This window comes from Rhineura floridana, chromosome 7 (assembly GCF_030035675.1).
Source record: "Rhineura floridana isolate rRhiFlo1 chromosome 7, rRhiFlo1.hap2, whole genome shotgun sequence".
NCBI lineage: Eukaryota > Metazoa > Chordata > Lepidosauria > Squamata > Rhineuridae > Rhineura > Rhineura floridana.
The window spans coordinates 68,485,687-68,629,865 of record NC_084486.1 but is presented as its reverse complement, the minus strand read 5'-3'; the positions used below and the strand labels follow the sequence as shown (position 1 = coordinate 68,629,865).

The 144,179-nt window shown below is 41.6% G+C and overlaps 1 protein-coding gene across 3 annotated transcripts; it reads right to left on the bottom strand.

Moving 5' to 3' along the window:
* Nucleotides 1–40,939: 40,939 nt before the first annotated feature.
* On the bottom strand, nt 40,940–131,888 carry CACUL1 (CDK2 associated cullin domain 1). Of its 3 annotated transcripts, XM_061635862.1 has the most exons (9): nt 131,260–131,886; nt 128,852–128,978; nt 124,243–124,345; nt 100,627–100,722; nt 59,976–60,078; nt 54,068–54,157; nt 52,540–52,678; nt 49,708–49,751; nt 40,941–48,844 (listed from the first exon to the last, which is right to left on the bottom strand). In XM_061635862.1, the coding sequence occupies exons 1-9, from the start codon at nt 131,639–131,641 to the stop codon at nt 48,807–48,809; spliced, it is 1,122 nt and encodes a 373-aa protein (XP_061491846.1). In that variant the 5' UTR covers nt 131,642–131,886; the 3' UTR covers nt 40,941–48,806. The 3 variants fall into 3 exon arrangements, with proteins under 3 accessions (XP_061491848.1, XP_061491847.1, XP_061491846.1); XM_061635864.1 differs by lacking the exon at nt 100,627–100,722 and having other exon boundaries at nt 40,940–48,844; nt 131,260–131,888; XM_061635863.1 differs by lacking the exon at nt 54,068–54,157 and having other exon boundaries at nt 40,940–48,844; nt 131,260–131,887.
* Between the last annotated feature and the right edge of the window lie 12,291 nt (nt 131,889–144,179).

Genomic DNA, 144,179 nt, shown 5'->3' with positions numbered 1-144,179 from the left:
CCAATAGGTGACACTGCCACCCCAAAGCATACTCTAGTTGTTTACCCTCCTGTTTCCACACCTTCTCATGTGCTCACTGCTATAGACAAAATACACTGATAAGGCACCAGGTGCTGTTTACCATTTCCTATCTACTTCAAAGGATGGTTTCTGTTAGATTCACCTCCTGCTAGCCTCATGCAAATGATCTAATAGAGACAGAATGTTTGACTATCTATGACAGAGTTCACAGCCTGTTCTAGGCTGACTCATGCCTCTACACAGAATTAACAAGTTTCTGCTTACAAGCAGTTTCAGGCCCCAGCCAGGATCAGATAGGGCATTTAAAGGGAGAATTGCTGGATTCCACATATTAACAGGCAAGTCAATGCCTTTTTACAATACAGACCCAAATATCTGAAAGACTGGCTTCTTCCCTACAAACCCTCTTGGGTATTGAGATCAGCAGGGGGGGCCCTTTTGGTAGTTCTGCCAACCTCAGAAGTTTGGGGGTTGTGGCCCAGGAGGGCATTCTCTGTGGTGGTCCCTAAGTGGGAACTCCCTCCCCACCAAGATGCATCTGGCAGCTTCTCTGTACAGTTTTTGGCAAATGCTGAAGATGCATCTCTTTACCCTGTCCTTTGACACCCAAGATGTATGTTTTTAGGGCCCACCCTATTTTGTGATTTTAGGTTGTTCTTAATGCTGTATTTTAAAATTGTTGTAACCTGCCCTGGAACCTTTGGGTGAAGGGCAGGTAGTAAATGATAATGATGAGGTGATGATAACTGCTTCATGTGTTCCAAAAGCAGAAGTTAGTTTCAGTAGATTGCCATTATTTAAGATGGGGATTGGGGAGGGAGATGCAGCCAGTGGGTTGGATTCTCAGTTTATGAGTACACTTTATGAGTTTCCTTTCTTTCATCCTACAAATCATATTTTCAATGGTCTGTACTCTGCAGCCTTCCTGGGTGCTCATGTTTCTTGAAAATCCCATTATACCCTCAGCTGGGCTTTCTTGTAAGCATGGGAAGGTGGGAAAGCCTACTGTGTGTCTGAATGCATTTTATTATTTTTTAAAAAGTGAAGTAACTTTTGAAGAAATGGATGCAGAAAGTTTGTTGTTTTAGGGTAAGGGGAAATCACTTTCCTTAAAAATAAAACCAGCGAGTGCACCAATCTCAGGCACTCAGTAGCCAGCCTCCCCAGATTCCCACACTTCAGTTAAGGCTCAGGCAAAGACATCATGTGGTAACTTCTTCCATGTAGTTTTTCAGATTGGGAAGAGTGGGCAGCTGGGGAGACTGCAGAGTGCTGTAGAAATGCTTAATGGAAAGGAAAAGAATCATACCACCCACATCGTAACAATAAACTAAGTTGAATCCCACATGCACCAAAATTATAAAGTCATTCTAAAGTGCTCTGAAAAAGAGGCAGAAAAATTGAAGTCTGTTTTGCAGGGGAATAAATGTTCTCAGAAATGGGAGAACACATTTTTGAAACAGCATTACTGTACACATTGGTTGGACTGCTGTGCACAAGGTCAGATGAACACATGGAAGAGAGTGGGACCTGTAGGTAAAATCCTGATTTCCATAAGTTTAATAACCCTATTATTAAGCCATGAGAACAGGGCTTTTCATGTACACAGAAAAAGGTTGTGAAGCCATATCAAGGAGATGCTCAAAAACTCAAAAACCCTGTGCCTGTCCATCTACACTCTCCTCTTACATAGTCTATTTGGGATGAGGGTTTGGGTAAGGATTGTCACCACTGTTTAAGTGAAGAAGGGAAAGGCAATTCAATTATTTATTTTCCTTTACATAGGACGGGTGTGGGGAGCCTTTGGCCCTCCAGATTTTGTTGAACTACAATTTTCATCAGCCCCAGCAAGCATGCCCAATGGCCAGGGATAATGGGAGTTATAGTTCAGCAACATCTGGAGGGCCAAAGGTTCCCCACGCCTGACCTAGGTTGAGACTAGGACCCCTGACTTTAGTGTCCCATCCCCCTATATTGTAGTTAGCATGCTGGCATAGTGCCAGGCGTCCAGCATATTATTAACTCTCTCAAAAGGTTATTTCTCTTCTTTCAGATCCTCTGTGCCACAGTTCTGCTGCCAAACATTGCAGATTACTTTCCTTCATATTAAATAGGTGCTGACAGTGACCTCCTCCAGGCTGAATATTTATGAAGATGTGCCAGTCACTGAGGGCAAGGACCTCTGCAGTGAGAAAACACAAGAGGGTTTTCTTAGAGCTGCCTGAGTGGTTAGCACAGGAGGTGAATATACACAAGGCTATTATTAATGTGGTATTGTTTAAAAGCTGAAGTTTTTTTCGTTGCCTTCTCTTGACAATACAGAACTGCAACACGGAACTGTAGTTGGAACAGAGGAAGACAAAGCTCCACTGGGGACTTTTACTTCATTTGCATGAAGTGTCAAACGTGGTGGAAACGAAATGACTCCAAGATATGGGATAGAGAAGAATTCTAATCACTTTGAAGGGTTTTTTCCCATGAACAATGGGTAAAAGAGAAGCAGCAGGATAAAGGTTCTGTCAAGCAGCTTTCAAAACACAGGGACTTTCCAACTGAGAAGTATGGCAGATCTGTCGGGAAAGCTGGCTTCCCAGTGGTCATCAGTGTACAGAGCCTGTGCTCTCCATTGTTTTCCCTACTGCAGAGAGTGCCAACCTTTTTGGGGGCAGTGGGCACATTTGGAATTTTGAGAATGTGTCATAGGTACCAGTCACAAAATGGCTGCCATGAGGGGTGTGACATAATGCAAAATGGTTGCCATATCCAAAGCAGCAGAACAAGAGACAGGACCTCAGAAAGGTATGGGCATGCCCCCCCCATCAACAGGGTTGAAAGGCACCTGCATCAGCCACCACTGTGGTCAGTCACAGAGAGAAGCTCCTTGCACCTCTCCTCTGTTCAGGACAGAATAGAAGGTGGGTTCCAATCCTGACATTCAATGAAATGTGGGCATGTTTAAAGGGGCATATTCAATGCAGGAATGGCCAAAACAGTTCAAAGAGGAATTGAACAGGAAGAGCAAGCAATCTCTTTCCTGTGGGAATCATAGGAGGTACTGGGTGGGCACATTGGCACCTATGTGCTTCATGTAGGGAACCTCTGCCATAGTGCATGGTGGAAGGTCACCTATATTTGGGAGTTAGTGACCAATAGGTGTCATCTTTCTGGAAAAGGCACACTTACCCTGCACTCTCTCTGTGACAGTTAATGTTGAAGCCTGTCAAAGTAAGAGGGTATTTGGTTCATACACAGTTTCACTGTATTCCAGGTAGGAGTAGGAGGCACTATGTGATCTTAGGTGTGTGAGTGTTAAGCTTGAGTGGGGTGCTTATTTGGGTGGGATGAAGGATCTTCCAGAGATCTGGCTTGGGCTCCCCTTTCCTTCCTTATCCGTGTGGGGTATGCCTTATCCTTGCAGCTGTAAAGAGCCTGTAAAGAGCTGTAAAGCAGCTGTAAAGAGACAGAGTTCCTATGAAGGTTTGGGAAAGGCAAGTGTTCTATCCATCCTCCTTAGTTTGTTGTTCATGCAAAGTGCATAGGTTCCCTTTGTACAGAGTGCTCTTTCAATAAGCTTCCCAGCTCTACTTCTGTGTACCCCTAATTCCCTAGATATGGGGGCAAAGTGAAGTGAACCTGTGTCGCATGTCTTAATATGTGAACTGTGTCCCCTTGCTGGAGTGTATATATGCCTAGTGCTCTGCCATGATTCATGATGACTGGGCTTGTTGCAATCCTATCCTCTAATGCAGGTGGAAGAAGGATGCAAAGGAGTTAAGCAGGGGCAGTTGTGGAGCTTTCCACTGGCTTTAATGGGAGCAAAAACAAAATAGGCATAGAATCATAGAACAGTAGAGTTGGAAGGGGCCTATAAGGCCATCAAGTCAACCCCCCTGCTCAATGCAGGAATCCAAATCAAAGCATTCCTGACAGATGGCTGTCCAGCTGCCTCTTGAATGCCTACAGTATTGAAGAGCCCACTACCTCTGTCCAGTCGAAATCTGGCTTCCTGCAACTTGAGCCCATTATTCCGTGTCCTGCACTCTGGGACGATCGAGAAGAGATCCCGGCCCTCCTCTATGCAACAACCTTTCATGTACTTGGAGTGCTATCATATCTCCCCTCAGTCTTCTCTTCTCCAGGCTAAACATGCCCAGTTCTTTCAGTCTCTCCTTGATGGGCGAGATCTCAATGGCTATCTACATTGCTCGACACCATGGGCTCTCCAATGTGGAGTACCGCAGGGGTCGGTTCTGTCTCCCATGCTTTTCAACATCTACATGAAGCCGTTGGGTGCGGTCATCAGGAGTTTTGGAGTGCGTTGTCATCAGTATGCTGATGACACGCAACTCTACTTCTCCTTTTCATCCTCTTCAGGTGAGGCTGTCAATGTGCTGAACCGTTGCCTGGCCTCGATAATGGACTGGATGAGAGCTAACAAACTGAGGCTCAATCCAGACAAGACTGAGATGCTGTTGGTACGCGGTTTCTCTGATCAGACGGTGGATATATACCCTGTCCTGGACGGGGTTACACTCCCCCTAAAGGAGCAGGTTCATAGTCTGGGAGTTCTTTTAGATCCTTCCCTGTCACTGGAGGCTCAAGTAGCCTCGGCACGGAATGCGTTCTACCATCTTCGGTTGGTAGCCCAGCTACGTCCCTATCTGAGCAGGGAGGACATCACATCAGTGGTACATGCTCTGGTAACCTCGCGATTGGATTACTGCAATGCGCTCTACGTAAGGCTGCCTCTGAAGACAGTTCGGAAGCTACAGCTTGTGCAAAACGCGGCTGCCAGATTGATAACAAGGACCAAGCGGTCCGAACACATAACACCTCTTCTGGCCCGCTTGCACTGGCTTCCAATTTGCTTCCGAGCCAGATTCAAAGTGCTGGTATTGACCTATAAAGCCTTATACGGCGCAGGACCACAATACCTGTTGGAACGCCTCTCCCAATATGAACCTGCCCGTACACTGCGCTTGTCACCGAAGGCCCTCCTCCGAGCTCCGACCCACAGAGAAGCTCGGAGGGTGGTAACAAGAACTAGGGCCTTCTCAGTGGTGGCCCCTGAACTGTGGAACAGTCTCCCCGATGAGGTGCGCTTGGCGCCGACGCTGCTGTCTTTTCGGCGCCAAGTTAAAACCTTCCTCTTTTCTAGGGCTTTTAATTTAACTTAATTCAGTTTTAAAGTGTGTTGTAATTGTTTTTAGATCTTTCATTCTCTGTACTTTTGCTGTATGATATTATTGGATTTTATTGTATATATTTGTATTGCTTGTTGTTCACCGCCCAGAGAGCTATGCTAGTGGGGCGGTATAAAAATTTAATAAAATAAATAAAATAAAAAAATAAAAATAAATAAATATCTCGCTGTGCCACCTTCCCCAGGTAAGACACGAGCTGCAATTGGACCCTGAATCGAGTGAGGAAGGAAAACATGATCCAACACAATAGAACTTTGATCAAAGGTTCTAACTGCCCCAAATAAGCTCTCAGTCCAACCGAGAGTGCAACCTTGGTCAGAAAGAAAACTTTATTCAGGAAACAGCAACATTTTATAGATCAACATGGCATGGCAAGCAGTAAACATTGTAAAAGACAGAGTCATCAAACGAGGATGTAAACAGACGTAATATAGGGAACATACGTATTCAAAAGAAACAGAAGGTGAAGTCTCATCCTTTCTTCCTGTTCTTGTTAGATCTTACCCTAATGTTATCACCCCTTCAAACAGACACTTTGTGACCAGTGGTTAAATGCATCATTGAAATTGTCTCTAAAAGGAACATTCTCTGTCTTTGTTCTAGATAAAGTAAGGCAGTTACAACAGATTATAGATGTCATTGCTTTGCCAAGAATTAACACATACTTAGCACAAGCCTAAAACGTTAGGGAGAGATACATTTTTTATAACAGACATAAACCTCAGAAGAGGGAGAATTTTCCACGCCAACATCCTCATAGGGCTTTGTTTCCAGTCCCCTGATCATCCTTGTTGCCCTCCTTTGAACCTGTTCCAGTTTGTCTGCATCCTTCTTGAAGTGCGGTGACCAGAACTGGACGCAGTATTCAAGATGAGGCCTAACCAGTGCTGAACAGAGGGGAACTAGTACTTCATGCGATTTGGAAACTATACTTCTGTTAATGCAGCCTAATATAGCATTTGCCTTTTTTGCAGCCACATCGCACTGTTGGCTCATATTCAGCTTGTGATCAACGACATTTTCCAAGATCCTTCTCACATGTCGTACTGCTGAGCCAAGTACTTCTGTTAATGCAGTCTAATATAGCATTTGCCTTTTTTGCAGCCACATCGCACTGTTGGCTCATATTCAGCTTGTGATCAATGACATTTTCCAAGATCCTTCTCACATGTCGTATTGCTGAGCCAAGTATCCCCCATCTTATAACTGTGCATTTGGTTTCTGTTTCCTAGGTGTAGAATTTTGCATTTATCCCTGTTGAATTTCATTCTGTTGTTTTCAGCCCAATGCTCCAGTCTATCAAGGTCCCTTTGAATTTTGTTTCTGTCTTCCATGGTATTAGCTATGCCCCCAATTTTGTATCATCTGCAAATTTGTAAGTAAGTAAAATATTTATTTCAGTCAAAGACCAGCAGATACAGGAATAACATGCAACAGCATAATATTATATCTGGCGCGACAAATAGCAAATTTAAAACTATGCCACAAATGTCACAAATGTCAATATGTAACAACATAAAACCAAGTTAGAATGTACACAGTAACCTCCTCCTACATACAACAGAGGAGGCACAGAAACTGGCCACCTTAGTTGTGACCTGCGGGTACTGATCTGCCAGCAGATAATGAACATAACTTGCATCAGACCCCAGGGGTATTATTTGTAGTATCGGGGTGATAAGGATGTGTTGTAGATCTGGGTAGAAAGAACAATACAGCAGAACATGGCCCACCATCTCCAATCTCCCCCAGCTATCTTTGATTAGATGTTTTTGGTGGAATGGAGGTAAATAAACATTTATCAACAGTATGTAATGCGAGCATAACTTTAGCAGCACGGAGGTCGCAATATTGTCCACAGTCAATAAGTAATATAGGCTCTGAGTTTGGTTGAGACCAACACACCTAAGCCACCTTTAGGACGACCTTCCCAATCACTAGCTACTGCTTTGAGATCATATACAGCAAAGCCGCTCAAGATTAGATCTTCCTTGGCCCAGGTCTCCTGCAGTAATATAATATCCTGTTTATTAATATAATCCAGAAAGGAGGGATCCATACTCTTACTTAGCCATCCAGCAACGTTCCAGGAGAGAATTGATAATTGGTGTTTTAACTGCAAGGGCTATGTCAATTTGAAGTAGAAGGCACCGTGCCATCAGCATCATTCTTCAGATTAGTTTTCGCCTTTAGGCCCACGGGGATAACAGTGTTGTGCACAGCTGAGATATTTTCCTTTTTGGATTCCGTACTTAAACCCTGGTCTTTCACATTATCACTCAGATTATTCCTACATTTCTCTTCATTAGGATATTTTTTTTGTTTCATCTCTGGAACCTCCAGTGCCTCTATGTCATCCTCAAGGACCTCAGTGGCATCCATTGAAGAATTTCACCAGCTGACGTTGGAGATTATTAGGTTGCCAGTCTTGGTTAAGTAGGTGTTTGAGGTATCTGTCGTTTCCAGGTGACCCAGATCCTATTCGTCCAGGAGCCTCATCTCGAGCCAAGTAGGAGGCTTAACGGCCTTAATTTTTATACTGGCTGGTATAGACACAGTCACTCCCAGTGACCCTTTGGTCTCTTTTTCTAGGAGGTAGATTGATTTCAGCTGTGATCTGATGGTGTAGAGGGCCTATCGTCCTCGTAGGGGCCCCCTGCACAGCTCCTTCGAGATCGTTCGGGGGGATTTCTATTCGAGCTAAAGAGCAAACGTCCATCTCACAGCTGGACCCCTCTTTTTTGCCCTCGCATTGTTCCACTTGCATCCTTACCAGTTGGGATTTCAAGTGGTCCAGTCTCATTACTATTTCCACTTGTGTGTCTACCAGTAAAGCACAAAACGAATCCAGCAACCTTCTTTCATCGTCATCAGGAGATTCCTTATCCTTACTGGATAGTTGTCTTTGGTTAGGACCTCCAACCTGATTATTTTTCAAGTGCTCCAGATGACCCAACTCATTAGGCACATGGTGAATATTTTCAGTGGACGCAAGCTCAATTAAGTCCTTGGAGCTATATGGGACCTCATCAGATGTATTTTTTGCACATGCATCAAAATAAGGGGCCAGATCCAAGGGAGGGGCCAAGTTGACAAAGACTCTTCGCATTGATATACCACGTTTGCTAAAGGCCTCTCTGTGTTAATATAGGGCTTGGGCTATGCCCCACTCCCTTAGGGTGATCACTGCACGTGCTCAAATGCCATTATAATATAGGTATTCCACATGATCTATATCTTCAAGGCGAGACATTCTCGGGGCTATCTCATTCAATAATTTTAACAAATGCAGTTTGTGCTCTTTTTGTTTTAGTAAGCCCCTTGGGGTTAGGATAATTGCATAGCGCCAGCTTTTTATGAATTAAGACTAAATTCTAATTAGTCTTAGGGGTCTTCTTCTGGGTATTCTTAGTTTCAGGCGGGCTAAGCAACCGTAGGTCCTGTGTATTTACTTCCAGGTTCAGGTTAAAAGATGATTGCAAGATTGTGATATGAGCCCTGCTGCATTTTTAAGATGTGGAATATCGATTCCCCCCCCATTCATAATTGGCATATTATTTTTTTGCTCAGGTCGCTGAGGGGGGCTGCACTCCATAAGTCTAAAGAGCTTCTCAAACTCCATTTTCGTGTATTGAGGGGCCTTTACACTTTTGATATTTTTACTCTTCTTCATTTTGAAGGCCCCTTTCTTTTTGGGTACTCTTCTGTGCATCCTGGTGTTCGGAGGAATTGACCTGTTCGTTTGCGACCTGCTTGCTCTTGTTTCCACCCCCAGCTTCTCTCTGTCAGGTCCTGATTTGTCATTTTTAAGGATTTCTGCAAATGTTAACAGATTATTGCTTTTTTCCAGAAGGATTTGATGTGTTCAATACCATCCATTATCATAAGGAACCAGACTGCTATCGGGAGATCATCAGCGTCAGATAGATCCTTCCGACTAGTGAGCTCTTGTTTGTTTTCATTTCCCTCATGCTGAGTTAGCTCCATGACTTGCTTTGGCATTAATTTATTGAGTGAGTCTTCTTGAGGATCTTCTGCTCTTGGGTGAGTTAGCCCTTGTTGTAATGTACCCTCAGCGAGAGCCAGCTCAAGAGCAAGGTTGGCAGTGTCAGAATCCTCAGTGAGATCTTCCATGATTCCTTTAGTGTCCATAGTTCATTCAAAACTTGCAGGCTTCTCCTCCACATTCCTTTCTTTCTTCGTGCCTGCAAAGAACTGAGTGATTTTCGTTTGGGAGCCCCGTTTCCTCAAAGAGGCATTCATAACGGAGGGTATAATTCCCAGGGCTCGGTAGCCCGTTCTGGTGAGCACCATTTCTTTGAATGTCTTTAATAATGTCTTTAATAATGATGATTTAGGAGAGTTATATCTGTGCTGCCGGGGGCTGTGGGTTAACACTAGCAAGACTCGTCCAGAGCACAGCTAACAGCTGGTATTTAACACTCCTTCCATTCTTCAATTCTTCTTGGAATCAGGAATATTCACTCACAGGGTCCAGCACAAATAGTAGGTTCTAAATATCTGGGAGATTTTCCAGTTAATAGCCGGCTTAGAGGGAGTATGGAGGGGTGGGCATGTGATTTCTACAAGTAGCTCTCTGTTCTTCGTAATTAAAAGGCAGTTAGATGACTGACTGCAACCTTAGTGCTCTGCGCAACTAGATAAACAAACTGTAGGGGAGTGAATATAATCAGCCAGCACTTGATGTTGTGTGTGGCTTTTATCTCCTCTAAGCTCCATTCTTTTAAGTCAATGCAGGTCGCAGGGGCTTCCCTTAACTTGATACAGCAGAAATTCATCTGTAGTTGACTCTTACTGCACGAAGTTCCCCCTCCACTGATAAGGCAAATTCCTAAGCCAGCTTTGATTTTCTCTGACTTGAAGTATCCCAGATTAAATTAGAAACACCTGACAGGGAGTGGGAGTTTCATGGAAACTCAACCCAAATTTGATAAGCATGCTCTGTACCTCCCCATCCAAGTCATTAATAAAAATGTTGAAGAGCACTGGGTCCAGGACTGAGCCCTGTGGTACCCCACTCGTTACTTCCACCCAGTTTGAGAAGGAACCATTGATAAGCACTCTTCGAGTACAATTCTGGAGCCAGCTGTGGATCCACCTGATAGTTGTTCCATCCAGCCCACATTTAGCTAGCTTGCTAATCAGAATATCATGGGGCATTTTATCAAAAGCTTTGCTGAAGTCGAGATATATTATGTCCACAGCATTCCCACAGTCTACAAGGGAGATTACCCGATCAAAAAATGAGATAAGATTAGTTGGGCAGGATTTGTTCTTCATAAATCCATGTTGGTTCCTAGTAATCACTGCATTGCTTTCAAGGTGCTCACAGATTGACTGCTTTATAATCTGCTCCAGAATTTTTCCAGGGATTGATGTTAGGCTGACTGGTCTGTTGCCCTCGCTGGATCGTCCCCTTGTAGTGGTGAGTGGGCTTGAGTGTTCCAGTGAACCCTCTGAGCGATGCTGTTGGGAGTCATGTACTCCCAGCAGGGTCACCCATGGTGGTAAGGTCAAGGGAGAAGAACCAGACAAAGAACGATCCAAGAAAGTCCTCAATGGCAGAACAGGCTGAGGATAACAATGTATATGTTACAATGGCTGTTAAGGCGGATGAAGGCTGCAGCAGATAAAGGACTTCCAATCGTCATGGTACCCATGCCATTGGATCAAAGCCTTTTTCTGTCAAAATTGTGTGTTGATCGTGGTGCACTGATCTCCCCACATAAAATAAATTCACACACCAGTGTCTTCCATAACAAAAGTCCTATGGGAATTGGCAAATGGTGACGGGGGCAGGACTGTGAAATCCAGAAGCCCCTAGTCATGGTCTGGTACATCGGCGATGGATACAGATTCAGACGGATCCATTGTTAAAGACTATATTTTGGAAGATAATCTTACTCGGTCACGAGTGATTGCCAAGAAGAGAAGACTGGTCTGTAGTCCCCCGGTTCCTCCTTCTTGCCCTTTTTGAAGATAGGGACAACATTAGCTCTCCTCTAGTCATCCAGCACTTCACCAGTCATCCATGATTTCACAAAGATAATAGACAGCAGTTCTGAGAGTTCTTCAGCCAGTTCCTTCAATATTCTATGATGCAGTTTATTGGGCACTGCCGATTTGAACTCATTCAGAGTGATTAGGTATTCCTTGACCATTTGTCTATCAGTCTCAAGATCCAATCCTGCCCCTTCTAGTTCATGTTTCCCAGGAGGGTCATAGTCCCTTTTTTGGGAGAAGAACGAGCCAAAGTAGGAATTGAGCACTTCTGCCTTTTCTTTGTTCTCTGTTATCATTTTGCCATGTTTATTGAGTAGCTGTGCCACCATTTCTTTTCTCTGTCTTTTACTATGGACATACCTGAAGAAAGCTTTTTTGTTGCTTTTAGCATCCCTCGCTAGCCTCAGCTCATTCTCAGCTTTAGCCTTCCTGACACCATCCCTGCAATTCCGTGATACCTGCCTGTACTCTTCCTTTGTGCCCTGGCCTTCTTTCCACTTCCTGTATGTGTCCTTTTTTTGTTTTCAGGTCATCTCTAAGCTTTTTGTGAAGCCACATTGGCTTCTTCTGTTGTTTCCCCCCTTTTTTCCTTGTTGGAATTGCTTGCCATTGCGCTTTTAGAATTTCCTTTTTTAGAAACTTCCACCCATCTTGGACTCCTTTTCTCATTAGGGTGGCTTGCCATGGAACCGTACTTACAATTGTTCTGAGTTTATTAAAATCAGCTTTCCTGAAGTCCAGGGTGTGCGTATGGCTACTCTCAGCTTTTGCTTCTGTTAAAATCAAGAATTCAGGTATGGTGTGGTCACTTTCCCCCAGAGTTCCCGTAACTAGCCTTCATCAATTTCACTTTTGACAGATGTAGCCAGCTAATAGGAATTGAGAGTGCCCAGCTAATAGGAAGCAAGAATGGCCCCTATCTCTTGGTCCCTAGCCCTGCCCCTTTTTAATACCATGTATATAGAAAAAGGATAGATCCCACCCCTTTTGTATCACATTATAGACTCTCCCCTTTTTTATCAATTTAATATCAATTTGATATCAGGTCTCTTCCCCACTTTTTGTAGGATTTTTTATTATTTTTAATTCCCCTTGGGGGTTTTCACTATCCCCACCCACCCTGGACCTGTTAAAAGTGTTCAATCAGAGAAGTGACAGTGTTCAGGCTGTTCTGAGCTCCCCTCTCCCTTTTTAAAATCCCAACAACATGTAATTATTAATCCATTTTTAAAAACTCTGGACCCATCCCTCTTCCCCTGCCCCAAATATTTTTTTTCTTTACCATTCATGTTGTTTCTTTCAGAAACTGATTTGAAAAGAAACAACAACCATCAGGAGAAACGTCTCTCCCAATCCATGGATTTGATAAAAAGTGATGTAGCTGGTAGTGGACCCTCTCTGTGCCCTGCATGGTGGTGGTTGTGTTAAGAATATGAGACCCTGATGGGGAAAATACAGCATATGTGTCCATGACTTACTGAATTTTAAAATGGACCAGTTTTAAAATGGACATTTTTTTCCTATGAGGGGAATTTAATTAAAAAGCACATTGAGGGAAAAGTGACTTGCAAATAATCCCAATCTAAAATTTGACACAGAGTTTGCAAAATAAAAAGTGCAAGTATTCTGTGCATGCCCAGATGAACACTCTGTTCCCATTATTTCAGTGATTGTTGCCAAGATTTTTCTGAGCTACAATAACAGAAATGTTCTTAGTGCATAGGAATTACAAACCTATCCCCTTGCTCTGAATTAAGACTCAAAGATGTCACTTTAAGACATCCTGAGTCTTTAATACACTCAACAGGTGAAGCTTTCTCTGCCATGGAGGTGCAGATGAGTTGACATTCACCTGGTGGTTCCAGCGGATTATAAGATTGCAAGCACCAAGGCTACTGAATAAGTATTTTATTAAAAATGAGCATTTTTTTCCTGTGAGGGTTATTTCAATGTGAGTTAGCTGGAAGGAATAGTTATTGTAATTCTGTGTACCTTTTTACAAACCTCTTCTTCCCACATGTACTAATATACTCAGAGCTTGGAAGATTACATTTAAAAAGTAATAAATTACAGTTACAAGTACATGGCCCCAAAAAGTAGTAATTACCTTTACAATTGCTCTGAAAGTAACAATTACATTTCAGTTACTTTTTTTAAAAAAAGCCTACAAGGTGTTGGCCTTGGCTGCTGCACATCTAAGTAGCATAAAAAAACATTAAAAATAAACACATACATACAGAGGTAGTAGAATTATTCTTTTTATCCATAAAATAGCAATGGTGGTCTCTCCCCTGGTAAAGGAGGTGGGGAGGGAGGCAGAGGCCGCCACTCAGATCTTAAACCGCAAGGTTTTTTGCCTATTAGTGAATTCACCTAGACTTTGTTTGTGTCACTGCATTTTGTAATAGGTGAGAGAGGACATTTACAAACAGTTGTTTTAATATTTATTGACAGATTGATTGTATTTCATTGTGTTTTATTAGTATTGTTCCCCACTCTAGGGTTTTTTAATAATGAAAAGCAGGTGACAAATTTAATAAAGAGATAAATAAATTATACTACCTTAAAAGATTTAATAGGGATCTTGTCATCTACATCATGTAACTCAAAGATAGGATTGCATCATACATTTTCTCTTCCTTGCAGATAAGATCGTACTGTAAATTCCCTCATGGCTGAGAAATTAAGAAGAGTTTATATGCAAAACCCTAAGTACACGATATTTAAATCTTTTTGTAATTCAGCCCCATTCTTTATTAAAACCTAATTAAATCAGCTTTGGGAAGAGGTCGGACCATAGGATCATTTGGAGAGGTTGCTATCCTGCTCAATTCTCAGTAAAAAGTAATAATCTTTAACATTATGGTAATAGCATAACTACTTCAAAAGGTCAGTCAATTTGATACTGAGATAATATTGCAATCTAAATTAGGACTTACAGTGCAATCCTGGACAAATCTACTCAAAAATAAAACAAACTGAGTTCAGTGGGACTTGCTTTCAGGTTAAGTGTGCCTAGGGTTGCAGCCCAGTTTTAGTCCATCTGTTCTTCAGATCTTTTTAGGTTTTGTGAGAAACTTTCCCTCTGTTTTCCAACTTTTTACAAAATGTTTCCCAGCTAAAATATTACCTCAGAATTTATTCAAGAAAACAGGAGTTGAATCCTACCCCACACCAAAATATATATTACTTAATACAGTCAGTCTAGGGAAGTGTGATTTGTGCTTAACATAAGAAAACATCTTCTCCAGTTGTTTCATATTCTATGTTTTGTTGCCCCTTTAAACACTGATGAAGTCCATGGGAGGCTAGAAAACCAATGGCAAAGATGGTTTCCAGATATCCAAACATTCTGCTTTGTAACAGGGAGAATGTCCACAGAGAAGCTTCCTATGCTCCTGGGTTGGCACTTTAGCACTGACCAGGACTATAGGTTTCAGGCCAAGGTTGGGATCTGGACTAGTGAGCTACCTGGTATTGGGTGTGCTCAGCCTTCAGAGCCTGCTGCAGGTTCGAAAAGGAACAACAAAAGTGTTTAACACCAACCCCATGACAGGTATCAAATGTAAAGCCTTTGAATTGGCTAGGGCCGCATTCACACCATACATTTGTTCAGCTATTGTTCCATTTTAAACAGCCATGGCTTCCCCCAAAGGATCCTGGTGACTGTAGTCTGTGTTCAGTGACATTTATTCCCATGCAATTATGCAGAGCTTGGAAGATTACTTTTAAAAAGTAATAAGTTACAGTTACAGTTACATGGCCCAAAACAGTAGTAATCACTGTTACAATTACAATTGCTCTGAAAGTAACTGATTACTTTACTTTTCCTCCAGAGTAATCACTACAATTACATTTCAGTTACTTTAAAAAACCCGCCTACAAGGTGCTGGCCTTGGCTGCTGCACATCTAAGTAGCCTAAAACAACATTAAAAATAAACAAACACATTCAGAGATAGTAGAATAATTATTTTTATCCATAAGATAGCAATGGTGGTCTCTCCACTGGTAAGGGTGGTGGGGAGGGAGGCTGAGGCCACTACTCAGATCTTTGCACGTCAAACCAAGTGCAACCCCCCCCACTCAGCCAGCTAGCATAATCTCTCTCACTTAACCACCTCCCGGACCCTGCCCTGCCATCAACTAAAGGACACTCACTCAAGCAAACATTTTTCCCTGAGATGCAAAAAAGTTACAATACTGCAAATGCAGCACAGTAGCCAGAGAGGGTGGTGGAGGCCACTTTGTGTGCCAAGTGCAAACACAGTACTCTCTCTCTCTCTCTCTCTCTCTCTCTCACACACACACACACACACACACACACACACACAAGTTGTCATCTTTCACCTCCACAGTTCTTTATCTCCATTCTGCTGCTGTCTCCTTCTCCTCCTTTATCCATGTTCTTGACCTCTTGACCTCCAGATCCTTTCCCCCTCCACTCCATTCTTCACCACCACTCTCCACCCCATCTCACTCTGCGCCTCCTCCCTCGTTGCCTCCTACCCATCCACAGAGCATGTGGAAAGTGAGACACTGCACAGAAGCCCAGTTTGAGGCACATGATTTTCATCCACAAATCAGAGGAGCAGAAGACTTCCCCTGCTCCCCTCCCCCCAAGTAATGCCCAAAAGTAATTCTGGAAATGTTACAATTACTCCACAAAAGTAGTAAAATTACTCCTAGTTCTATTACAATCAAAATGTAAAGGAATTACCCACTTGTTACTAAAAAAAGTAATGAATTACAAGTAATTCGTTACTTGTAACTAGTTACTTCCAAGCTCTGCAATTATGCTTAGGTTAGGTAAAACTGACAATGGGGGAGAGGGGGAAGGGAGTGAGGGGACAAAAGGAAGAGGGGAGGGGAGGAAGAAGGGAGGAGGAAGGGAGAAGAGAGGGGAAGGGGGGAAAAGGCAGGTCTGATAATTTGCAAGCTTATTAACCTCAATGGGATTTACTCCCATTGGTCTCAGATCTTGGTCTCAGATCATTCAGAAAGAGGTTGAATAGTAATGGGGCCAGGACGCAGCCCTGTCTAACCCCTTTCGTTGTGGGAATCGTGTTGGTCAGACCCCCCTCTCTACCACAACGAACACGGAGTGAGGTGTTCAGATGCAGGCTGTATATGAGAAAAAGCAATCTTTTCTCAAAGGTTGTGTTTGCCAATTTGGCCTATAGTTTATCCCTGGAGATAGAATCAAAGGCTGATTTTAGGTCCACAAAAGCGACGAATAGGCCGTTCCCCGCTTGATTCTTATATTTTTCTGCCAAGTGATACAAGAGTATGCAATGATCTATGGCAGAGCTTCCATTTCTAAATCCTACCTGTTCGCATCCTAGGATATTTTCCTCCTCTATCCAGGTGGCTAATTTTCCTTTCAGGTAGCTGGCGTAGAGTTTTCCTATTACTGAGAGCAGGCTGATTGGTCGGTAATTTGAGGGGTCATCCCTTGGGCCTCTTTTATACACAGGAATAACTATGGCCTCACGCCAGGCCTCAGGAATAAGGCCAGTATTGTTAATGAAAGTAAACAAGTTAGACAATATGGGGGCCCACCATTCTTGATAGTTTTTCAAAAGCTCTGGTTGTAGATTGTCACAACCAGGTGCCTTTGCGGCCTTTAAACGAGTGATTAGATCCGTCATTTCTTTCTGGGAAACGGGGCCACGCTGGTAAGTTTGCAAGATCAAAGGTAAAAGGGTATTTTGAAGCGGAGAGGCAAGTACCCTCTTGTATACCTATGTAGTATTGTTCCCATATATAGGAAGGGATATTGCATGTGACATAATTGGTAGGTCTCAAGGCTCCAGATACAAGGTACCAGAATTTTTTTGAATTTTTGGACTTGGCTGCAAGTATCAGTGACTTCCAATCCTCGTGCTGTGCTTGTCTCTTTTTAGTGGCAATTATGGACTTGTATTTCCTTTTAATAGTATAGTATTCCAAAGGGAGATTGCTTACATTATGTTGTCGATATTGTAAATATATTTGTTTTAGTTGTCTCTTAGCAATTAAGCAATCTTTATCAAACTATCTTGGGCGGCCATCTCTTAGGTTTACCTTGTTATGGAAATTGGAAGCTAAGCAAGAGTTTAAACTCTCTATCAAGGAATCATAAGTGCTTAGGATCAATGGGGTGTTAGAGGAATTTCCTAGTTGTTCTTTAATGGCTAAGGCATAAGGGGAGGAGATAAAGGCTGCTATCTTAAAAGCTATTTGAGGAGACCAATTAGATCTCCTGCATGAGTTGTTGGTTAAATTAACTGCAGGTTTGTACTTCATTTCTAACCGAATTTTCTCTTTTAGTTGGATTGACAGGGTTAGCGGCAGGTGGTCGCTATCTAGTCTCGTTCCCACAGAGAAGTTATCAATTACGTTCAGAAGCTGGTGGGAAATTATTATGTAATCAATTACACTGCTTCCTCTGTTGGAGATGTGGGTGTATTCGCCACACGTATCCAAGGGTATTAATCCGTTGAGGATAGTAAGGTTCCTACTTCCAATTAATCGGGTTAACAAATTCCCGGGTAGTTAACCCTAAGATCTTTGGAGGCCCTATCAGAGTAGAAGACATAGTTTCCATCGTCCTCTCCCCCCCACAGTTTCGATGCCATAAGAGTATCATTATTGGGGCCAATCCTGGCATTGAAATCTCCCATAATAATTAATAAGGCTTTGGGGAACCGGGCCTCTAACTCTGTTTTATATAGGTATCTAGGTCGTCCCATGTATGATCGGTATCCATCCGTGACAAGGGAGGGGGGATATAAATGTTAATTAAGAGAAAAGATAAAGAACAGTCATAGCAATTTTGTTACATGGGTAAATGTTTTTAAGACGCGCAGTCGTTGATGTAGAAATTAAAATTGCCAATCCTCCTTTAGCTCTTCCTTTACTTATCCCCATCGATGTTTTTGCTGGAAGGACACTAGAGGTATAGCCATCCAGAAATATATTATTGGTATTCCAGGTCTCCTGGAGGAAAATTATATCATATTGATGTAAATATGCAGACAGTTCTAAATTATTGTGTTTAGCATTCCAACCTGCTATGTTCCAAGATAATAACTGTAAAGGAAGGTTTGTCAACGATGTTTTCCGAGTGATATATGGGAGTGTTACAGAGGGGGGAGTTATAGATCCCTGTACAGAGGTTGTTTTAGGTATAGGATGTCAGTGTAATATGTCAATTTGGTTTAAGGAACCTGTGACATCCACGTATATTGCTCCAGATGTCTTAACAGGGATGGAATATTTGTTCGAAGTTTGGGGAGGATTAGCTGTGAGATGTTGTATATCCCTTAAGGGTGGATAGGAATGTTGTTCCTCGGGGTTCCTATCAGCTTTCAGATCCTTGAGTCGTTGGATTAACTGATGTAGCTTATTGATAATCAACATACACTCTGAGTCTGGAAGTTGGGAGTATAGTTCCGTTAATTGGAGCTCCTCCGGCTCCAGATCATTCATTAAAGTTGACAAAGTTTGAGATCGGGTAGGGAGACCAGAAGTACAAATTTTGATTGAAGGACTGGGCTGGAGAGGAAACCTTGGAGTATCATAGGTTGAGGATATCCCAGTCTCAGAAAGAGTCGCATTAGGAGTTTGGATATTATTATAAGTCACTAGTGGTGAAGGAGAGGCGGAATTTATGTAGTAACTATGTTTGGTTAAGCCCCTAGCCTTGAAGTTCTCCTTTATACAGTAAATTTGGTTGGCAATGTTTGCAGAGTGCAGGGTTACAATCAGTCGGCACTGGTCAATTTCAGAGGAAACGTTAACCATAGACTTAATATAGTTCGTACGGTATAAAGGATGCAAAAGTTGGGCAAAACAGTTATCCAGGAATGGGATACTTGGAAAAGAAGGCCATCGTCCCGGGGCTCTCTGGTTGTATGACACTACTAATTTGTCCAATTGCAGTACAAGGTTTCGAGGAAAGAGTTGAGTGTTGATAGAAAATGTCCTTATATCCAGTTGTGACATCAAAGATAAAGCACTTGCTTCCCCAGCGCTGTTTTGTAACTCAGATCTGAGAAATTTACCTCCTTGTTCAGGCGTAATACCATTCTTATGTGGGCAAATTGTGTTGTTAAGGTTGGTATGGGATCGTTCCCTATATTTGTAATTCGGCGTCTGAGGATCAAGAAGCTTAAATAACGGCTTGAAGTTCATTTTTCTTTCAGGAGTAGGTTTGTTGTTTTTAATGTTCTTGGATTTCTTAGATGTTCTTGTGTGTTTCTGTTTCCCAGCAGCTGAGGGGAGTTTCTTCGAAAGAGTGTTATTGTATTTCCCTGTTTTTCCTACTTTCGGTTTCTGTTGTATGCTGGTAATTGGCAGGGTTGCTAAAATTCCTTGTTCATTCGTTCGCTGAGGGAGGTGAGGTCCAAGTGTTTTCACCAGAGTGGTGAGTAGATTATTTGTTTCTGCAATGTACGCTTTAACCAGACTCAGTTCTTCAAATAGGAGGGCTTGCCATCCATGAACAGCAGATTTGGACGGCGAAAGAGATGTAGATGTTTGGAAGTGTGATTCAGTGCACGGATCAGGCAAAGGTGATAGTTGTCTCAGCGGTTCATGATATGAATCAATTGTAATCACCTCGGATGGAGGACCCTCAATCATTGAATTTGTAGTGCAGTTGAAACCAGCGTCTAGCAGCTCCTCTGCCAAAGTTTTAGCAGCTATGCTGGCAGCATATGCTTTTACTGAAAATTGTTGTTGTAATGTCCATTCGTGTGATTCTGATGGTAGTGGGTTGGTTACTGACTCAGATTGGGGAAGAGATAGAGTGGGCGCTGAGTCATGTGCGTATGAGAAATATTCCGTAATTTTTGTTTGGAGTTTACTGCTCAAGCTAACTTCCTCCATTTCTGTCTCAGCTCCTACAGGCAGCTCCTTAGTAAGCCGGTTGTTTACAGAGCTAAGATGATAAGAGATTTTTTCTCAGTTCCAGAGACTGGGCGGAGAGTTTATAAGTGAGTGAGCCAGAATGAGACAGTGCTATCTGTATTTATTGTAGTATTGAGACGTTTACGCCTTAAGTTTAAGTTCGTCTGGTGGCATGATTAATGGCTGTGTCTGCAGCTGGAGATTAATGGCATTTCAATCTCCCACAGGTTTGTAGCCCTCGTTGTTGAACGCAGTTAAAGGGAGTTACGCAGATAAATGTTCTGCTGCAGAAAAGACTGTAGAGTCTTACAGTCAGGTTCCAGAAAAATAATTTCCTAGAGACAGCTCAATACAGATCGTTTAAGCAGAAGATTGAGCGAGCAAAAAAAAGTGTGTCTTACCGGAAGAACGTCTCACCGGAAGTTATGGTTAGGATAGGTAAAACTGACCATGGGGAAAGGGGATGAGAGGAGAGTGGAAGGGGGAAGGAGGGGCAAAGGAAGGGGGTAAGGGGCAAGAGGAAGGGGATAGGAGGGAGGAGGGGGGCATTTTTGATCATTTGCATGCTTTTTGAGTTCAGTGGGACTTACTGCTGTGCAATCATGCTTACGATAGGTAAAACTGACCTGGGGAAGGGGCAGGGAGGGGAGAAGATTGGGTGGGTGGGCACTGGGCAGACAGGAAGCCCCTGTCCTTTCCAAAAGGAAAACATTGTGAACAGCATAGCATTTCCCCCACCTTTTTATTCTACAGTAGGCATATGTAGTCTCCCACCCAAATTTAAACCAAGGTTGTCACTGGCCACATCCACACCAGACCTTTATTCTACTTCAGACAGTCATGGCTTTCCTCCCAAAAAGCCTGGGAGGTGTACCTAGTGAAGGGTGCTGAGAGTTGCCAGGAGACGCCCTGTTCCCGTCACAGAGCTTCAATCAGAGTGGCTGACTGTTCAACCACTCTGGCCACTGGAGCTCTGTCAGGGGAATAGGAGTCTCCTCTCAGCACCCTTCAGAAACTACACTTCCAAGGATTCTTTGGGGTAAGCCATGACTGTCTAAAGTGAAATAAAGGTTTGGCATGGGTGTGGTCCCCTGATTAGCCAAGCCAAGCCAAGCAGTTGTGAGTCTGGCTGTTAGAACACTGACAGTTGGTTCTTACTGAGCATGCCCGGGCTTATCATTGCCTTCAATGCTTATTTTTAAAAATTAATTAAAAATCAGCTAGGCATTATTTTAACTTTTAAACTGCAGAAGATGAAGGTCAGAGTATGGGGCAAAGTTAGTTAGTAATAGTATTACAGGTACTCTGTGAACATGGCTGATTTTTAATGAATTTCAACAAATTATGAGAACTCTGACAGAAAAAAGTCCAAAAGGGGTCTGGTTCGTCCTCTCTTTTTACACTTTGAACACTCTATTCTTTCTGACTGTTTTGTGTATCACCATGAACATTTAGAGGGTTGTTAAGCAAGTGTTTCTGAGTTCAGGATTATAAATTTTGTAAGGTTTTGTTTTAAATGAGTTTATGGAAAGCATCAGAATGGCATGGGAGGTATTTTCAATTTAACATTGCGGAATGTGAAAAATCAATGCTGGCTATTGTATACAGCCACTCTTGTGGTTGTATAATATGGTGTGAATGCAGCCTAGGTCTGATCTAAGTACCAGGAGCCACCTTTCTGATCTTACCTGGTCAACAAACCAAGAGCTTGCTGCTGCACTTTAGGTTCCACCTTAAGGCCTAGCTCTAGCACCCTCTGCTTACCACAGGGATCCTGGATTGGTGCCTGAATTTGGGAGTGGCTGCCCATGGTCTCAGCCTGTACCTGTCAAGCACTCATAGGAGTGGCAGAGAAATGAACTATTGGAAAGGAGTTTTGTCTCCCAGTCCACAGATTAGTTAAGAGGGTTGTTGCAGTGTGGCAGGCTGCTAATGGTGTGCCAGCCCCAGAGGAGCGTGTTGTCTCTTTGGTGTTGCCACAAGGGCACCACCCCCTTTAATTTTGCAGTGTTGAATTCATTATCCAGCAGGGAAAAAATGAGTAATGTGTTACTGGGTAATAATTGGAACGGTGTTGTTGCTGCCCAGAGTGAGTGTCTCGGTTGTTATATTTTAATGTGTCACAAAGTTGCTTAATACCACAGTGTGGAATACTGAACTGGTAGAGCATAAAGGCCAATCTGGGTGGGAGACAGGAAGGGAGTTGTTATGTTGCTATTTGTATGCCACCACTACATTGCCCATGATGGGGGTGGATGAATGAGGGGGTTGTAAAGTATGCTTACAAACTCAAAAACTATGAGTTTTTGTAGACCAGACAAATGGTTGGCTGTGGATTAGCTGTGTTATGGGTATAATTGGTGGGAATGCTTGAGACTGACGCTTCCATGTGGAAGATTGCTAAGGATGTATTGGGGAGATGTTACTATTGGGAGGGGGAGTGTGGGTGCAGCTTCAATTTCAGTTCTTTTATTTGATTGCTAAATAAATGCTGTATATATGGAGTTCTATTGTATTTTGTTTTTATTTGAGTTTTTTATATATATTTAAGAGATTTTATTTTCCTGTTAATCATGCTTCTTTAAATGTTTATATTGTACTTTTGTACTTTAGGAGAAGGGCTGTAGCTCAGTGGCAGAGCATCTGCCTTGCATGCAGAAGGTCTCAAGTTCAATTCCTAGCATCTTCAAGAAGGGCTAGGAGAGACTCCTGTCTGAAATCCTGGAGAGTTGCTGCTGGTCAGTGTAGACACTACTGAGCTAGATAGACCATTGGTCTGGCTCAGTATAAAGCAGCTTCATATGATCCATATGTTCTTGACTTACATTTGTAATGCTTTGTTTTGATATTTTGCACTGTTTTATTTCCTATTTTAAGAGATTGTTTTGAATTTAAAAAACAAGCTTAGCTGATCATGTTATGGAGTGTTACCTCTTTTAGGTCAACATGCAGAAGCCATTTAGCCTAAACCATTTTTCACATTAAAATAATAAATAAATAAATAACTTTTAAGATACGCTGCTGCCAGAGAAGTTACTGGATCTATTTTTTAAAACTATTTGAGTCTGCTTCATGCTTCCTCACGGCTGCCACTGTGAAAAATGGTTTAGGCTAAATGGCTTCAGCTTGTATGTTGACCTAAAATAACATTATCAGATCCATGATTCTAGAATTACTATTCCCCTATGAATAGGAACAATGTTGTTGCACAGATATTTTGAGTGTCCTTAGCAAAGTGAGCCTGCAGATTTGGCTTGAAAAATTCTGCTTGAAATAAAAAGCTTTTTCACTGGAAGATTGGCTCTAACAGCATTTCTGCTTTTGTGAAAATTGACTTTGCTCTTGGTGAAATAGTTATTTCTTTCTCATCAGCACCCAAGGGGGAAATGTGGTGGGGACTAAAGGAGAGGTTTAAAAAGCATGTGAAACTTTTGATGATTTTAGCAATAACAGCTTAGTCACCAATGCAAATAATACCTACAAAATGAAGAACCTACACTTTTCTTCAATGATGACACAAGGCAGCAAATGTAAACAAAACACAAAAACAAAACATCACCACTAAGAAAAAGCAGCGTAACTTCAGAAAACACAGTGGGAAACAGCAAGCACTGTCTCATTCTTTCTTGCTTTTAAATAATTAAGAGGTGGCCAAGTGGAGTGCATTCCTACAGCTACATTTTAAAAACATCATCAGATTTCCACCATCTTTTTTTGGTGGTTATCTTATTGGGAGAGGATGTCCTCCAACAGGCATTACAAGGTGAGGCTGTCCTTAATGCTGCATGTAAAGTGCTGAACTGTTCAGAAGTTTGTTTGTTTTTTCAAACAGAGCAGTGGATCATTTTCTAAAAAGTTAAATGACGTTTTTAACTTTTTGTATAAAATAAACTATACTTTTACATAAAACGTCATCTATAACTCCACAGGCAGCATTTAGACAGACTTGCTTCTTGCAAAACCTATGAATTTAGAGTAGAGAAATATGGAGACAGAGATGTAGTACACTGAAAAGTAGTGGGCTCAGAAAAACAGAATGACAGAGTAACACAAGGCTTTCAGAGGCCCCTGATCTGATTTGGGGGGTTGTTAACATTAAAGGATCTATGCAACAAATCATGAATGCCACTTTACCTACAATGTGTTTCTGCAGATGGGTCATCCAAATCAAACTGCACAAGACCAAATTGTTGTTGTTACGTGCCTTCAAGTCGATTATGACTTATGGCGACCCTATGAATCAGTGACCTCCAATAGCATCTGTCACGAACCACCCTGTTCAGATCTTGTACTGGTCTGTGGTTTCCTTTATGGAATCAATCCATCTCTTGTTTGGTCTTCCTCTTTTTTCTAAGACCAAATTACATACTGGAAAACTTATAGTGAAAAAATGCAGAATGGATATAAGGCTCTCTCAGCTAGTTATTAGCAGAACAAACAGTATGGATGTGCAAGATAAGTACAAAATAGCTTTAGCTAGTTGAAAATCTTATAGAAAAAATTGTGTTTTACTTGAAACAAGGTAGGATTCTCAAGAGGGAAAGGAGGTTATTGGAAGACTGAATCTGGCCTATTTCTTGGGAGACCAATATGGGGATTTCTCTGTTACATTTGAACATGTCAGGTCTCCTACTTCATTCCACACTGTTGTGCATCCACTCCAATCCTCCAGCTGCTGGGATAATAACAACAAACGTTTGTGTAGCACTTTCAAATGCCAAATGTGCTTCATATCTGTTATCTTGTAATGCTCACAACAACCCTATCAAGTAAGTCAGCAGTATAATAATTATTGTGCATATTGCAGATGGGAGGACTGAGACTCAGAAGCTTGCCTAAGGCCACCTAGTAAGTTCATGGCAGAGATGAGATCCAAACTGGGGATTTTCTCATTAATAGCTCAGTTGCTTAGCCACTAGATTATACCACCAGCTCTGTATGTTTGCATCCAGATTCTTTCCCTGTATTCTGGTCTTTCCAATGTTAATTCTACCTGTGTGAGTGACAAGCTGTTCCACCCCAACTTTAGCCACCCAACATAGCAGCCTGACCCATTATTTGATATTGCCAGCAGTATTTATTAGTCACAGAAAATATTATGATTAGACATTCCCAAACACTTAGAAAATTATGGCTTGTTTAGAATGTCAACATTTCAAAATAGCTTTTGGTTCAACTTTAACTGCTTCTAAATGCACCTTTTGAACTCTTTCTCAGGAACAGTCAATGTATTTGAAAGAACTTTAATTAAATTGATTATGTCACTCCACATCTCCCTCCTTCCACCTCTAATCGGCTTGCACTCTTTATAATCCTCCTGAGTTTCTTCAGCAGGAATCTTTGCAAACTGAGCCTTCCTTTTAACTTGATTTAAATTTATTCAGCGAACACTTCCTCCCTGCACATGTTCCTGCCAGTGGAGGCTGGTCTATGACAGCAAATGGGGTGCTACCCCACCAACCTCTCTCTGTCCTTAATCGGCCGCCACCCACCTTCTGCCTTCCTTCTTACTTATAACCAGCCCAAGGGGTGGTCCTGAGTGCAAGCTTTCTCTTCCTTAGTCTTAGCTTTGCCCTTGTAGAACTCAGCAGGGAGGCAGATGGGGATAAAATTATAACTAGTTGGCTGTCTGTAATTGGCTCTGACTCTGCCTACTGTTGGGCTCCCTGACTTCAGCCCCACCAGTCCCAATGGGCACCAGCTGAATATGCAGATGCCAAGAGTGAGGGACTAAGGACAGGCAACCTGGGTTACGGCTACATGGCATGTGTGGTATGGTGTACTCAGTGTGATTCCCTTGCATGTTAGTTTTACGCATAAGAAGAGCTGAATAGGGCTAATATCGGGCTGCCTATGTTGATAGTTACTTTTAGACATTCCTTTGAGGTTCATTATAACCCCCAAATATAAGGTTTTTTAAAGAGTTCAATATGGTCACAGGAACTGGTCCAGGGAAATCATGTGAAAAAAATACTAACAACTATGGTGCTGTGAGTTGTTAGGAGACCTCAATTCCCCTTACAGAGCTACAGTTCTCAGAGTTTCCTGGGAACAGAGATTGTTAAATTAACAAACTATAGTTCCCAGGATTCTTTGAGGGAAAGCCATGACTGTTTCAAGTGGTATGATAGTGCTTTAAAGGTATGGTACAGATGTTACTCAGATCTACTCAGACATCTCTTTGAATTCAGTGGTAAGTGGGGTTAGAATTTTAGCCTTAGTTTTCATCCCAGCACAAAATGAAACCCAAGTATACATAACCGCTTCTGCTCAAATTCATCCCGTTACTCTTGGTTGCTTCTACTCTAGATATCCTGATATGGACACCATTTGCTTTTTATTCTGGTGACATAGGACAATGTCGCTCCAAAACCAATTCGTCCATATTACCATTCCATTTCCTTTTTTCAAGTTCTCATTTTGGGGAATTGGCTTCAAACATTACAGTGCAGTAGCACAACAAAAAAAATCAATGTTGTGAGTACACCAAGGCATGTTTGTGCATAAATGACAAAAGCATCACAATGCTTTTTTTTTTAATGGAGCTATTTTGTGGCACTTTTTCTTATCTGCAATAGCATGTGAAATATAAGGGCAGGGGCTGCTGACCACTTACAGTGCATCGCATAGGCACACCAGTACTGTGCAGGATTTATGTATTTGGAGTGTGATTGTAGGATGTTAATTGATGGGGGATAGCTCACTTATACTTCTCACTCCAGCTGAGTTTTGGATCCCTCCACTGCCTTGCATAGGAGAAGGCATAGATCCATGCAAAAATAGTTTTTAATCCCTCCTTCATATCACTGTGATGGCAGTACCCTGGGAAACAATTCACTGTGATTAAAAATTAGACTTGTCCATCAAAATGAAAGATCTTCCCTTTCCACCCCCTCCCTTCTCAGCTCTGGGTCTTTGCCTAGTCAACTTTGTTTCTCAAGGAAAAAACAATGGGTGTGCATTTTTTGGAGAGTGGGGGCTGCAGAGCCACTTGGAAACTTAGAGGAATCTCTGATCCATCATAAGAAGCCTTGTTCCATGATGTATGAAGCTATCAGTGGCTACAAACCATGATGGCTGTGCTCTGTCACCATAGTAAGATGCAGTATGCTTCTGAAAACCAGTTTCCGGAAGCTGCAGGAGGGCAGAGTACTCTTGCACTCTGGTCCTGCTTGTGGGCTTTCCATGGGCATCCGGTTGGCCCCTGTGAAAACAGGATGCTGAACTAAATGGGCCACTGGCCTGATCCAGCAGACTCTTCTTATGTAAATGGTGCAATCTGACTTGAAAACATGAGAACCTTCCTTGAATCATCCCAATTTGTCTCATAATTCAGGGTACACACAGAGCCAATGCACACACATAATATGTAATGATCACATATGCAACTATCTCACTACAAGTCAGTTTCCCACTATCTGTAATAAACATGTCCAATTCTCATGTCTGTCAGTTCTTTTCCCTACACAAAATGCTATCTGTAAATTCCTAACACCTGAAATGTATCTTAATATAAATATTGGACTAGTTACATACAAGTACATTCCTGGAATAGCAAGATCAGGTAACAGTGAAACATCCAGGTACTTATTATTCTGGTTAATTTCCTCTTGCTTCTGTTTCTTCTCACTGCGAAATATGTTTTCATATGAAACTTACCCCCTTCAAGTGTTTCTCAGACATAGGTACTTTACATTTGCAATTTCTGTTCCCTGCTCTCCTTTGGCCTCCCTCGTCCTGTTTCAATTTCAGCTGTTTTCTTTGACCCTAGAACTAAACTCTTGTTTAAAAAGGCAGTAATTTGCTTTGACAAACCTCATTTAAAAATAATTCTGCATGCTGTTTAGAAGACTGTGTCCATAAAGTGCTTTAAGCAGAGGCATATGTGGTCTAACTTTGAAAGCAAGTATAGTGTTGAACTAAGTGGCTCTCTCATACAGAACCTGCAAGCAATCATAGCAAAGTAAAAGCAAAAAGTGAACACACACACACTTTTCTATTAAGTTATAGAAAGACAATTGCAAGATTCAAAAAGTTTCTCCCATATCTTTTTGGCATAAAAAAAAGAGAATTACAAATATTCTTGTTAGAAAAGATGGGTCATTAAATGGAAGGAGAGCAGACTGAAAGTTTACCTGTAGCTAAAATTTCTTATTGCTTCATTGGAATAAGATGATGTCTGCATTTTGTGAGCTTTGCAAGGGTAGTGCTTAGAATGTTAGGCAAAATGGCCAGTCTAGTATGAATGAGCATTGTTTTTATTTAAGTATATGCAGTATTTATCCCATCTTTCTTCCATCATGAACGCAAAACAGCATGCTTGGGGATCCCAGGTGGTCCTCCATCTGATCTGCCCAGATCCTAACCTGCTGAGTTTTTCTCTACATCATAGAGGGAGGGAAGCTCGGAGGATGACAACAAGGGAGAGGGCTTTCTCAGTGGTGGCCCCCAAATTATGGAATGATCTCCTTGAAGAGGTGTGCCTGTTATCTTTTTGGTGCCAGGTCAAGACTTTCCTCTTCTCCCAGGCATTTTAGCATGTGTTTTTAAATTGTCTTTTTAAAGTGTTTTTAAATTTGTATATATGTGTATTTGTTTTTAATGTTTTTAATTGTTGTAAACCGCCCAGAGAACTTCGGCTATGGAGCGGTATACAAATGAAAATAATAATAATAATAATAATAATAGTCCTGGCCTATGGTCTGAAACCACAGCTGTTTTAAAAAAAACCCTTATAATTATGAAGATACAAGGCCTATTTGATTGATATATGTTTGGTCAATTCATATCATAATACAATTTTCCAGGAAATTAACCTATATAGGATAAAATCTTCTTGGAGACATTATCAGCCAAAATTAATAGGCATGAAAGCTTTGGCAAGAAATTTTAACATTATAATATATAGATTCTTTTTCTCTCTCATATCTAGAGGGGGTGGGTGGGAAAGAGATAAATGTGTGCAGTGGGAATTTTATATTGAAATACTATATTTGAAGTAGAGAAGCCATGATAGAGTGTATATAGACACTTCCATGTTCAATTGGTGGTATTCTTCAGGAAAGTGAAATTCACAGAAGCCACCAGGGTGGTGGTGTGGTACTTCGAAGCTGCCCTCCCAATTCCGATGTTGTGTACCAGGATAGGGCAGGGATGAGGCAAAGTGATGGCAAGTTTGGGCTGCATGAGCACACTGGCAGGATGCCAGATTGGCTCCAGTGCACCCATGCATCCCTGCTCCCACACCATACCAGGACACAGCAATCATGCCAGTGTCCCGAGCGAAGATCCATAACACCACCAAGGGCCACTCCTGGAAACTCAGGCAGCAGAGCTCAGAAAAACATCTATGTGAAAATGTTGAGAGCCACTAGCAATCAGAATAGATAGTACTATGTGGGTTAGATGGACCAGTGTCACACTAAAAATCATATTTATATTGTGAAGACCCTTTTTTTGTCAGTGCCTAACCAATATCAGCATAAGACTCTTTTGATAACATTGTATTAATTCCTTGGAAAATAAAGGAATGGATATATTCCACACTACCTTTGTTAGGTATCTCTTAACCAGCAGTTACCAAGTAGACAGTCACAAGGCAGTCCAATCCTAGCAGTTCTGCTTCTGAAGATTGCTGTGTGTCACTATCATTGACTGACTCATACCTTCCTTGAGCCTGATAAAGGTGAAATGCTCCTCTTTTGTGAAGAACTAGGAATGCAAGGAAGTGTTGGATGCGCACTGAGTTTCCAGTGAAATTTAATTATCCTTCATGGTTCTCTTTCAGGTTGGCTATTGAACAAACACGTTCTGATCCAATGATAGAATGTTTTCTTGTCTCACATACACATTGTTTAAACTCAGTAGAAATGTCATGTGGTACTGATTTCCATAAAAACACACTTTCTGATTGGGTGTCTATCAATTCCAAATAATTCTTTAAAGATGATGATGATGATGATGTTTGATTGGTAACTTTTCAAAAAAGATTGCAGAATTGAAAGGTATGGATTGCTCAGACTGGCTTAAACTTCTTTTGCCATTATTCTAAAATGTTTTGAGGAAGGAAGTTTTGTTTTGTTTTGTTTAGAAAGTAGCTGATAGCTACTGCTATGCCAGGAATAATTTAACTTCTGTGCTTGAAAGCAAAGGTCCTTTGACCCAATTTAAGGGCTATTTGCATGTTGAAACAAAAGTTTGTTCACAGATCTCTTCCCTTTCTTGATCTTGCCCATGCAAAATGATGTTGCAATATCCTTGCATCCTGCACTCAGCTTCATACGTGTGTATAGTACTCTTTTCCTTATGGGTTAACATATGCATTGACCAATGGATATAGTGCTATCAGTGCCAATTCCATACATACGCTTATGGGGGCCTGAGCCTGGGCATCCCTTCCTCTGCCCCAACATAGGCTCTGTATTGTGAAATCTGACACAGCCAAGTTCAGCAACGGAGCTCCTTCTACAAAAGAGCATTGCATGCTATCTAGTTTGTCCCTATGTATTTAACAGTATAATACTAGATTTGTGGTTCTTGTTACTGCTATTTATAAGAAATAATGTAATGGTAATGCCATAAGTACAAATGCCATCTTTACCTTGTATTTTGCACTATTTACTCCAGGTTCCCCCAAATCCTAGGTTAACTGCCTTGCCATCTTGCTCCATCTCAGTTGTTCCCTTAACAAAGTGTGGCCACTTTTCTGTAGCCTCCAGTAGATGTATGCCAAAGATTACTTGAAACTGTATTCAGCTATGACGTCTACACTAGAGGTAAACACAGCTGATCCTTTGTACCCAACATATCACAGCAGCTCAGTTCACTGAATCACACAAGCTAAGTTTAATCAACACTGTAGATAATTTTAATAATCTACACTCGAGGCACACAGTCTTGTGCATTTATTTATGATCGACTCAATACATCTGTTAGTCTTTAAGATACAGGCAGCAGATGAAGGGGGAGTGAATTTCCAAGCAAGCTTTAGTCATCATGGCTGGCAATCCAATAAGCTGTGTGGTCCTGTCAGTACATATGCACCAAATCACATCTGGAAAAAACAGATGAGCATTTTCTGAATGCCCACTGAGAAAGCTCATCAACTATTGAGCCAATTCTGAGTTGAGCTGAGAGGAGATCACCTATCACTTTTTTAAAAAAATTTTTTTTTATTCCTTATCCTTTCAAATGATATTGAGTTTTTGACTGTTAAAATGGAGCAGCCATAGCTTCAGCTTGACCTTATTAGCATTTCAAAATGTTAGTGAAAAGATTATTAAAAATGATCTGTCAAAAATTCTTATTTTCAGAAATGGCAAATGAAAACAGTAATGTTATTCTGTATCTTAAGTCCAGAATTCAAATCTCACTCTGTCTTCCAGTGTACTTGTGTGCTAGATAATTGACAGCACTCAGAAGCAAATTGCTATGGTAACATCCAAGCATTCTGTTCAAGTTTTCATATATAAATTTAAAAAATGCTCTTGGGATAGACCTGTATGCTTTTTCTTTATCTGGGGATGAAAGAAATTACTCTTGATAGCCACAGAATTACCTTATTGCCATTTTAAGAGGCAACCTTAAAAAATACAAAATGAAAAAAAATGCACAACAATCTCTTGAATCAAAAGATCTAAATGGCCCTTTACTGAAAGCTGCTGCAAGATACTGTGGTGTCTGAGGTAAGAAAGATCAGCTTCTGCTGTCTCCTTGTTCACTAACCACCACCACCTTGTCCTCCTACAACCAGGGTCTCAGGGGGTCTTAGACCTCTTACTTTTTTGGAAGCAGGGTCCCAGCCGGATCCCTATGCCTCCAGCATCGTATAAGCCAATCAGCATGAAAGGGAGCATGAGAACCTTCTAACATGCTTCATTGTCCTTTCCTGCCGATTGAAGCCAATCACAGTGAAAGGAGGTGAGTCAGCCACTGTGAAAACTCTTTTCAGTAGCTAACACACTCCCCTTTCATGCTGATTGGCTCCTAGGAATGTCTGTTGTTGTGAGGGAAGGCATGTGTAGGGAAGGACTGAGGAGTGTGGAGATGATCATGGAGAGCAAGTGAGAGGGCATGGTATGACTATCATGAATTTGCCACTATACTGCTGGCCATCTTACCCATATCTCATACTGAGAAACATAGGTTGCGTCTTCAGAGCGAGATGAAGTGGGTAAGGTAGCCCTGGAGAGCACCTGCAGCATAGCCACTTTATGGTGGCAATCATTGTTTAAACCTTCACATTAGTAAACTGTGAAACATTAAAACAGGTACTCTCCAGAGCCATCTTGCCCACAAATGTACACTTCCTCAGATCAAGCCATAGGATGACTCAGAGCCCATTAGAAGCACCATTAGAAGCACCATCACTTTGGTGCAGCACCAAAGTGACAGCAGTGCTACTACAGTCCTAGGCATCAGCCACAGATGAGCAGCAGTAGCAGCTATCGTGATATGGATTTATGGCACAGTCTGAGAACAGCAAAGAGTGTCTGCACTGACTTTGCAAAAATGACCACTTTATACCAAAGAGTGTGCAAGGTCAGCTCTCTTTGAGGAAATGGTTGCTAAAGCAACTGGCATTGGCTGCTAGGATGAACCATTTTGTTTATAGTATGTGTTTATGGAGTGATAGTTTCATTGGTTCTCCCAAAATAGTAATTTGAGAGCACACAGCAGCTCACCAAGCAGTAGTGAAGCTTTAGCAGGACCAAGGTTTCTGGTAATAAGCATTTTTAACTGCCTGCACTAATTTTGCTATACCATCAAAAGAGAAAACATCCTGTTACTGAAAGCTTAGTTAGCCTTGCGAAAGCCAATCAAGTTTCCCACAACACCTTTCAGTAACAGATTTCTTTAAAAAGGGAGAAAGGAGGTTCATTTAGCACTAATTCAAAGCTAAAATAGGGGAATATAATGGTTCTGGGAGTGCCACAAATTAAAAGGCATATTAGGGTAATTTGGGGAAGGTTCCCACATTTCCGAGTCTTCAAGTGTCTCAAAGCTCCCCCACCTCCCCCTTCCTGCCCTCCTCCCCTTCCTGCCCCTCCCTCAGGTCAGTTTCACCAATCCTAACCATGATCGCACAGGAGTAAATCCCACTGAACTCAATAAGCATGCAAATGATCAAACCTGCCTTCCTCTCACCATCCCCTCCCTTGCCCCTCCCCTCCCCACTCCAGCCTTCCTCCCTCCCTCCAGTGGTCAGTTTCACCTATCCTAAACATGATTGCATGGGAGTAAATCTCACTGAACTCAATAAGCATGCAAATGATCAAACCTGCCTTTCGCCTCCCTCTCCCCTCCCCCTCTTTCCCTTCCCCTCAACTCCCCTCCCCTCTTCTCTCCTCTTCCCTTTCCCCTCTCCCTCCCTCCCTTTTCCTCCTTACTTCAGAGTAAGCATACTTTAGACTGACCTGTAAGTAAGCTGCCTGCTTTGTGTTCAGTGAAGTGGGCCTATGTTTTGACAAAGTAGTAGGAGTTCTGTAATATCTTTTCCTCTGCACTATATTTCTCAAATATAATTACTCCTTGAAGCAAAACATGCAGGTACCATATATGAGCTTTGACTGCAGACGGTATATCTTAATACAAAAACTGAAACATGTCAGAAGCGAAAGAGGAAACATCCACTACTATTTAATCTTTTCTCATCTGATTACATAATTATAGAAATAACAGGAGAGCTTCTGGTTAGCAGAATAACCTGCACCACTGATGTATTGATTAAGATAAAATTGCTGTTAATCAGCTGTCTAATAATCTGGCCCATAATATATCTACAGCATTAGGCACTACACTGGAAAGTTAGACTAAAAAGAAAAAGATACGAGGCAATTAATGCATATTTTCTATATGCTTACACACTGCTCCTTTTGGATATTTTATGTATCTCATACCTTCAGGGATCATGGTAAAGGTCAAAATCTGTAGTAAAGTGCCCCTCTCATTGTCATTTTGGATTTATAGTAGCCTTATAAGGCATAGCTTAACATGACTGATCCTTAGAACAGCCCTGAAAAAGCTTAAGTCTGATTGATGCCTTGTCTGCATTTACATCTTACTGTGAATTATGGCATGCCTAAATGTCTTATTTAGTTTGTATGCATCTTACAGCATCAGGTGGAACAGCCACTCAGTTGTCTTTCTAAAAGCCTGGTCTGACTTAAAAGGTTAAAATTTCAACAGGTTAGCTTACAACAGAACAGAATATTTGCAGAGAGAAATCTCACATAAGATCCTGAGCCTACTACCTTGGCTTATTCTTTCCACCACTACAAAATGGTGATGCCTACTGAGTGAGCTTCTCTCTCACCTTGTTTTTAACTTCCTTCCCTCCTCTATCCCCCCTCCTTTATTTGTTGGTTATAAAGCTTTACTGCAAACTTGACCAAGATATGAGAGTTGGTGTGATCCTATGTTTTGATAATGCTATATTGGTATTAGACAAACAGGCAATAGCCAGAAACTAATGGCAGGCAGAATGATGATTTTGGGTGAGTTAAATTCACATTCTGAGCACCAGTGCACATAATTTGGAAACAGTGTGAGCAGAGAGCCAGAATATCCCATTCAAGTATCACCTCTGCTATAATTTACTATAATTTACACACTAGAAATAGCCATCATTATTATGTATGCCCAAGGGGCAGACCAATCACCTCAGAATTATCATATCAAATAAACCTTTGCTGGAGCTTGGAAAGGAGGGTTGTTTGGAAGGTGTAGGAAGTGGTATTATAACTGCACAAGAGGACTGTGTGGAAAAATAAAAAAAAATCTTGTTTGATTATGTACTCAACCTTTGTACATTCTTTCAGATAACAGCATAGCTTTTACTTTAATGGTATTTGCAGACTGAGCAGATCTAAGCAGTATGATGTTTTTCTCCTTCTAGTCACCTTTAAAATGTAAACATTGCAGCTGTCATCATGATAAGGTCTCTTTTACAAACAGGCAACATTCTTTGTTGGAAGGGGTTTCTGTGTCTCACTGATGCCTTGTAACAATGGGATGGCTTTTGAGCAGCTAAAGTTGCTTAAGTGCCCTTTAAGAGATTCTTGGCCTTGGAAGGGTGGAGACAGGAAGGAGTTATACTGCGAATATTTAGAATGAATATACTGTAGTTACATATTGGTGAGAGAGAAAATGAGAGAGAGAGAAGTGGGGGGGGGAGTGAAAGCCTGGGGAAATTATTTTAGGTCTCCTCCCCACCTCCCAGACTCAGAATAAAATATTCTTGGACTATATTCCTCAATACAGATTCAAAAATCTAAGAATTTCAAGCAATAAGACCCCTCACTCCTTGCCACAGTCCAATCCTAACACCACTCCTCCCCACCCAGGTAACTGGTATTTAAAGTAGAAAAATTAAACACACAAGGCCAAACGATGCATGTCATTAGGGATGTGAATAGGCTCTGTGTGAGGCCCAAATAAGAAGACAAAGCGAGGAGATTTAGGGATCTTCCCCTCCCTTTCAAGTTGAAGCACAATGTTAATATCTCTCCCCTTGCCACATCAGATCAGGGCGCTCACAAAGCTGCAGAGCACTCTGCTGTGTGTATGTGTGTGAGAGAGAGGCTGGCTAAGATTGATCACTTACATGCAGATGACAAAATCTGTCTCTCTCATATGCTGAGGGACCAGACCAACTGCGCCAATTATCTGTGTAACATGGAAAGATAGCACTGCCACAGAAGTTTTAGAAGCCAGCATAATGCAATGTAGTATCTGAACCATCAGGTCTTATTCTTTTTCTATAATTATTTAAAGCATTTGTTAGGGGTGTTCACCAGCCAGAGGATTAGACTTGTCTGTAGCTTTGGCATGTAGCTCCAGGACCAGCTCTAAAGGGCAGCAAGGTTGGGCCCTGGCCTTCAGGGGCCCCTCTTTAGGGTGGGGGAGTAGCGCTCCCCTTCCGCGATCTGCGGCATAATTGCTGCTGCTGATAGCACCGCCCTCCCGTTCCTTTGCTCTGCCTACTTTTCCCGTGTTTTGTGGCTGCGCACACAGTAGTACCCTTAACAAAGATGGCGGCAGAGGTTTCCCTAAGAGGCTGAAGCGTCCGCCACCATCTTGGTTGATGGCAGCCGTGCGTGTGCATAGAACGCATGTGTGCCATCAACCAAAATGGCAGTGGAGGCTTCAGCCCCTTGGGGAAACCTTGGCCACCATCTTGGTTAAGGCCAGCACTGCATGCACAGCCGCAAAACACAGGACAGAAAGATAGGTGGTGCGAGGGAACAGGTGGGTGGTGCAATCCGCGGCAGTATGTGCCGGGGCCTGGGGCAGGCTGGAGCCCAAGGACCCCGGTATGCCTGGAGCCGGTCCTGTGCAGCTCAATTAATTTCACAGCCACTCTTTCCAATTTGACTCATTATTCTGGATCAAATTAGATCTGTTGAAAATGAAGCTCTGTTTCCCCCTCATTCACTATTATAGGAAATCTAAAAATGGCTATTTGTTGTTACGTGTCTTCAAGTCGATTACAACTTATGGTGACCCTATGAATCAGCGACCTCCAAGAGCATCTATTATAAATCATCCTGTTCAGATATGGTACTTTCAGGTCTGTGGCTTCCTTTATGGAATCAATCAATCTCTTGTTTGGTCTTCCTCTTTTTCTACTCCCTTCTGTTTTTCCCAGCATTATTGTCTTTTCTAGTGAATCATGTCTTCTCATTATGTGTCCAAAGTATGATAACAGCAGTTTCATCATTTTAGCTTCTAATGATAGTTCCGGTTTAATTTGCTCTAACACCCCATTATTTGTCTTTTTCGCAGTGCATGGTATGCACAAAACTGTCCTCCAACACCACATTTCAAATGAGTTGATTTTTCTTGTCTGCTTTTTTCACTGTCCAACTTTCACATCCATACATAGAGATCAGGAATACCCTGGTCTGAATGATCCTGATTTTAGTTTCAGTGATACATCTTTGCATTTGAGGACCTTTTCTAGTTCTCTCATAGCTGGCTCCCCCAGTTCTAACCTTCTTCTGATTTCTTGACTATTGTCTCCATTGTGGTTAATGACTGTGCCAAGGTATTGATAATCCTTGACAAGTTCAATGTCCTCATTGTCAACTTTAAAGTTACATAAATCTTCTGTTGTCATTACTTTGGTCTTTTTGACGTTCAGCTATAGTCCTGCTTTTGTGCTTTCCTCTTTAACTTTCATCAGCATTCATTTCAAATCATTACTGGTTTCTGCTAGTAGTATGGTATCATCTGCATATCTTAAATTACTGATATTTCTCCCTCCAATTTTCACACCTCCTTCATCTTGGTCCAATCCCGCTTTCCATTTGATATGTTCTGCATACAGATTAAATAAATAGGGTGATAAAATACAACCCTGTCTCACACCCTTTCCGACTGGGAACCAATTGGTTTCTCTATATTCTGTCCTTACAGTAGGCTCTTGTGCAGAGTATAGGTTGCGCATCAGAACAATCAGATGCTGTGGCACCCCCATTTCTTTTAAAGCATTCCATAGTTTTTCATGATCTACAGTCAAAGGCTTTGCCATAATCTATAAAGCACAGGGTGGTTTTATTCTGAAATTCCTTGGTCCATTCCATTATCCAACATATGTTTGCGATATGATCTCTTGTACCTCTTCCTTTTCTAAATCCAGTTTGGACATCTGGCATTTCTTGCTCTATATATGGCAAGAGCCTTTGTTGTATTGAGCATTACTTTACTTGCATGGCATATTAAGGCTATAGTTTGATAATTACTGCATTCCCCGGGATCCCATTTTTTTGGAATTGGGATATATATTGAACGCTTCCAGTTTGTGGGCCATTGTTTAGTTTTCCATATTTGTTGACAATTTTTTGCCAAATTTGGACAGATTCAGTCTCAGTAACTTGCAACAACTTTATTGGTATGCCATCTGTTCCTGGTGATTTGTTTCTTCCCAGTATTTTAAGAGCAGCTTTCACCTCACATTCTAAAATTTTGGGTTCTTCATCATATGGTCCCTCCGTGAATGAATCTGTCATCCTGGCATCTCTTTTATAGTGTTCTTTAGTGTATTGCTTTCATCTTCCTTTTATTTCATCTTGGTCAGTCAGTGTGTTCCCATTGATTATTCAACATCCCTTGGTTTGAATTCCCTTTTTATTTCTCTAATCTTTTGGAATAGGGCTCTTGTTCTACCCTTTTTGTTATCCTATTTCTATACAATAACTATTGTAATAGCTCTCTTTGTTCCTACATACTAGTCACTGTATTATTGCATTTAGGGTTCTAACCGTGTTTCTATCTCCTTTTGCTTTTGCTTTCCTTCTTTCTTTAACCATTTTAAGAGTTTCGTCAGTCATCCATTGAGGTCTTTCTCTCTTTTTAACTAGAGGTATTATTGTCTTCTTGCATTCTTCTTTGATAATGTCTCTGACTTCATTCCATAGATCTTCTGGCTCTGTTAGCTAAGTTTAAAGCCTCAAATCTGTTATTCTTCTGGGACGTTAAATTTTGGCATTATGATTGCTTTGTTGTTCTTCTTTAGCTTTACTCTGATTTTCAATATTACCAGCTCATGATCTGTAGCACAGTCTGCTCCTGGTCTTGTTTTTGCAGAAAGTATGGAACTTTTCCATCTTCTGCTACTAATTATATAATCAATTTGATTCCTATATTGACCATTTGGTGATGTACACGTGTACAGTCGTCTTTTCGGTTGCTCAAAAGTGTGTTTGCAAGAAACAAATTATTGGCTTCACAGAATTCAATTAAGTCTTTCTCCTGCTTCATTTCTATCTCCTAAGCCCCATTTCCCCACAATTCCTAGTTCTTCTCTAATCCCTACTTTTGCATTCCAGTCCCCCATGATTATCAGAACATCTTGTTTTGGTGTGTTATCAATTTCTTCCTGTACTTCTGTGTAAAATATCTCCAATTTCTCTTCTTCTGTGTTTGCCATTGGAGGGTAGATTTGGATGATGGTTATATTAATAGGTTTCCCGTTTAATCTCATTGATATCACTCACTCAGACCTTGCGTTGTAGCTCCTAATTGCTTTTGCTACATCACTTCTCACTATTAAAGCAACCCTGTTTCTTCTTAATTTCTCATTTCCTGCATAAAATATTTATTTATTGTTTATATCCTGCCCTTCCTCTCAGCAGCAGCCCAATTTTGTAGTTGCCTGATTGAAAATGTCCAATTCCCATCCATTTTAATTCACTCACACCAAGTATTGTAATGTTGATGCATTCCATTTCTTGCTTGACAATTTCTAACTTTCCCTGGTTCATGCTTCTCACATTCCATGTTCCTATTGTGTACATTGTACAACTCCAGACTCTCCTTTCGCATCTGTGCGCATCAGCCTCTGGGCTTCCTTTCAGCTTTGACCCAGTGGTGTCAGTAGTCACAGTGCTACTCGTACTTGTCAGTTGTTCTTCCCCAGTAGCTCAGTGAGTGCCATCTGACCTGGGGATCTCATTTTCCAGCACTATCTTGTGTTGCATTTTGGATACTCTGTTCATAGGGTTTTCATGGTAAGCGGTATTCAGATGTAGTTTATGATTACATTCCTCTGAGTCTGGATGCATCTTAGTCTGGTGTCTCAGCTTTGACCATTCCGCCTTGGGTGATCTTACTAGGAATCTAGCCTCTTGGTTTAGACTCCTGATGGCATTGCTCTCAGCTTCTTTGACACTCTCAAGCCCCCTCACCACGTTAAGGTCTGCATCCTAGAGGAGGATGGCTAAATGGCTAGAGGAGGATAGCTAAAATTGCTATACCTCCTTTTTCCTTTCCACAGACCTGGATGAAATTTGCAGGCACAGGAGATCCTCTAAAGTGGATTATGTCTGCCAAATTGTAGACAGATACATCCACGGGTATTTGTGCAGGGCAGTTTCTTTTCTGCCAGAATTCGTAGGTGTGGCCACCCCTTCTAAGAAGATGAAGCCTCCCAAATTTCCCAATAGTTTCTGTGGTTCTCCTGCAAGGGCAGATAAAATAGGAATCAGGGGATCGGGCACTGGTGATGGGGAAAAATATGAATCCAAGGCAAGACTGGGGTGGTAAAAGTATCAGCCCTCCTCTCCAGCAAGGGCTGCTCCTCTCCTCATGGATTTTGGGGGGAGATCCCTCTAGTGACTTGTATAGGGGAAGCATAGCAATGAGGAAAAAGCCATGGGGTGGAGGAAATGTCATCTTCTGAGCAAGGGCCCTTGGTGGAAGTAAGCTTCTCCCCCCCATCTCATTGACTTGAATAGGAGAAGAATCTCTGTGAAAAAGTTGTTTTTAATCTCTCCCACAAGTCACTGTGATTGGAGTCCTCTGGGAACATAATTTACTTTGCTTAAAAGCTAGACCTGTCCATCAGAATGAAAGATCTCCACCCTCTCATCTCTTGAACTTTGGATGTTTCCCCAATCACCTTGGGTTTGTTTCTCAATGGAGAAAAATGGCTGTGCATTTTTCAATGTATCTGAGGCATAGAGCTGCTCAGAAGCTTAGGAAGTCCCTGGTCTGCCTCTAGATGCTTTCCTATTGGAATAATCTGTCTCGAAACCTCCCAATCACCCTGATTTTTCTCATAATTTGGGGTACATATGGCTGATGCACATCTCTAGTATTTATATCCCATTTGTGCAGTACAAATTAAGGCAGCTGACATAGCAATAAAAACATATAATCATTTTTTTATTAAACAAACTATGAATAAAATATATACAATAATAAAAAAGGAAACTTATTCTTTTTATAATGGAATAAGTTAATTTCACATACATTTCAAACACCAATAACATTTGTGTTTCCATTCATAGCTATCCTTTTCTTAAACTAATTTTTTATAACATGTACTCTACACCAACACCTAAAATATCCAGTTCTCTTTTTATATAAGCTGTTACCCATCTCCATTTATTTAATTCTTCTTGATAACAAACTCCATTCTTCAACACTGCTGAAATTTATTTGTTCCCAATTTTTTCTTTCAGAAGAACCAAGAAATCAGAGGGGAGTCAATAGCTCCAGATACATCAGTGTGCCTGCTTATATCACCAACCCACTCATTTTATCTCAAATCTGTTGGCATTGTCATTTATCACGAGGTCAAGGAAAAACTCATGTTGCATTTTTCTGAAACTTAGCTTGTGCGTGGCATCATGGATTGGCTTTCTTTTCTAAAATGTCACTGCATGTAAGATTAGTTAAACAGAGGGTTTGTGGCTGTACTAATTTATTGTTTTTTATTATATTTATATTCCATCCTTCCTCCTGAAGTTCAATTTACTGCCATTCTAGTTCTTCAGATGCCATTGTTTATATAGCAAAACAGCAAGAATACAGTAATACTGAGGCTTGCTAAAGAGGGACACACACATACGTACATGTGCATGGGAAACCTAGCCAAATGGGGACTGAGCATGCTCAATGGCTACAGAACTGTTGAGACAAAACAGAAAACTGGGTGAGAGGGGAAATGAAATGGAATGACTGGAAAAGGAGGATGCAGAAAAAGACAGAGATACAAAATGGGAAGAGAATCATCTCATTGTCTGGATAGATCATTGCCTGGTATACACTATAAAAACCTATTTTAAAGATGTCCCGAGATGCCCCAAAAAACAAAGGAGAAATCCAGGATTTTAGTGTAGCTGTGATTGTCCCCAGAACTGCTGGGGAAAAAACTCAAAATTAGCCCACTGATGCCCAAATAAGCCCAGTAAGCATGACATACTGTTTGGAGGAGGAGAAAACTGAAAACAGGGATAGTGAAATAAGGTGGTAGCTTGAACCCTGAACAGACACTCCTGGCATCATTTTTTCTTTTGAATAGCAAAGGTCTGTAGGAGAGCAGTGAACAAGTGGGAGAGTAGGCCTCCAAATGGCATTTGAAAGGGGTAGGCTGAGACTTCCCAATTGGCTTCTTGCTGTTGTATTCTTATCTGAAGGTGCTGGATGTGCTTTTTACAAGTCTCTTATTATTAAGCTAAGTAAGCCCTGCAGCAGGTTCAAGTTTATTTCCTTGTCAATCTAAGATTTTCAGTTTATATTTAGCTGGTTTGGAAGCAATAAGGACTGAGTGTCCCTCAATTATTTCTGACCTTTGTGTCTCTCATGCCTACAAGGAAAGGCTGGCATAGATGGTAAAGTTTTAAAGATGGATCCCAAGTTTGAAAACGTTTACTAACAGTCGGATCCTGTGAAGATAGACTAGGAAGCAAGTCCCACTTAGTTCAATATGACTTGCTCCTGGGTAAGTACACATGCAATTAGGGTCAGAGAAAGAACCTACAGATATTTTAGGATCTCTTCCCTAAACTTTTTCTGAATAATTTTATGGCTCAATTCATAAATTATTTAAGCTCTAGAATTTGAAGTAGAGCTGATGCAGCTCCCTTGAAACAATGGAACCAAAACCAGATTTGCAACCCAAAGCAATGAATGTTTGCTCAAAACCAAATCTCACTATTTTCAACAGGCTTTCATCTCTGGTACATGTCCACAGAAACTGACTTCAGTTACAAACGATTATCTACTGTTAACAAGCTTGTGTATCAGGCTGCCCAAGAAAAATTCAAGGGTTTACTTAAAATAATTTTTACTAAGAACTTTACCTCTACTGGACCCCCCACTTCCCAACAACACCTTCTCTTCATGATCTAATGCACCATCACCACCAGTCAATCTGCCAATGAAGAGAAACTGCTTTCACCCCATATCAAGAGCTAAGGTAAGTCCATGTACATAAAAATCCACTGCAATGTTTTGTCACAAGTCCCATTTCTTTACATCCTATTTCTGAACACTCCCTTCTACCATCACCTCTTCACTTGTGGACAGGGCCTAATGGAAGCACTGGTTTAAGGAGAGGGTCATTAAAAGAAATATAGTGGGGACACCTGTATTCACCTTTCAACCTAGTATATAAAGAAGTGTGTAAGCATGCACACGTATGAAACAGAGAAATTGGGTTAGATGTGAATACCATATATATATACCATCACATATAACTCTGGAATTTGAACCGTTTCCCACTCTGTCAAGACTTTAGGGTACACAAGAAATCAATCACATAGCCACTCTCTCATCATATTCTTTTCTCCTAGATTCCTTAAATAAGTTAGTAGGTTCCTTTCTTCCTAAAATGGTGGCTTATACAAGCCAACCCACTAAGTTCACAGCTAATGAGTCCTGGTATAATTGTACAACAACTTTAACAATTACTGCATGGTGGAACCTCTAGTCTATGATCTTTTGATCTGTGTAACCTCTAGGCTATGAGCTTCTCTTTTGAATCAGTACATGTGCAGTGTATTCCATGGTCATCATATTTTTGACAAGCAGTATTTTTGTTGCTCGCTGAAAAGAATCCTACCACCACTGTATGAGGGATCCCTCTAGAGAACACAGTTGCATAATTATCCCATTCCTTCAGTGAAGGAAAGAGCAATCACTATAATTACATGGGAGACGGGGAGGGCAGAAGTGGAAAACCATCCTAATCTATCCTGATGACACAGCACACAAATCATGCTACCCACAAAAAACAAGCCTGCAGCTTTATAAATTATGAGTACTCATACAGAGGGTGGAAATATCTGAGCAAACAAGCTACTGAACAGGGAAATGGCTAGGTCACAAATATGAGCTGATATGCCATTACCAGCTAATGTAAACTAGCATAATTATGTTTGGCAGACAAAACAGGGACTAAAGAAATGCAGATTGAAAGATCACTACATACGCAAAGTACTTTTCATAGCTCTCATTCAGCATCAAAAAACCAGGCACATGACTGATGTTGAAAACCTGCTCATATGTGTGAATGACATGCAGAAAGTTTGAACAACCTACAACTCCTATGTCCACTCCACATGGTATATATTCAACAGTTTACAGTATTTTTCTGGTTGATTATTGCAGAAGTATCCTTCAAAGGCAGATACCATTTTTCTTGGGGCACTTCTGCAGTCAATGTAGGATGCCACCATTGCAAACTAACCACTACAATTTCTCTCAGCCAGGTGGTCCAATATGATTAAGTGGATGCAAGTTAAAAATAGAAACTTCAGAACCAAAATGTTTGTCTAAAAATACTTTAATAGAGCAAGTTTCCCAAGAAACAAATCTGATATATAAGATGACACCTAATGCATTAAACTTTGCCATTTAGGTCTCATTTGAAAAACAAACACACATACACGAGTGGCAAGTTGTCTGATTCACAGAAGCACCATAGCTAAGACCATGCTGCTTTGGTTAAGTCATGGCTTTAGAGACCCAACACAATGATTTTCCAAGAAAGAAGTTTACTAAGTAACCATTGTTTCATATGTTTTGTTGTGTTCTTTCATGCTCAGCTCACAAAGATAAAACCCTTTGAAGATAAGAAAACAAATGATTTCAGCATTAAATGCCAAAACATACAGAAATCATAATACTAATTTACAACATAACACAACATTTTTATTTTTACAAAAAGTACTCAGGTCCGATTCAGGCAAGATGCTACATAGGGCTAAAACATTTTTTCAAAGAATGTGTAGAATATTGACATTAGAGGAAGGCTTTGTCCTAATGTTTAGAGAAGGATTGGCTTTAAAAGGTAATGTTACAAGACTCAACATTCAATGACGTGAAAAAAATTATATAACCTGAAACAGAAGTTACGTTCTACAGGTTATTTACAAATCACAAATGAGCAACAAGTTAAGAAAACAGCAGTCCAATAAGTACATAATAACATCTGCACACTCTTGGAAATCAAAAGGATATTTTATTTTAAAATTCCCATCCACTTGATTCTGGTAGCTCTAGGTCTACCAACAAAATATCAGTTCAGAATTCCATTCCTGCTTATGTGTTCCTGTTGTCTGGGCATACCTCACTGGTAACTTAAAATGCCACAAAGATGTAGGGCTAACTACATGGCCTTTCCGGTGAAACAACTATCATATTTCCCAGGCACAATCTTCTTAAAAATATCACTAAATTGTAACCTTTCAGTGACAGCAAGAATCTCACTTGCGCTTTAGATGGCTTATCCTTCAGATTTATTGCCTGTGGCCACTCTAAACCAAAATAAAGTGGGCCAAACAGCAGAGGACCACTGGTAGCAAGTATATTACTAGTTATCATCCACCTGTTATTCTGTACTTCTTATTCTCTAGTCCCCAAGACTAGTTTCAAGACCCTCATGCTACCCTTATTCTGAAAGCAACCAGGCAGGGTAATCTAGTTCTTTACCATTCAAAAGGTGATCTGCAGTGCGGTGGTTACATTAGGTGGGGAGTGTACAAGCAATATGGGCTGCATCCAACAAAGTTACCATGTTAGTGCAAGTATCTCCATCTGAGCAATGGGACTTCCTGCTCCTCTCCTCTTGTGTCCCCCCAAATCTGCTCCACAGGGTTGGAAAACACTCAGAACAGATTTGGGGGGCACAGAAGGAAAGGGAGAGGAAGTCCCAATGCACAGGCAGAAGCTCTTGTGCTAATGGGATGACTTCACTGGATACAACCCTAGGTTTCCATCTTTTAGAGATGACCCCGCCCCAAGTGCCATGGTGCCCATGGAATGACTGCAGGCATGGTGATCCATGCAATTGGCTCCAGTCCTCATCTGCTAAACTAACACTGGGGTGAGGAACCTGTTGCCCTCCAGATGTTGTTAGGATTACAACTCCCGTCATCCCTGACCACTGGCCATGTTGACTGGGGCCGGTGAGAATCTAACATGTTCCTGCCCTAGCAGATTCCAAAGTGGTGTAGCAGTTGCAGCTCTGCCATCCTGTGCTCCATACCTAAAGCATGAATGGGAGAAATCTGGGGAGAATGCTAAAGCAACAGGAACCACCTCAATGCAGCATACTACCTATCCTTAAAAAAAACATTAAAATGATTTCACAACTGTGCAAGTAAGTAGTTTTTATATCAGGATGTTGACTTTATTTTCTTCAATTTTACTGTTTTGGTTACTAAAACTACTGAACTATACATACATCACCCCAACCCCATTTTCCATATGGTGTACCCATCAACCGGGGCGAGTGTAGATCACACAGATGCTTCAATGCATTAAATCGAGGATTGCATTTATGTTTCTTTCCCACCAGATACTCAACACGGCCATCTGAAAATCAGAACGGCCCCATTTGAACTTTGTCTTCAAGGGCAACTGAGGTCTGGTACATGGAGCACCTTCCTGGAACAGATGCCAAGTGGGATAATGTAATTCTAATGGCATAACTGCATACTTGCTCATCCCATTCAATTACTGGGAAATCTGTGTGCAAATTTATGGCCATGGAATGGGATGCCACCACAGACTGCTATCAATTTCCTAAAGATGGAACCATTAAATATTACACTGGAACAGGTCTTATGTAGTCCATTATTGCTAATGGAAATCAGAGACTTTGCTAGCAGAATCTGCTCTAACAAAATTATGATAACCCTCACTTAGTACTTTTCATCTTATTTTGTTTTTAAAAACAAACAAACCAAGAACATGCGAGGAATTAATTTTAAAAGCATAAGAAAAAATTAACAGGCAAATTCTGTGATCTGTGATTTTCTAGTGTCCTTTTCTACTTCTGCAGGGAATTCTAAACTAATGTAACAAAACAGAGATGGTTCATTTGCACATCAAAAGAAAAAAGGACAGCCTATGTAAAAGATAGAAAGATGTTTTCTTGCCACTCCTATAGCTATATTTTCTTTGAAGAGATGCATCATGACTAAGAACACAATTTTCCCACCAAGTCTAAAAGGTTTCTGATATTCCAAGGGTTTTGTTCTTCTTTTTAAACAAACCAAGATTTTTCCCAGTTTTGTTATTTAAGATAATGCTTTCACACCATAGCATAGTCCTACCCAATGAAATTTCAAAACTGTGCAGGGTTCTCTGTGCACAAGAAATCTAAGTGTGGCCATTGCACACTGGTGGGAAAGGCATGTAAAAAATTGTTTTTTCAACTTACAAATCAGGATTGCTGCCGCCTCTTATTTCTGGAAATGCAAAAGTTCTCTCTCCATGGCCTTCCTTGGACACAACACTTATAATAAAAGTTCATTGACAACCAACTTCCCCAGAGCACTAACTTCTCATCAAAGCTGCATCCAGTTTGGTTTTGTAATCTCAATGGCAAACTACATCTGCACTCACTTTTTATAGCAAGGAATGGTCTACCCTTTCTAAAGAAAATTTACTGGGCAATATCCAACTAAACCATACTTACAGTAGACCCAATGAAATAATTGGACTTTAATCGCGACTAACTTAAATCTATTAATGGGTTTGTTCCAAGTATTTCCTAGCTGGTTACCACATACACAAAAAGAAGGGCATCTCTTAATTCTCTCCTCATGCATGGTACTTCTTCACAGAGGGGGAAATGGCAGCACCTTGTGATGTACCTCTGGTCCAAGACCAGAAGTAGAAAGCAGGGATCCACATTCATCTCTTATGAGGTACAGATTGCTGCATATAAATTCATACCCATAGCGCAGTGCAATCTACTGCAGAATGTTCAAGCTTTAACAAAGAGTTGAGAAAAAAAACTTTATGTGTGAATTAAATATATGCAGCCCCCTCCATTTACCTTCTAAAAAGGGTACAAGATTTTTATGAATATGTAAAATTTACCTAAAGTACCTTCCTACCCAGAGGTAAGCTCCAGCTAAGTTTCAGCCACACTCTTTAAATATATTATAGCAACCCATTAACAAGGATTTTTTTTTAAAAAAAAGATTACTTAAATCGTTAGAAAAATCCCTCTGTATTGCCACAGTACAACACAGCAGATGTGAACCAATAACCTGGCCCACATTCTCTTGCCAAAACCTTTAATTTGGGTGTAGTTATGTTTCAACTCTGAACAGAAATCACATGTTGGGATAGCATTTTGTCCAGAGTTTAATCTCTTGCACTGATTACTGAAGCCAACAACAAAATACAACTAATGTTGAGACTTGTATTAATACTTTTTGTATGGAAAGGGACAGGGAAAAATTAAAAAAAAATTCACTCTGTTTGTAAGTGATGGGGTATAAGAAAATCTTGAAACTTTGCAGCATGTTTAATCAAATCACAGCTTCAGAGAGCGATAAAGCTGCAAAGTACACATGCTGAAAGCAAGGAGACTGGAGGCACAGGACTTACTAATGGAGATCTGAAAATGACCATAAAGGAAAAGGCGGGGAGGGGGCTTAACAGGTAAACAATATCTACCTGGAATGTAAAGGGTTAGCTGCATAAGACTGACTCTAGGAGGCAAACCTTCTAAGCAAAAATGTTTCAGACAAAACCTAATGGGCACAAGCTCAGCAATGTCCACACATTTTTTTAAAAAAAGTGCAAAGTTTCTTTCAGAGGAAGCTGCTTTTTTTGGCTACCAAGTTTTAGTAAGCACTAGTCTTTTTAAAAAACAACAACAGGAAGGTATATTCCTCACAGGATTGCCAAAGAAGTTGTCAAGACTGGTCACATTGTTCCAAGTTAGCCCCAAAATAGCAGCAAACGGACATTTTATTCATGGCAAGAAATACGTCCAAACTCCTCTTCTAGATATAGCTTGCATCTAAGAACCTGAGTACCAATAAAGCCCAACTGGGCGTGTGGATACCCTCCCTTCCAATGCCACTCCAGTGCCTCTTCCTATTAGAAATAAAATACTCGTAGCACAGTCACTATCTGCATCCTCTTGAGCTTGCACATGATGAACCATCTGAAAGAATCAAGAGAAAATTTAAAGAGACAATTATTTAAAGAATCGTCTTTCTTGCTGCCCTCCTACTTTGACCTATATTTCTAAAAACACAAGCATATCATTCATTCTGCTAAGTGTACAAATACCCTGAGGAACTGAAGGGACATCCTTCCATGTGCCAGAAAGGTACATAGATTTCGAGAGGGGAGAACCACGTACACCACTTTGAGCTCCTGGGAGGAAAGGTGGTATATAAATGTAATAAGTAAATAAACAGATTGCTGTTGCACCATAAATCCCTCAACAAAGTCATATTACATAACACACTAGAGTAGTTTCATGAGCCAGAGGTATCAAGGACTGCACATCTATGCTGTTCTTTACAATGGACGTGCAAGGTAAGAATTGTGTGGGCCCTTTGTTATTTCTGAATCTGTCCATTAAAGGAGTATCTATTCACTGGTATCATGCTGAAGGTAAACTTTTATCTCCGCAAAATGAATCAGTTCAGCCACCCCATTTTAGGTTCATAACTGCTTGAATAATTTCTTGGTCATTCCTACAGATTTCACAGACTTCATCAAGGGGAACCATATCCAAGAATGAGCTCTACTGTATTATGGGATCAGGCTACCAATACTTTAGAAATGTAGAGGGGAAGTGGTACACTGGAGAATCAGTTTTTCTTACTCCTCAAGGTTCCATTCTGAACCTACCCTTCCATTCTGCCCAGCACCTTCTCTTTAACCCATGTTCCAAGTTGCTACACTTAAGATTTTTTCTTTGGAGCTGCTGGTGAGAAAGAGTGGTTTGTTCCATTGTACTGAACAAAGTTCCCATTGTTAATCAGACACTTTAGAATGGCTGTCAAAATTACTCACTGTAGGTTAATTCTTCTCCAGCTCTTTTACGGGACTGATCACCTCTAAAAAGGGGGGAGGGGGAGTGAGAGAAGAAATTATAGAAAGTTAGCATAAAGTTCAAAAACAATACAAATGAGAATATCCAAGCATATCAGTAAGAGCAACAATAACAGAAGGGACAAGGTATGCCAGAATCAACAATCCTGCATAAGGACAAGTATTATCCCTAGTATTTAGGGCCAATTCTTGCATTACCTATGTGACAGGGTATCATTTCTGTATGGTCTTACTTCACATTAGTAGTATTTGAAGAGAGGAATACAACAGAATGAGCAGATGATGTGGTTACTTCCCATGCTGGCAGCATATCTAACACAAGATTGGAATCTATGGCAGTTTCCTTCTGGAGGGGAACAGCATTTTCAGGGAGGGATTATTTTCATTAGGATCTAAGCATGGATGGGAAAGGGTTACACCCACAATCCAAAATCAGCTGCTATCTTTTTAAACACCAACCACATTAAATGCATACATACATTTAATATATCACCTAGTTTTCCCTAAAAGATTTGAGGTAACAAGCATCAATCCTGCAATTAGTCACAGTATGGCAGCCTTCTTTAGGCAGCAAATTTTTAGATATTGTTAAAGGACAGCAATTACCATCACAGGGAGTTCCATTTGTGCCTCACCCATCAGACTAGTTGGTCCCTGTGATAAAATTTCTCAAATTTATTATGTCTATAAAGGTTTGAACTAACCACCTTTACCATCACACAGGTAAGCTACGGAAAGGAATGCTACTAAGGCACCTTTGTTCCATTCAGTGCACCACCAGTGGATGATATGGAAGAGTTAAAATTCTTCTAGCACAGATATGAATCATAGTAAAAACTATTTTTTATTGTAAATCATCCTGAAATGTTGCCAGTGCTAAATCCCAGCCCCAAGACTTAATTTAGCAAGGGTCACCAGGAACAACAATTTAAAATTCAAAATTAAAATGAAACAAACTGCTTAATCAGATTCCCGGGTTAAAGTGATTAGATGTAGTTGTACAATTTGAATTAGTTTTACTGACAAGCAAGAAATCTACAGCCATTCTTCAAGGGTTCAAGTGCAACCTTTTAAGGAGGGTGTTGAAAGAATTTGGGTTTTTTTCAGGAAAGAGTTGAAAGAGTGTCTGTGTGTATGTATGATAATATAACACACACATACAGGTGTACGTACATACTACATACATGTAACAAGAGACATATGACAGCAAATAAAGTATAAACACTAACAATTCCCATGCATGCCACCACCACAGCATTCAAGACCAATGTATCTGCTGGCTAGTTTTATTTTTATAATAGGAGTAACAAACTATTGGTCATATCTGAACTACAAAGTAAACATTGGACCAAGTTTCCTTGTTAATATAAAGATACAGTGTTGTGACATCTTGGAGATTAGCTAGTTTATAGAAGCTGCATTCATATGGCCTTAAGCAGACAACATGAGGTACTTTTGTAGCAGCTTTTCAAGAAGAAATGTCTTTCTTTTCAAAAAAATTAAAAATGGTAGTACCTAACACTTCTCTCCCCCCCCCAAAAAAAACTCCTCAGTGAAATAATGTGGGTATAGCTTTTCAATTCCTTCTGTACAAATATCCACATTTTCCATGGCCCAAGGAAGAGAACAAAAAGAAGCACATGCTCTTTTCCAGCAGCATTGACAATGAACAGGTCGTATAGGGGTAGAGAATAGCTCTGTTCTTTAACTTTAAATTCTACTCTCCAGCCAATTTGCACAATATTTTCCACACTAGCTCTTCCAAGAGACTACAAGGTAGCCAGCGGCAATTTTTGTGATTGCAGCAACACTTTATCCCAGCTTCTGTGAAAACTCCAGATGCATCATATCCACAGTTGCCCGATTCGCATGGCACGTTTCTCTGCATGAGCAGAGTTTGTATGGAGAAGGGACACTGTGTGAATCAACCCAACCCTCAGTGTGAACAATACAGAAAACAAAGAGGAATAAAAAGGATAAAGTATATCAACTGTTTGTATTAATATCACCCAACTTAACTTTCATAGGTATTCGATAATCTCCATAAAGTTTTGCCTATAAGATCTAATGTTGCCATAGCACCATTTTTTTGGGCTGGATCTATTTTTATTCTCATCATGGCTGTAAACTACTTCGGAGCAAGGACCTGTCTATGTTGCCTACGTAACACTGTAAGGTGCTGTGTAAACTGATGGAAGTAGAGTACAGAGACTAATTCAATATTCTAATTCCAATTCCAACTCTATTCTTTGAGGACTATTACTTATGTTGTCAACAGCCATGCACAGCAAGGAGGTATCAGCAGATTCCAGTGAACCCCTAGGAAGTACAGAACCTGCCAAGGGGGAACCTTCCAAAACAGCCCAATGAGGAATGAGACTGGCCTGTTTGACAGCATTGGTATATCAGTGACTTGAGTGAGCCAGAGCAGCTATTCCCTTCGTGTTTAGCAAGAGTCAGGCATTAGCCCATATTTATTGCCTAACTTAAAAAGGCATCTTGCAATAGTTGACTGATATAGGTCAATTGTTGGCTGAGATATTTATAAAAACTGGGTTGATTGATACACCTGTCAAGCTTTTGTTAAAGAAAAAAGACATAAGTTTTTGCGTACTATGAGAGATAATATATAAAAAGCATGATAATGCATATATACTGCGATATATGGTAAAAACAATAGTTGGATTTGTGATGTCTAGTATAATTTATAACAGGTCATCCCCCCAAAAAACATTAATCTAAGACACATACTGAAAAAAATGGGTTCCAATTTTAAAATGTCAGGACTATTACCTGGAAAATCCTTCCTGAATAAGTTCTTGCTGAAGTTTCTGGTCTTGAGCAGCATATTCCTCAAGCTCAGATTCTATAGCAGGAGGGAGGATGTTTGGAATAAATTTAGAAAATAAAGCTGGTGCCATCTGAACCCATTCTGTGTAGAAATGGACAGTAAGAGTCAATAAAACAAAATCACATACACAGTGCTATAAAAATATTTCAAAAATTTGTAAAATCCTCGAGCTTTGTCATGACATATTTAATATAAAGAGACAAATCTAAACTTGCTGCATGCTGAGTGAGAATGCTACATAAGATCAACTTTAATAATCATGGAGGCTCCAGACTGCTTAGCTATACCAGAGCAAGATGTCAGTTAGGTGGCAGCCTGTTGGATCAAGTGTTCCCAGTGTTTTGATAGCAAATGTACCACAAATGTACCACAAACACACCAAGTTTCCAATGTGCCACAAAGTTTAATAGGTACCTCTTGAAATTAATGGCTCTGATCTAGGGCTCTATCTTGAAGTCCAACATTTGGCTAAAATAGATTGTGTGAGTGGGCCGGCACACATGCACACACACACGCACACACAGTGATACATGTCTCAGGCAGATCTTGTTACTGAGACATGTTCTAAAGATACAGCTCTTGGAAGATTTCAAAGGCAAGGCTTTACATTTTTGCAACATACACTGCAGGTCAAATATTGATAGGGCAGAGGTCAGACAAAGGAACAAAACCTGCTGCCAGATTTGCATGGACTTCAGTTCTGTTCATTTGTTATTTGTGTAGTGTAATCAGAGGGGGGGGTTCAAATGCATGGAGAGCATCCATGAGTAGAACAGACTTCCTGATTCGCACAGATGCCTTCCAACTTGGGAGGGGGTCACAAGAACAATGGGGGTGGAACTAGCATCCTCATTCCTGTAAGCCCCCTTCATGTTATTACACTACAAAGATAATGTATGCCCAAAGAAGGTAATTTTCACTCCACAAAAGGAATTTTACATACTCACAGATTAAGACTAAAGACTGACTAAAGCCATGAGTTCTTGTGCCCTCTTCCCCTCTCCCCTCTCCTGCACAGCCAAGAGAAGGAGGACTTCTGCAGCATTCATTCATTTTCACAGAATCCTGATTTGCTATTTATTAACTGGAGACTATGGTTTAAAACAAAATCTGGTTTGTTAATACAAGCCAGCTTCATAACTCTTGCTTTCAAGTCGCCTTTTTTTTCCAAGCACATCAACACTGACATCAATGCAAACAAGGATGCATGATAAAGCCCAATATGTAACTTACTCAAATCCCATTTTGTATCACTAGACAGCATAGCTGCTGCTAAAATCCCAACCCCAAGTACATGCCCAGCAGGCTAATCTTCAAGGAATATATTACATGTAGGTTTTGACAACAGTCTTGCTGCAACATGTATTTCACTATGTAATACACTGAATAGGTTCTGACACAAAATGTTAGACTGCAGGATATTTGGCACCACACTATATGTTGTAGACTATTCAAAAAAGAATAATTTACCTGGCCTAAGCATATACAATCCTTTGACAATGTTTGCCATAGTGGAAGGGTTTATCCAAAAAGGTGTGGACTGAGCTTCTAGGAGTAAAGCTGAAATGTGAAAAGAAACCCACTTACACATTAATTTTCTGCCAGTTATCAATTTGTCAAATACTGATTTCTAGGATGGATTGATGCAAAAAAAAAAAAATCCACCTTACTGTTCTTCTCTACCAAGTGGCTCTACTTTCCCTTAGATACACAATTCTTAAAAAGTTATGAAAACTTTCCATTTATTTCTGCAGGTATTTTTGACTTCTTGAATACTGGCACTGTATTTTCAGGATCCTTATCTCACAAACTGGATATGCTGTTTTCTACATATCTGCAATTTTCACAATTTCTAAATAATTGCCATGCAGTACACCATTGATTCCTTGCATATTTAAACAGGACATTCAAAAAGGGCAGATCTAAACAGTGTAATTTCTGTTTGAATAGCTTCAGCATCACAACATTGGTGCTCCCGCCCCACCATGGGTTCATCAATGCTATTAGTAATCCTACGATGTGTGACTATTCTATTTATCTGCATAAATAAATATGTGATTTTCACACGGAGCATGAAGATATGGTTATTAACACCACCACTACTGCTGCCTTCACTTCTATATTTAGTAAACATGTGTGCCAGCCCGCTGTCCCCCGCCATGAAATTATGGCTGTATTTCTAAGAATATAAGCAATTACTTAGCAAACCACTTTCAGCAACTTGGTTTGCACTAGTCTGCATCACAACTACTATGCTCAAAACTGTAGAGACTCTTCAGTGATATAAGCTAGAGGGAGGATGGATTGGGCAATCTGCTCACGGAAGTAAAAGTTGACTGGAACATATAGAAAGGAATGGAAGAAGTCTTTCCTCCTGGCTGGAGACAATGGAAAATTAGAAAGTTGTGGATTTGGCAAACATTTCCATAGCAAGGTGATAGCCTCAAGCAGCCACTAGGCGGGTGTATGCAGAGAGTCTCCCACAATACCTTATTATGTAACATTGCTGCAAAGAATCAGTTTCGACTGCAAGGATGAGCACTACAATAATCTAAAAAACACCTTATTCTATGAAGGATATCCTGGTTCAAAACATCAATGTATATCCTTGGTAAGCAATATATTTACCTGTCAAGACTGCAGGTGTTCCAACTTATTCTACTATGCAGTGGACATCGTGACCAAACCTTTCTGATTTGTCTAAAATAGAACTACATAAAATGTCTTTCTTTCACCTTCCCCCCACTTGGTAAACTAGGTTAAACACTTGGGCCAAGAAATTTTAATAGTATGCTGGAACAACTGGAACTTATAGAGCTGAACAACTAGATTAACTAAGTCAGCTTCTGTATAGCATGTGTATGTACACACACACACACATATACACACATACTCATAGTTTCAGTAAGAAGAACTAAAAAGAATCTGGTGTAATTATTTTATGCTGCTGTTAAAGCAATCTCAACAGTACTCATGGCCTCCAGAGAGGAATAGTGAGTACCAGTAGTTTCTGCAACCCCTCATGCTCTGGAGAGTTCATTGAATGCTATTTCCATTTCGTAGGTGAGAACTGGGGAATACAACAAGGAAGTTGCTTTTTATGATCTAGAAAAAAAGCAAGTCTCGTGAGTTACAGAAATTAAGATGAATCTTTCAAACAACACCTGTTTGCTTTACATGGTATCATGCCAAATTTATTACTAAAAACAACCTTAATCACAGGTTTTAATCACAGATATGTATGCTATCTACTTCTGACATGGCTAATCTGTTAAATGGTTAGCAGTGTGGTGTCCAATCTCAGTGAAAGTGGGTTGAATTTGATGAGCCACAGAACTGAAGGGCTGAGTTCAGCTATTAATATCACTAAAGAAATGTTCTTTCACTTCCCACAATACTTTTTAGCTGTTCAAATTTATTTAGTTACAAAATACACATACTTTTTTCTAATGGGACATGAAAGACATGCCATAAGACATTCAAGAGCCCATGAAACAAAGTGCAGCAGAAAGATCAATGCAAAGCATAAAATAAAAGCTCTCTCTCTCTTCCTAAGTATGTTGAAACACACTGATACCAACAAACAAATAGATTTGTTTTATAGATATTGTTAATCTGGAGCTTCAACACTTTGATAAACTTTTTATAAAAGGTGTTGGAAGTTCAACTAGAAAACCCAAACTTTTAAAAAGTAGATTTAAAAACTGCCTTTATTCTTTAAACCTGTTTCTACAACGCAGATAACATCATCAGACAGTCCAATGATGTGTTCTTCCTGAGCCAGAATAGCAGGTAATGCTGGCATCCAAATAACCTCAAAACTGAATGAACCATATTTTTACTTGTTACCGGTTCAGTACAGTACTGAAGAAAATTCTATTTTCCAACAACTTTTTTCAAATATAGACTACTGTTACCTTTACCATCTTTACATACAATGGCATGAAAATATTGGCTCCTTACAATAGCTACTGATATCTCACATGATCTAGGAGGATCCTTAAAACCTGTCAAAACTGCCCAAGATAGCAAGATTAAGAAAATATTTTAAGTCTCTTTTTTAAAAATCTAATTAGGTAACACAGTTGCATTAAATGTATGCAATGAGAAGTTAACAGAACAGTTTGAAAGTAAAGCAACAGTTTTATGCAGCAACTCAGTAAGTTCTCCAGTTTCTGCAGTGTTTTCAGCTCTTTTTTAATGCAATTTCTTTTAATGCTGGTTCTTGCTTGCCTACATAAGAGTAGACAAGAAAAGATGGTAACTTATCTAATCAGAACAAAAACATACATAAGTGGACCCTGGCTGAATCAGCCCAAGGGTCTTTTCAGCTTTCTACAGTGACTAGCCAGTTGCTTACAACAAATGGGGCATGAAAGCCCTCCACTGCTGTTTGGCCCCAAAGATCTGGAACTCAGAGGCAAACAGCTTCTGAACATGGGGCTTCCATTTAGCTATTATGGCTAACAGCTACTGACAGACCTATCCTCCAGGAAATGTAATAATCCCCTGTTAAAAGCTACCCAACCAGTGGCCGCCATCATATCTTATGCAGAGCTTGGAAAAGTTACTTTTTTGAACTACAACTCCCATCAGCCCAATCCAGTGGCCATGCTGACTCGGGTTGATGGGAGTTGTAGTTCAAAAAGTAACTTTTCCAAGCTCTGATCTTATGATAGTAAATTCCATACATAAACTACTTTGTCCTGAATCAACTGCCAATTAATTTAATTGGGTGACCAAGAGCTCTTTTATTATGAGAAGAACATCCACTTTTGCCACACCATGCTTAAATGCATAAATTTCTAGCATATCCCCTTACAGTTGTCTTTTCTCCAAAGTAAAAACACGAATAATTCAGTCTTTCTTCAGAGTGAAGGTGTACAACCTTCATGGCTGTTCCAGAGAGCCCTTTTTAGTGTCTGAGATGACTTTCTCGTATAGTCTTTGTATGTCTTTCAATTACATTGAATAGTAGTAGCGCATGGAATTACTTCTTGATTTTTAACAATGGCTAAATGTCTTGACCTTTATACTATTGCCAAGCCATATGTCAGAAGTATGACCCAGTCTCACTAAAATTATACAGTGTGCCAGAAAGCTAATGATTAGATAAAAAAACACTAGTTGCAAGTAAATGGAAAGCCCATTAAACCTTCCCTGAGCTGAAATACTAGACAGCAAAAGAATACCTCAAAATGGCAATGCTGTCAGTGTTCATTAGTTGTGCCTTGGGGGTAGGGGATGAAGAACAGACATTTCAGGAAGCTTGAATTCTTTTTAATGACAATGAACAGATTTAGTACAGTTATTTACCTTGATATAGATGCATTTTATTCATTTACGCTATTAAACTAATAAAAGAAATGATTTAGATATATTGCTTATATGATGGTGTATCTTTCATTATTCTAACCTAGACCTAGGATGGGCTGATACAACAGCAATAACAAGTTTACCTCAGTGGAAGCTGATATACAGATTCAGAAAAATCAGGTGGGACAACATAAAGGCAGGTGAGGCTTAATGCCATGGTGGCTGATGGCTCCATGTCAGTGGGGCAGTGGAATCAGCTCCGGGTTTTAGTCTGAACTTTCAAGGAACTGTTCAAAGTGCTCTGCTGACATGGAACCACCAGCCGCCACTGGCTTAATCCTTTCATACACAGAAAATATAGAACAAAAATTCTACATTATATGTAGAAAGTTTGAGTGTCAAGTAAGATCCTAGCCCAAAATATTTTACTACATGGGAGAGCCCTCATATACGGAGATCTCCCATTCCTATTCTGATGGGATTCAAAGAGCTGTACCACAACCTTCATCAATATATTGCTCATTTATGTAACCCGCTGCCATAAGTTGTGAAGGATGCTAGCTTTGGTGGCTTTAATACGGATATTAGACATATCCATGGAGGCTAAATCTAGGGCAGCCTTCCCCAACTTGGTGCCCTCCAGATATTGTCTGCTTCAACTCCCATCATCTCTGATCACTGGCCATACTGACTGGGGCTGATGGGAGTTGTAGACTAATAACATCTGGAGGGTACCAAGTTGGGGAAGGCTGATCTATGGCTACTAGCTACTATGGCTATATGGAATTTTAAGAGTCACATGCTAACTGCTACTGAATATCAGTTGCCAGGCAGCAATAATGGAGAAAGCTAGTGCCTTCATGGTCTGCTTTCGGCTGTCCCAGAAGCATTTGGATGACCCACTGTGTGAAGAGTGATGAAGTAAAGATAGAGAACTTTGGTTTTATCCAGCAGGGCTCAGCTTATGCTCACATGCTTTTTCTAAACATGAAGATTACCTGTGTTCTGTATGCAATCAATCACATGGCTAGCAATTATATCTTTATAAAGAAAAAATACTGTGAAAACTGACGACATTTCATGAAAATGTCTGAAGAATAAAATACCCACAAACTATTTCAAATGAAGCTGAAGCCATCACTGAAATGTTGTGGGGTTTTTTACTATGTTAGTTCCCATGCAGAGATAGCTTTGGTTTGGTTTGGTTTTTTGCCAATGTCAACACTATCATCCAAAAAGGATTGCTGGCATTTAAAGCAAAAGTTTGTAAAAGGCAACAAAAAGCTGCATGCTTGTAGAAAGAACAAGCCAGCAGTGAACTCTGGCTGCAGATTTTAGTGGCTTTCTTTGCAGACTTTCTAGCTATTTTTGTGGTTTTATTGTGAATGAGCAGCATGCTGGTGGGTGCTGTCCAATTGCTCCCACTGCACTCCTTCCCAGGCATGAGCAGAACAAACGAAGCCTAGACTTCCTATTATGTCTGAACTGGGATCATGGTTTGTTTCACCCCAACTCGCCTTGATCAGCAACCACCACCAATGGTTTAAGATTAGCCAATGAGCAAGGCTTGTTGAGGAGAAACAAACCATATTCCCCTGTTCAGACATAACAGAAAGTCTAGGCTTTCTGGTGTGCATATCCTGCTCACATCAGGGGAAGAGTGCAGTGGGAATGATTTGGCAGCACCCACCAGCATGCTGCTCATTCACAATAAAACCACAATAAGCCAGAAAATCTGTGTGCAAAGGCAGCCAGGTTCACCGATTTTTCCCAGAGATGCAAGATTATTGTATTTTAGTATAACACAATACTGGCAAAGAAATATGCTTCATACCTCTTCAGCAGATAAAGACAGTTATTGCATTTTCTGAAATATAGCAGGAATCTGATAATCATTATCTGGTCTTTAAACCCTATTTTGAATTAAGCTATTAAGGTTTCTTGATACAATATTTGGTCTTAGTATATCTTTTTAGCAACACTTCAGCATTTTGTAACTCCGCGTGAAAGAAGTCAATTACCTTAATATTTTGGAAAAAGTACACCAAACAACTTTACTTACGCATTAGGCTGTAAATGTGCTTTTCTGCAACATGTTCCGTAAACAGTTTTATAAGGTCATTTCTTAAGTCTCGGTTAAGCTTGGTTTCTATGTAAAACTTATTCTGAAAAACAGAAGAACAGGTTTTGGATTTATAGCAATCAAGAAAAGGCCTGTGAAAATCCTCAGAAAATCATAATTCATCATCGCTCCTGATCCCTTCTCACTATAATAAAATATTCATTGGTTGTATAAGAAGCACAATTAAATAGTGCAGTGAAGTATAGTGATAGAACACAAAATGATCACAGGAAGGTAGTAGGACATTTCTAAGGAAATACTGAGACTCAACTAAAAATCCTGCTCCCTAATACAGGCATGCAAAAGCCAGGATGTGGTTACTGAGCCATGAGAAAAATCAACGCTTGTCATGCTCTTCATTATTACATCAGATCAGATTAAGCCCCATTATGAAAATCAATAACCAATCTGAAGTTCCTGTCCTCTCTTCCCATGCAATGAAAGAGGCAGATGCACGCATGCACACACACTCTTCTCCTTCTAGAGCTGTGACCTCCATCAACTCTAGCTGAAAAAAGTCATTTCAATATCAGTAGTACTTTGTTGTATGATCTCACTATCATTCAATACCACTGTGCCCTCTGACTAATTTAGCACCATTTTAGAAGGCAAAAGGCCAAGGTTCCACAATTTTGCTTGGCACACTTGCCATGGAGACTGCTCCTCCTTCTGTGAGCATAACCAGCACCAGCCCTCCTCAGCAACTTAGGAGTTGGCAGGAAGGAATGTCCCTACAGTTGTGCTGTGCTTCTGAAGTGCTCTAAATCCCTCTCTACTGCAACATGACAAAGTCAGGACAGCACGTTTCCCATTAGGAAGGGGCAGGCCCTCGCAAACAGTGACAGCCCAAATGAATGGATTCCTTGAAAAAGGCTATTTACTCAATTATATTGTATTGCTTTATATCTGTGCTTGTCAGAGTAAATAGACAGAGGTGATCCAGTCAACATCATGTACTTAGACTTTCATAAGGCCCCCTTGTGGATCAAGAACTGGTTAAAGAACAGAGAGTAGAAATTAATGGGTAATTTTCCCAATGAAGGGATGTAAAGAGTGGGATCCTTCAAGGATCAGTACTGGAACCAGTGCTTTTTCATTAATGATGCAGAATTAGGGATGAATAGTGAGGTAGCCAAGTTTGCTGATAAAACCAAATTATTCAGGGTCGTTAAAACAAAAAAAAAGTGTGGGGAACTCCAAAAGGATCTCCCCAAATTGGGTGAATGGGCAGTAAAATGGCAAATCTGTTTCAATGTGAGGAAGTGTAAAGTGATGCACATTGGGGCAACCCCCCCCAAAATTCACATAAATGCCAATGGGGTGTGAACTGGTGGTGTCTGACCAGGAATGAGACATTGGAGTTGTCAGTGGATAGTTCGACACAGTTATTGACCAATGTGCAACAGCTATAAAAAAAAAGGAGAATTCTATGCTAGGGATCATTACAAAAAGGACTGAAAATAAAATTGCCAGCATCATAATGCATATTCATTATATACGTCTATGATGATATCATGCTTAGAACACAGAGTACAATTTTGGTTGCCTCACCTCAAAAAGGATATCGTAGAGCTGGAAAGAGTTCAGACAAGGGCAACCAAAATGATCAAGGGTTAGAAATGTTACAACAGTTGGGGCTTTTCAGCTTACAGAAAAGGAGAGCTAGTGGAGTCATGGTAGAAATGCATAAAATTATGGTGTATCAAAAGTGGACAGGGAGAAGTTTTTCTCCCTCTCTTAATACTTGAACCAGGCCTGTAGCTGGGACAAGGGGGGGGAGGGAATGCGGGCACCGCCCCTCCAGAGCTATGCTTCACTCTCTCCCCCCAGATTTTTTGGGGAAATTGTTCTTTTAATTTGTGACATGACAGACAATGACAATCTTCATTTAAAGAATGATGGCTTGTTTTAAGAACAGGAGCAACCTGTTCTGGCCCGCTTGCACTGGCTTCCAATACGCTTCCGGGCCAGATTCAAAGTGTTGGTACTAACCTACAAAGCCTTATACAGCGTGGGACCACGATATCTGTCGGAACGCCTCTCCCGTTATGAACCGGCTCGTACACTACGGTCTGCTACGAAGGCCCTCCTCCGGGTCCCGACCCATAGGGAGGCCCGGAGGGCGGTGACAAGATCAAGGGCCTTCTCAGTAGTGGCCCCTGAACTATGGAATAGTCTCCCAGAGGAGGTGCGCTTGGCGCAGACACTATCATCCTTTCGGCGCCAAGTTAAAACCTTTCTCTTCTCCGAGGCATTTTAAGTCTTTGTTAATGATTGTAATGTTTGTAATTTGATCTTAGCTTATCCAGTTTTTTAGATTGTGAAATTTGATTTTAGATTGTGATGTTTTTGTATTTTATTGTATTTTATTGTATTTATGTTCACCGCCCAGAGAGCTATTGCTAGTCGGGCGGTATATAAGTTTTAAAAATAAATAAATAAGAATAGGACCCTCTGAAAAATTCAGTGAGTAAGGCAGGGGAAGTGCACAACTCAACCTCATCTGGAAGAGCCCCCAAAAGTCTGCTCATTCAAGGCTTTCCCTGACTGAGGATGGATTTTTCATGCTCACAATCACCCTATAATTACTTAAGTGATACTGGGGGGGAAACAGCCGGTATAGTAACATGACCCCTAAAGAGTTAAATGTTAGAACTTTGTATTATGGGCTACAGTTAGACTCTACCCCAGCCTTTCCCAACCAGTGTGCCTCTAGATGTTGTTGGACCACAACTCCCATCAGCCTCAGCCAGCATTGCCAATGGTCAGGAAAGATGGGAATTGTGGTCCAACAACATCTAGAGGCACACTGGTTGGGAAAGGCTGCTCTACCTCATGGACTTTCTCTTGCTCTGCTTTTCAGTTTCAGTTGTGCTGTCTACCCAGGCAGCAATGAAGAAGCATTTTTGTTTGCGTGCAGTATTATTATTATTTATTAAATTTATACCCTGCTCTTCCTCCCAGTAGGAGACCAAAGCGGCAAACAAAAACACTAAAAACACTATAAAACATAAAAACAAACATTAAAATATATAAAAACAAAACATCTTTTAAAACATATTAAAACAAAACATCTTTAAAAACATCTTAAAAACCTATTCTAACACAGATGCAAATTGGGAGTAAGAAGTAAGTGTTTGCTTATTCTGCAGTTATTATGAGTAGAGCAGGATTGGGTGCTTATTACTAAAGGGTGAAATAAAGAGATAACTCAAAGTGATCTTTAACCTTTTAAAGCACTCACTATACTCAATCATAGTGGCTATTTTCTTCTTTTTATTTTATGATTTTAAAATTTTAGCATGTGTTTTAAATTGTTTTTATATTGTTTTAAATTTTAGCACGTGTTTTAAATTGTTTTTAAAATATGTTTTAAATTGTATATTTGTTTTAATGTTTTTGATTGCTGTAAACCGCCCAGAGAGCTTCGGCTATGGGGCGGTATACAAGTGCAATAAATAAATAAATAAATAAATGATGGGAAAGGATGAAAACAGCCCTAGTGGAACAGAAATATTGCTGTATACACTACAGTTAAGCTAGCTGGCTGGATAAATACCTCAGGCCTAATTTCTGATTTTCCCAATACGTGCAGCTCAGCATAAGGCCTTTTCAGGGTTTCTGAACAGAAAAATCAACCCTGCAACCAATAAAAAAAATTCCAGTTGGTTTCCACAATTAGTTCCCAATTGCTTAGTCCGTCCTTCATATAGCAGCTAGTTAAAAGGTTTTCCCTTGATTGTCCATCAGGAAGGGAAAACTATAAAGGCCAGGAACAAGGCTAGAAGGAGGGGCTCTTAAGGAGGAGATAACAGACACACCCTATAGTATTTATTTTCTGTGCCCTTCCCTAAACTTATAGAATCATAGAACAGTAAAGTTGGAAGAGGCCCATAAGGCCATTGAGCCCAACCCCCTGCTCAATGTAGGAATCCAAGTCAAAGCATACTTGACAGGTGGGTGTCTAGCTGCCTCTTGAATGCCTCCAGTGTTGGAGAGCCCACCACCTCCTTAGGTAATTGGTTCCATTATCGTGCTACTCTAACAGGAAGTTTTCCTGCTGTTCAGCCAAAATCTGTCTTCCTGTAATTTGAGCTCATTACTCCATGTCCTGCACAGTGGAATGATTGAAAAGGGATCCTGGCCCTCTACTTGTCATGAGCCCCGCAGAAAGGGGGTGGAGTGGTGAGAATGAAGAGGAGGACGACGACTTTGAATAGGATGACAGTTCTAGTCTACAGGTGTGCTGGATTCTGAAAGCTCTCACGCCATGGAGTGACAGCTCTGCCACTATAGTTTCAGTTACCTGCTCAGCCCAATCAGGCAGTTGCCTCTCTGCCCAACATTGATCATCTTTCAATGCCCGCTTTGCCGCCGCCACAGCACACCCCGCTCCCTCTGATGGGGAGGATCTTGCTGAGGCAGAGTAGCTGCCCTCACCTCATATTTGGAGGCTCTTGCACCATCAAATTCAATGCACCTCCATGGCTCCTCTGAGGAGGAGCACTCGTGTGCACGCACGTTCTCAACAATGACACTCAGTTTGTGCAGGTAGGATGTCTGCCCATCCTTACTTAGCATGGTGAGGGGGATGACTAGTTGCTGCAATCACATCTTAGCACAGCAGTCGTATCTAGCTACTCCTAGTAAAGATGCTGAATTCTGTGCAAACTGTAAGATGATTCATGCAGCGCTTTGAAAGGAAACTTTCTATTAAATCTACTAAAGAAAAGCACACCTCCACGTTCATGTCTGACTTCAGCGGGTTTGGGCAGGACACTACTTGAAGAGTACTTCATATCATCCCTCAGTCTTCTCTTCGCCAGGCTAAACATGCCCAGTTCTTTCAGTCTCTCCTCATAGGGCTTTCCTTCCAGTCCCCTGATCATCCCTGTTGCCCTCCTCTGAACCTGTTCCAGTTTGTCTGCATCCTTCTTAAAGTGCGGTGTCCAAAACTGGACGTAATACTCAAGATGAGGCCTAACCAGTGCCAAAGAGAGGAGAACTAGTACTCCATGTGATTTGGAAACTATACTATTAATGCAGCCCAAATAGCATTTGCCTTTTTTGCAGCCACGTTGCATTGTTCCCTCATATTCAACTTGTGATCAACAATAATTCCAAGATCCTTCTCACATTTAGTATTGCTAAGCCAAGTATTCCCCATCTTATAACTGTGCATTTGGTTTCTTTTTCCTAGGTGTACAACTTTGCACTTATTCCTGTTAAATTTCATTATGTTGTTTTCAGCCCAGTGCAATCCTGGCTTTATACCTCACGTTTGCCAGGAGGGTCACAGACCGTCTTTTGGGAGAAGACTGATCCAAAGTAGAAATCGAACACTTCTGCCTTTTCTTTGTCTTCTGTTATCATTTTACCATCCTCATTAGGTAGCTGAACCACTATTTCTTTTCTCTGTCTTTTACTATGGATGTACCTGAAGAAAACGTTTTTGTCAGCTCATTCTCAGCTTTAGTCTTCCTGATGCCATCCCTGCAATTCTGTGCTGTCTGTACTTTGCCTTTGTAGCCTGGCCTTCCTTCCACTTCCTATATGTCCTTTTTTGTTTTCAGGTTATCTCTAAGCTTTTTGTGAAGACACATGGGCTTCTTCTGCTGTCTTCCACCTTTTTTCCTTATTGGAATTGTTTGTAAATGTGCCTTTAGAATTTCCTCTTTTTTCCTTTTTTTCCTTTTAGAAATTCCTACCCATCTTGGACTCCTTTTTTCATTACGGCTGCTTGCCATGGGACCTTACTTACTGTTGTAAGGTTATTAAAATCACCTTTCCTGAAGTCCAGGGTACGCATATGGTTACTCTCAGCTTTTGCTTCTTTTAAAATCAAGAATTCAAGTAGTATGGACCAATTTCTTTTTCAGGTTGAAACTAAAACTGAGATACAGCATCAAAGGTAACCTCAGGAGCTCACTGTCTTTACCAAAGTAGTTCAGTTCATAAAGAATCAGAATACAGGGACAGACCACAAGTGAAAGGGGACTGTAGCTATTGGCAAAGTCAAGCTTTTGAATCTGGTGTTCCTGGGCAAGACAGTTCAACCAATTAAACTTCATTCATGTAAGTTAACACACTCTCTGGATGGAGCAGGCATGATGGGGAAGGTCACTACCTTTCCTTTCCCCTGGCTTGGCCCTCACATCCTCACCACCGGGGGGGGGTTGACTGGCGCTGTGTATCATGCCCCACCTAACAATAAGGGCTGGCTACAGGGATGATTTGAACCCAGGGTCATCTAATGAAGCTAAATGCTGAAAGATTCAAGACAGACAAAAGAAGGTATCCACTAATAAGCAAAACCTTGTGGTTTAAGAATGTACCTATAGCCCACAGCTATTTTTATCAAACTTTAAAAAGCAGGGAAATTGGGCAGCTATAGTGAATGCACCAGGGGAGCAGGAGACCTGACCTCCTCTCTGAGATATTGGACTGCCCTACAAATTGGTCAAAATGCAAACACCATTTGGGTTGGTCTTTCACAGTCCAATCCACTTCCTGTGTAGCTTGGAAGAATTTGGTAACATGTGCCTCTGAGCATATGGTGAGTGGTGGCAACACCTGCAATCAGCCCAAATAACAGAAATAAGACATGTGCTGTACTGGTCTTGTTTTAGCAGGGAGGAAGCAACAATATTAAAACAGTTGCTATAGTTCAGATAGTCACTTTAAATATGTTTGATTTACTTGGCAATTTTAGTGGCGTTTCCTATAGGAAATCATTTTCTTTTGCTTCTGTTACTGTGAATATGTGAAGTACAGCAACACTTCACAACACTAAAAAAAGCTCCAAAAACAACTGTGGAATAATGGGACTGCTGTTCTGCAGAATAGTTTCCAATGGACATGAGGAGTGTCTCAGTTTGCACAAGTCTTTCAAAGGCCACTGTTGGAGACAGTAAGCCTCTAACTACCAGTTGCTGGAAATCACAACGAACAGGGGCAGGGGGATGCTGTTGCACTAAGGTCCTGCTTACGGACTTCCCATAAGCATTTGGTTGGCCACCATGAGAACAGGACGTTGGACCAGATAGGCCTTTGGCCTGATGTAGCAGCGTTCTTTTGTTCTTTAAGGCACTTTAGTAATCCCAATAAGAATCTGTATCTAACGTCTAGAACTGAGACAATATTGCTCTAGTTGATCACTGATGGAAACAACGTCACAGCATATAAAGCAACAGCAGAGAACCTTTTTTTTTTGTCGAGGAATGCATTTCTTTAGGGGTAATCTGTCAAGGGCTGTGGTGGTGGTGGGCATTGCCAAACCCAGGGCTGGGCTGACCCAGAGAAGAGTGCATTCGTTTTATTATCAACAATTTTTATTGTTTTAGAATATTTCTAGGCAGCTTTCCTGGACAATGCCCATCCAAGGCATAGAATAGATCAACAATTCAAACGCTAAAATCATCAGATCACCCCATGATTTATGAATTCTTCTCACTCTTTTTCTGCCAACCCCTTTCCCTTGCTTGCCACATGCATGACACTAGGCCTAAGGCCACAGGTTAGATTGCTCATTCCTGATACAAAGTGAGCACAGTCTTCTTTGAAACTGGTTCTAACCATTTTTGTTGCCTCATAACACAGTAAGTGTACACAGAAGTGATAAAGTATTTCAGTAGAGCTCTCCTGATTCTTAGTACAGCACATGTCATATTTTCCTCAGGAACCATCCCTTGCTTATATTGTTCTTCAGTATCACATCAACTTGGGTGAAATTGATTTTCTGAATTCAACTGGGGTTTAGGCACAGAAATTGCCGTGCTCTCCCTGTTGATGATCTATGTTAGGATAGAGACAGGGTGAGTGTGTCCCTGTTAATTCTCCTTGATCTTTCAGCAGCTTGCGATACCATCGACCATGGCATTCCTCAGGAGCAGTTGTCCGAGATGGGGGTGGGCAGCACTGCTTTGCAGTGGTGCCAGTCCTACACTACATGGATGATTGTTCTAAGAGGGTGGTGCTTGGTGGCTGCTGTTTGATCCAGCTGAATTTGTAATGTGGGGTCCTGCAGGGTTCAATTCTATCCCCTGTTCTATTTAATATCTACATGAAACCACACTGAGTGGGGTCATCTGGAGTTTTGGAGTATGTGGCGAGCAATATGCTGATGACACACAGCTCTACTCCTTCACATCTGCATGTGTGGTAGTAAATGTGCTAAATCAGTGTCTTGCCTCAGTAATGGACTGGATGAGAGTCAATAAACCAAAGTTTAATCCAGACAAGACTGAGACACTGTTAGTGGTTGGCTCTCAAGACTGGATGGATGGGTTGTGGCTAGGGTTGCCAGGTCGGAACCATTCAAAAACCTGAGAAAATGGGGGTGGGCCCTAGTGACGTCACGGGGCGGGCCCTAGTGACGTCACAGGGCGGGCCCTAGTGACGTCACGGGGCGGGCCCTAGTGACGTCACGGGGCGGGCCCTAGTGACGTCACGGGGTGGGCCCTAGTGACGTCACGGGGCGGGCCCTAGTGACATCATTAAACATGATACATTGTATCAACCACAGTTGCTTGGAGCATACCATTCAAAAAAAAATTCTCTGGAGATTAAAATAGAAATCTTACCTAAAATAGGGTGTTCCTAGGTCCATCTGAAGTGACAAGGTCATTCTTTCTCACAAGCTTAGGGTGATGCAAAATGGAAATGGACTGCCTTCAAGTTGATCCCAGATAGGGTCTTCATGGTAAGCAGTATTCAGACAGAGGTGGTTTACTATTGCCTTCCTCTGAGTCTGAGAGGCCGTGACTGGCCCAAGGTCACCCAGTGAGCTTCATGCCTGTGTGGGGATTCAAACCCTGGTCTGCCAGGTCACAGTTCAACACCTTTAGGGAACATTTAATCTAGCTTACTTGCTTCTGGCAAGAAGGGTTTACGTGCCCTCAGGCCAGGCCATTATGGGAAGAAAGGAGCTTAGTGTTGCAGAGATGTTAGATGGAAGCACAGATGGATGCCCCTGAAGGCAGCAACTGTAAACATGCTTATTAAGGAACTAAGCCCCATAGAACTCAATAGGACTTACTTCTGAGTAGATATGGTTGCAGCCATGTTAAGGACAAGGGAGGGCATTCTAGGCAAAACAGACAAATAATTGGGTGTCAGAACAAATTAAACCAGAACTATCACTAGAAGCTAAAATGATGAAACTGAGGTTATCATACTTTGGACACATCATGAGAAGACATGATTCACTAGAAAAGACAATAATGCTGGGAAAAACTAAGAGATGGATTGATTCCATAAAGGAAGCCACAGACCTGAACTTACAAGATCTGAATAGGGTGGTTCACGGCAGATGCTGTTGGTCACTAATTCATATGGTCGCCATAAGTCATAATTGACTTGAAGGCACATAACAATTTATTTTAATATAAAATTACCTATGCCTGTGACTGGACCCTGTTGGTCATTTTAATGATAGCAGCATACTCTCATGGGTGGTGGTGGTTGGTATTTATGTGGAATCAATCAGTCAGCTTTATAACTGTTATTCTGATGCTACTGAACAGTGTGCAACTCATTCCTGATGAAGTAAAACCTACTGTAGCAAATTGGGCCTGAGGAATAAGGAAGTAAGGACTACTTCCAAAGTAATACAGAAAAGGGGTGAAGAGGGGGATGAACAAGGTAGCATAGTGACTAAGTGTGAGGAGTAAAGTTCCTGGCTAAAATATCACCTCAGTGTTTCTGCATTCACTCTTTCCAGTATGAGAACAAATCTATCTTGACAGTCTGTTGTAAGGACACCCTAGAATTTGCCAGCTTAATACTGGTGTGGGCATACAAGTTTGATGCACACCAGTTGAAGCTGATAAGACTATCTGCCCTTCCCCCTCTCCAAATCCAACCTAGAACATGTTAGATGCTCTTGGATACATCTGCCCATCCACCTCCCTCTTCACATATCCCTCTGCTGCTTGTAGTGCAGCAGGTAGCAAATGAAGAAAGCTTTTTGTGTAGTGGTGGTTCCCTGCCTTTGGAAAGTCCACTTTAGGAAGGCCTGCCTTCTGCCACCTTTTAGGTGAAACATTCCCCCAAATTTTAAAAACTAATTTTGATCCTTTAGTTTTATTTCGATTTCTTTTTCTACTTTGTACATTTAAAACATTTGAATAGTGCATCCAAACAGCTTAGAGAACTGGGGGCTCATTGTCCAATGGAAACTAAGCCACATCCAAGAGTACATTGGCATTTCAGCACCAGGAAAAACCACACCTCTTTGCTCAGGCTTTTATGAGTATGTGACGTTTACTGCTGTTTTGTCTGTTCTCATTGCTGGATATGTTTTAATTGCTCTTAATGGATTTTAAGATTTGGTTGCTGCTTAGAGATCTATGATGAGTGGGATACAATACACATAAATAAAATAAATTGTATTTTCAAGTTTAATGCAGCAAAAATACTTCAGCCTGCAACTCTACACCCACTTACTGGGAATAAGCACCACTGTACAAAGTTGGCCTTGTTCTCTTTACATGACTATGCAGTTTGACTTCTTAAAAAAGGTGACCCTACTAGATGAGCAGATTAAGAAATTTAATGCAAGTACCTAAAAACTGAAGATGACAAGTGCAGTCTTTAGAGACATTCCCCTTTTCTTACCATGAACTATTATTTACTTAATTTATACCCTGCCCTTCCTCCCGCAGGAGCCCAGGGAGACAATTAAGGGACTGGCTGCCTACTCCAACACATATGCTTCCCCTAAAAAGGAGTCTTCTTGCTTCAGAAAGTTTTTTACCCATATGCAAAATCTGATGGGGTGGTGAGTAGGGCTGTAAGCTCAGCAAGAGCATGTTTTAAATGCAGAAGGGCCCAGGTTCAGTTTCCAGTATCTCTCAGTACAGCGAAGAACCTATTTGAAACACTGGAAAACTACCATCAACTACTTGTTGGGTCTGAAGCCTTGAGTATGCAGATGTTGTTGGACTACAAGTCCCATCATCCATACCCATTAGCAAGTTAGCTGGGGATGATGAGAGTTGTAGTCCTACAACATCTGGCGGGCTCCTGCTAGGAGGAAGGGCGGGATATAAATCAAATAATAAATAAACAAACACCTGGGGACCCAAGTTTGAAGAACACTGCTGTAGACAAGAGTTAGATGGTTCCTAGGAACTATGATTAAATTAAGATTTCCAATATGTTTGCAGCCCTACCTATAAAGAAACGTGTACACTTTCAAAAGGCATTGGTAAAAAACAAATAAACCATCTTATTGGAGATCAGTGTTAAAATATTTTTGCACATTTAAAACTATACCCCTTCACACAAACCCTTCCCAAGCCTCATTCAGGATACATACTATAGATTAATGACTCCACTGTTAGGTATGGGAGGTCAACTAAAATGTTTTGAGGAGTAATTAAACACAACATGAGATTTCTGGTGTCTTTTCAATGTATGATTATGGCTGGGAGTGAAAATTCTAGTTTGTGTCAGACCATTTGGTTTTGGTAGGCGAATAACAGGTATAAAGGGCTTTTTATTTAACAGTAAATGCAGAATACAGAAAATAGTATATAAAGCTACCTTTATTTAGACTTTTACAGAACAGGCCAATGAATACACTTACAGGAAGTTTAAAAACAGCAAGTCACCTTTTTACACCAACTATATTGCCATCAACTTGCTTTAGATGTTACAGAAATGCCAAGTTTTGAGATCAGCTTCCCCATTCAACAGGTATTCAACACAACATCTTAATCCCAGATTATTAGATTATACTGCATTTTTATTGGCATTTGAAGATTTAGTCTGTGGCCAACAATAATCTAGTTTAGAAGTTACCTATAGCCTTCCTCCAATACACTGCAAAGCACAGAAATGAATGGAAATGCAGGTTCCCCTGCTCCAAGAAGGACGGCCGGCGGCTTCACCCGTCCTGCTGTGGGCGCCGCTGGGCAGCAGCGGCCGCAATGGGCCCCCCCAGCCAGAGACTGCTGAGCCCCATCACGGCCGCTGCCGTCCAGCGGCGCCCACAGCAGGAGGGGTAAAGCCGCCGGCAGTCCTTTCAGGAGCAGGAGAACTGGCTCCGGGGCTAAGAAGGAGCCGGCCCGGCCTGCCCTCCACAGCTCCTGCTGAGACTGACAGGCCGCGTGGGCCCCGTCTCAGCAGCGGTTGCTAGGAGACGGGGCCTACGCAGCCTCAGCAGGAGCCGTGGAGGGCCGGCTGGGCCGGCTCCTTCTTAGCCCCGGAAGCCGGTTCCCCTGCTCCGAAAAGGATGGCCGGCGGCTTCACCCCTCCTGCTGTGGGCGCCGCTGGGCGGCAGCGGCTGCGATGGGCCCCCCCAGCCAGAGACTGCTGAGACCCATCGCGGCCGCTGCCGCCCAGCGGCACTCACAGCAGGAGGGGTGAAGCTGCCGGCCGCCCTTTCAGGCTCCTTCTTAGGCCCGGAGCCGGTTCCCCTGCTCCAGAAAGGGCAGCCGGCGTCTTCACCCCTCCTGCTGTGGGTGCCACTGGGCAGCAGCAGCCACGATGGGGCTCAGGCTGGGGCCCCGATTCGCGGCCGCTGCCAGCCAGCCGCGGCGCCCACAGCAGGAGGGATGAAGACACCAGCCGCCCTTTCCGGAGCAGGGGAACTGGCTCTGGGGCCGGGTGCCTAAGAAGGAGCCGGCCCAGCCTCGCTGCCACCGCCTCTTCACGGCTCAGGGGCTGCCAGGCCGGCCGGCTCGGATGCCGTCTTCTAGCAACCGCTCCGTCAAGACTCCCGACTCCCGCAGGGGCTGCTGCTGAGGGGGGTCCCAGGGGCGGCGGCTGGACGGAGCCCATGTTGGGACGTGGCAGCAGACGCGGCATGCGGGCCGCCAGGAGGCTGCCCTCGCGATGCTCAGCCAGGTGGCTGCAGGCGGGGGCTCCACGTCCAGCACCCCTCACCTGTAGTAGTTGTGTGTGGCTGCTGCTGCTGCTGCAGCTGCCTGTGTACCGCTCGCTAGCGGGCAGGGGCTGCTGCTGGGGGGGTCCCGGGGCGGCGGCTGCTCAAGTCGGAAGTCCTCCTCATGCAGTCCCTGCGGCGGTGGCCTGCCTGTGTGTGACTGACAAAGGGCGGGAACACCGGGAAGGCGGCCCTCCACAGCCCAACGTATGCGTGCGTCAATCACGCATGCGTGGCTGAGGGGGCCAATGAAAAACCGGAGATCCACCTTTTTAAATAAAGTATTGCCGGAGGCCGGAGACGCCCCCCTTTTGCCGGAGACTCCGGCAGAAAGCCGGAGACCTGGCAACCCTAGTTGTGTCGCACTCTAGATGGGCTTACAGTCCCTCTGAAGGAGCAGGTAAGTACCTTGCGGGTCCATTACTGTCACTTGAGGCTCAAGTGGCCTCGGTGGCATGGAGTGCCTTCCATCAGCTTCAACTGATGCACATCTATCTGGACAGGGATAGCCTAGCTTCTGTTGTCTACACTCTGGTAACATCTAGGTTAAACTACTGCAATGTGTTATATGTGGGGCTGCCTTTGAAGAAGGTTTGGCAAATCCAGCAAGTGCGGGCTGTTGAGCAGGATAAGTTAGTCTGCACATATGACACTAGTTCTGGCACAGCAATACTGACTACCAATTAGTTTCTGGGCTCAAAGTGCTGGTTTTGACCTATAAAGCCTCATGTGGCTCAGGAACTCAGTATCTCCTCTTTTCCTCTCCTCATATGAACTGACCCAGATTCTGCATTTGTCATCAGAGGCCTTTCTTTATGTGCCCATTTCATGGGAAGCTTGGAGAGTGGCAATATGAGAACATGCCTTTTAGGGGTGGTCCCCCCAGCTGTGGGATGCTCTCTCCAGGGAGGCATGCCTGGTACCTTCTTTATCCACCTTTAGGCACTAGGCAAAGATCTTCCTTTTCATTCAGGCCTTTCGCTCTTGATGTGTGCTGCCTTAGTTTTTTCATTTGGTTTTTATATTGTTTTTTCATTTGGTTTTTATATTGGTTTTCATTTGGTTAGTTTTTTCATTTGGTTTTTATATTGCATGTTCTTAAAATTTGTTTTTATATTGTATGTTTTTAAATCTGTTGTAAGTCACCCGGTGACCGCTGCATATGAGGCGACTAACAAATGAAACAAGTAACAACAAAAACAACAACTTTCATTTGTGGTCATCTAGATGACAAGTATGTAAGATGGATGCTTATGATACCTGTCAAACATCAACGTTATCCAACAGTCTCCTTTCCACTCTCCCACTATCAAATGCAACCCAGCAGATGCCAGGAGACAAAATGTGCCAGGGCTTCTCAGGTGATGATAAATTTTAAACACAGACAGAACAGAAAAACACATCACATTTCATATCCGCCAGTCAACAAACAGTCATCTTGAGAGGGACAACCCAGAAAGTGCGCCTGGCTTATAAATACAGAAATAAAATAAAAATAAATGAAAGCAACAAAACAGAAGACTAATATTTTTAAGCCTACAAAGTTGTTTAAAACTGAGTGAGTATACACTACTTCACAACAAGGATTTGTATTGGAACTTCACATGTTATTTATTTATTTTGGCCGTAGACCAGCAAGTACAGTACAAAACAAATTTGCATTATAAAATAAATATTTACAGAGGGAAACTTCAGTTTACAAAACTGTATCATTAAAACTAATTATTAATAGAAACTAGTGCGATGTTTTAAAATCTTTAACTAAGACCCTCCTACGAGCAATAGCAGCTGCACAGAATTTTGTCACCATATCGGTAACCCCTGGGAACCGTTCTGCAAGTAAGCTGTAAACATGTATGTTGCCTCACGGGCCCTCGACATTTTAGACAAACACGGATAAATAAAAAGGTCACGGAAATCATAATATAGTGCGCAATGTAATAAAACATGGTCCACAGATTCCACTGCCCCGATCTCACAGGGGCAAACCCGTTCAGAATAAGGGACTCTTATACCTCCCTTCCAACAGCGCTCATGAAAGTACGTTAAGTCTTGCAAGCATGAATGATTTTCTATACTTGGCAATATTCAAGTTAGTTAGATAGCCCGCAGGCGTGAAGGATTTCACACTGGTCCAATAGAAGGGATATGCTGCCACACACCTCAGGTTGTTTTGTAGCTCGATGTCCCTAATATGTTGGCAGATGATTTCTTTGGCCTTGTAATAACCTAGGTCTAAGACCACTTCCATCAAGAGTCCAAGGAGATGTAATTTGTTAGTCACAGCGTTTTTCCACTGTGATTGGAAGGTATCTACAATGTTAATGGGGCCAATCCTGAGGGAGAGAATATCATTTTTAACCAAAAGTTAAACCTGTAAATTCAGGCACATGTCTCTATCAAAAGCGACCCAAGTTCTAGGCGTAACACTACATTGGGTACACAATTAGGTACACCAAGAATACTTCTAAAAAATTTGGATTGTATACATTCAAGTGGGGAATAATTACTCTGTGTACAGAGCTGTGAGCCATATAACATTTCGGAAAGAACCTTTGCGTTAAACACCTGTAAAGCCGAGGGGATATGCTGGCCGCCTTTAGAGAAAAAAACACTTAAGTACTGCTTTTACACTTCTCTGCGCATTCTCGGCCACGTTATTCATTTGCGCTGTCCACAAACCCAAGGAGTGGAATAGTATTCCCAGATATATGAAGGCTGAGACCTGTTCAATCAAATGGTTATTTAGTTGCCATCGGTGTTTAGTCCTTTTCCGAGTAAAGACCAGGATCTTAGATTTATCATAATTGATTTTCAGCATTTCTTCTGTGCAGTAGGCAGTTAGTGCTCTCAGGAGACACCGAAGGCCCACGTTTGTTAAGGACAAAAGAACCGCATCATCGGCGTAAAGCAGGGCAGACAAGGTCCTACTTGCCAGTTTAGGGGGGTGAGAATTCACCACCACTAAGCTTTTAATTAGGGAATTAATATAAAAATTAAAAAGGGAGGGGGCAAGTACACATCCCTGTTTGACTCCATTGTAGGTTGGAATAGGAGCAGTCAAATGTCTGGCGAGATTACACCTCACCCTCAAACGGGTATCTCCATAGAGACTCCGAATTAAAATTAACTACCGCCTATCAATGTTAGTCTCCCTCAGCTTCCCCCAGAGTCTTTCCCAGGGGATCAAATCAAATGCTGACTTAAAATCTATGAAGGCCACATAGAGCAATCCCCCAGGCATTGAGGTATACTTGTCCACCAAATGTTAGGAGTACCAGACTCTGGTCAACAGTGGATCGTCCTGCTCTGAAACCGGCTTGTTCGTCAGCTAAGATATTTTCATCCTCCAGCCAATCTGTTAATTTCCCGAGGAGGTGGCTTGCATAAAGTTTGCTGATGATACTCAGCAAACTGATAGGTCGATAATTTGCTGGATCAACTCTTTTCCCTATTTTAAAAATAGGGATTATAATAGCCAGTCTCCAATCCTTCGGGATATATCCTGTTTGATCAATAGATGTAAATAGGGCTGCCAAGATCAGTGCCCACCACTCTATATTATCCGTAAGAAGTTCCGGGGGGATATTATCACGCCTGGGGGCCTTACCCGATTTAAGGTTATTGAGAAGAGTGGCAATTTCAGAAATAGACACTGGAGGCCACGTAGGAAGAGTATTCACATGTTATTAGACACACACATTCACAAACAACCTGCTCATATGCTCAAGTGGCTCTGCCACTCCCATTATACAAGCACTTACAGCTATCAAGAAGCTTGAGGCACTGGAGTGTGGGCCACTGATAAATTCCAATCCAACTTGTTGTACACTGCACAGAATTTGCTCACAGGCTGCTAAGTAGATTATTAATTCTAATAGGACCTTAAGGAAGGCTTAAATCAACCTTTTATCTAACAACTTGTCAGATCACCATAGCCAATCAGGAATTTCATGCAGCAAGCAAGCAAGGTGGCAGAGGAGGGACAGATCACACCATCCTCCCTCTACCAGCCTGCTTAGAGAAAGGGAAATTCCTCCCTCCATAGCTAGCACAGAAAGGCAAGCTGCTAGCTCTTAGCAAGTTAGTAAAAAAAAATAAAAATGGCAGATTAGTAACTTTTGTGGGATTATTTACAAGGTTGCCTTAAATTGCAATTGTGAACATTAATGATGCTGGCTATACCAATACATGGCATTCTTGTTCCAGTGAAGTACTTAAAACACACAAATTTGGAACTGTATGAAGATTGCCAAGTGAATAAGTTGTAGCATAAATCACCAGAAGCAATTACGCTGACCTGTATTAAAGAGCATAAATTCTACATAGTGTACAAGTACCAAAGCCACAGTTGCCTGAGTGTCGCTGAAGGATCAGAACACAAAAATCATTATCTGTCCTCAAGAAAGAGGAGCCTATTGGGTCAACAGAAGTACAAGTTTGATTCAAAGACAGAACAGAAAGAGGACCAAGATGAAACTTTAAATCTAACTAAACTAAGGGGGAGCCTCGGATGCAAAATGCGAACCACTATCATTTATTCTAATAACACTATAATCCTGTATGATCATTCACAACTTTTAGCCATTTAGCCAAATCATTAAAAAAATCAACAAAATTTACAATACAAAAGGCTACAAACTGATTAGCACAGGTAGTTTTAAAAGACACCTGAATCATCTTTACAACATTTGTCTTATCTGTTGCCATAGCAAACACAACTATCCTGTATACGTGTTTGTCAGTGTTCTATAACATGAAGGATAACTAATGGGATGATCTCTGAAAAGCAATGCTGCCAAGGATACTTGCCAAACATTTTTCTGGTGACAGTTTGGAGAAGCTCCCAGATCCATTTGCAAGTGCAAATGGTCTCCATGGAACAAGAGTTTTCTAGCAGCTTAATCTGATATGTCAGGCGAGACTTCTGGAGAGAAATATAGAATGCACTTGAAAAGATTATAGGGTATATATCTTTAAAGGTTCTTCATAAAACACAGGTTTACACTGTTCCAGTGTACTTTTAGGACCGTGGATGACATGATTTGCGCCCAAAGTATAGTAAGTGTGTTTGAAGTGCAGTTGTTTAAATCAAAGAAATATAACTTAAGATTATAGAGATGTAGCAGCAGCTGGTATAACACAGTGGGGAGGACAGCCTGGCTGGGAGTCCAGAGTCTGTGAGTTCAAATTCCTGCTTGTGTCTCCTGGGTATAAAGGGCCAGCTAAAGATCACCCCCACAGTGAGTGGCTCAAGGGTTACGTGCCCTGCCACCTGTGCCACCGTGGGCAAGCTGCATAGTCCCAAGGAGCCCAGTTACCCCCCCCAAGCTGGCAGTTGCGGACAAGGAAGGGGCTGGCTTGTGCAGCTGTGGCAAGCTGAGCAGACCTAGCCAGCTGGGGAGGACTAGCCTCAGAGGAAGGCAATGGTAAACCCCCTCTGAATACTGCTTACCATGAAATCCCCATTCATAGGGTCGCCATAAGTCGGGATCGACTTGAAGGCAGTCCATTTCCATTTCACTAAGTAATAATAAATCATGGCATATCTTTGTAAGACTGTAAGGCTACCAAATCTTATCTGTGATTTGGAAATGTGCTTCTTTTTAAAATCTGAGTTCTGGTAACAATTGGCTCCAGGTGGATAAAATGGTTATTACAACACTCAAATCATAACTGTGCATAAACAAATCATATATTTAAGATGAAGAATATACAGACGGGTTTTTTAAACACCATCTTATTCTGGTGCATTAAAACACAGCTAGACCCAAAATTCAAGTCACTGCATGATGTGCTCTTACAATGATATGCATTACCAACACTTCTGCTTAAAGGCACAGAGCCAGGCAAGTAGATCAGAACTCTCTTGATATGGATAATTATCAGCTTTGCAATGTTTTAGCTGCAAGATGTTTTAGAGTGGAATCCATCAAACTCCTACCTCTTCCTCATGGAAATCAAATTAATATATGTAAGGTAACTAGAAGTTTTCAATTACGTAGTCTGAAGAGGAAAAACACTGAGCAGTTTCAGGAGAAGTACTGTATTAAAAGGATTTCAGCTTTGATGGTCCAGGAAAGGGCTGGTGGTTGGGATCAAACTTCTCTCATATCAGTGAAAGCCAGAGTTATCAAGTGTAACGAACCAAAAAGGAAGCCTATGCAAGGTAGGATATGCCAATAAATATGAAACATTGATAAACAATCTGCAAGAAAATAAATGTATATGCACTTTCAAGTTTAATATGTCAAACTAATAAAGTGAGAACAAGCTGATCCTCCCAAATGAGTGTTTGTATCAATTTTAGAATGCTCATCAGCAGTGCTTGATGCAGTACAACCATACTCAACCCAAGTGGTTGCCATGCAACTCCAGGTACTCTTGGATGAGACGAAATTAATTGTAACCTGAGGTATGCAAGCATGTCCTCTTTTCTGCACCTTTCTGCCCATCAGAGCCCCCTGAAAAGCCTCGCCTAAGGTCTGAGAGAAGAATTGGCAAAACCAGGTGCAGGCAGCTTGCACAAGCCAGCTTCTGGGTTGCCCTGATGGATAACCTACAATGGAAGTACAACAGAAGGAGTACAATCTCCTGGTGGTATCATCATCCATGGTATGCTTCTGAATAGGCCATTAGGTTTGGAAATGGAGTGTATCATGTTATGACGGTTCTGTTTCTAACTGGATGGCTGATTTCAGAAGATACTGCTGGGGCACTATTGCCCAGCTCTATGGCATATATGCTATGTGGTCTTGCAGGATTTCCTCTTGTCCCCCACATTCTTCCAACACCTAAAAGAAACTGCTGAGTGAAGTCAGCCACACGTTTTTAAAAAAGGTGTCAATCTGTCTATAAATGCCTTCCACTAATAGTGCTCTTTTTCAGCTGATTCAGCCACTGAAGCAGCGATGGTGTTGAATAAGTGCCTAGATGGTAATTGACAGGATTAGGGGCAATATACTGAACATCAATCCATTCAAGATTAGGTGTTGTGGATGGATGGCTTGTCTGCCTAGGATGGTGGTGGTCAACCTTTTCTGGATGTTTTACTCTGAGAGAAGGAGGTCCAGTTATTGGAGTTGCAAATGGCCTCCATGGAAAAAGAGTTTTCTAACAGTTTAATCCGGTATGCTGATACTTTTGGACAGACACCATAGACTCATTTTTCCAAACTCTGGTAACTTCCAGGTTAGAGTACTGAAATGCACTGCGCCTGGGGGATGCCTTTGAAAATGACCCAGAAACTGCAGTCAATTCAAAGGGGTTGGGGAATGTATCTTACTGGTGCTTCAATAGCTGGCTCCTGGTCTGTTTCCAGGCCCAATTCAAAGTGCTGGGGTTTACTGTTAAAACCCTCCACAGTGTGGGACTGGGGCATACACAACCTGGCCCATGACACCAGAATTACCTTTAAATGCCCCTCAAGTGCCCTTGCTAACAGAAGTGTGGTAAATGCTGCTTGGGGATATGAGCCCCTCAGCAATGTCAGCCTGCTTGGGGAAATCTTTCCAATCTCCCACTGTTGACTTCCTTTGAGCTCAATGCAAAGACCTTTTCATGTCCCCAGGCCTTTTAATTGTTAATGTTTAATCCTTGAAACTCCGTTTTATGTTGCTTTTAGATTTTGTTTGTTATATTGAATGAGTTATATATATCATGTTGTCATTGCTATAAGCCACCAAAGGTTTTGGGGTTATTTTTGCCATGATCCGGATAAGAAGGGGGGGGGAAGCAGGGTTCAAAAACTTAATAAAACCAACCAACCATACAGTTCAGATGACTAAGTTAAGGAACATTGACATAAATCACAAAGAAATTGCTGCCAGGGAGACAAAGATGTTCTATGATCAGTTCAAAGCTTGAGAACTTGTATGTCCTGTTCAGATTTAAAATGTGACAGACTAGGAAAATTTTCATCTCTAAGTGCTCACATTATGTCCTATGAAACATTACAAGAGCACTCAAACATGATTTATAATGGATTATTATTAAGCAGGATTTCTTTACAGTAAGTACTAACCAGCTCCTTGAATTGTACCCAGAAACAGACTGGACTTGAAGCCAGTGCAGCTGATTCAATAACTGGGGGGGGGGGGTCACATGATGCCAGAACTCAGCCCCAGTCAACATCTTAGTGTCAGCATTCAGCTCCAATGAACATTTCTGAGTGGGTTTTGATACATACAGCACATTACAGCAGTTTACTTGAGATGCAACTAACATATGTAGGACTATGGCCAGGTCTGACCATATAAGGAATGGGTTGCAACGGGCACACCAGCCAAAGCTGGGCAAAAGCACTCCTGGCTATAGCTGACACCTGAGCATCTAATAACATGACCAGTCCAAGACTACTCCAAAACTATGAACCTGGTATTTTAAGGGGAGTACAACCCCAGTCAGAACAGGCAGACATCCTCTTCCTAGACCACTGGGCCTCCTGATGAACAGCACCTCTTGTCCAGATTTAATTGGTTTAGAAATCCAGTCCATCACTGCCTCCAAACACCAATTTGTAACTTCAACAGCCTCTCCAGCTTATGATTGCAAGGAGATGTAGAGCCAATTACTGTCGAAGTATTGATGAAAACCCACTTCCTACCCCCTGATAATTTCTCTCCCAGCAGTTTCATATAGATGTTGAAAAGCATATGGGACAAAATCAAGCCCAAAGGTCAAGAGGTGGAGCATAAGTTCCCCAGCACCACATTCTGAGACCTATCACAAGGCTGCTACAACTGGAGCTACTTCAAAACTGTCCCCAACCTATCACAGCAAGGCTTCAGGGTTGAGTAATCATCAGCATGTTGATGATATCCAGCTTTAATGTTCTTCACCTAAGCATCCAACAGCTGCTGTTTCTTGCATGAACCAGGGAGTGCATAGCTGAGTGCATGAAGGTAAACAAAAAATGAATTACAGCATGAGGGTGCTCTAGAACAAATCCTCAGACAATGGGGAGGGGTTAGCACAGCTGTGACAGAAGGGACTGAAAGTATCCCTTCCTAAATAGGTTTGGTATCCAGGGTGTTCTTATAGATACATTCTTACTCCTAGATAGGCAGGTCCCAATAGTGACTAGAGTAAGTTATATCAACTGCATTTACTACTTAGGTTCCAACCCATCTTGAAACAACTGATCTAACCATGCCAATTCATACTTACATAACCTGCAAAATGGAGCACTAATGTGTTCTCTGTGAGATTGTCTTCAAGATAACTCGGAAGCTTCAACTGCTGCCAAGTGACACAGCTCTCCCGCTAATAGATACTGAGAGTCACGTTTAATCAGTGCTCCATTGACTGCACTATCTGTTTGTTTCAAAACCCAATTCAACTTGCTGGTTCTGTCTTTAAGATATATGGATCCTATGCTATGAAGAACTTTAGAGTCTGCTTCTCATTGCATCCTTTATATTTGGTAAATCAGGCCCTGCTCTGCGTATCCTCACTACATGAGACATCAACAGTACTTTAGGAATGGTCCCGTGTTTATTTTATATACATTTATGCTTTAATGCAACTGAGAGTTTGAAATTTGCATTTCCGTCTTCCTTTCCACGATTCGGTGATCTCCTGAGGTTTTTGGATTACATCTCCCATCATTCCTGACCATCGATCAGGCTGGCTGGGACCAATGGGGAATTGAATCCAAAACATCTAGAGGCATCTGAATAGGGAAAATTGCATGTGTGTCTATTAGGGCTGTGCACCAGTTCTGACCAACTCTCAGATCCTAAACGGATTTGGGTGGACTAAGGATTCAGCCAGAGAAGGTTGAGGTAGCTCCAGGTAGTCCTGAGTCAGTTCAGGTCCACCTGGAGCAAATCCAGGACTGTCAAAGAGGGAGCTGTCCAGCAGCAAGGAAGACAGGAGAAGGAGGTACATGCAGGCAGCCTGTGTGTGCCTCCCCCTCTGCCACCAACTGCATGTTTAATTACTTTAAACCCGTAACCTTAACCCTGTCTGTCCAAAGCTTCCAAATCGGTTTGGGGCCTGAATCCAGGTCAGGTCGGCCCCAGATCATCCTGGATCAGATCAGGGCCATTCTGAAGAGGTGGATCGGAGGGCCATGCACAGCCCTAATATATAGACCTGTCAACTGAAGGTATCACTTAATGCAACTGATTAAAGTGGTCTCCAGTCTATGTAAGCTTATCCCATAATAAACCTGCTGGTGTTTAAAGATGTAAAAAGACTTAAGTCATTTTTAAATAAATGATTAGAGCACTAGGAGCACTGCATTTATTGCAGCTGTGGAGTGAGCTGCCCATTGAAGTTAGTGGGTATTCATCTCTTTCTACATTTCAAAAAGGCTGCAAGACCTTTTTATTTCAGTGAGCCTTTGACCAAGTCTTCTCGATTTGGTTCTTGTCTGGCTGTAGGCTGTATTTAGTTTAAGTTATTGCCCAAGGTTTTAGCTTCTTATTTTAATATGTTTTAGAGATGTTAATCTATGCAAGTTACTTCGGCATATGAATGTTTTAAATAAAACTCCTATAAGTGATTCCATTACTTGCAATAATATTCAGTTAAGATGTTGAGAAGGAATAGCATTTGCATAAGATATATTCCTTCCAGATGATCACAGTTCCCATCATCCCTAACCACTGTCCATGCTGCCTGGGGCTGATGACAGTTTAAGCTAAACATCACCTGGAGAGCCACAGGTTCCCCAGCCCTGCTCTAACTCCTCTCAACAAAGGTCCCTGGAAGTAAATCCCACTTAAAAAAAAAAAACTTTTAAATAAAGGGTCCAAAAGAAATGGGGAGGGGGGAGACAGCAAAAAGGTCTTTTGGCCATTTTGTTGGTGCAACTGTTGATGCCCAATAACCTTTAGCAAACAATTGTGCTCCCCACCAGTTTTGTCAGAAAGACGTGCTCCTACCTTCATATACAACAGCACTGCAGCAATACCGACATAAGACACCTTCCCCATCATCAGAGTTCATTTATAATGTGTTTGAGTTGCTTTCTTAACTTATGTAAGTAGTCAAAGAGACATAGAAATAAAAATGTCAATCAATATACAGTAGATGAAAACATTTTTTAAAAATACTGGAGAGTAAATTGGCTGCTGACATGTTGATTTTTTTTTTTAAATGAGTAAGTCAACACCAAACAGTAAAAGGCTTTGAAAATATATACATCTGAAAAGGGGGCCAACCAGTTACCTAGGTCCTAGGCAATTAATTCCAAAGGGCAGATGAACTGAACGTGTCTGGCCCCATGCCCCTGTAGATTTCACTATAATAAATGATAGGACAAGACCCTCCGTGGCGCAGAGTGGTAAGTGGCCATAACGCAGCTGAAGCTCTGCTCACCGCCGGAGTTCGATTCCAATGGAAGGAGGAAGTTGAATCTCCGGTAAAAGGGGTCAAGGTCCACTCAGCCTTGCATCCATCCGTGGTCGGTAAAATGAGTACCCGGCATATGCTGGGGGGGGGGGTAAAGAAAGGCCAGGGAAGGAACTGGCAATCCCACCCCATATATACAGCCTGCCTAGTAAATGTCGCAAGAGTCGGAAACGACTCGCACTATAAGTGCGGGGACACCTTTACTTTAAATAATAGGACACAGAGCAGTTTTTCATTTGCCAATCTCAGACTGCAAGGAAGCACAGGTGGCAGCAGGTAACAGCAGCATCTTCTACTGGCCCAGAAACAAAATCAGAAGCCAATGCAATGAGCTAGTACTAGAGTGATAGGACCTCTCCTGAACAAACCTACTAGGAAGCAGGCAACTACATTTTGCACAAGCTGGAATTTCTAAACTGACACCTGTATTTGTTTTAATAACTTTTCTACCTGCTTTTCAACCTACAAAAGGATCCCCAAGGTAGCTTCCAGATTAAAAATGCAGCATGGATAAATACAATGTACCAAATAAATAAAACAACAGTTGGGGGGTGCACAGATAAAACAAATGATTCATTTTAAGCAATCATTGCCCCATGAGGAAGTTAACAGATCAAAGGCATAGAAAAATACATTGTTGCAACTTGCCTATCTCCTAAAACTCGCTTGGGGGTGGGGGTCAACCAAACCTCTTTGGGGAGGGAGCTCCACAATCTGGGTGCCACTACCCAGAAGACTGCTCTTGTGTGCTAGCCAAACATGGCTCCAAAGGTGACAGGACACAGAGCAGGGCCACAGCTGTCAAAAGCAGCACACAAGTCATCTACATGACAGGCATGTGTAACAGTTATCATTACATTTCTAATAGTAGTCAACTAATGAGCTCTCTTCATGCAAATTTGTCAAGATACAGCCTATAATCACATCCACCTGCATTAGAGGCTGTCTCTGAAATCATTAGAAACATTTACGAGGGTAATTACTGTGAAGAAAAAAGCAAGCACTGTTCCATCACTGTCCTGTCTTTTCAAATTTAGGTTTAGAACGAGTTACAGAGTTAGAGAAAAGAAGCCCCTCATTATGTAAACAAGCCCTGCACTTAAGGATACAGCCAATAGGAGCCATATCAGGGCAAAGTTCTAGCAAGATGCTACTGGAGTTTAGGTAATTCTACCTGCCCCCTCCAATTCTTGGTATTTTTTCAGACCTATGAAGATACCATTCTTATTCCAATTTGCTCTTGAGAATTGCATGTGACAACATCCCAGAATGCACTGGGTAGCTTGCCTGGACCTCAGAGAAGATATTGCTGTCACATTTTTTCCAGGTCCAGCTACTTCTTCTCTCCAATTGCTTTTGAGACCCAGAAATGGGAATGTAATGCAAGTGCTCAGCATATGTATCACCATAGGGTAGAAAGACAGGCTCACAAATCTCAAAGAGAATTTAAAGCTGAAGCAGGAAGTAGTGAACCTGTACAGAAATCACTCACTTCATTAGAGCTGTGCACAGATTACGTCCCCCTCCATCTGATTCGTAGGCCTGACTCATGGATCTCGATGAGACCTGATTCAGTCCAGCACCAAAATTGGAGTGGGGTGGTGGTGAGTGAGAACGTGACCCTGCTTAAATTAACTATCTAATAAAATAATTAAGATGTAAAACTAACAATTATTATATCATTATTTAAAATAAGGAGGATGGAAAATAATGATTGATTGGGGAAAGAAAGGATGGAAGAAAAACAAAGGCTAGAACAAGCTGAGAAGCTGAGCAAAGAAAAATATAAATCACATGACCACCCCACCAAGCCTTTCAAAAGCTACTGGAAGAATGATCCAGTGGGGGGGAACATCTGTGTTTTTATTACTTCAGTGCCCCCCCACAAGCAGCAGGATTGGGAAGATGTTGCATGAGACTTTAGTCTTGGACTGGAAGCAAGAGAGCAAAGCCCTCCTCACCATTCCCTGACAGTGGCATTTTGTCCTGGATTTCTAGAACAGGCAGACAATAACAATTAAGCACGCAAACGCAACCTCCCCATCCTGCCATTTTAGCCCTGGATTAGAAGTGATGTCAATAATAAACTGCAGCTAACCACCTATGCCCCCCCCCAGCACCTTAGCTTTTTTCATATATGGTATCTGTTGGAGTTTGCTTCAATTTTGAGACAGATTGGCCACAAGAAATGTGGATCACCCCATTTCTACAGGTTGCTCTGGAAAGGGCGGCACCTGACCCAGAAAGATCCAGAGCTGCGCCACCATGTAGCCACTAAAAATGGCACTTTAAGAAGGATGCAGACAAACTGGAATGGGTTCAGAGGAGGGCAACAAGGATGATCAGGGGACTGGAAACAAAGTCCTATGAGGAAAGACTAAAAGAACTGAGCATGTTTAGCCTTGAGAAAAGAAAACCAAGGGGAGAAATGACAGCACTTTTCAAGTACTGGAAAGGTTGTCACACAGAGGAGAGCCATGATCTCTTCTCGATAGTCCCACAGTGCAGGACATGAAATAATGGGATCAAGTTACAGGAAGCCAGATTTCAGCTGAACATCAGGAAAAACTTCCTGTTAGAGCCATACGACAATGGAACCAATTACCTAGGGAGGTGGTGGGCTCTCCAACACTGGAGGCCTTCAAGAGGCAGCTGGACAGCCATTGTTGGGTATGTTTAACTTGGATTCCCATATTGAGCAGGGGGTTGAACTCAAGCCCCTTCCAACTCTACTATTCAATGATTCTATGAATTTGGGCTTTGGCCAAATCCGGTGCACAGCCTTACACTTCATGTGTTTAGCTTATTATTCACGAATTATGTTTTCAGGGCAGGAACAAGATCAAAAATTTGAGCTGAGGTCTATGAAGAAAGATGACAGTATCATTTTTAAATGATTCTGCTTCACTTTTAGTTACTACCAACATGATAACTTATACAGTTTAAATTAACACGCAAAACGCCCCACATTAACCACAATACTGTGCACACACAGAAAAAATAAATTTAGAAAACAATCTACCCCTATCTGATCACAAGCCGCCGCTGCTGGGGTGGGGGGAGGGGGAGGAGGAGCCGGAGCCGGAGGGGAAGCCGCAGCAGCCGCCGCCACCACCGCCGAGGAGCGAGCCGGGAGCAAAGAGATATGCTATCAAGGTCGCGTTTCATATCCAGCCATACCAAGGGCGTGACAACAACACAGTGCACAACAATGTGAAATACATCCTAGGCAAGTAAGTGCTCCATGACCAAGAAGTCCAAATACCAAGTCAACTTCACCCACTTTGAAAAGTGGCAACAGACTCTTGCTGGAGGGTCAAAAGGATAGGGCAGACCCTTGTGAGGTTTGCAGAGAACAAAAAGGACATTTTTTTTCTTAATAATGTTATTTGTTATTTAGTTTAATTTTTGTAAATTGTATTGCTTTTATTGATGTATTTTTATATTTGTGTTTATTTTTCTTTGTAAGCCGCCTTGAGGGCCTTTGGCCAAAAGGCAGGGTATAAATAATGATAATAATAATAATAATAATAATAATAATAATAATGCATCACAACCAAAATTATAAAGTCACCAGTTTCAGAGAAAGAACCTTGCATTTGGCTTATACCAGATATGAGAGTATCTAATATCATAAGGTTGTATGGAGAATTGTTTTAAGTCATTGCATATAGAAAACTAATATATCAGGGAGAAGAGTTTTGTAGCCCAGCCTTCTCCTTGATGTGATAGTTTTCCATGAACAGGAAGTATTTTCCTGCAAAAAATAACTACCATTCGATCACGCGATCCCTCAACTGCATTCTAGAGTGGTACAAAGTCAAAAAGAATTTACTACTTCAGTGAGAACGAGGCCTCTACTACCAGGTGTCTCTCAGCCTTTTGACACTTAGCTAGTGAAGCTTCAGCAAGGTAAAGCTTATTGGGCAGAAATGTTTGTGTATCATTCTCCCTTTCATTCTAGCATTTCCCCCCGAATACACAGCACACATCAAGTATTCATGCAATAATCACCTTAATAACATGTCAAAACAAATGAAGTTTAACAGTAAAACTCTTCATGTAATAGTCACACAGGGTTTCTTTTTCGACACTCTAACAAACAGAACCGGCTTGCAGTGAAGACTTTTTGCTGCCGCATTAAACACCCATTTCTATTCTTCAGTCTGAGGGCTGTGTTTTCTTATTACCTGCCTTCCAGGAACCACATGCTAATGGTTAGTGGGGCCTGAGGTAAAACTAGCCCAGACAACAGAGGTGACTCTTATCTTTGTAAAGTACACTACATTCCAACCGTGCAAAAGCTAGAAGTTTATACCATCCACTTTCCACCCTTGCTCCAAGCAAAGAGGTAGTATTATGAAAGTTCAAGACCAAAAAGGGATGCGGCCTGAGGAGTGTATCAAGGGCCAGAGAGAAGTTCAGCCCACAAGCTGGAGGTTCCCCACCCCTGTTCTAGATATTACCACCAACCACATTCAGCCTGTAAAAGCAGAATTCCAACATGGGGCACACATAATAGTAATAAACTGATAGTCTCAAGGGCAGAACTAGGCCAGTGGATTACTGGTGCCCAATTCAGCAACAGTCTTCAGAAGATGGAGGTAGCTATTTAAACAGAACTGTGAAGACCAGATTGAAGACTGGCCACACTAGCTCAGGCAACTAGGGGGATCTGACTTAGGAGACAAAGCAAAAAATACCAGAAGCACAGGAGCATAGACAGAAGAGTGCAGCACAGCAGTAGCTCAACACTGCTGAGCTACTGATTCTATCAACACTGATTATGTTTCCTGACTCCTAACTGAGCAGAGCAGAGGAAGCTGTCTCACCTGGTCCACAGGAGAGGAGATATAAGCAAGCCAGCTTTCAGAGAGCGAGCAAACAGGAGTTTGACAAAGGAGTTCCACAGGGGAGGTCAAGGGGGAAGTCCCCCCCCCCAAATTTACTAATTCTTCTTGTACAAAGCACCACATACCAGTGGGACTCTCAAGTTTACTCTGAAGTAGGACAGGACAAAGCACAGACCACTCCAAAACATGTAATTAGAAAGAAACAAAAGGCAGAAGAGAGTATGAACAGGAAGGATACTCCAGTGGTTGTGACCTGCAAGGTGTGTGCCATGTTTGTTTTCTTGCCTGAGAACAACATGGCGTACACATGCAACAAGTGCAAGCTTGTGGCACTGTTGGAAGCAAAAGTGAGAGGCCTGGAACGGCGGGTGGCCACACTGAGGACTATAAGAGAAGATGAAGAGTTCTTAGACAGAATGCTGGAACAACAGCAGCACAGAGAAGTGGAGGTGGAAGAACAACAGCATGTGGTAGCAGAAGAGGAGATTGCTTTGGAGAAGAACAACAAAGTAGAGGAAACTCTGTGGGAAAGAGTGACAGGAGCAGAAGAGCTAGAAGACACCCTTCACCAGTGGAACTATGGAACCGCTTTCAACCACTCGAGGATGAGACTGGAGAACAGCCTGTGGTGGAAGAATTGCAGGAGACCCCATGCAACAACAAACAAGAGGCTGAAGCTCAATCAAGCAGGGCCAATGAAACCATGCCCCACAACAAGAAGATAAGAGTACTAATAGTGGGAGACTCCCTGCTGTGTGGGATCGAAACTCAAGTATGCCGAGAAGATCTGTGGACTCACCAGGTATGCTGTCTACCAGGAGGACGGATCAGAGATGTGATGGAAGGGTTGCCATCACTCATCAAGCCCACCGACAGGTATCCCTTTCTCCTCATCCATGTGGGAACAAATAATACTGCCAAATGGAGCTATGAAGAAATCGCATCAGACTTTGAAGCTCTGGGAAGGAAACTCAAGGACTTTGGGGCCCAGATAGTTTTTTCATCCATCCTTCGAGTACTTAGAAGAGCAGTAGAAAGGGAAAGAAAAATACTCCATGTGAATGAATGGCTACAAAGGTGGTGCCGACGTGAGAGATTTGGATTCTGGGACCACGGGCTATGCTTCCTGGAGAATGGACTGCTGGCAAGTGATGGGTTACATCTCACAAGAACTGGGAAGAATGTGCTTGGCCACAGCATGGAGAAGTTCATCAGGAGGGCTTTAAACTGAATCCTAAGGGGGAGGGAGATGTAAACTTGGTGGTAATGACTGATGAAGGCTTGTGCAGAGTAATGGGAACACAGAGATCAGCTCTAATAGGGACCACTAACAGTCCTCAGAAAAATGTAGTAAGGAAGCCAAGCCACAAATCACATGGTCTTTGATGTCTGTATACTAAGCATGGGAAACAAGCAGGATGAACTTGAACTCTTAATACAGGAGGGTGATTATGACTTCTTAGGTAAAACTGAAACTTGGTGGGATGACTCCCATGACTGGAATACAGCAATTGAAGGATATAACTTGTTCAAAAAGAACAGAAGGAATAAAAAGGGAGGTGGAGTTGTGCTATATGTTAAAAATATATATCCCTGCACAGAAATACAGGAAGATGAGCTTGGTAGGTCCACCAAGAGTATCTGGACAAGTAATAAAAGGAATGTGGTACTTGGAGTCTACTACCGACCACCCAATGAAGGAGGTGAGAATGTAACTTTTGAAAAGCAAATTGCCAGTGTTTCGAGGAGGCATGATGTAGTAGTAATGGGGGATTTCAATTATCCCGATATCTGTTGGGAGACAACTTTTGCCACACACTACCCCTCCAAGAAATGTCTGACTTGTGTTGGAGATAACTTTCTTCTACAGAAAGTGGAGGAAGCAACCAGAGGATCAGCTATCCTGGACTTGATTCTAACCAATAGAGATGATTTGGTGGATGTAGTTGCAGTTACGGGAACTCTGGGGGAAAGTGATCACACCATACTTGAATTCTTGATTTTAACAGAAGCAAAAGCTGAGAGTAGCCATACACGCACACTGGACTTCAGGAAAGCTGATTTTAATAAACTCAGAACAATTGTAAGTACAGTTCCATGGCAAGCCACCCTAATGACAAAAGGAGTCCAAGATGAGTGGGAGTTTCTACAAAAGGAAGTTCTAAAAGCGCAAAGGCAAGCAATTCCAACAAGGAAAAAAGGGGGGAAACAGAAGAAGCCAATGCGGCTTCACAAAAAAGCTTAGACGACCTGAAAACAAAAAAGGACACATACAGGAAGTGGAAAGAAGGCCAGGCCACAAAGGAAGAGTACAGGCAGGTATCATAGAATTGCCAAGATGGTGTCAGTAAGGTTAAAGCTAAGAATGAGCTGAAGTTAGCGAGAGATGCTAAAAGCAACGTAAAAGCTTTCTTCAGGTATGTCCATAGTAAAAGACAGAGAACAGAAATGGTGGCACAGCTACTCAATGAGGATGACAAAATGATAACAGATGACAAAGAAAAGGCAGAGGTAATCAATTCCTACTTTGGCTCAGTCTTCTCCCAAAAAAGGGTCTATGACCCTCTGGGGAAACATGAAGTAGAAGAGACAGGATGGGAGCTTGAGACTGATAGACAAACGGTCAAGGAATACCTAATCACTCTGAATGAGTTCAAATCAGCAGTGCCCGATAAACCGCATCCTAGAGTATTGAAGGAACTGGCTGAAGAACTCTCAGAACTGCTGTCTATTATCTTTGTGAAATCATGCAGAACTGGTGAAGTGCTGGATGACTGGAGGAGAGCTATTGCTGTCCCTATCTTCAAAAAGAGCAAAAAGGAGGAACCGGGGAACTACAGGTCAGTCAGCCTAACATCAAGTAAGTAAGTAACTTTATTAACGATCACAAGGATCCATACAAAATATAAAAACATTTATAACATTTCAGTTTACAATTCCGAATCTAATCGTATTTTAATTTAAAAGTATTATATCGTATCCTCATAATATTAAAAATTAAAACTCTATAAAGACTCTTTCCTTTTTAATATTGCTATTACAGCAAATTTTGCTACCTCCCATGTAATTTCTTTCTTATGGTCAGACAGTAAATAATCTATTTGTGCAACATCAGAATTTAAAATTTGGTTGTCTAAAAGCGGTGTAATAACGTGCGATCTGGGTTGATCATATAGAGGACAGTATAATAAAACATGGACATTCGTTTCAATTTCTCTTCTTTCACAGGGGCAAAGGCGATCAATATATGGAGTCTTATTATATCGACCCTCCAGTACCGCTGAAGGGAGGACATCACATCTAATCCAGGTAAATGCTTTTCTATATTTGGGTATATTAAAATTAGTTAGGTAAGGCATCAGAAGGTATGGACTGGCATTATATCTATATTTCTTCGCCATTTCTTGACGAGTTTGTAAGTCGATATCTCTGATACGTTGTCTGATATTTATCCTTGCCGACTCGTATCCCATCTGTCTTATTATTTGCATGGTAAAGCCAAGATGTTGAAGTTTATCTATAATTATAGTGTTCCATATTGACTTAAAGTTATCCTCAAGAATGTGAGGTGCTAAACCTTGAGGTTCAAAATATAATTTTAGCCAATAATTAATCCTCAATATCCAAATAATTGATTCTATGGATTGTACTCCAATTTCTAGTCGTATAAGGCTATTACGGACACATGTAGGTAATGCCATAATGGACCGTATAAAGGAGGTTTGTAACACTTCTATCTCTGGAAATTTGTCCCTTGTTGTCGCTTGCATACCATACATGAGCTGTGGGATTATTTTGGCTTTAAATACTTTCAAGGCAGGGATAATTAATTGTCCTCCATTGGTGTAGTAGAAAGTTATCAAGGCTTTAGATGTTCTCTTAGCATTTAATATAGTTGATTTGATATGATGGCTATGGCTGCCTGTCGCTTGGAAGGTGAATCCTAAATATTTAAATGAATTCACCTGTTCAATAGTGCTTCCGTTTAGTATCCAGGTATGTTTCAATCGTTTTTTGCTAAATACTAATACCTTGGTCTTTTGGTAATTTATTTCTAGACCTTCAGTTTGACAATATTGAGCTGTTCCTCTTAGTAGTTTCTTCAGCCCTATCGAGGTCTTTGATAGTAGAGCAATATCGTCAGCATATAAGAGGGCATTTCTTGGGATATTAGCTAGCAGAGGGGAGTGTATAGCGCAATGATTTAGCTTTTTAATAATATCATTAATATATAAATTAAAAAGTAAGGGTGATAGAACACATCCTTGTCTGACCCCTTTTTGCGTTTTTATCGGGTTAGTTAGATATCCCTGAATATTACATCTAACTCTTAATTCAGTATTTTTATATAAGCCTTGCAGCAAGGTTAATAGGCACCTATCAACTCCTAGATGGTATAGTTTCGACCATAATCTTGATCTTGAGATCGAATCAAATGCTGCTTTCAGGTCGATATAAGCCACATAGAAAAAGCCTCCTTTTCTAAGAGTATATTTATCGATAATATGCTGCAAAACTATTATATGTTCTATTGTTGAACGATTTAGACAGAAGCCAGCTTGTTCTAGAATTATTACATCTGATTGTTCAACCCAATTACTCAGCTTGTTAAATAGATGGGCAGAATATAACTTACTTATAACATTTAATAATAATAAATAATAATAATAATAAATTTTATTTCTAGGCCGCCTATCTGGCCGCACAGGCGGCCACTCTAGGCGGCGTACAAGATAAAGTAAAATACAACATACAAACTACATAAAAACCCAAGAACTACAATATAAAACGAAACCGAACCCACCCATAGCTAAAACCAATGGAACCCAAAAGAAAAAACAAACAAAAACAAAAAACAAAACAAAAGACAAAAACCCAGGCCACCTCAGCCAGCCGGCTTATGTATCCCTCCAAAGAGGGACAGGTGATGGAAATTAGTCACAGCTGGCTGGGTACCTGGGACCTGGTCCTGCAGGAGGCACATCTGCCAGGCAGCAGTCCCACTGGGAAGGGTGGTGGAGGTGGTGTTCCAACAGCAGCAGCAACAGCAGCAGCAACAGCAGCAGCAACAGCAGCAGCAACAGCAGCAGCAACAGCAGCAGCAGCAGCAGCAGCAGCAGCAGCAGCAGCAGCAGCAACAGCAGCAGCAGCAACAGCAGCAACAGCAACAGCAGCAGCAACAGCAACAGCAGCAGCAACAGCAACAGCAGCAGCAACAGCAGCAGCAGCAGCAGCAGCAGCAGCAGCAACAGCAGGCTCTCCTTCCCTGGGTGGCGATGTTCTCCTTCTTCCTGCAGGCACTGGGTCTCCCAGGCCACCTCAGCCAGCCGGCTTATATATCCCTCCAAAGAGGGACAGGTGATGGAAATTAGTCACAGCTGGCTGGGTACCTGGGACCTGGTCCTGCAGGAGGCACGTCTGCCAGGCAGCAGTCCCACTGGGAAGGGTGGTGGAGGTGGTGTTCCAACAGCAGCAGCAACAGCAGGCTCTCCTTCCCTGGGTGGCGATGTTCTCCTTCTTCCTGCAGGCACAAGCTGATTGGTCGATAGTTTGCTGGATCTGTCCTTAAACCCTTCTTAAAAATAGGTACTACTGTCGCCATGCCCCAATCATCAGGTATAATCATAGTATTATCAATATGTGAAAATAATGTCGCCAAAATTGGAGCTCACCAATTAACATTATTTTTAAAGACTTCAGAAGGGATGTTATCAAGACCAGGGGCTTTGTTAGACTTTAAGTTCTTAATCAATCCTATAATTTCTTCTTCAGATACAGATGCCCATGTTTGGAAATCATTCAATAATGCATATTCATATATGTCCTCTTTCCCTGTATTACTATATAAAATTTCAAAGTGTTTTTCCCAGTCTTTAGCCAAGATATTACAATTAGAGTGCAGATGAGGTCTTGGCCAGTAATGTGTGATCATTTTCCAAAATATATTTGGGTTTCTTAATTTAGAAGCTTCCAGCAATCGTATCCATATTTCCGATCTTTCTTTTCGTTTATTCATCTTAATTAATTGCTTGTATTTTTTCTTGACTATTGCATATCTTTGTAGATCATCCTGTAGGCCTGTCCTAATATAAGTTTTATATATTTCACGAAGTTGTTTTTTTAGTTGGATACAGTCCTGGTCAAACCAAGTTTTCCTTCTATTGACTTTACCCTTTGAATTTTCTAGAGTTTGTTTTGACAAGAATTTCTTTAATATCTCCATTATTTTTTGGAATTGATTCACTGTCTCATTTACTTCTAATTTAGTTATTATTTTTTGTTTAATCATCAACATCTCTGGGGAGTTAAGTATATTTGTAGTTTGGTCAGCTATTCTGGGGATCCATCTAACTCTCTTGGCATCTACCTCTATATTCTCATCGGGGAAGGAGTCTTTAACTAAATGGATATGTTCTTTATTAACATTTATTGTTAAAACAAGTGGAAAGTGATCACTTTCTATACGTCTAATAACTGTAAAATTTGACACTGAAAGAAAAAGTTCATTTGAAATAAAACTTAGGTCTATAAGAGATGTTCCTGAATATGAGACATAAGTAATTTCTCCCTCTATATCCCCCTGGCAACGGCCATTCATCAGAGTCATATTCATTTTTTGTGTTAATTTCAATAGCAAAAGTCCTGCATAATTTATTCCAGGGTCTTTTGAGGCTCTCGTAGGGAATATCGGTAGCTCATCAGGGATTAAATATTGTTGAGAGTACTTAGAATACAATGCAACATCAGAACTGCCCATTCTGGCATTAAAATCTCCCATTAACAGGACCGGGAATGCTGGATATTTAATTGCCAAATCAGTAAGATATTTTTCTAGGAGGTTAAAACTATTAATAACAAAATCTTTAGCCCGGCCAGGGCTAATATAGACATTAATCTAATATAGACATTAATCAAAATAATTGATATATAGGAGAATTCTAGTATTATAGCAACTGCTATGTCATTAAGGTAATTTAATTGTTTTAATTTAACAGTTAGCGATGTTGAAATTAATACTGCTATCCCTCCCTTAGGTCTCCCTCCCAAAGAACTAGGAGTGGCTGGGATCTCAAAAGTAGTATAACCATTGATATATAGGTTTTCTTTTAACCAGGTTTCTTGGAATAGGATAATGTCATGGGATAATAAGAACAGCTTTAGATTTTCATCATTTGCTTTGGCTTGCCAACCTGCAATGTTCCAAGATATTATTTTAAGGTCATCCGATAGAGAATATCTATTCAGTCAAGAGGATGGGCATGTAGTTTTACTATATTCTTGATTTTGGTCCCTTGTGGTAGGATTAGTTAACGATATAATGGAGTTCGTCTCTGTATAATCCAAATGTATTGGTTCTAAGTTATGTTCGACAGGTTCCGCAACTGTATTCAGATTTAAAAGGGACTCTTTTAGTTCTTCATCTTTGTTACTTGATATATTTCCTTTCATATCTCTTTCGACAATTGATAGAAGCGTTCTCAATCGAGTGATAATATTTAGCCGCTCAGATATATTGACTCCATTACATAAGCCTATAAGCATCAATTCTTCTGGAAAAATGGTCGGAGATGGACAGTTCTCTATGATATTAGGTTGGTCAGATGTATCCTGCAGGTGAATTATAGACTTTTCTGGAGGAGATGTTTTTGTTGTTAGTTTAGGGACTAAATTTCTCTTTATAATTTTTTGATAGGTAGTTGTTTGTTTAGTAGATTTAAATATATTAAAGTTCAACGGGGGAGCAGTATTTTCAAATAATCTCGATATTTGGATGTTCTGATATTCGAATATTGACCTTTTATTATATATGAGTTTCACAGTATCATGATCTTTAAAAGTGACTATTGCTCTTGCTTTTTTATAATTAAAAAATAAATATTGGATTGATAAAATCCTATCTATATTTATCAAACCAGTTTCCGTGGCTTCTATAATGTTCCAGCAGTGTAATTTACGTTGATGGGGATTTAGCATGCCTCTCGGTTTTGGGTAGTTGATAAACACCAATTTATGATCATTTAAGGTTAAATTCCATTTATATTCTGCTAGATTTGGTTCATTATTAGACAATGAATCTAAATTGAAGCACGTCTCTTCTTTGGCAGACTCTGATATAATAGTCCGATCGCACTCTTCGTCAGCCACGTCCTCCATCGTCTCTCTTAAGACATCCCCTCCTCGACATTTACTCGAAGCCCTCAGCAGGGGGGACCCATCACCGGGTAGGATCTCTGGAGTATAGCACATCCTCTCCCCAACAGACTCCGTCATAATCAGCCAGCCATTCCCACTGTCGATCACATCATCCATCATCTCTCTCAAGTCCTCATCTTCCCGAAGCTGGCTCATTGAAGGTAAAGATGAAGATATGTTTTGTTCTAGGGGCCGACTCAGTGAGGGTAATGGTGAAGGTAGGTTTTGTTTCTTGTTAAATCCGTTCTTACATTTTTTATGTTTCTTTCTCCTTCTCTTTTTCTTTTTCTTTTCTTCTTTTTTGTTGTCCAGCTGTTGTTGCGGAGTGTCTAAGAGGGCAAATAGTTTCTAAAAGTTGAAAGAAGAATGATACTTTTCTTTGTTAGCTTTTGCTTTCTGACTTTTTTTATTATTTATTATCTTCCGGGTCATCTTTATTCCGTTTTTTCCCGTTAACGCAGGATCAGTTAACATTGTTTGTGTAGCTTGTGTTTTCCTGGTGGGTTTCATATCATCTTTAATTTCAGGAATCTTTGTATTCGTTATGATTTCTGTTAGTAGCGTGAGTAAAGGTACAGATTCTTCAATGTATTTGGAGATTTGTGCCAGGAAAGCTGTAACTGCTGTTGTCCATGTTTCTTCTATTGTATATCTATCTTGGGTAGGTATCGTCTCTATGTTCTCCATATATCTCCAGAATGATGTTGTTGATCCATCCATATTGCGTTGTGAAGTCCTATCTTCAGGGATTTCATGATCTGCAATACTAGAGGTTATCAGAGATAGATTCTTGTAGTACTCGGGACCTTGGTCTATATTCCCAGGATGTTGAATCAAATCCTTTGAAGGGGGCTGGTCTCTCTCGAAGGATGATTCTAATGTTGGCATGGAGCTGCTTGTACTATTATTTATGATCAAATTTGTAGGTGTATCTAAATTTAGATCATCTTCATCTAAGGATGGAAGAAAGTTTTTTAATTCACCTTCCCCTAATAGTTCAAAGGCTATACTGTCTTTTGGTAAGATGTTTTCTCTTATTGGGGGTGAGGGTAATTTTTCTATTGTACCATGTTCCTTTAAGTTACATCCAATTAGTTCAGTCACTGGCAGGTGGGTTGATTCTCCTTGCTCTTTCTGTTTATAATATTGTGTTATTTTTGGTTGTTTTTTCTTTGAAGATTTTTTACTTATATCACTTTTACTTATATTCACTTGTAAATCCATGACTGTAGAGGGGGTAATACCCTGCTCTCTGTAAGATTGCCTTGTTAAGACCATTTTATTTCAATTAATCCCAACTCCTTTCTATAGTGCACACGGTTTGGTCTTTCTTTCTTTCTGGCACTATCTGTTTATTTTCTTATTTTCTTATTTAGTTTTTCTTCTCTTCATGAAAATATTTCAAGAGTTTCAAGGCTCCAGGTTAAAGAAAATATCCATCCTTCTATGATAAGACTAGAGTTTGAAGGGAAGTGCTTTGTATAGCCGCGTTATTTACTGTCTCTGGCGTCTAATGGCCTTCAAATAGGTATGTACAAAGTTTATAAATTGTAAAAATCCTGCATTCATCAAGGCCAGTAGTATCTTTTAGGGGGTAGTATAAAAAGAAAATCTGGCATTTATGAGTCCTAGCAGTAAAGTTAAAATGAGATAAAATATATTCACGGAGCTTCGTTGCTATGCGTCTTATCCCGTAGCCATCTTGCTCAGACTCCAGCCTAACATCACACCCTGGAAAAACTCTGGAGCAGATTATAAAACAAATAAACCTGTAAGCACCTTGAAAACAATGTAGTGATTACTAGGAGCCAAGATGTATTTATGAAGAACAAATCCTGTTAAACTAATCTTATTTCATTTTTTGATTGGGTAACCTCCCTTGTAGACTGTGGGAATGCTGTGGACATAATATATCTCGATTTCAGCAAAATGTTTGACAAAGTGCCCCATGATATTTTGATTAGCAAGCTAGCTAAATGTGGGCTGGATGAAACAATGATCAGGTGGATCCACAGTTGGCTCCAGCATCATACTCAAAGAGTGCTTATCAATGGTTCCTTTTCAAACTGGGCAGAAGTAATGAGTGGGGTACCACAGGGCTCGGTCCTGGGCCCAGTGCTCTTCAATATTTTTATTAACACCTTGGATGAGGAGGTACAGAGCTTGCTTATCAAATTTGCAGATGATACAAAATTGGGGGCACAGCTAACACTGTGAAAGACAGAAACAAAATTCAAAGGGACCTTGATAGGCTGGAGCATTGGGCTGAAAACAACAGAATGAAATTCAACAGGGATAAATGCAAAGTTCTACACTTAGGAAAAAGAAACCAAATGCACAGTTGTAAGATAATGGATACTTGGCTCAGCAATACTACACGTGAAAAGGATCTTGGAATTGTCGTTGATCACAAGCTGAATATGAGCGAACAGTGCGATGTGGTTGCAAAGAAGGCAAATGCTGTATTAGGCTGCATTAATAAAAGTATAGTTTCCAAGTCGTCTGAGGTATTAGTTCCCCTCTATTCAGCACCGGTTAGGCCTCATCCTGTGTACTGCGTCCAGCTCTGGTCTCTACACTTCAAGAAGGACGCAGACAAGCTGGAAAAGGTTCTGAGGAGGGCACCAAGGATGATCAGGGGACTGGAAACCAAGCCCTATGAGGAGAGACTGAAAGTACTGGGCATGTTTAGCCTGGAAAAGAGAAGACTGAGGGGAGATATGATAGCATTCTTCAAGAACATGAAAGGTTGTCACACGCAGGAGGGCCAGGATCTCTTTTCGATCGTCCAGAAGCCAGATTTCGACTGAACATCAGGAAAAACGTCCTAACTATTAGAGCCACACAACAATGGAATCAATTACCTAGGGAGGTAGTGGGCTCTCTGACACTAGAGGCATTCAATAAGCAGCTGGACAGCCATCTGTCAGGAATGCTTTGATTTGGATTCCTGCATTGCGCAGGGGGTTGGACTTGATGGCCTTATAGGTCCCTTCCAACTCTACTATTCTATGATTCTATGAACACACTAGGTGAGCCTCTTATGGTCTGGACTTTAATTAGTGTTGTCTAGAGACAGGACTCCTCAAATGGAGGCTAGAAAGGCAATGAAACAAGTCAGTAGAGGGAGGAAGACTGTAGCTCTGGCAGCTGATTATGGCCTCATTACCTCCTACTTCATTTCCAACAGATGACCCATGAGAATCTAGTTGCTGAACACTGCTGTCCTTTGGACCTAATTGGTTCCTTTCTTGCAGATTATGCACAATTTGAAAAAATTATTCTAGGAACTTACCATATATATGAAAAGAGGCACAATGCTCTGTAATGCTCCCATATACTGTCCAAGTGCTATGTTAAACTTTTCAATGTAGAGATCTGGGGGGCTGGCCTGCAAGAAAGAAAAAATAGTTGCCTTATTAAAATGAAAATAATGTCTGGCTTGGAGTAACCAGATTGGACTCGCAGGTTAAAAAAACCCTCAAGTCTCAAGACTAAATAATGAGAAAGAATAGGATATCTAGGAACATAGTTAAACGCACTACTCATTTCTCCTTTTTTTAAAAAAAAAAGACAGCAAGTGTGGAGGAAGACTCACTTCAAACACTTGAGCTAGAGTATCGATTTAATTGGATACCATCCTATGTAACCAAAATGGAAACATCTACACACAAGTGGGAAGTCTCAGCAAGCTTGGACAAATCCTCAAGATTTGCAGATAAAAATGTAGGGAAGGAGGAGGACCTGAAATACAGCTCAATGAGGACTAAGCATGTTCATTTGCCACAGAATGCGAAGTGTCTGTTTGGCAGGGTGGGGGTAGTATGGAATAAAGGGCATGACTGGCTGGAAAACTGAACTGGAACACTGCACCCTGCGATAACATGTCCCAGGGTTCCTCTTGAAATAATCTATAAATTAAGAACATAAGTATACACACAGACTATTTTGAAAAACACATCCAATTAGATTAATATTTATATCCAGCAAAAGAATGTTATGTATCCTTGTTTTTCAACAGAGTGTTGTTGAAAGAACTACGTTACTCTGTACTCCATTCTGCACTAATATTACAATCACTGTCCGACACGGACCTAAAAATACTTTTAGAAATTATAATTGGGTCTTTGTGGATCCGTTCCTGAAGAGGAACACTTCAAAATATTCAAGCCAGAAAGAATCAATTTAATATAAACATTCATGTTCTGAGAAGGTTCATTTGCTCTTCTACTTGCAAATGAATATACTGAATACACATCAAAATCCTTCAGTAATTCTCTTACACAGATAACTACAAAATTCAGGCAGAACAAATTCCAAGTCGGTTATGAGCTCATGGAGGGAATTAGCACGAGCTATTGTCAAGTGCAAGGACATTACTATTTGGCCTAACTGTGGCTCAGTCAGCATGATCTAATACTTAAAACAGAGGGATGCATTCAGTGAAGTCCTATTCAGTACATACACTGAAGTTAGTGGATTGGACTAACTTGTTCATTTAACAAAACGTATATGCCACTTGATTGTAAAAAAAAATCAGTTTATAACTTAGGATCATTACTTTCAATGGGTCTACTGTGAATAGGATTTAGTTGTATGCAACACATGTTTGCAGGTTAGACAGACAGACCATATTGCAGCATAAACTGAAGATGTTGTCAGGCTGCTCTTAAGCTGCAATTTTCTTAGACTGGAGGACCTATAGGAAAGAACACAGCTAATAGCAGGGCTTATTTTTCTTATTTTTCATAGGTTTTTTTTTCTTTAAAAATACACACACACACACACACATTACTAACTAACTATCTATCTAAAGAGCTTCCTGAATAAAGCAACATTAACAATGTTTTCAAAAACAAGCTGCACAGTGAGTCACTGGAAGTGTTGCAACAGACTAACTCGGCTGCCTCTCTGGAAATCAGAATGAGAGTTAAGAGTTTAATGTTGAATCTCATATGTGCAGACCAGAATCCTTTGCTTCCTCCCCTCCCCCCAAAATCTATTGAATGTTGTAGAAAATACTTCCAAAAACTAAAAACCATGTATAATACCGACAGTATTTCAGCACAAAAGAAAAATGTGGCTGTCACGGTATTTTCTGTCAACCTTCCTTTATATATAATTAAAAGTGATTTTCCAAGACTTCTAAATTAAAAACTGATGCAAACTGTTAAGAGGTTCAAGAGATACCTAGTATGCATAATTAAATGCATTATTAAATTCCATGCACACTGTAACAACTTTCATATTATCTTCCACAGATGTGTCTCCCAGCAATTTTTTTTTAAGCACAACATTTTTCAGCTGATGATCCTTTCCTATTGACATACATTCATTTTTCTCCATTATATTCCCTTTCTTTTCTAGGAAAGGTATTTAAGAACTGCACATTTGTTTGTTTGCAATTTCACCGTATGCATGATCAATCACTTATGAAGAAGTTATGGCTCACTTCTATAAGCTGCTATGCAGAAACATAATTTCTAGCACTGGCATTAGGGCACAATGGGTGATTATGCACAGGTGTCAGGAGCCAAATCTAGTCCTACCATTTATTTTGAGACTCATCCAAGTTTAAATTACCCCCTTCAGGATGCAATTGATCAATGCTGAACTCAAAATGAAAACACTAAAACCCATTCAACCATTTGAACTATAGGAACTGGAGCAAAACATTGCAACATAACACTATCCAAAATAAGTTACGATATCGAACACTTCCTTTATATAAAGATTAGTAGCACTCTGAATAGAAGGAAAATGGGGGGAGGGAAGAGCACCATTTTTACATACAGAGGACGACAGAAACATCTAAAAACATGCATATCCTTACTACAAACACTACACTAAGAAACTCTCGCTACAACATTACAACACAGAAGCCTGGTTTGTACGTCATGCTAAGCCATGGTTTGTAAGCCATAAACAAACTAAAAACAAGCCATAAGTTGTCCCATAGACAATCAAATAAACTATGCCTTGTTTCATGAAATATTGGTTTGTTTTCCCTCCACCCTGTTTTCACTGCCCACCTGATATCCTAGTAATGGCATTACGTCAGCATGTCACCAGCCCCAGTAACCACTGATAGCCTGGATAAATGGGATGGGAAAGTGTCTTCAGAGCTCTTCAACATTGATTTCCGCAGCAACTGAGCCATATCAGCTTCCCTCCTTCCTCCATTAATGGAACACCCAATCTCTGGAGTCAAGAAGCTCCTAAACCTTTTCCTGCACTGCTCTCCTAAGGAAGTTTTCTTCACTAAAAGATAAAAGCCTCCCACTTCATAAATTTCCACCCACCCAATGCTCAATCTTTGACTGAAGTGAGTTCCTGGAAAAATGTATGGAGTCTCTGGAAAGAAAAAATAAAAACAGCATGGGGCACAGTTTTATAATGCACCAACACACACACCAAACATGTTTCCATATTGGGTGGTTGTCTCTCCCCAACATGGAATGAGAAATACACTACAGTCTCCATTAATTCTGTCTTGGACAGAAGATCTCCATCACTAAACATCAAAGTACTCAACGTTACTGAACATTTCCCTGCTAGCTTCCAACAGAAGAACACCCAAATCCATACCACCCCACCCCATCAATTACCTATGAAGCACCCCACCTGTACACAATTCTAGTCAGCAAGAACTTTCAAAGTCAACCAGGTAGCCAAACTGCGCCTCCTATTCCCTCTGCAACTGCACTCTTTTCTGCCTGTGAAGACACAGGTTTTTATTAATGAAAACACTTTACTGATGACAACATTAGAAGAACAAAAGCAAACAGCAATTCATGTAATTCAATACAAACAGAGAAGTCATATGGTGAGGGAGAGGCACACTGAAGTAGGGTCAGAATGGGGACTGAATCCAGCAGCTATTATTAGTGTGCGCTAAGGTGTTCAGTAGAGAGCCAGTGTGGTGTAGTGGTTAAGGTGCTGGACTACGACCTGGGAGAACAGGGTTCGAATCCCCACACAGCTATGAGGCTCAATGGGTGACCTTGGGCCAGTCACTGCCTCTTGGCCTCAGAGGAAGGCAATGGTAAACCACCTCTGAATACCGCTTACCATGAAAACCCTATTCATAGGGTCACCATAAGTCGGAAGTGACTTGAAGGTAGTCAATTTCCATTTCAAGGTGTTCAGCACAAGTCAGTAGTAACTTGAACCTTGGGGAAAGTGAAGGTAATGGTCCCAAATTAACTGGGATATTGCATTCCTGATGGCTATGACCTGAAGATGCCCTGCATTCGTTTGTCAGTGATTAATTGACTAAAAAGGATTAATTGACCCTGTTCTATGTCCATGAACACCACACTTGGGCCCAGCGTTCCTCTAGCAAAATATCTGCCCTTGTGTTGCAAATATTGTGGAGGATACAGCAAACCAAAATGACATCAGCAACAAGATCTTGCTCTACATCCAGCAAGGTTTAAAGTGGCCACCACCTACCCAAAGCCTTGCTCCACAAGTAGCGTCACTCTACTATGGTAGTGGTTGAAATTTCCATCAATACTGATCCTTGGAGACTTGTAGGAAGGCATCAAAGAGGGTTGTAAGTTGAATGCCTGGCTCAGGAGGATAAGAAGGCACACCAGAAATTGACTAACATGCAGGATCAAGGGAGGGATGTCAAGAAGATGACCTTGCTGTGGTTTCTCCTCTAAACGCTCATAGGATTGCCAGGTCAGAAGCATCCTAAACCCTGATATTTCAAGGGCAGGCCTGAGTGATGTCACAGGGTGGGCCCAAATGATGTCATTAAGCATGATACATTAAGCATCAGCCACAGTTGCTTGGAGCATACAATTCAAACAAAAACATTTCTTTGATTGGATATTAAGATAGAAAGCTTAGCTAAAAGATGGAGCCTGGGTAGGGTACACTTACTCTACCCTACTTGCTTCTGGAAAGAAGGATTTAAGTGCCCTCAGGCCAGACCAGCCAACAGAAGGCCATTGTAGGAAGAAAGGAGCCTAGTGTTGTGGAGATGATAGATGGAAGCACTCAGGAGTAAGGATGGATGCACCTGAAGGCTGCAATTCTAAACACGCTTACTAAAGGTACTAAGCCCCACAAAACTCTATAGGACTTACGTCTGAGTAGATATGGTTTGGATTGTGCTGTAGGCAAACCTTAAATAGGGATCCTCTGCAAAAATATTCATATCCAAGCAGGGTTGGCAACCCCCTGCCTGGAATGCCCTGCCCCTACCTTTTAACATGGCTGCTTCAAATTTCTTTACAGATTTGACTCTTCACTTCAGAAAGAGGTCTGAGAAATGAGTAAGAAGATTCTCTACCCTTTTCTGTCTACCCTGTGGGCTGCTATAAACTCACTTTGACAGTCAACCGAATTCCAGTGCGTAATAATTGACAGAGAGAAACACATGGTTTGGTCTACCTTCACAGGCAGCAGCTTCGGAACAACAACTGCAGCCACACTTCCCAACATGTGAATTCTCTTTTACCACTATTGGTTGAGAAAAAAGCCATCATGCAAACAACAAGATGCATCATCAGTGGGTTTAAGGGGGTTGAGATGAGCACATAGAACCACTGTTGTTGCTTCTATGCATGTAAGGGAGTGAGGTTAAAGGTAAATGAAATGCAAACAGAAAAACAAAAGACAGTGATATTTCCTAAATGCAATACCATGCCAGCCACAACAAGATTCACAGAATCATAGAATAGTACAGTTGGAAGGGGCCTATAAGGCCATCAAGCCCAACCCCCTGCTCAATACAGGAATCCAAATCAAAGCATTCCCAACAGATGGCTGTCCAGCTGCCTCTTGGATGCCTCCAGTGTCAGAGAGCCCACTACCTCTCTAGGTAATTGATTCCATTGTTGTATGGCTCTAACAGTTAGGACGTTTTTCCTGATGTCCAGTCAAAATCTGGCTTCCTGCAACTTGAGCCCATTATTCTGTGTCTTGCACTCTGGGACGATTGAGAAGAGATCCCGGCCCTCCTGCGTGACAACCTTTCATGTACTTGAACAGTGCTATCATATCTCCCCTCAGTCTTCTCTTCTCCTCGCTAAACATGCCCAGTTCTTTCAGTCTCTCCTCATAGGACTTTGTCCCAGTCCCCTGATCATCCTTGTTGCCCTCCTCTGAACCTGTTCCAGTTTGTCTGCATCCTTCTTGAAGTGTGGAGACCAGAACTGGACGCAGTATTCAAGATGAGGCCTAACCAGTGCTGAATAGAGGGGAACTAATACTTCACGCAATTTGGAAACTATACTTCTGTTAATGCAGCCTAATATAGCATTTGCCTTTTTTGCAGCCTCATCACACTGTTGGCTCATATTCAGCTTGTGATCAATGACAATTCCAAGATCCTTCTCACATGTAGTACTGCTGAGCCAAGTATCCCCCATCTTATAACTATGCATTTGGTTTCTTTTTCCTAAGCACAGAACTTTGCATTTATCCTTGTTGAATTTCATTCTGTTGTTTTCAGCCCAATGCTCCAGCCTATCAAGGTCCCTTTGAATTTTGTTTCTATCTTCCACGGTATTAGCTATGCCCCCAATTTTGTATCATCTGCAAATTTGATAAGCATGCTCTGTACCTCCTCATCCAAGTCGTTAATAAAAATATTGAAAAACCACTGGGCCCAGGACCGAGCCCTATGGTACCCCACTTGTTACTTCTGCCCAGTTTGAGAAGGAACCGTTGATAAGCACTTTTTGAGTACGATTCTAAACCAACTGTGGATCTACCTGATAGTTGTTCCATCCAGCCCACATTTAGCTAGCTTGCTAATCAGAATATCATGGGGCACTTTGTCAAAAGCTTTGCTGAAGTCGAGGTATATTATGTCTACAGCATTCCCACAGTCTACAAGGGAGGTTACCCAGTCATTCCTATGAGTAAGGCAGAAAACTCAGCATCCCACAACCAGACAGGATTCATAACCAAAAACCAAAACTAAAAAAATCCTGGCAGCCAAGGTCACAGAAATTCCTGTGCAGCACTGCCTGCCCAGGGGCTATTAGTGCAGAATGCTGTGGCATGATTGCTGACACGAGTGAAACCCTATCGGCACGTAATATTTCTGCTCTGAAATCTGCACTGGTTGCTGATTTGCTACCAGGCCAAGTTCAAGGTGTGCTTTCCATGTTACAGGTGCCACATAGTACTTGTTCTGTTCTTGTAAAAAATCAGTCCTTTAGTGTGGCAGCACCTACACTTTGGAACTCCCTGCCTATTGACATTAGGCAGACTCCTTCATTGTACTCTTTTCAGCACCTACTAAAAACATTTTTGTTTAGGCAAGCCTACCCAGGCATATAGAAGCTATTGTGTTCTCTGTCTGTTTTTAACTCATTGTTGGTTTTATTATTTTGAATCTTTTTAAATACCTGTCTTTAACTGCTTTTAATTTTATTGTTTTAATTCCTTCTGTAAACCACTTTGAGATTTTTTTTACAATAAAGCGGTATATAAATGTTGTAAATAAAATACATAAATAAATTTTGGAGTCACTGTGGCCCTTGGGTCTCTCTTTTAGGAACAAAGGAATCTGCCTTATACCGAGTCAGGCCATTTGGTACCATCTAGCTCAGTATTGATAACATGGACTAGCATTGGCTCTCCAGGATTCCAGGCAATAGTCTTTTCCACAGATTGAATTTTGGACCTTTGCATGCAAAGCATGTGCCCTACCACTGAGCTGTAGCCCTTCCCCTGTTTAAAAAATGATCTTTTAAAATTGTTCTTTTCACTTCACTAATGAATGCACATCATATCTAGGGCAGATCCACACCATTCATTTAAAGCACATTCAATATACATTTGAAGTACATGAATCCCACCACAGAATCATGGGAACTGTAGTTTGTTAAGGGTGATAGGAACTATAACTGTGAGGGGGAAACTACACTTCCCAGGATTCTTTAAGGGAAGTAATGTGCTTTAAATGCGAGTTGAGTGTGCTTAATAAACTTTGCCTGCATGTAAATTGTTTTAATCAGTTTTTTAAAATGGAAATAAACTATAAATTTTACTGAGTGACCACGGGCTACTCACCATCTCTCAGCCTGATCTGCCGCTCAGGATGAAAACAACAGAGGGCAACTATGACCACCCCAAGGAAGAAGGGCACACTTAAAATGAAGAGGAAATAATCATGTACAACCATAGTGTGAAATCAGATACTTATCAAGACACAATACAAAGAAATATCTATATAAGCATGACTGTCAAAGAAGTTTATTATTTATACAACCTGTAAAGATATTTATAGTGCAATCCAATGTTTGTTTACTCAGAAGTAAGTCCCAATGTATTCAAGGGGTTTACTCAAACAGGGAATCATGCACAGAATTGCAACCTCAAGTTATAAGGAACTGCACTCACCCAACCCCAAATTCAGAATCATGCCACTTTAAACTATTTTGCCACTGTTTATATTTGTTTTTATGGTTATTGGATTTTAAAGGGATTTATTTCTTATTCTGAGCTGCTTTGGTTAACAGATGGTAACCCTACCTCACAGGGTTGTTGGAAAGACTCCATATACACACACACACACACACACACTAGAAATGTAAAAATGCATACACCCTGTTTATTGTCAAAACCAGTTGATCACTGCAGAACATTTTTTATAAAAATAAAATCAGTATTAGTTTCCTACATAGTAAGAGCAATGATACCTAAGTAAGCCTTCCCTAATTACTTTAAAAAATAGGACTGGAGGAGGAGAGAAAGATTTACAACACACACAGTTCTTTGCTATGTTCACTAAGAAGTCCCATTAAATTACAGCACAACTCTAACCATGTCTACTCAAAAGTAAGTCCTATTGAATTCAATGGGGTTTATTCTGGGTATGTGGGATTAGCATTGCAGCTTTACTCCCAGTAAAGGAGTATTGGATTAAAGCTTCATATTGGGAAGGGTTTCAAAACACTGCCCTCTTCAACAGCCCAGGAAACTTTAAACTTGTTTGACTCCTGCACACAAAAGAGAAAAAGACTGAACACTATATACTTACTCTATTCATGAGATTTTCAGGTAAGCAAGAAAAAACAACAGTTTTTTTGCTTTGCAGTGAGCTCTAGCTACTGCCTTCAGGTCAACAAATCCCTTGTCAATCACAACCCTGACTTTCACTTATTGGCTACAAACCTGAAAGGGCAGGGTTAGAGCAGCCAGCTAAGAGATCATTTCACAGAAGTTGCAGGGGGGCTGACATTTTGGTGTATTTCCTGTGAACCAGACCACCTGGAAACTTAATTTTTTAAAAAATTAAAGCTGAGAGTCCGGAGATTAAGGTGATTTACCTGGAGACCCAAAGAGGCCCCCAAAAATCCAGAGTCTCCAGGCAAAAACCAGAGACCTGGCAACCCTAATATACACATATGAATCTTCCTTTGGCATACCCCACTTCCTGATGTGTCATGCTGTAGAAGCACTAAGAGATGTAGTATTTAACCCAGTGTCCATAGAGAGCCAAAATGCTACATAGAATGAATCCATAGCACACCCATAACTATGGGAACCGAGCTCACAGAACTGATAGATGATTTTTCATTCATCCCTCCAAATTTTTACATTTGCAAAGTACGGTTCATTCAGTACATGGACAGTCTCACTGAAGTTTTCAAACAGTTGATTTATCTGACTCAAAAGGCAAGGCTGAGTGTCAGGTAGCCTATGCTGAAGGTCAGTTTTTACAGAGTCAATACCAATCATTTCTTGATGGACACCACCCCATGCATCACTGTTTCCAGTCTCTGCAGGAGCAAAGTGATCCCATCAGCAATTTGGTCGAGGATTGCCCTTGATATTGGAAAAAATTCCTGAAATGAGCTTCTTCTCAATCCTCCAGCTTCAGACCGATTCTATCCTTAGAGAAGATTCATCTCTACAGAGACTGGCCTAATTCTGCACTGACCTGGTCACCCATGACTGCTAGAGCAACTGTGGTAACTGCCAGTTCCACTGCCAATGCATAGCCAACATGACGCCTGAAGGCTAGTGTTATGTGCTTCAAGAAGCTCTCTTTCCATGTAGAGTAGGGGGTTGTGGCTCCAATAGTCAGGAAGAAATCCAGTAAGGACTACACCAAGGCACATCCATAGTTTCAGTGTGCTTCCATCAGTTTTTCCATTTAATTTCCTATTGGATTGGAATCCAATGAAGCGCCAAAGGTAATCTTAAGGACAGAAGCGTCTGCCACTCTTTTCCTTAAAGCAAGAATTGTTGCGGCCGCTTTTTAGATGCAGTTTCATGTGATGCTCCCTATTTCAGCATTCCAAAGGAATGCAGCCTTCGAAACCTGTGCTTATAGGATGGGATACAATGGTGGAGGTGGAGCTTGGGGCTGGCATTGCTGTGATTGGATGATGGAAGATGGTAGCAGTGGGGAATATGTGATAACATTTCAGTGAGTGAGCATGTGAAGAAGGTAAAGGTAGAACTTTGGGTGTAGGGGGTTTTGAGGTTGGTATGGGAAAATGGATGGGGGAGGTTGGGGCTCAACTTATGCCAATAGCAATGGTGTACTGGTAGCTGGGGGGCAGTGAATGGGAACTGGCAAATTTTCTGGTCATGTTGAGGATACGATGCTTTTGACCTCCATTAAAGCAGTGCAATTAAGTAGTAATTCCTCCTTCATAGTTATCTGGTAGCTGTGAATTCACTAATTGGTGTTGTAATAACTTTCTCTAAGAGAGGAAGGAAATAAAGATGAAAGTTCTATAGGTCTAGAAAGGTAGTTACAGATGTTTATTTGTATGACATTGCACTTCCAGAAGATGGACATACCACTGTAATAGTCACATAAAACAGTCGCTATAGAAGCACAGGAATTTGTTTGTTTATTCTTCCCTGGGGTCATCTTGCTCTTCTCTGTCACTCAATTCTTCTTCATTCCTTTGTGTCTTCTCCATGCAGGTCACCACTACAACCATCTCTCTCTTTGAAGCATCCCCCTGTCTGAACAATGGCCAACCCTCTTCCTGCATGTCCCCTGCTGCTTCACATAACTTTTCGCTCCAGTATCTGTGCCCACTTCAGTAACAGAAGCATTTCCCCATCTAGAGCTAAGGTACACAGCTCCAATTTGGAGTACTTGTTTTTGTTTTTAAGGAAATAGCACCTTGGGCTCAGGTTCTTAAGTGCATTGTTTTTGGAAGGGAGGGGATATCGTGGGATTTGAGAAAGGATAGCAAAGATAATTAATGGATTAACATTCATTAAGAACAATTTCAGAACATCATTTTTTAAACAGGGAAAAGCTGTAGCTCAGTGGTAGGACGCATGCTTTGCATGCAAAGGTCCAAAATTCAATCTCTGGAAAAGACTATTGCCTGGAAATCCTGGAGAGCCAACGCTAGTTCATGTCATCAGTACTAAGCTAGATGGTACCAAATGGCCTGAGTAAACAGAAGGCAGATTCTTTTGTTCCTAAAAGAGGAAAAAGACCCAAGGGCCACAGTGACTCCAAAAATTTATGTATTTATTTATAACATTTATATACCGCTTTATTGTATAAAAAACACAACGTGATTTACAGAAGGAATTAAAACAAAATAAATATTAGCAAAAGCAGTTAGACAGGTATTTAAAACATTAAAAATAATAAAACCAGCAATGAGTTAAAAACAGATAAAAAACATAGCAGCTTCTATATGCCTAGATAGGCTTGCCTAAACAAAAACAGGCAAGTGCTAACAAGAGCACAATGAAGTCACCTGTCTATTGTCAATAGGCAGAGTTCCAAAGTGTTGGTACTGCCACACTAAACAATCAGTTTCTTACAAGAGCAGAAGTACTATGTGGTACCCATAACATGGAAAGCACACCATGATTTTGGTCTGGTAGCAAATCTGCAACCAGTGCAGATTTCAGAGCAGAGGTATTATGTGCTGATAGGATCTCACTCATGTCAGCATTCGTGCTGCAGCATTCTGCACTAACTGCAGCCCCTAGGCTGCATAGGAATTTCCATGAGCTTGGCTGACTGGCTGCCAGGATTTTTTTAGTTTTGGTAGGAACCCTGACTGGTTGTGGGATGCTGAGTTTTCTGTCTTACTCAAAGCAATCTTGTTGTGGTTGGTATGATAATTACATTTAGGAAATCATCACTATCTTTGTTTTTCTTTTTCTATTTGCATTTCAGCGGCAATTGCTATTTCCCCCAAACTACTGCCTGTGAAGGTAGACCAAACCATGTAAGTTTTCTCTCTGTCAGTTATTATTCACTGGAATTGGGTTGGCTGTCTATGAGAGTTTATATTAGCCCACAGGGTAGACAGAAAAGGATAGAGAATCTTCTTTTACTCATTTCTCAAATCTCTTTCTGGAGTGAAGGGTCCAGTCTGTAAAGAAGTTTGGAGCAGCCATGTTAACAGGTAGGGGCAGGGCATTCCAGGCAGGGGGTTGCCAACCCTGCTTGGATATGGATATCTTTGCAGAGGATCCTTGGTCAAGCCTTACCAACAGCACAACCCTAACCATATCTACTCAAAAGTAAGTCCTATTGAGTTCTATGGGGCTTAGTACCTTAGTGTGTTTAGAATTGCAGCCTTTAGGGGCATCCATCTTTACTCCTAATAGGCTTGCTTTTTCCTACAATGGCCTTCTGGTGACTGGTCTTGCTTGAGGGCACTTGAACCCTTCTTGCCAGAAGCACATAGGCTAGATTAAATGTTCCCTATCCAGGCTTCCTAAGTAGGTGAGAAGGAATGATGCCATAACTTCAGCTGGATCTGGGAACACCATCTTTTAGCAGAGATACTGCCCCCGCAGAACTGCTGCTGACCCCCCTAGTAAATATACATGTGCCTCTTCCTTCCCTCTGTCCAACACAGAGCTGGTATGGGAAGAGAGGGCAATATCAGCTTGTCTTTGCACTTGGCAGGAGCTCAGAGTACTCCACCCCTGGCAAGCACAGAGACAAGACAAGCGGTTTCCATCTTCCCGTCCACAATTCAGAGCCAGAGAGGGGAGGCAGAGGCTGTGCCTTGCCTTGCCTCTCTGCTTACATCTAGCAAGTGCAGAGCCAAAACAAATCTGTTCACTTTTGCGGCTGGAAGGGGGCAGGAAGCATCTATGCCCCCTGCAGTTCTATGGTTAGAAGTGTCAGATTCATCACACTTGCCTGAGGCTGGCAGAACCATCACCATGGAAACCAAGATTGAGCTGTGGTTGTATATGTATATATTTTGACACAATGTTGGTTACATTTTTATTTTCCTTTTGAGAAACCATATCAAACAGAGAAATGATGCTGCACACATATAATCAATGCAAAATAAATTCAAGGAACCACCTTCATTTCCATTCTTTATAAAACTGTGAATAAAGTCCCAAGAGCCAAAGCAGCTGCAAAAGAAAATATAGCTTGCTGTCTTTCACAGAAAAATCAATATTTAAAAACTAAAGGCAGATCAGTATCTGTTCACTGCAGTGCCTTTCTGACCAAAAACAAAAAGGGCACCTGTAGACTTTTCCAAGTAGTATATCAGTTTGCATATATAACCATTTGGTAACCCAATCTTTAATGTCCCAGCACACAGTGACTAAAATGTCATGACACTTCTATATCCGACCAGAAACCCAGAAAAACAAATTATAAAGATTCTTCCTACCACTTGGAAACACAGTATAATCAGCCATGTAGATATACGCAGATGGTGAAAGACAGTTACCGATTAACTAGTAATATTACTTTACCATTAAAGTTCATCCATAGCCACCCTAAAATTCAAACCAAAGCCGTGCTATTTTGACATAGCTCAAAGGAATACTTTTTAAAAGTCACACTCACTGCATTTCTGCTACAATTTTTTGAGCTTATCTTGGGCCAGTCACTGCCTCTCAGCCTCAGAGGAAGGCAATGGTAAACCCCCTCTGAATACCGCTTACCATGAAAACCTTATTCACATAAGTCGGAATCGACTTGAAGGCAGTCCATTATAGTATTATAGAGAGAGAGAGAGAGAGAGAGTATAAAAAACAGATAAGCTCTTTAGTGAGTATTCAACACTGAAAGTGATTCTGTAAAATAGCAAGTAACTAAGGCATTTTAAATTATTTCTAGTTCTTAACAAGTGATCCATACTAGAAGAGGTTTCTTCTTCAGATACCATCAAAGAGATGCCAAAGAAACAAAATGAGAACATCTGACCTTAGCCACCTATTACTGAGTTTGGGTTAAGGTCCAACAAACCTATCCATTTAGTATGCTTCATGGTCTCCTCTCAGTTAAGAGGGGAAATCTGGAGAGAGAGAAAAAACCTCTGAAGCTAGCATTAGCAACTACAATTTTAAAGTGATGGGTTCAAAAAGTGATTAAGAACTAACATTAGCAAGAAGAACTAAATGTAAATGTACTGCCTTCAAGTCGATTCCGACTTATGGCGACCCTATGAATAGGGTTTTCATGAGGCTGAGAGGCAATGACTGGCCCAAGATCACCCAGCGAGCTTCATGGCTATGTGGGGATTCAAACCCTGGTCTCCCAGGTTGTAGTCCAACACCTTAACCACTACACCACAAGAACTACTAGACGTTAATAGAAAGCCCACCTGTGGGCACAATTGTAGGAAAACAAAATAGGAATAATTCCAGAATCCCTTCCCTGGATACCTTCCGCCGAGCATTAAAAACTTGGCTGTTTGGTCAGGCCTTTGAGACTATCGGGATGGGCTAATTATATACTCAATCCCCGCTGCTATGTATTACAATTGCTGCTATTCTGTCACTGATGATTATTTGTATTTTATTGTATTTATTGTATTTACTGTATTTTGTATTTTATTGAATTTAATATGTACGCCGCCTAGAGTGGCTTCGGCCAGATAGGCGGCCTAAAAATTAAATTATTATTATTATTATTATAACTAATTTATTCTTTTTCCAGGCTATGCCTGGAAAAGGGGCACATAAATATTTTAAAATAATATGATAAACTCTGGTTTTTAAAAGTTTCAGAAATGTAGGCTGGGAATAAAAGAACAATGAAGCCGCTTACAAATTCACATTGGAATTTGATGGACTCCCCTCTCTACAATAGCCTGCATACCTTCCAAGAATCCACTCATGAGAATCAGGGGAACCTTCCAGTATAGCATCTAACACACACTGAGGGACTAAAGCTGAAAGCCAAAGTCAGCAGAAGCCTCACACGTGTATGGAAGTTCTTTGGATATGCATACTGGACTCTTCAGATCAGGGGTGGAGTACCTGTGGCCCTCCAGATGCTGTTCCACTACAGCTCCCATTGACCAGTGATCATAATGGCTGGGGCTGGAGTGCATGAACATCTGGAGGGCCACAAGTTCCCCATCCATTCTAACTCTTGAATGTAATACACACACATACACACACACACACATTCCAAAAGCTGCCTCAGGCTGTGCTTCAAGTTCCATCAATTTCCATTACAATACAGTATACCAAGTAGGCTTATGTAACCTTTTTGTAATTTATATAGCTGGTTGTCATCTACAACTATGTCCCAGATTGTTGAATGCTTACTTTTCATAAGGAATTAAGTCTTATTACCAAGTTACTACCTGAAGTATACCTACCTACTACTATGCAACATAGCAGAAGGGATAATACATAATGCATAAGTTGTATTTTGTGTGGTGCATGTGGAGGATAAGAGGGAGGGAGGAGACAATGTAGAAAACAGTCAGTATGGGACTATGACTTAGGATCTGTAAACGTATGAGACAATCTGATGCACTAGGGAGCTACGAGACTTTCAGAAGAGAAACTGTACCTTATCTTTTCTGCAATTTGAATGGGTAGATTTTTGGGAGGGAAGACAGTGAAAGCATTCTGCTGCCACCTACAGTACAATTTACAAAATGGAGATCAGGATTTTTTCTAAGCTGATGGAGGACACACAGTCAACATCATATATTCAGGCTGTTCTTTGGAGGTTGAGTTCACTTGACACACAAAATGTGCTTCAGATTCAAACTGCAAACAAAATTAGTATCTCACTGCTTTATTTAGAAGAATGGGTAAGAACTAAATAGTCTGAAGACAGAAGTCCATCAAATGCTAAAATAATAAGCATAATTAATTTTAAATCTGACTAGACATTCTAGTTTGAAACATCAAGAAATGTTTTAGCACTGCCTTCTGGTCCTCAACAGTTCCCCCACCATTTGTGCTCCAGAAATCATACAAGCATATGAACAAAAAAGTGACCGGATAGTATCATCAGCATTTAAGAAGGTGTATAAAACAAAAAGAAAAGAAATTGTGGTTCAGCTACTCAATGAGGATGGCAAAATGATAACAGATGACAAAGAAAAGGCAGAAGTGCTCAATTCCTACTTTGGCTCAATCTTCTCCCAAAAGAGTGTCTATGATCCTCCTGGCAAATGGGAAGTACAAGTTGAAGGGGCTGGATTGCAGCTTGGGACTGAGAGACAAATGGTCAAGGAATACCTAATCACTTTGAACAAGTTCAAATCTCTAGGACCTGATGAACTACATCCTAAAGCAATGAAAGAATTGGCTGAAGAACTCTCAGAACCGCTGTCTATTATCTTTGTGAAATCGTGGAAGATGGGTGAAGTGCTGGATGAGTGGAGGTGGGCTAATATTGTCCCTATCTTCAAAAAGGGGGGAAAAGTAGGAACTGGGAAGCTACAGACCAGCCAGTCTGACATTAATCCCTGGAGCAGATTATAAAGTGGTCAATCTGTAAACACCTTGAAAAAAAAGTAGTGATTACTTGAAGCCAACATGGATTAATCAAGAACAAAACCTGCCAGATTAATCTTATCTCATTTTTTGATCGGGTAACCTCCCTGCTAGACAGTGGGAATATTGTGGACATAATATATCTCAACTTCAGCAAAGCTTTTAACAAAGTGCCCCATGATATTCTGATTAGCAAACTAGCTAAATGTGGATTGGGTGAAACAACTACCAGTTGCCTACAGAATTGTACTCTAAGAGTGCTTATCAATGGTTCCTTCTCAAACTGGGGGCATGTAGTCTGGACTACTGCAATACGCTTTACGTAGGGCTACCTTTGAAGATGATTCGGAAGCTACAGCTAGTGCAAAATGCGGCGGCCAGACTGCTAACAAGAACTAAGCGGTCTGAGCATATAACACCTGTGCTAGCCCGTTTGCACTGGCTTCCAATATGCTTCCGGGCCAGATTCAAAGTGTTGGTACTTACCTATAAAGCCTTATACGGCGCGGGACCACGATATCTGTTGGAATGCCTCTCCCGATATGAACCGGCCCGTACACTACGGTCTACTACGAAGGCCCTCCTCCGGGTTCTGACTCACAGGGAAGCCCAGAGAGTGGTGACAAGATCTAGGGCCTTCTCAGTGGTGGCCCCCAAACTATGGAATGGTCTCCCCGAGGAGGTGCGCCTGGCGCCGACACTATCATCTTTTCGGCGCCAGGTTAAAACCTTTCTCTTCTCTGAGGCATTTCAATTCCTGTTAATTCTAAATTATTATATTTTGATTTTAGACTGTACAGTTTTGTGTACAGTTTTGTGTTATTTTTATTGTATTTTTAATGTTCACCGCCCAGAGAGCTGTTGCTAGTCGGGCGGTATATAAGCTTAATTAACTAAATAAATAAATAAATAAATAAATGTAATGAGTGGGATATCACAGGGCTCGTCCTGAGCCCAATGCTCTTCAACATTTTTATTAATGACTTGGATGAGATGGCAAATTTGCAGATGCAAAATTGGGAGGGATACCTAATACCCTGGAAGACAGAAACAAAATTCAAAGTGATCTTGATAGGCTGAAGCATTGGGCTAAAGGCAACAGAATGAAATTTAATAGCGATATGTGCAATGTTCTGTTCCTAGGAAAAAGAAACCAAGTGCACAGTTATAAATTGGGATTACTTGGCTCAGCAATACTACATGCGAGAAGGATCTTGGAATTGTTGATCACAAGCTGAACATGAACCAACAGTACAATGTGGCTGCAAAAAAGGCAAATGCTGCTTTAGGCTGCATCAGCAGAAGTATAGTTTCCAAATCATGTGAAGTACTAGTTCCCTTTTATTCGGCACTGGTTAGGCCTCATCTTGAGTACTGCATCCAGTTGTGGACACTACACTTTAAGGATGCAGACAAACTGGAACAGGTTCAGAGGAGGGTAACAAGGATGATCAGGGGAAACAAAGCCCTACAGGGAGAGACTGAAAGAACTGGGCATGCTTAGCCTTGAGAAGAGAAGTCTTGAGGGGAGATAGGACAGCACTCTTCGATAGGTTATCACACACCAAGGAGGGCCATAATCTCTTCTTGATCATCCCAGAGTGCAGGACACGGAATAATGGACTCAGGTTACAGGAAGCCAGATTTAAAATTTAAAATATTAAAATTTTAATAACTTTCACCATTTCTTATTTTGTTCGCGATCTCTCATTGACCTTTGTTATCTGTCTCAATCCCTCCAAAATTATACTTACTAGGTGGACAACTTTCTATGGCAAAGGTAGGCGGTGGCCATCCATTTATATTTCCCACTGTTTGCCTCCTGTGTAAATGCAACTCCCACTCTGTGGCCTGCACACAGAAATAAGGATCTATACTAATAACACCTAATGAAAAAGCTCCTATGTCATGGAGGGTTGGGAAGTTAACTGTCTATAAATGTTTTTGGCATTTATTACATCCAGTTTCCAATGTTCCTTTCTACCTTCCTTAGGGAAGGAGCAACAGAACATGTTGACCTTTGGTTTACCCGACCTAATATCCTAAAGCAGGTCTTGCCATTACATCAATTTCATAGGCAAGTTCTTATAAGTAGAGAACCTAAGTTTTTGACAGCAGCCTCCAGTATCATTATCCAAGTAGAGTTAGCACACCATAGTCCTTGAAACCCATACTGTTTCTCTGCTACGAGGATAAAGACCTTTTGATCTGATTCAATTATTGTTTCCTAAGTGGATCTTAAACAGCATACAAGAAAATACCTGTCTATTCTACGAACTAGGACACCTTTATAGAAGTGTTAGGTGCTAAAAATAATGTTTTCATCCTTTTACTTAACAGACTGCAATGCTATGTTGTATGCATTCAAGTCAGTAAACTTTTATTGAAATAATCTAATATGTTGTCATCTGGGTAGATTCTAAACCAGTGTATCTCATTGCAGATTGTTGCCTTGGGCTTATCAGCCAAGTTAGTGAGCACGTATAAATTGACCTTTGGGGACCTAAATGGACAGAAATTAGAAACTGGCAAAAGAGGTGACTTGGTGATAATAACATCTAATATAGTAGCTGCCACCACCTGCTAATTTGTTGGGGTAATTTAGTCCCAGTGGTAAAGCTGGAGTAATCCGAAACCCATTTAAACTGGCTTACATTGTGATCCAGGTGAAAGGAGAGATGGGTAAGGACACTCTGAAGGATATGTCACATTTTGGTAGTCAGACAAAACATTCCTCTGCAGCTGCCACAGATCAAGCATAGACTTTTATCATCCAATGGGAGGCAAAAAACATGCAGCTCTGTCCTGCTTATCCCTACCCTCCCTTTCCAGAAAATCCTTGCTATAGTTTCACCAGTGCAAGATTGCATCAATAGTAGAAGAGCAACTGGCCGCCCTGGGCTCCTTCTGGGAGGAAGGGCAGGATAGACATTTAATAAATAAATAATAAGGCCCATTTTGGATATTCAGCAAGAGATTGTTCAAAAGTTCTATCCCGTCTCCCATCTTCAAGCAGTCCCACAATTTAATTGTCATCACCAGTGCTGGGGAGGAGCAAACGGAAGAACCAAAACCCTAACACAAGTAGAGGAATAGGATTGGCAACAAGAAGGCTTGTCTTGCTCACACAGCCAGCAGTGCTTCTGAACTCTTTCCACACAATCATTCTCCAGCTTGCTCAGGCCTGGCAATATGTAGTTAGTTAAAACGTGAGATCTTTATCTCATCTTTCGACTCCAGAACAGAGCGCTCAACACAGTTCACATCTAGCTAAGAGATACATAACGAAAAACAGTATGAAAACTAAGAGCAGTAACAGCAGCACAAAGATAATCTTATAGGATAGGGATGGAGAACCTGTGGCCCTCCAGATGTTGGACTGTAACTCCCATTATCTGACCATTGGCCATGTTGACTGGCACCAATGGGAGCTGATGTTCAGCAACATGTAGAGAATCACAGGATCCCAAGTCCTGCCAAAAGAACAACAAAAGGTTAAAGGCAGGTTAAAGGCTTTTCAAATAAAAAATATCTTCTGCCGTGGCAGAGAGGGACTAAGCAGATATTTCAATGGAAGCCATTATCCTGGGCATCAGGAAGGTGCTTTCTTGAGTTCCTGCCAACCTACATTGGAAATCCGCTGAAGGGCAAGGTATAAATCTCTTAATAAATAAGAGTAATTGGGGAATCTTGTGTACACCCAGGTTTTTCTGATTCACCTGAGCAAACAGATACAAGAAAAATCTTGTTTAGACATGGTTGATTATTAGAACCATAAATGCTAATACTCGTATGCTGTGGCTGCCTCAGAACATTCAGCTACAAAGGCTGATGTTCTAGCACTGATTTTGTAACGAAGTCTTTAACAAGTACACAGAAGCACTACTCTTAATAAGCAATCAATATGTGCATCCTCATTTCATAACAAAACATGCACAAGTGTTAGATCATTTAAACTGACTAGGCAATAATGCTTTCCCTGCTGTACGCAACACCACCATCCCCAAACTGGGATTGAGAGGCATACTCTGCTATCCAGCAGAGAAAGTTTCTTTTTAACCTTTTTGGCAAGCAATCTTTGGCAAGCAATGGTTCAGTTGAACCATTGCCAATAAAATTATATGATGCTGCAATTAAGACTTACACAGAGAGGTGTGTCTAAACAATTAACTCTTGCAAAAGCACCACAGATTACATGAAATTTATGGCTTCTTGTTAAAGAAGCTTTCCTTTCTATTTCTCCAAGGAGGAGAGGAGAAAACTGGAAGAGGCCAGAGAGAAACTAGCCTTTCCTCTAGCAACTGACTGCATTTTCGTAATGGAGGCTTGCTTCACACTCTTCTGTTCCCCTACTGGCCAAAGACATTCCAATTTAGGTACAACTCAGTATGGGAATATTCATTCCAAGAAAGGATAACAAGTCATAACACATTAAAATCTGATGAGGACATCAATATATTTTTATGCTCTAAATTGGGGTGAGCAGATTTCAGGTTCTATGGTCTGCAGCCACATGAGACCCCCATCTTGCTGAAGCTAAGCAAGTCTTGGTCTGGTGAGTGCCTGGACGCATGCCTGCCAGAGAACCACGTGCATACCACCTTGGGTTCCATGATGGCATAAAGATGGGATATAAGTGTAAGAAAATGTGTATTTTGTATGCCACAAGCCACACACCAGGGTGACATGCCTGCATAAGCCACTACATAATAAGAGGTGCTACACCTGACCCTAAAAATGCTATATAAAAGCTACATAAAGGCCTAGTTATTAATAAGGTGCGTGCATTTAACACAACATAATCTGAATGCCTATCAATCCCAGCATCCATCTCTTTAGATATGAAAAGAGGGGAGATGCCAAGATTGGTCTATATCCACATCTACCTTACCTAGGCCACAGCAAAGAAGAGAAACTTCAAAATCCTCTGAACAACATGAAGAAGGGAAGCCTAAAGCTTATGCTGATACAGAACTCTTGCACTGCATTGCGTCTGCAAGGGTTGAATAGTTTAATGAAAACCTGATGACAGCTAAATTCAAACATGAATCAAAGCATCTCTCTGCAATACTGGAGTAGTATCTGGATGATGTTAACTGCAGAAAATGCAGGCTCATAGGAGATAACCAGAAATGGGGAGAGGGAGAGGGAGAGGGAGAGGGAGAAAGAAAGAAAGAAAGAAAGAAAGAAAGAAAGAAAGAAAGAAAGAAAGAAAGAAAGAAAGAAAGAAAGAAAGAAAGAAAGAAAGAAAGAAAGAAAGAAAGAAAGAAAGAAAGAAAGAACAACATTGAGATTTTTTAAAGGAATTTTATTTTTGAGATTTTTAAAAAAACCAAAGCGATGTTTGAAAAGCACATTCAACACTTGGAGGAGGAGGTGGAGGCAGAGACTGCGGAGAAGTGATAGAGGAGGAAAGATGCACTGAGCTATGTCTACACTGAAGCCGGCTAAACTTGCATTATGCAGGGGGCTGCAAGCAGACATCTTTCCCCTCCCAACCAGGCCAAGCAAACAGGAGACAGTGGTGGATTAAAGGGAACAGTCGTAGAAACAGCTACTCTCTGAGAACTTCTATGAAAACCCCACATTCCATTTAAGAACTAATAAACATGGATAAGGGTAGGAAATTCTAGCCTCTTATCTGTCTGCAAGCCCTGACTCAATAAGAAACTGACTTAACAAATTTCCTTTTTCCCTTCACTTTTATACTTGCTCTCTTAATGTACTTCTCATTTCTTTTGTATCATGTTGCCTAACCGTGAATCAGGAGCTCTAAATGTTTTAAAGAGTAGCACAGATATATCTGAATATTTGTAGGTCAGTATTCAGATTGGGCATAAATGCTTGCCCCATCATTTAAGGCAAATAAGAATTACCTTCAAATGAACAGAAAGAGAACCTTTTAGATATTAAGAGAACTGGAGAGAGGATCCTCTTAAAATTGCAATGTGACTCACAAATTTATTTGTTTATTTATTTATTGCACTTGTATACCACCCCATAGCCGAAGCTCTCTGGGCGGTTTACAGCAATCAAAAACATTAAAACAAATATACAATTTAAAACACATATTTTAAAAACAATGTAAAACACAATTTTAAAATTTAAAACAATATAAAAACAATTTAAAACACATGCTAAAATGCCTGGAAGAAGAGGAAAGTCTTGACCTGGTGCCGAAAAGATAACAGTGTTGGCGCCAGGCACACCTCGTCAAACTGACTGCGGCAAGTATGATTGACCATACTGGCGAAGTAAAAACAAGTGTATCAGTAGTCAACTGACAGGGCCGGCACCAGACTGCATTGGGCCTTGAAGGTAGCGGTGGTGCGGTGGCACTACCATTGCCAGGGACTTAAATAGGTCCGACCACATTAGTGCACTGTGCGTGCATGCCAGCCATCCCTACTTCCATCTTGGGTGACAGGAGCATGTGCTCACAGAGCCCTAGCACACTGATGCGACACTGCGGGAAGTGACATGGCCAACTCACACCAGCAGGGGGGGGGATCGCCTGGGAGTGAGGCTCGCACTCTGCTCCAGCATCGGGTCACACCCTCTGTGACCCAATGCTATCACAGAGTGGGAGCTACATCCACCCAGCCTCAGCAACAGCAGGCCCTCTCAGCTGCAGGGGCCCTCAGCCAGTGTCCAACCTGGCTGGCCGCTGATGCCAGGCCTGTCAACTTATGTATCAAATCTCAAGTTCTATGATGGATTTGGAACCAATCCTAAAATAGAGAGGAATTTATCTAGACAAAAATCTAATGTCTGCTCCTTGTGGTGCAGTGTTGACACAGAAATTGGAAGTAATGCACGTTTTTGTTGACCCAGTTAAGTTACCAAGTGCCATAATGGATAACTAAAGAAAAGGTTTTAAAAAATGCACATTAATAACTGCTCTCATTTTGGCTCATTTTTATATTATCCCAGAGATGCTCAGATGCACCTAAGATTCAGGGCTGTTCCACTACATATGTTTCAACTTTGGTTCATGACAGTTTTTGAAATGCAGGATCTAAACAAACACAGTGAAACTTTATTTTCCTAGAGAAAAATCAATCAAAGGCTAGTGTTCTACACTCACACATTTCACATAAGATTTAATTGGGTTCTACACAGATAACAGCTGTGATAACAATCATTTCAAACGATCAGCGGTATGCTACTCCCAGTAAAATGCCAAATCCCAGGAAAACAAAATTGTGCAGCTTCTTACCTGCAGCTCCTTTGAGACTCTCTCTAAGTGGTTAGTTATCTTTTTTATTAGGTCACTATACATCTGTTCCGAATGCTGCTGGCACACACATTTATACACACAACTGCAGAAATAAATACAGGAACAGTGATGAATTGACAACAGTTTGCAGCACAGGGGGGAAAACAAGAAATGTCAAGCCAGTAGAAAACTGGCTTAAAATATATTAAAAAGAAACTTCAGCAATATGCATCCTAAATAAAGTCCCCATTTATCTAAGAAGTTTTGTGGCAGTCTGTCTGTGTTCCCCACAGAGTCCTGCAAACTTTGAAAAGTTAAGGCTGCCTCACATATGATTGAAATCATTATAGGACAGCTTGGTTGTATCAAATTGTTATGAAAGACCATAGAATTCTTTAATCACACAACTGCACTCCATATGAACACAGGCAGTTTCTCAAGCACATTAACAACAGCTTCATCTAATTCTTCCAAGAGATTCTTTATTTTTGAACACACAAGTATTCCTGTCAGCAATTTACTACTTCAGGTTTGTGCCTTTTGGGCACAGAATTAAAAGCCTACCCTGCTGGTTTTAACCTATAAAGCCTCATGCAGCTCAGGACTCCAATACCCAGTTTTCCCATGTGAACCTAACCAGATCCAAAGGTCATGAGGGGTCTCCCACCACGTCCCCCCTCCAGCAGAAGTCCAGAGGGTAGCTACAAGGAAGAGGGGCTTTTCAATGGTGGCCCCAAATCCATGGAATGCTCTCCCCAAGGAGGCTCACCTGGCACCAACTCTGACATGATTTTGTGCCAGGCAAAAAGCTTCTCTTTACTTCCAGGCAGTTGAGTGTTGACATTTTACTGCTGCTTCTTGGGGACTGATTTAGTTTTAATGGTTAGTTTTTTTTGTGATCGTAGTGTTTGTTGGGAGGAGAGGGGTTGTTGTTTGATTGTTTAAAGAGTTATTGATATGATCATTGTAGTGGACTGTTTTGTTGTGTTTAAATTGCTAAATTTTCTATGGATTTTGTTTTCAATGTATATCATTTTTACATTCGTACATCACCTTGAGATGTTGCATATAAGGAAATTAATAAGTCAAATCAATAAAGTTTTATAAAATAACCAAAACTAAGCTAACTTCTGTTGGATTTCCCAACAATGATAACTGCAAACCAGAAACAAAATAAGTGCCACTGAGATACCTGTATGTTACAAGGATCTGGAGATACCATTTCTGAACGGCAATTGATGGTCCACCACCACCAGTGGTAACCCCTGAAACCAGGTTTAGCAATCTCCTGTAATCAGTGTTGCTGATGACTGGCTTATGGGTGTCCAGTCATTAAGAAGCAAGAAGCTATGCTAAACTAAAACCAGTGGCAGAAGACCTGAAAGGTGTATCCAGACTAGTACTCTTTTTCATACTTTCCTGCATATTTGCATGCTTCCTCTGCCTCTTTTGATGGTGCAAATTTTTCTGCAACAAGTGAAGCGCAACATGAGCATGTCCCACTGCACTCCACTCAGTGCAGTAGCTTGTGCAACAAGCTACTGATTGGGTCCCCCCTAAAGACTGCCAGCAAGTTTAGAACGAGTTCTGTTCCGAGCACTTATCTAAAATATGGTTGAAATTCCATTCAAAGGCACAATACGTAACAGGTATAAAACTGTTCCTTCTTCTTGAACTAAAAAGTACAACAGATCAGGGGCATGCATCAATTTTGGACAAAACCCAAATAACGAAAGAAAGAAAGCTGCTTCAGAGATATTTGGACCTCCACCAAAGTGGTCCAAAACGAAGCAGGCTGGTCTATGAAGCTTTGTACCCACTTTGGAGCTAGGCAGGATACTATGGCAAGTCTCAAATCCCTGCTCACACTTTCAGTGACAGCAGGAACTTCTCTGACGGCACAAATTGGGGCTCTGACAACTGTCCTGATATACTCTCCTTCAGAGCCTTTATATTCTTTGTAAGCAAGTCAATGGAGTCAGAGGATCACCAGCCATTTTCAGGGGTGCAGCATTTACTTTCCTGCTTTTGCAGCTACTGCAAAACACACCTGTCCCTGTTCCCATTGACAGCAGCAGCTGTCATATTGTTAATGGGTAGACATCCAAAGATTCAGAAAAACAAAGCAAGGCTCTGCCTTTCATACAAAGCGAAGCAGGTCCTGCCTGAAGCGAACCAGCTCCTTATCCAAAGAACTAAAGTGGGTTCTGAAGCAATTTTGTGTGTGCACACCCCTACAACAGATCACATCAGTTTAATCAGGATCAAAAGAGAAATCCACTCATGAAGAGAAAAAGTTAAGATCTAAAACCTTCATTGCCAACTGTATTTCAGCATTTTTACAAACTATCCAAAATTAAATGTCTCCAAAACAGTACACGGGCATTATATCTGACCAAATTATAACACATGCAGTGTTCACAGCTCAACAGAAAAATTGTAAAATGAAAACAAATTTGTATTTACCAAATACCTTTCACTGTTATTTAAACATGTGGGTGGGGGTATAAAAAATCCCATGGGAACTTCAGGTATTAATTTCAGGAACACAACTATCAAAAGTCTCAGATATAAGGCACAATCAAAACCATTTTCCAAGGTTTTTTTTTTACTGCTCAGTGTGCACCTCCAGGTCGCATTATCACAACTAAAGGCTCTTATACATTACAAGCACAATCAGTAGGTTACTTATAACTAAGACCCAATGAAGGGAATAAGATAGCATCATTGAAATAAAGGGGACTAAGTCACAATACACTTAGAGACAGGATGGGCAGTATTCAACTAACGTTTTGTGCCAGAGATGGAGTTAGCGCTAGAGCAATGGTATTCCCCCCTCCTCCCCCTGTGCTGTCCCCAAATCTGCTCTGAAGGGTTGGGGGAAGACCTCAGAACAGTTAGGGGGTGAATAGTGGGATGAGAAGAGATAGCTCAAGGATTTCTCCTTGCACAACGGAACTGACTACATTGCATACAGCCCCATATCTCCCTCTCTACCATCCTACGCTGGGATGTGCAGTGAAACAGAGGAAATGGAAACACATGCATATGGTACACCAACACACTGGTCCACATTTTTAAAAAGCGAGTTGCCATCTCCTGCTGTCTTTTTCAGAACAATACTTATAAAGTGGAGTAGATGGAAGTACAAGCCAGATGTGCATCAGCGTAACAGTGGATATAGAATGTTGCCTTTGGACACGTAGCAATGAAGTTCAAATATTTGGCTCAGCCATAAAGGACACTGGTTGGCCATGGGCAAGACATGAGCATCTGTCAGTGTCACCTATTTCATGGCATCACTGTGAAGCTCCATAACGTAAGCACTGCAAAGAACTGTATGTACACGTAGCAACTGCTTGGAGATAAGGAGGAAAGCAGTGGACAAAGAACTGGAGTTTTAACCCCAGTGGTATTTTGCCAGCATTACAACTTCCGTTCATTTGTACGCAATCCTCCAACATAACAGTGGTTCTCAGACATACTGTTAACGGGTCAAGTGGTGCAAACAGAAAATTCTAAAGTTCTCACCCTCATGCCACAGCAATTGTTGACATGAGATCTGCATTTTCTATCAGAAGCAAAGTTGAAGGGATGAACTAATTCAAACCCTGCCCCAAAATCACTAAGCCCCTTTTAAAAATTTAAAAAGATAAGAATATTTTTAAAGGTGCCTTTTTACATCTCAGGGCATGGCCAATTCTTTCGCTTCTAACCTGCCAAAGATAGGAATTAATACACTGGAACTTGGAAGGGGCCCCAGTGCCTTTAATATTCAGCCTTTCCACTCCTGAATGGGAAATCCCCTTCATGCAACACCACTCCCAATCAGAGCAGCATAAGGCTGGAGTCAAATTTCAACTATGTATTAACACATAACAGCAGTTAGGCAAGACGTTGTAGAGAACAGAGTCCATGCTGGCCAGCCATGTTTGCCTTTCGGTAATAGCAGCTAATACATCGCTGTATGAGAACTTCTGACCACACACAGGGAGAGTGACTCATGATCTATGTTTATCACTTCCAGTTAAGAATAGACTACTCCCTGAAGTTTTCAAGGAAAAAAAGAAATTCAAAATTCCTAAGCTATGCAAAAGTTTTTGCAATCCTGGTTTTCAACACATAAATTAGTGTTTTTATCCTGAATAGTTCTCATTGGGTCTGGGATGAATAACTGCAAAGGTCCAGAAACACAGTCTCCATGCCTAACTAATGGGGTGTGGGCAACACCTTTTCCCATCTGAAGTTTCACTAAAAGTGATGAAGTCAAACATAACAATTTGTTTTTATTGTAATTTTAATTTATTGTAGATTAAATTGTAAGCCATCCTGAGTTGAAACACAGAGTACAAGTCCCTTGACAGTACATTGCTTTGTTGATGAGGCCCCAGGGTTGTCTTTCCATTCATTTCCTTTATTTATCATACTTTTACCCTGCCCTTCAATCTTACGTCTTCAAAGATCAATCTAATGCTAGAATTAATATTGGTACCTAAGAATGCAATACTGGCTCATTAAAAATGGCCACTGGCTTCTGTGCCTACAACTGATATAGAGCAAGCTTTAAATGCAGAATTACAGCCATCCAAAGCTAATAAGATTTCCTTACCTGTATATTTGTTCATAGGAGATGGGGATGTAATCACCAGGACTCTGAGTTAAAAGCTGATCTATGGCACTATCCAACTTTGGCCAGAATATGCTCTTATAGTCTTCTATTGTTATAACATTCATTACTACAAGAAAAAATATATGATCTTAATACACATAGAACAAAACTAAATGAATGATAAAATAACTGTATCAGTATTCTTTTTTTTTGTATCAGTATTCTTCACATCTGATTTAAACTTAAGACAGTTTTACAAAATCTTACTATACACTTAAGAGATGTGAAAAATATTGCCAAATTGTTTTCTGATCCAAGCAGAACATTTATCTATTTTGCTTTAGGCTGCAGTCCAAGGCTCCTCACAACACCATCCACAGTCCTGCACTGCAGTAGGGCAGGCATATCACTGTGCCATTCTGGAGCTGGCTCAGGAATCAGACCCAAATTGAGCCCCATGCTGTTGCACAAGAGCAGTAAAATCGGCTCGGGATCCAACAGATCCTGGGCCGGCTCAATCCCACACCTCTAGAATGCCCTATTTCAGGACATTCCATTGTCTAATGCTGGCAGGCATCCTGCTGTCAGCCTGCCTGGTGGGTGAAAGAGGGAGTTCAGCTTAGTTGGGAGAGCAGAGCGGAGGGCCACCTCCACTGATTCCAAACCCTCCAGAGCCTGGCAGAAGGGGGATTGATTGCTTTGTTAGGCTGCAATCCTATGTACACTTACAAAGAAATACGTCACCCTGAACACAGCTGGAGTTCTTTCCAAACATACAGAGGACTATGCTGTTTGTGAAGATTTGCAGGGGAAATTCATGAGAAGTTTTTACACAAGAGTTTCATAGCAGACTGGCACTTCAGCCTGTATATTCTCATTCTGCTGATGAACTAAGGGCCATTGAACATTTCAGTATGCTCTCTTCTGCTCAGCAGCAAAAATATTCACACACAAACATTTTGCTTGGACAGCATTAGTATTTGGAGAATAATCACACATTTAAACCTTTTACTCCAAAGTAGTTCTACTCAAATTGTAGATCTTCAGAAAGAAGTGGTCCATAAACTACAGCCCAATAAGTATGCAAAGATCCCTCAACTTATCACTGTGATACAAACAATAAAAAGTAATTGGAATAAGAATGTCAGTGATAAGCAAATAAATATTAATTTTAGGGGAACTGGTCTTTAAACATGTTCTGAAAAGTGACAACATTATATATGACAGGGCCTTGTGGCTAAACATGCACATGTGATCATGTGGGTACTCAACAAAAGGTGCAGCTGTTTCACCCCTTTCCTAGCCCTGCTGCTGCGAAGCTACCTGGAGCTGAGTCACTGTTTGGAGCAGCACTCCATCCAAATCCAGATTCATGGTCTTTCTTGCTCTAGAAAGATCACAAGCTGTAGCCAAGGTCCACGGGCTGTCAGGGGGGTGGGGGAATACATCAGAGGTAACACTAAAGCAAGCCATGGCTTAATTTTGGATAGTGCAGTGACAGCAGGATTGGGGGAACAGTTCAGAGTTGGAAGAAAAATAAATACTTGCATTCATGCACCTTAAGGAAAACACTGGAGTCAGACAGAGTTGCATGTATGCAAAAGCAAATACATGGTGCAATTTTTTTATGCCGTTATAAGATTTTCTACTCTGTTGTTAAACTACCATTTGTTTTGTGGCTCATACATCTTGCTGTAAACCTCTTTAGAAACCTACAGGTGCAACCAGAAACCACAGGGAGAAATCCAACATGACTGCAGGAAGCAACAGCAGTTACCTCTCTTCTCCCCACAAACCTTCTCTTACTAAGGCATGGAAAGGGGGTGATACCCACAACTACAGGATTCACCGGCCCTAAACTGCAAGGAATTGGGCTGAGCCAAGAATGTGAGCTAGTGTACGGTCACAAAGCATCCCGGCCCAACTGTCTTGATATTAAGAAAATAAGACGACCCATGCTGGCTCAGGCCAAAGGTCCATTTAGTCCAACATCCTGTTCTCACAGTGGCCAACAAGATGCCTATGGGAAGCCAGCAAACAGAACCCAAGTGCAGTGGTCTGCTGGGGAAGGCCCATGGCTCGGTGATACCTGCATCTGCTTTACATGCAGAAGGTCCCAGGTTCAATCCCAGGCATCTCCATGCAGGGCTGGGAGAGACTCCATGCCTGAAACCCTGGACAGCCACTGCCAGTCAGTGTACACAATACTGAGCTAGATGGACCAGTGGGTCTGACTCAGCATAAGGCAGTTTCCTACGTTCTCCATTTGTGATTCCTAACAACTGGTATTGGAGCATACCGCCTTCGACAGTGGAGGTAGAACATAACCATCGCGGCTAGTAACCACTGATACAATCTTCTCCTCTTAGGAAAGGAGAGTGGCTCGGAGCTGTAAGGGTCTCACTCACAGAACTTGGAGGCCGAGGGGTTGGTATTGAGGTTGATGCTGGCTCCGGGCACTCCTTTGCCTGGCGGGGCTTCGCAGCCCTTCTCTTCCGCGTTGGCGGCCTCAGACATCATGTGGATCTCAAGCTCTTCCCGAGCTGGGAGCGAGCCTCTGTGCTCGCACGCACTGCGGAGCTCCCCGGGCGACGGAGAACTAGGCTGCGGCCGCCCGTAGCCTCCCCCTCCTATTACTGCCGAAGCTTCTGCTGCAACTTCCCAGTTGTTGTGGTTCTGGTCGTCCATTAAGGCCTCGCAGCTGCTGCTGCTGCTACTGATGCTTCCGCCGCCCCCTCCTCCTCCTTCTCCGCTGCCGCCCCCCTCCTCCTCCATGCTCTCCTCCTCCATCCCGACAGGCCCGGAGGGGCCCGTTCTGCCCGGGCAGGGAGGAGGGGGCGGGCAGGGAGCGAGGGGGATGTCACAATCGGCTTCCTCCCATCGCAGAACGGGAAGCGTCACGTCTCCTGGCTACACTGGGCGGCCACAAGCCGACGGGTTCGGAAAAGCTACTCCGGAAGCGGATTCGGCCCTTCAGCCGTAAAGCGATCATCAACCGGAGCACGGCTCTTTTGGACAGCTCCCCTGAGTAGTTTACGGCGACGCCTGGCAGAGTTTGTTGTCGCAGGGTATGGTGGGTAATGAAGTTCTAATGGCCTTTTCCCGCCCTCGGGTCGGTGTGGTGTGGCCACGACACGAGAGGCAAAGGCTTACAAGGCCCTGGCTCCAGCGACGTAGGCGCAGACATGTTTTTTCTTGTTCAAAGTTCTCCAAGTAGTACCCCGCCCCCTGCCTCTCTCAATATAAATAAATCATAGCACCAGCCTCCAGGATCTCTGATGACATCTTGCTAACACGGTCGGATACAAAGCTGATGTGAACAAGCAGAACTTGTAACACGTTACAATGCTGAAGTTGCTCATGTTCAGGACTCCAGATAGTCTAGAAGTGTCTGTTGTGATCTAGAGGGATCGGAGGACAGGTTCAGAAGTGGAGAGGAATAATAAAAAAACCCTACTCTCCTCACCCACCTTTTCCTACTGTGCTATGTAGTGTGCCAGATGGTAGCAAGCCCCAAACTGAACATTTTCTGGAGCGGGAGGGGCGAGATGCAATTCTGGAGAGTGGAAAAAGAGATCTCCTTCTAAAACATCCCGGGGGGGGGGTATTTTGCTTTCTTTTTTTTAACCACAAAGCAGAGATCCAGGTATCCCGAGATACTCACTAAAACCTGCGACAGGCCTGAGTGGTTCACCTGCTCCTGCTCTTCATTGTCCTTTCTTGATGTTGCTCTCAGGGCCAGCTGAAGGTTTGAGGGTGCCCTGGGCAAAGGGTTCTCTGGTGGGCTCACCTGCTGTGGTGGCTGCATCTGCCCACTCCTTACATTTCCCAGAAGGAGATAAGGGAAGTGGTCTATTCCATCACTGCTGAAAGACTGGCTGCCTTTGGCTCTTCCTCAATTGTAACCTAGAGGTCAGGAGCACTGAGTAAAGTAAAAGGCTGTTTAGATCCAGAAGTCTAGCACTAGTTAGAGTGCCAGACCTTTAAAAAGAAACTGAAGCTGCCCGGGTTGCTGTGTTCAGTTGGCTTGACCTTAACACTCAGTTGCTCTCCGTCTTAACCACAGACTCAGGGCTTATCCAAACGGAGTGGGATAATCCACAGTTTCCATATTCCGTTTGTCATCTGATAGTCCTCACCTTGCCTTTTAGTTCGCTCTTTCCCAATTAAAAAAAACGCTTTTTTGCACCCGCACACGCAGCGGTAAGACCCCTACATTCTTTTCACTTTTTCCAAGCTCCGCCTCTAAAATCTCCCCCTATCAACCAATTGGTCAGCAAAAAAATGACCTCTTCCCCTTTGCAAGGAAGCACAATATGGCTGTAAAGGAGTTCTCGCCTCAAAGGAAAGGTTGCTGGTCGGTTTCAGAGCCTGCTTTCCCACAAATTGACACCCTTTTCTTGTTTGCATTTGCGATATTACACTTAAACGAATGTATGCTTTTCTGCCTTTATTGATATTTAAGGAGATACACACTCTGGCAATGCACTTATTTCTCCAAAAAAGCAAGAAAGTGTCCCCCCCTCCTCCTTCTCCCTTTCCTTCCCACTGAGAAGGAAATTGACAAACCTTTCCAGAGCAGGCTTGAAACCGACCAGAAGCTCTTTTCTTGTTTGCCTTTGGGGAATGTATGCTTTTCTGATTTGAAGCAAAAACCCCAGCAAGTAGAATGAAATTGACAAAGCTTTTGGAGGCAGGCTGAAACCGACCACTCCCCCTTTCTCGCTTGCTGTGCATTGCAGATCTCACCCAGAGCGGCCGCCCAGTTTGCAGGCTGGCAAAAAAAAAAAATGCATCTGCGCAGTAGTTGCAGACACCCCCCCCAACACCCCACCATTGTGATGATTGGTTCAATTTTCCTGGGCTTATTCTCGCACATGTGCAAAAGTGCAGATACGTGATTGGCTGGAATGAGGAGAAGGGGCAAGGGGAAACACCCAAGAACCGCCCATCAGCTGTAAAGTCTGCAGTATTGCATCCTAACTCCTGAAGGCACAGCGGATGAGTCCCGATTTTAAACAGCAAATCGCATTTTTGCCGGTATTGCAAGGAGCGGATTTAACCCGCGAAAATGCGTAACAGCACCAGACGTCATTTGGACGACCGAAAAATAATAAACACACATAGCGGGCGTGTCACACATTTTTCAGTCGTCTGGATGAGCCCTCAATTGATAGATACACAAGCCCTATTTCGACAAACCTGTCAAAACAAACCTGTCAAAACATAAGAGGGAGGGAGTCTTCACACACACAGCTCAAAGGCCCCTATGAGGCCACTGGGGGCTTGTTCATAATGTCATTTTCTTTTAATTTACAACTTACATACTTCTGCATACATAAAGATGGGTGTATGTATTTATGGAAAGCATTTTACCCCACTCTTTGACCATAAAGACTCCCAGAGCAAGACAAGACAAAACCTACTCTCAGTTTTACAATCCAAAAGACACAAATCAAATCAAAAGACAACAGTTCTTAAAGTTACAGTTCTCACTATCTAGTCACTGTAACTAGGATGGAAACAGTCCAGGCTGGGTGGCCTGGTGGAATGGCTGCTTCTAGATGAAAACTGAAGAACAGCCAAAGGCAGCTAGTCTCTCAGCAGAGTGATGAAACAGACCACTTCCCTTACCTCCTTCTGCTCTGCAGCCTGATGGAAGGGCTGCTTCTAGGTGATAATTGAGGAAGAGCCAACCAGTCTCTCAGCAGATAGAATAGCACTGTTTCCCTTCTCCCTCTGCTGCAGCTTGACAGGCTCTTGCTTTCACTATTTATAAATAAAGGCTCAGATTCAGTGCACTTGTACACTTGTAAGTGCAGAGAGAGTCTGTCCCTAAATAATGCTTTTCCTCAAGGCAGTTAACAGATCTCTGGTAATTTGAAAGCAACAAAGATCACATTGTTTTTGGAAACATCTCCATCTAGTGGTGTAAGATTCTGATGAGTCAAATGAGATATCAGATTGTTCTCATCAACCTAAAACCAAAACAATCAGTTTCAAGCATCCTATAACACTTCTTTAACCCACCTCTCAACCTGCAAAAGCATCTGGGATTTTAGACATTTTTTCAGTATTTTCCTAGTGTAAAATGTGCCCTTCCTGCCAGTTGCTTTGTAGAAAGCAGTGTGCAAATCATTGTGATGTGCTAAAATAATTGGGTGCAAAAGGTCAGTGGTTTCTATGAAGATTCTTTTTCCAATACATTGGACCTGAATTCAAATTCCTGTTTGCCACATTGCAGACATGACCTCAACGGATTCTGGATTTCATTTCCCACTCTGTAAAATCTGGGCAATAATTATTTATCTCAGCAAAATATTATGAAAATGAAGGAGATTGTGGTAGTTAAGGATTTAGGGTGCAATCCAACTTGTATTTATGCCGAACTGAGGGGAGTTGGATATGGCGGACCTCCAGCTGAGCCAGCAGGGTCTCGGCAGATCTCAGGCAGAAGCCCCTCACCCGGCTCAGCCACAGCAGAGCCAGGACCCAGCAAGCTCAGTCAGGGGCCCACCAGGGAAGCCCAGGCCAGCGGAAGGGGTGACAACAGAAGCTGGCATAAGGCCCCAAAAAAGGACATTCCAGGGGCATGTTGGAGGAGGGGCCAAGGGAGAACTTAGGCTACATCCAACTCGTGTTCGGAGTGCTCCTGCAGGTCCCGATCTGGGCCAAAGTTACACCTGGAAAAAGGTCAGTCTAAGAAAATAATTACAATGGAAGTCTATGGTGATTGCTTACTCGCCAGTAGGGGTACTCATGAGAGCCAGCTTGCATGTTCCGGTCCTTGTGCACAGCTCCCAGGTGAGCCTGTGTTCAGCTTGCCTGGTGGCTCCCAAACACAAAATGGATGTTCTTATTTTAAACCTGACTGCCATATTAGATGTGACATTAATTGCAAATGCAATTAACATGGATATTTTGGGTTTGTGGGCGGCGGCTCTGGATTTTTTTTAGCACTTAGTGGTTTTGGGGGGACTTTTGTCTGGACCACAGTGGAGGAGAAAGGATTAAACTTCCCTTCCCCACTGTTGTACTTCTGATATCTCCCCCAGGCAGCTGCTACTTACATTTTTTTAAAATGTATATTAATTGCATTCACTCAATTAGCATCACATCTGCTTTGGACTGACAGTACCAACTTTCATTAAATAAGTGTCAAGTTCTCATAATGGCAGTGAGATATTTAAGATTAAAAGTAATGAAAGTCCTCAAAGCCACTGTTTATCAACTCTCCTAATTTCAAAGACATCATAAGAACATAAGAACATAAGAGCCTGCTGGATCAGGCCAGTGGCCCATCTAGTCCAGCATCCTGTTCTCACAGTGGCCAACCAGGTGCCTGGGGGAAGCCTGCAAGCAGGACCCGAGTGCAAGAACACTCTACCCCCCTGAGGCTTCCAGCAACTGGTTTTCAGAAGCATGCTGCCTCTGACTAGGGTGGCAGAGCACAGCCATCATGGCTAGTAGCCATTGATAGCCCTGTCCTCCATGAATTTGTCTAGCCTTCTTTTAAAGCCATCCAAGCTGGTGGCCATTACTGCATCTTGTGGGAGCAAATTCCATAGTTTAACTATGCGCTGAGTAAAGAAGTACTTCCTTTTGTCTGTCCTGAATCTTCCAACATTCAGCTTCTTTGAATGTCCACTTCTAGTATTATGAGAGAGGGAGAATAACTTTTGTCTATCCACTTTCTCAGTGCCATGCATAATTTTATACACTTCTATCATGTCTCCTCTGACCCGCCTTTTCTCTAAACTAAAAAGCCCCAAATGCTGCAACCTTTCCTCGTAAGGGAGTCGCTCCATCCCCTTGATCATTCTGGTTGCCCTCTTCTGAACCTTTTCCAACTCTATAATATCCTTTTTGAGATGAGGCGACCAGAACTATACACAGTATTCCAAATGTGGCCGCACCATAGATTTATACAACGGCATTATGATATCGGCTGTTTTATTTTCAATACCTTTCCTAATTATCGCTAGCATGGAATTTGCCTTTTTCACAGCTGCCGCACACTGGGTCGACATTTTCATCGTGCTGTCCACTACAACCCCGAGGTCTCTCTCCTGGTCGGTCACCGCCAGTTCAGACCCCATGAGCGTATATGTGAAATTCAGATTTTTTGCTCCAATATGCATAATTTTACACTTGTTTATATTGAATTGCATTGGCCATTTTTCCGCCCATTCACTCAGTTTGGAGTGGTCTTTTTGGAGCTCTTTGCAATCCCTTTTTGTTTTAACAACCCTGAACAATTTAGTGTCGTCAGCAAACTTGGCCACTTCACTGCTCACTCCTAATTCTAGGTCATTAATGAACAAGTTGAAAAGTACAGGTCCCAATACCGATCCTTGAGGGACTCCACTTTCTACAGCCCTCCATTGGGAGAACAGTCCGTTTATTCCTACTCTCTGCTTTCTGCTTCTTAACCAATTCCTTATCCACAAGAGGACCTCTCCTCTTATTCCATGACTGCTAAGCTTCCTCAGAAGCCTTTGGTGAGGTACCTTGTCAAACGCTTTTTGAAAGTCTAAGTACACTATGTCCACTGGATCACCTCTATCTATATGCTTGTTGACACTCTCTAAGAATTCTAATAGGTTACTGAGACAGGACTTTCCCTTGCAGAAGCCATGCTGGCTCTGCTTCAGCAAGGCTTGTTCTTCTATGTGCTTAGTTAATCTAGCTTTAATCATACTTTCTACCAGTTTTCCAGGGACAGAAGTTAAGCTAACTGGCCTGTAATTTCCGGGATCCCCTCTGGATCCCTTTTTGAAGATTGGCGTTACATTTGCCACTTTCCAGTCCTCAGGCACGGAGGAGGACCCAAGGGACAAGTTACATATTTTAGTTAGCAGATCAGCAATTTCTCCTTTGAGTTCTTTGAGAACTCTCGGGTGGATGCCATCCGGGCCCGGTGATTTGTCAGTTTATGTTGTCCATTAAGCTTAGAACTTCCTCTCTCGTTACCACTATTTGTCTCAGTTCCTCAGAATCCCTTCCTGCAAATGTTAGTTCAGGTTCAGGGATCTGCCCTATATCTTCCACTGTGAAGACAGATGCAAAGAATTCATTTAGCTTCTCTGCAATCTCCTTATCGTTCTTTAGGACACCTTTGACTCCCTTATCATCCAAGGGTCCAATTGTCTCCCTAGATGGTCTCCTGCTTTGAATGTATTTATAGATTTTTTTGTTGTTGGTTTTTATGTTCTTAGCAATGTGCTCCTCAAATTCTTTTTTAGCATCCCTTATTGTCTTCTTGCATTTCTTTTGCCAGAGTTTGTGTTCTTTTTTATTTTCTTCATTCGGACAAGACTTCCATTTTCTGAAGGAAGACTTTTTGCCTCTAAGAGCTTCCTTGACTTTGCTCGTTAACCATGCTGGCATCTTCTTGGCCCTGGCAGTACCTTTTCTGATCTGCGGTATGCACTCCAGTTGAGCTTCTAATATAGTGTTTTTAAACAACTTCCAAGCATTTTCGAGTGATGTGACCCTCTGGACTTTGTTTTTCAGCTTTCTTTTTACCAATCCCCTCATTTTTGTGAAGTTTCCTCTTTTGAAGTCAAATGTGACCGTGTTGGATTTTCTTGGCAATTGGCCATTTACATGTATGTTTAATTTAATAGCACTGTGGTCACTGCTCCCAATCGGTTCAACAACACTTACATCTCGCACCAGGTCCCGGTCCCCACTGAGGATTAAGTCCAGGGTTGCTGTCCCTCTGGTCGGTTCCATGACCAACTGGTCTAGGGAATAGTCATTTAGAATATCTAGAAACTTTGCTTCTTTGTCATGACTGGAACACATATGCAGCCAGTCTATGTCCGGGTAGTTGAAGTCACCCATTACTACCACATTTCCTAGTTTGGATGCTTCCTCAATTTCATATCTCATCTCAAGGTCTCCCTGAGCATTTTGATCAGGGGGACGATAGATCGTTCCCAGTATTAAGTCCATCCTGGGGCACGGTATCACCACCCACAACGATTCTGTGGAGGAGTCCGCCTCTTTTGGGGTTTTGAGCTTGCTGGATTCAATGCCTTCTTTCACGTATAGAGCGACTCCGCCACCAATACGTCCTTCCCTGTCCTTCCGATATAGTTTATATCCAGGGATAACCATATCCCACTGGTTTTCTCCATTCCACCAGGTCTCCGTTATGCTCACTATATCAATGCTCTCCTCTAAGACCAAGCACTCCAGTTCTCCCATCTTGGTTCGGAGGCTCCTAGCATTAGCGTACAGGCACTTGTAAGCAGTGTCTCTCTTCAAGTGTCTTTGGCACTTGTGGTTTGGCCTGTGGTAATTTTGCTCTTCTGAATTTATATCCTGTGCCCCTGCTCTCACAATGCCTACTTCTAGGCCTACCCCTTTTAAAATTTCATCATTTCTTTGGTTTTTATCCCAGGGGGGAGGTTTATTCCGAACCGGACCTTTCTCAGCTCCTGTTGGGTTTCCCCCCTCAGTCAGTTTAAAAGCTGCTCTGCTACCTTTTTAATTTTAAGTGCCAGCAGTCTGGTTCCATTCTGGTTCAAGTGGAGCCCATCCCTTTTGTACAGGCCCAGCTTGTCCCAAAATGTTCCCCAGTGCCTAACAAATCCAAACCCTTCCACCCGACACCATCGTCTCATCCACGCATTGAGACTGCGAAGCTGGGCCTGTCTGGCTGGTCCTGCGCGTGGAACCGGTAGCATTTCAGAGAAAGCCACCTTGGAGGTCCTGGCTTTCAGCATCCTACCTAGCAACCTAAATTTTGCTTCCAGGACCTCACGGCTGTATTTCCCCATGTCGTTGGTGCCAACGTGCACCACGACCACTGACTCCTTCCCAGCACTGTCTACCAAACTATCTAAACATCGGGACATAGGAAGCTGCCTTATACTGAGTCAGACCATTGGTCCATCTAGCTCAGTATTGTCTATACTGACCAGCAGTGGCTCTCCAGGATTTCAGACAGGATTCTCTCCTAGCCCTACCTGGAGGTGCCAGGGATCAAACCTGGGACCTTCTGCATACAAGGCAGATGTTCTACCATCCAGCTATGACCCTTCCTAACAACCACAGTTCAGGTTTTCACAAGAATTTCTGAGCAAGAGTAAGAATTTTAGGAATATTATTTATTTACATTTATACTCCACCTTTCTTTCATCATGGTGCCATAAATGTGGTTCCCATGTGGTCTCCCATCCAGGCACTGACCAAACCCAGACCTGCATAGCTTCAGCAAGGTGGTGGCCACATGTGCCTTCAGACCATATCCTGGGCTAAAGAATATTTGCCATTAGAATATGAGCAGTTTATTTCTACCAACTATATGTGGGTATCTGTTTTATTTATTTTCATGGACAGGAAAATGATAGGCAAATTATGATAATTATATGCAAGTCATTACATAGATCCAATGTGGTCCTTCAGGATCATACTTCCCAGCTGCAAGCCAAGCAATAAAAGGCATTCAGACAGAGTCATAATCATGTTGCCCCTAATATGTCACTGATTTCTGTAGAGCCATACACAATCCTGGAAAGTGTAGGGGTGTGGGTAGAGTTAACCAATTTGCCCAGAAGCCTTGCAAAGTACACCTGAATAGGCATACTCATAAAAACAGTGACATCAGATTCTGTTATCTCTTTTCATAGGGATGAATCCACAAAAGATTACTTCAGCATGGCACATTAATTTGCTGCCTCTGCTGTGGCTAGCTTTTATTGATGTCCTGCTATCCCTGGCTCGCACATAGGAAAAAGGCACAGAGGGTTAATTTATTGCCTTTGTCTAGTATTAGCTTCACATCACTGCTCTCTTGGTACACCAGGTGGTTTGCTGTTTTTAGCATCACTGGAGCCCATTAGGATGGATATAAAACTCTGGAACCTTGGTCAAGAAGCCATTTCTAACACAATTTCTAGTCGCTGCACAGCTCCGTATGTGAATCTGCACATCATTCTTGACAGCTATTGAGAAGCATTTTATGTTATTCACCGCAGGGAAAGCGATCACACTACCATCCTGCCGACCTGGCTCAGTAAAACTATTGTCAGGTGTTTAGAATTGGTAGACGTGAGGAATACCATGAAGGTGTTCCCCGCACTCCCTCTTGCATCCTACTTTTTTAGGAAACTGTTTCATTTGCAGCCCTCATATAAGCCATGAAAAGCCATGAGATGCTGAGATACTTAAAATAATGACAGACACAGAAAACAAGATATTTTAGAAACACAATACAGTATCTCTTTATGGTCAGGACACAGAGCCACATCCTGGCATCCTTCTCTGCAATTACAGGAAGAAAGAGAGCAGAGATAGCCAGCCTGGTGCCCTCCAGATGTTGCTGGACTTCAATTACCATCATCCCTGACCATTGGCCATGCTGGGTGGGATTGACAGAAGCTGGTGTCCAACAACATTTAGAGTGGAACAGGAGGCTTACTGAAAATTAAAATTGTATTTTTCTGGACTCTAAAAAGGGCCAAAGACACATGATATACTTTCTAATCTTGTGCTTATTTACTCATAAATAAGCTCACTGAATTCAGTAGGACTTCATTCCAGATAAATGGGTTAGGAATGAAGCCTTAGGGCACAATCTTAACTCCTTCCTCCAACTGGCAGGGTTTTGCAGAGAGGTAGGCCACCACTGCATCTGCAGCTCTGCTGCTCACAGCAATTGTGATGGAAGGACATTCAGACCCAATCTGGTCCTGGATTGGGCCTGATACTATCATAAAATGACAATGAGATAGCGGCTTGTTATCTTGCAGATGCTGAGCAAGCTGAGTCCTACCCCCTCTTCACTCTTAATATGATCTATTTCAGGGCGTTCTGCTGGCTACTGCTGGTAGCCCTCTCACCCACAAGTCTGGAGGGTGGAAGGAGGAAGTCAGCACTGAAAGAGTGATGATTGTGTCACTCCATTAGTGGCAGCTGGCACAAGGCCAACTCAGTTAGGGGATCTGGGTGGAGGACTGGAGGTCCACCTCTACCTAATCCAACCCTCCTCCCCACACCAGCCCAGCGTATGAGGGGTTTGGAGTGCTCTGCCTGTGTGTTAAGCAGTGTGCAGCCCTGAATTGTATATTGCAGATCTGTTTGTTTCATTTAATATTTTTATTCTGCCTTTCCACTATATCTGCTCAAAACAGCTTGCAATAGAGAAATTTAAAAAGAAAGATTATAAGAACATAAAATCAACCCCAGTCAGGAAACAGTATCAAAGCAACATCAACAGTAGCCCTCTTCATACATTAGTTGCACAAAGGGGCAGCACAGATACAAAGGGGCTGCAGGGGCCACCCATTTAGCCCCACTCCCAAGGCTGTGCAATTTCTCCTGGGCCTTCACCTGTTGAAGAATAACCCCCGAAGTGGGGAGTCTTTTCTATCCATGCCAGCTCCCTGCACAATAGAAAAGGCTCCCTGCTTCAGAGTTATCCCTCAATAGGTAAAGACCCAGGAGGAGTTGCGCAATCTCAAGGGCAGAGCTAAACATGTGGCTCCACAAACCTCTTTCTATCCATGTTCCACTTTTATGCAAATAATGACTGAAAAGGTCTAGTGAAATCAGCAAAGATGATGATGATCTTCATTTGTTAGTCACCTCATACACAACAGTCTCTAGGCGACTTACAACAGATTTAATAGCATACTATATCAACAGATTTAAAAACATATAATATAAAAACTTAAAACCCAAATAAAAAGGAATAACTAAAGCAACCCACACCAACGGCAAAAGGCCTGAGTGACAAGGAAGATCTTTGCCTGGCACCTGAAGATGCATAAATAAGGTGCCAGGCATGCCTTCCCGAGAAAATAAATTAGCCTTTACATGGCACTTAAAGGATAAAAACATAAACTTCATTTAGTCATACCTGAGAATGAAAAGGCCTTTTCCCCAACTCATCACCCACCCATCCTCTGAAGGCAGCGTGACTGGAGGAAGGTTTCAGATTATGATCTCGGGGAACAGGCAAGCTCATATGGGAGAAGTTTTCACTTCTCTGTGTTAGACACAGCCTGAAAATATTTTGATCATTTGGTCATGTGAGCTCCTCTGCTCACAGAATCTCATGCGATCGAATGCAGCAGCTCGTACAATCCAGTGCTAGAGTCACACTGCTAAAGCAAGAGGACACCACCAGTGAGCAAGTACTGTTGCACCATGGATCAGAACAAGGTCACCTTCAGCATCCTTGTGAAACCTGCAGGGTGTCCCAAACACATTCCTGCTGAATGTAGTTGTAACAGTGTTTCCTGACTTTTTCTGTGGAAGTCATTGCTTGCACAACTGCAGCTGCAGTAGATCCATAGGATAAAGCTGCCAGATAGCTGGAACTGAGCTGCTGTTTCAAGCCTACTTGAGGACTATGTTGTCCATATTACCTGAGTTTTTTCACACAAATCGAACCTTTTCCCAAAGCCTGGTTATACCCTTGGTTGAGGGATAGCAGCAAATAGGGAGGAGAAGGTTATCCATTCCTTCTCCAGCTGCAACCACCACCACCACCCAAAAAAATCATGTGCACACACACACCTCCTTGTGTCAACTGGCTTAGAAAAAAGTCCCCATTTGTACAAGTGAGACCTTTTACCTAAGCCTAATTGCATTTGGGAAGGGGGGATTTCCGGGATCACAATGCATAGAGAAGGTTAGCCCTTTCCTTCCCTAGCTGGCATCCCCTAAAAAAAAAAAAACTCCCTCGTGTGGCTCCCCCCCACCTCATTTCTGTTCAGGGTACAGGCTCAAGAAGGAGAGGCCAGGGACCAGATTCAAAGATAGCATGGCCTGCATCCAGCCCACTGCCTGGCAGTTCTACACCCTTACTTTAAACAAATAAATATGTTAGACCACTTCTGGCACCTTGTCAAATAGTAGGAATTGTGCAATGCAAATGTATAATATTTTATTAACAGCTCTAAATGCACGGTTCTCTAAAGGTTGGCTATTTCACATCCAAAGAGGCTTATAACAGGGAGAAATGTATTCTGTTTCCTGTTTGCCCACTGTGTGAAGAATCTGAGAAAATGATTTTGATAAAAGTAAGCTGGGATGAAGATGAGAAGTGTGAGGCCTCAAAATACATGCAGAAAACACGAGCAGATTACAAAATTTTTTAAATGCAATGATTGACAAGGAAATTGTCCCTGAATGCATAATACAAATGAAAGCCTTGCTGTAAAGCAATATGAGTGATCTTGATTTGAAGTTAAGAGGATTAAAAGAGAGTAAATAATTCAAGTCCCCAGGGCTGCATTTAGAGATTATTTTTTTCTTACAATTTATACATGCATCCACTCGGGGGAGTACTTTCAATTTGATATTCCTT

Coding starts and splice junctions, on each gene's coding strand:
- CACUL1 (XM_061635862.1), bottom strand. CDS start 131,641: ATGGAGGAGGAGAGCATGGAGGAGGAGGGGGGCGGCAGCGGAGAAGGA. Junction 124,346..128,851: donor TCCTATGAACAAATATACAG/GTAAGGAAATCT, acceptor TTATTTCTGCAG/TTGTGTGTATAAATGTGTGT. Junction 48,845..49,707: donor TGGAGAAGAATTAACCTACA/GTGAGTAATTTT, acceptor TGATTCTTTCAG/ATGGTTCATCATGTGCAAGC.